Below are 144179 nucleotides of genomic sequence, written 5' to 3' on the forward strand. Positions count from 1 at the left end.
TTATTATTATTATTTATTATTATTTTAAAAATTTTAAAAAGAATATTAATAAATAAATTTTAAAAAAAAAGCCCTTTAGTAACTATATGGTGCAGCCTGCCTCTTTTTTGAAATCCTTAAATGCTTCCCCTTCCACCAAGCCTCCATCCTCCTACCTTTAACAGCTCAGGCCCTCAACTGAATGCTTATTAACTCCTATTTTATGTACATTTTAAATAAGTTTGCTTATGTGGTTTCCATGCATGCAGCATAGACTTTGGAAAGAAGAGAGAAGAGCCTTTAAAAAGGCTTTTTTTGGTCAAAATGAGAAGTGAGAAGAGCAAGCCTCAGGGCAAGGGGTAAGAACACAGTGGGTGCTCAATTAACATTCATCAAAGAAATGAACAAATGAGCAGATAGAATGAACACACACAGAAACCCAAAAGGCACTGGGTTGGGACCCTCTATTTTATGCTTTAGAAAGACCCAGAGGTAAAAGTCTATAGAATGGCAAAATTCATAATAAAACCAGAATAGATTCTCATAGCCATTATCCTGATCAAACAGGACAACACTGAAGTGTGTTTGCTTACCTCTGTATAAGTGAGCTTAGAGAAGTACGATGTACTCTTCTTCTGACTGGAATGGTGAAGAATTTAAAATTGGGAGCTAAACTTATGCTATTCTTACTTGCAGTGCGTAACTTATCAGGGACTGACAGGTACTAAGAAGATTTTAAGTTTGTATAGGGACAAATGAATTTATATTTTAAAGAGATATTTTTGTTTCTTAACTCATGCTTAAAAAAATTCTAAATTACAATATCATATGACCATTTGAGATGATGTAATAGTAGACCAATGACATGCAAATATATTCACCATTGAGGAGTAGGTGGCAGAATTAGAAATTTGCACACAATTCAGATGTATATATAAGATATATTTTCTAAAATGGATCCTTATGGCTTTTCAATTGTTAGTTACTTGGAAAAAATTCAAACTTGCCAACTAAAGGGTATCTGTCTCTTCAAGTTTAAACAGCTTGTTTTAATTTAAAATAGTCTCTTTCAGAATGGTGCCCACTATTTCTGAGTCCCTCATCCTCCACACTGTCCTTTCCCCAGTCGCATCTGTGTGTGTGAGGGACTGACGTTGTATGTTATTTTGGTGATGGGGAGTGAGGCCCCCAGATTATGTGTGGGTCCTTGTTCTTGCTCACGTCACCCTTTGTCCAACTTCTGGTGCTGCTTCTGGTGAATTCCTGACTAATCCACTTTGTTGAGGACCCTATGTCTCTGCTTATGGACTTAGTTCCACTTTGGCTCTTGCTGGCACTACAGATCCCCATATCACGTCCCTGACTGAGGCTGGTCACCTATAGCCCCTGTGATAGGGACACCTCATCCCTCAACGCAGCAGCCCTGCCTCTGCCCTCTGGCAGCTTCCATCAAATACCCGATGGAGAGGGTGTGTGCAGGCTGGGGTTTTCCCAGGAGAGTTCACTCCCATTCGCCTGGAATTACTCAAGCCTTTTCTTTCACTTTCTAAAGTGATCTGGTGAAAAAGATGAATTGTAAGGTCACCCTATCTGAGCTATGTTTGGGAGCTTCTGAGTCTTGTTAATAGCAGCTTAAGAAATTTCGTCCTTTTATTTCTCCACGGTGACTTTCAAGAAAAATATCTTGCTTCGAACTCAAAAATTCCATTTTGTTAGAAGTTAATCAGCCACGCTTATTTTCCTTCATATTCCTGTCAAAACAACCCTAAGTCTTCCCAAGACAAATGTGGATGCCTCTGATTTATTAAAGCAAAGGTTATCTTACAAAGTTAAGCAGAGAAAAATAAAAAGATGAATATTTCAAAGTACAGTCTCACTATAGGTAAAAAAACAAAAACAAAAACCAGATGTGATGAATTCCTTTGTTAAAGGTGTATGTCGAGGGATACCTGGGTGGCTCAGTCAGTTAGGTGTCTGCCTTCGGCTCGGGTCATGATCCCAGGGTCTTGGGATCAAGTCCCACATCAGGCTCCCTGCTCAGTGGGGAGCCTGGTTCTCTCTCTCCCTCTGTTGCTTCCCCTGCTTGTGTGCTCACTCTCTCTCTCTGACAAATAAATAAATAAAATCTTTAAAAAAAAGTGTATGTCGAAATGGATTGGAAATAGATTGAAAGGACTTTAACCATAACACGAAATACTTACTGGATGTAGTAGATTTGTGGATTTTATCTTACTGGATGGTAGGTAGATTTGTGGATTATTTGCCTTTTTTTTCCTCTTTGCCACCTCTACATTTTCCATAATGAACATGTATTATCTTCATAATAAGAATAAAGTAAAATTACTTTTAAAAATTTGGTATCATTTCCTACAGCTTTTCCCCTGAAGCAAACATTCTCTGAATGATCAGAATGTAGACACAGTGCTTCATCTCTTTTAGAGTCTGAGTCACTCTTCGTGGTTTATTATGAGTCTTTTTAAAATATCTTTTTAATTGCTAGTTTTATGTTGGGTAAAAAGGATGATGTTATTCACATTCATTCGGATTAACCACCCTTTCATTCTTGTCTCAGTTCTATAATGGTAGATCCTACGCCACAGTTATTTTTAATCTAGTTCTACATTCTCATTCCTCAACATACGCACATACCCACAAATGACTTTGAATGTAGTAATTTTGGGGGGGGAAGCACCTTATTTTCTATTTTTAAAATGAAATCCAGGACACCGTACATCCTTTTGCCCTGACTGAATTTTTCTTTCAATGCTTTTCTCTTTTATGAAATTTCAGTCAAATTCTCTTCCTGAAAACTGGTAGTTATAGAATTCTTGTGCCTTGACCTTTATGTGAAGTTTTGCTTAACTGGCAGCCAAAATAAAGCATCTTGCAAGTTTTGCTTGCAAGATGAACCCTTGTAAGGTAGGATGTTACAGGACAGGCATTTCTACATGTGCATGCACTTGGAGTAGGAAAGACCACTGCTGTATACAAGTGCCTCTGCCTGAGCCTACTGTCTGCTTACTCTGGTGACCATCTCCCACCTGGGCCATAGGAACCACCAAAGACCACTCCTCAGGATAGGTAAAGGTGTGGGGCATGAGGGAGGATGTGAGAAGAATGTGGGAGCTAGTGACATTTTGAAAAGGTGAGGTTCAGTCTATGGACACTGTGATAACCAGGCTCATGGCTCAAGGTTTTGTTGTTGTTGTTATGTAAGCTCCACACCAAGCATGGAGGTCAACACAGGGCTTGAACTCACGACCCTGAGATCAAGACCTGAACTGAGATCAAAAGACCTGAAGCTGAGGGGCGCCTGGCTGGCTCAGTGGGTTAAGCCGCTGCCTTCGGCTCAGGTCATGATCTCAGGGTCCTGGGATTGAGCCCCGCGTCGGGCTCTCTTCTCAGCGGGGAGCCTGCTTCCTCTCCTCTCTCTCTGCCTGCTTGTGATCTCTCTCTGTCAAATAAATAAATAAAATCTTTAAAAAAAAAAAATCCAAGCTGAGATCAAGAGTCAGACAATAAACCAACTGAGTCACCCAAGTGTGGTGGGCTCAACTTTTTTAACAGCACTAAAGCTAGTATAATTAGATAAACTACTCTGAGTTGGCCAAGGAAGCTACCTCTTGGTACTATTTTCTGTGTACTGGTCAGACTTCTTTTGATTACAAGTGACAGACACTCAGCTTACACTAGCCTAAGGAAGCAAGAGAATGGAGTGGTTGATCACCAGTTAAGAAGGAAGACAGGGATGCAGCTCCACCTTAGGAACAACTGGAATAAAAGAGGCAAATACAAACAGGTCTCGTTTAATTTCTCCTCTCTCCTCCTCTTTTTGTGTTTGCTTCATCTTATCATTGAAAACTACAGAAAACATGGCTGCTGCAATTCTGGAATTTTTATCTTATATTTTTATCCACACATACACACGCACAAAAGTTTGGTGTTAAGGAATTTTCAGTTCTGCATACAAAAATTTCAGGTTAGATGTGCATTCTTGGGTCATCCAAATAGGCAGGGTTAGATGGAAATTATGTCAGTTCTCCAATAACCATAGGATGAGATGGATATACCCAGGAGAAAGGAGTGCTGAGCTCAAAATCCTATAGATATCTACTATATCCCATTCTATCCTAGAGATAGCTACTCTATCTGCTATATCCTATAGATAGCTACTGTCATAGAGAATGAATTCCATGTTCCAAATACCCATTTTTATAGCAAAAATTTAGAGTATACACATTAATATATTAGGGATTTCCTACATTGGCTCTTACTTCGACTTTAAGCTTTCACCACCCCACCTAACCAGCACCTACACAATGCACTTTTAAAAAATTGATTTTAGGTATAATGGACAGAAAACAGAAATCTTGTGTAGATATTAGATAAATATATTTTTACAATGCTTTGAAAAAGTTAGTTCTGAGTAGATTTGAATATCGTATTATTGTTTTTGCTAGACACTAAGCTTTTACTACTGGTTTCCCTTATTTCATTTTGAAATACAATTACATTTTAATTGTTATGAGTCATACAGTTACTTCTTTATTTTAACTTAACTAAGTTTTGATGCATCAACCATTAATTGGCAAAAGAATTATATATATTTCTTTGGTAAGATGTTAGATCCCCAATCAGATTGTTCTAAGTTCAATCAAAAGAAAAAATTGACATTATTTATTTATTGCAAAGAATTTAGCTTTCTTTTCTAGAAAGTGGTAGGAAGAAGGGGTGCCTTGGTGGCTCAGTTGGTTGGGTGTTTGCCTTTGGCTTGATCATGATCCCGGTCATGATCCCGGGGTCCTGGGATGGAGCCCTACATTGTGGGGCTCCTTGCTCACTGGGAAGCCTGCTTCTCCCTCTCCCTCTGCCACTCCCCCTGCTTGTGCCCTTGCTCTCTCGCTATCTCTGCCAAATGAATAAATCTTTAAAAAATAAAAATAAAGTGGTAGAAAGAATATTTTGAAATTAAAATGTATGAATGACTTCTCACAATTTTTTAAACACTTGGAAAAATACTGAGATGCTCAAGCAGGAGCCAGAAACATTAAATCAACTTTTGGAAAAAAAAATCACTTAAAAATATTTTTATTTCTAAATATTTCTTTTTTTAAAATAGCATTTGTTTAAAAAAAATGTTTATTATTAAACCACTGCTATGTTGATGGCACTCTGCTGAGTCTGGGATTTGACAATGAGGTCAAGATTACCGTGAGACAGGAGTAGGGAAGGCTGGCCAGGCAAATACTATGTGCTGTGCATACTAGGATCAGGGTAAGCCGGAAGAGCATCCTGGGAACATCCAAGAGGAGCACTTAAGCCTACTGGACCAGGTCAAGTTTGCTAGAGGAGGAGGTTCTAGCTCCTAGGGTTCACATGGAGAACTAAAGATGACACATTAGTTAGTTGTCAACTGAAAGCATTACCACCCCTTCCACTGGAGTGTTTGGTAATAGGTGTGGGCAGTTTTGATCGCATTATTACCAGTCTCTGTTGATGTCAAGTGTGCGATTACAAGAATTGTGACTTTTAGTTCTAGGGAGGGTAACAGCATCTTAATAGCATTTAATCATCTGTCTATATGATGCCTGAGTTACATATCCATAACTCTTATGGCCAGACGGGTGGGGACAACAGCTAATATATATCTTAAGCCAACACATTCAGGTTAGCTAAATTTACATATGGTCATTCATAGCAAGGGCATAAACAGCAAACCTCCTAATAGATCATCACAGAAAAGGAATTCTTACTTATTACTGCATAATAATCCTGAGCATTCAGAGCTCAGTGGCACCTGCTCTCGCTGTAGGGGTGCATGCCGACAAGTAACCAAAATCTCATCGAAGGCAATTTCCTATAGCTTAACATATCGTGATCTCCTTTCTAGACCTTGCAAGGAATGTGATTTAGTAGAGAATCTAGTCTGGATAGATTGTATATTTGTTTTGTTTTGTTTTGTTTTTTAGAGGCGTTATTTTGTATGTTAAACAATCTATTTTTTAAAAGATTTATTTATTTATAGGAGAGGGAGAGATTGAGGGGAGGGGCAGTGGGAAAGGGAGAGAGAGAATCTCAAGCTGACACCCTCCTGAGCATGGAGACGGACATGAGGCTTGATCTTGCAACCCTAAGGTCATGAGCAGAAATCAAGAGTCTGTGGCTTAACTGACTAAGCCACTCAGGCTCCCCTGTATGTTAAACAATCTTAAAATAAATATAAATAATTTGGAAAAGCTGCCGGTGGTTGTTTTAAACTTATGTCAAAATGAATGTAGTGAATGTAATTTGCTCCACTATAGGTCTTCTTGGCCCTATCTTTGCCCTTGTACCTCTGACACCTAAGGAGATCAAGGCATGTCAAACATCATGCTAGATAGTAAGGTACAAATAAGAAATTTCCTTCCATAATAAAATCGTCTGGGCATGGTGCTGTTTGATGGAAAAGTCTCTTTTTTCCTTGACACCTTTTTCTGTTTCTTCTTTGGGAATTGTCTATTTAGCCTTTCTGTCTCTACTGAGGACAATTTTAGTAAACAGCTTTTCATAGAAGGTTATGTGTGCCATCTAGCTTTCCAAATATATTTGCATAGATTTATGGAAAGTAGTCTTTACTGCTTTTAGATTTTTTCTTCTATTTTGATGGTTATTCCTATTCTTAACAACCTTATTAAGATACAACTCACATACTACACATATCATCCTTTTAAGGTGTATAATTCAGTGGCTTTCAGTTTATTGACCAAGTTGCACATCTATCATTGGGTACCTGTGTGGTTCAGTCAGTTAAGCATCTGCCTTCGGCTCAGGTCATGATCCCAGAGTCCTGGGATCAACCCCCACATTGGGCTCCCTGCTCAGTGGATAGGCTGCTTTCTCCCCTGCTTGTGCTTTCTCGCTATCTCACTCTCAAATGAATAAATAAAATATATTTTTTAAAAGTTGTCCATCTCGGGGGGCTTTGGTGGCTCAGTCGTTAAGTGTCTGCCTTCGGCTGAGGTCATGATCCCAGGACATTGGGATTGAGCCCCGCATCAGGCTCCCTGCTCAGCGGGAATCCTGTTTCTCCCTCTCCCACTCCCCCTGCTTGTATTCCCTCTCTTGCTGTCTCTGTCTCTGTCAAATAAATCAAATCTTAAAAAAAAAAGTTGTCCATCTATCAACACAACTGATTTGATTTTATTATTGTTTTTTTTTTAAAGATTTTATTTATTTGACAGAGAGAGAGAGATCACAAGTAGAAAGAGAGAGAGAGAAAGAGGAGGAGGCAGGCTCCCTGCCTAGCAGAGAGCCCGATGTGGGACTTGATCCCAGAACCCTGAGATCAGGACCTGAGCCGAAGGCAGAGGCTTAACCCACTGAGCCACCAGGCAGCCCCTGATTTTATTATTGTTTTTTAAAGATTTTGTTCATTTATTTGACACAGGTTGAGAGAGTGACAGAGAGAGAGGGAACACAAGCAGGGGGAGTGGGAGAGGGAGAGGGAGAAGTAGGCTCCCCGCTGAGCAGGGAGCCCAATGCTGGGGTGGGGGTTGGTGGCTCAGATCCCAGGACTCTCAGAGGCAGACACTTAATGACTGAGCCACCCAGGCGCCCCAACACAATTGATTTTAGAACATTTTATTTAATGTAAGAAGGCATTCTCTTCCTTTTAGCTGTAACTCCTTTTTTTTAATTGGTCTTTTTTTTGTGTGTTATGTTAGTCACCATACATCACTAGTTTTTCTTCTTTTTTTTTTTTTTAAAGATTTTATTTATTTATTTGACAGAGAGAGATCATAAGTAGGCAGAGAGGCAGGCAGAGAGAGAGAGGAGGAAGCAGGCTCCTTGCCAAGCAAGATTTTATTTATTTATTTGACAGACCGAGATCACAAGTAGGCAGAGAGGCAGGCAGAGAGAGAGGAGGAAGCAGGCCCCCCGCTGAGCAGAGAGCGTGATGCGGGGCTCGATCCCAGGACCCTGGAATCATGACCCGAGCTGAAGGCAGAGGATTTAACCCACTGAGCCACCCAGGTGCCCCTGTAGTTTCTTTCTAATCAGTGCCTACCGTGTCTTGGAAACCAGAGCTATTAGGTTTAAGGGATCCGCCCCTCCACTGGCCCCGCCCTCTCCATTGACCCCGCCCCAGGTTGCTCAGGAGATGAGAGACGCCGAATCCTGAATTCTGGTAGGTGTTGGCGTGGGGAGAAGAATAGGTGCAGAAAGAAATCCTCTGAGGTCTGAATGTGGCCAGCCTCAATGGAGAGTTCTGGCAGCTCCTGCCAGGACTGGTGCAGCAGTAGGCAATACTGGTTTGAGCTCGGACCCACGGACTTGCTGGAGCGCAAGGGCTCCCTCACCCTCCGCTCCCATCACAAGAAGTACTCGAAACCCGTGTTGGTGTATTCTTGGTGAGCCAGCTCTCTGCAGTTCCTGACTGCTGGGGGAAGGGATGGGTGGGGGAGGAGAGGAAAGGATAGTAACAGAGAGGGCAAGGGTGGAGAGGATAGACTAAACAGAGAAGAAGAGAATGAATGAAGAGGGAGAGAAGAGCAGAGAAAGGGAAAAGGAAGAGGTGAGACAGAAAAAGATGAGAAGTGAGAGAACTGGGAGAGGGGACAAGGTAGAAAAAAGAAAGAGAAGAAAGATTTTCATAGGAGAGATAAAGAGGGTGGGAGTGAGTGTTCTGGGCAGCAGGAAGAGATAGGAAAGCCTCCAAGAGCAGCTCCCCAGACACAGTGAGACCTGCTGCAGCAGCTCCCAGTCCACCAGAGGTCATACATCACTCTCACAGTCTATGCAGGTGAGGCCTAGAAATCACATTTCTGAAATAACATTACTTACTCTTAAAAGGAAGGGTCCATTAGGGGACAGCAGGAGGGTGATGGTTAATTTGTCTAAACCCTCCTTGATCCCATTCATTCATGTAATATATGTGAACCCTGCAGCATCTGTCTTGCAAACTTTCTACAGCCTACCCACTTTTCCTACAAGACCCTCCCCTTTTAATTCTTATCCCTAAAACTGACTCTCTGCCTATTTTGAACTCAGTGTGAGAGGCTAGATAGATTTGGAATCCAAAGCTCTATTATGAAGTAGAAAATCCCCCCCTTTTAGCCTCATACAGGGGTTCCCTCATAGACCTCAAGCAAAACACTTAGCTCTTCCATGATTATGTTACTCTATAAAGATGTAGGTCATAATATAAATCACTATTAGAAATTATTGTTAAAGACCTTTTTTAAGTGGACAGTGTTTCTGCTCTCTTTTGTCCTACCATGACTTGTGGGCATCAATAGCAAAACCACAGAAGAACATCCATGAGAAGATGAGGAATTTGGTGGGGGAGAAGTGTGGTCTAACATGGAAAGTCATTATGGTCACTGCGAAAATGTAGAGTGTTCTTATGCTATTAATTTTAGAAAGAACATTTGGGAACAGGAAGAAATAAATTCAACATTCATGTGTCATGCACTTTGCTATGTGTTGGAGACACAGAGACAGGTAAAGTGGATTCAATGAGTTAATTTGTCTAAAGCATTTAATACTATGCCTGTATATAGTAAGCAGTCAAAAATATATGGTAGCTAATAATAATTTTTAAGGATAATATAATGGTTGAACAGTTGGACTGTAGGTTGGAGTATCAACTCTGTAGCATGTGATATGGCGAGTCACATGACTGCTCTAGGCCTCTGTTTCTGCAACTGTAAAATGGAGATGCTAAGACTATTGTAAGATTAAACACGGTATTGTATGTGAAGCACCTTTTAACATGTAGTCTGGCACTTAGCACAGTAAAGGTTATATACATGTATTAGGACATGGTCATGGACCTCAAGGAATTTCATAGATCTGTAAAGGAGAATGCCATTAAATTCAGAATAATCCGACCTGTGCAAAATAGAGATGAGTATAAGAGGTAAAGGTAACAGGGAGAGGTTTGTGTGTATGTATGGTTTCCTGAGCAGGGTTTAGAAGGAAGAATAGGAGCTCCATAGATACACAAAAGAGAACATTGTACTCACAGGCAGGTGCAGTGGAATAGTAAGAAGCAACCTCATAGGGAAATAGAAATAGTTCTCTATAGTCCACAAGTACAGTTGATCGTCATTATTTGCAGATTCAGTATTTGTAAATTTGCCTACCTGGTAAAATATATTTATAATCCCAAATCAATACTCAAGGTACTTTCATGGTCATTTATGAACATGTGTGGAGAGGCAAAGGTTTTTAGTCACTCCCCACCCCCAAACCCCCTCAACACTACTGGTTGAGATCAAAGTGACACTCTGCCTTTTTGTTTCAGCTCTCATGCTATAAACAAGTAGGGGTTTTTTTCATGGTCTATTTAGCATTTTTCTGCTTTTCGTTGGTGATTTCATTATAGAGCTCCCATACTGCTGGAGTGCTATCTAGTGTTGTGTGCAAGGAGGCTGTGATGCGCCTTGTGGAGAAAATATATGTCACATAAGCTTCATTCAGTCACGAGTTACAGTACTGTTGGCTGTGAGTTCAATGTAAATGAATCAGTAGAAGATATTAAATAAGGTATTTTTAAACAGAAACATACATAAAAGCAGGTTATATATTGATTGGTTGATGAAAATGTGAGCAGAGGCTCATAGGAACCTGCTTTTCTTTCCCCCAGGAGCAGTGGTTCAGTATCTGCTAATTATTTGTGACAACTTTATAGAATATAACAACTTAAATAATGAGAACTGATCATAAAATGCGAGAAATACTTGATTTCTTTGAGCTGGCTGTGCAGTTAGCATCCTTGCTTCCCTTCCATATCCAAGCAGTCTCCAAAATTTGTCTTTAAAAAAAAAAAAAACAGAGTTCAAATTATATAAACTTCCAAATGAATAATCTGATCAGCTATTTTGTTTTTTTTTTTTTTTAAAGATCTTATTTATTTATTTGACAGAGATCACAAGTAGGCAGAGAGACAGGCAGAGAGAGAGGGGGAAGCAGGCTCCCTGCCGAGCAGAGAGCCTGATGCGGGGCTTGATCCCAGGACCCTGGGATCATGACCTGAGCTGAGGCAGAGGCTTTAACCCACTGAGCCACCCAGGTGCCCCTAGCTATTTTGTTTTTAATGCATTCTGGTTGTAATTGTTTGCTTTCTAATGACTTATTATATATTAAAACTCTTACTAAATTTTAATCTTTTATGAGTGATTTTTATTTAATCAATGAATATACTATCTATGATATACCTTCCAAGTGACCTCTCAACTGAGTATTTGATCAATTAAATGACTTTACCTCTAGGCTTGCAAAGTAGAATCTGTAACTGGGAAAAATTCTGATTTACCTCTGCTTATATAGTTTAAACATTTGCATGATTTCTGTGTTTCTCTTTAGGTTGCATGTTTAATACAACAGTCTGACTTCACTCCACGTATTAAAAACAGTTGTATGTAATAGACCTGTTAAAGTGATATGCACAGAATGGTCATGTTAAAAGTGTCTCTGGGGCAGTACTAGAATAAGACATCTGGGCACCATCTCTTCCTTACAGCTGGAATGATGGATAGCACCAGTATCACCTGTATCACACTGACGCTTCTGAATGAGAGAGGCCTTTTCTAGAAGTTATTTTTCTCTAGTCATTCCTGTAGCATTTGTAGAGCTATACCATTAGATGATTCCATAAGAAATTCCGAGTTGGGGGGAAATCTTCTCTTGGAGTATCTTTCCATTCATTGGAATAATGGAATACTAAGAATAAGAACAACTAGATTTGTCCTTAATAAATTCCCTGATGTGAGGTTACTTCTTATATTTTTATATATGTATTTTAAGTCATCTCTTCATTGCCTAAATCGACATCAGGTAATAAGTGATGATAATTTAAAGCCCCAAAATTCATTCGGGTCTCCATGGAGACAGTTCATGCTCTGGTCTCCATGGTGACACCTAGAGTTTTACGAGCTCAGGTTAATTTTATATATATTTCAATTACTTTTCTCCCCTGTCTAAGCCCTAATTAAAGAGCCTGGGCATTTTACTCTTCCCTTCCTTACCACCCCCCCCCCATAATAAGAAAACAAAAAGAGAAAGGGAAAAAAGGGAAGAAAAATAGAATGCAGTGTTAACTGTGGGGTAGGAAAGTTCGTAGTTTTACAGATTTCTACATAAAATCATTTGGCTTGGGGAAAGAAAGAGCTTTCTATGATGCTTTTCGGACTTACAATCTGTTGTGCTGTCTGAACAGGGGGTTCATGTATATTTAAGGTGCTCCATGACCAGAGGAGAGCCCGCTTTCAAGCCCACAAGGAATCATTAGTGTACTTACAAAGAAAATAGAGATGCATTTTCTAATATGCTGTATCATTCTTCCTGTATTTAATCAGTGACTTTCTCAGGGACTAACCTGGCAGTATTTGGAGTCCTTCACATGGCTCAGGGCCAAGCTAGGGTGACCCAGACCTTCTCTAGCACACATCCTTCTCATCACATCTCTAATACACACTCACAAAACAGGATGAAAAGGCAAATCAAAAAGCCCTTTAGTGTATATATTCCACAAAGAAATGAAATCTTGCCATTTGCGACGACGTGGATGGAACTAGAGGGTATGATGCTTAGCGAAATAAGTCAGCCGGAGAAAGACAACTATCATATGATCTCCCTGATATGAGGAAGTGGAGATGCAACATGGGGGGTTAAGGGGGTAGGAGAAAATGAAACTAGATGGGATTGGGAGGGAGACAAACCATAAGTGACTCTTAATCTCACAAAACAAACTGAGGGTTGCTGGGGGGTGGGGTTATGGACATTGGGGAGGGTATGTGCTATGGTGAGAGCTGTGAAGTGTGTAAACCTGGTGATTCACAGACCTGTACCCCTGGGGATAAAAATATATGTTTATAAAAAATAAAAAATTTAAAAAAAGTAAATATTATTATTATTATTTATTATTATTTTAAAAATTTTAAAAAGAATATTAATAAATAAATTTAAAAAAAAAAGCCCTTTAGTAACTATATGGTGCAGCCTGCCTCTTTTTTGAAATCCTTAAATGCTTCCCCTTCCACCAAGCCTCCATCCTCCTACCTTTAACAGCTCAGGCCCTCAACTGAATGCTTATTAACTCCTATTTTATGTACATTTTAAATAAGTTTGCTTATGTGGTTTCCATGCATGCAGCATAGACTTTGGAAAGAAGAGAGAAGAGCCTTTAAAAAGGCTTTTTTTGGTCAAAATGAGAAGTGAGAAGAGCAAGCCTCAGGGCAAGGGGTAAGAACACAGTGGGTGCTCAATTAACATTCATCAAAGAAATGAACAAATGAGCAGATAGAATGAACACACACAGAAACCCAAAAGGCACTGGGTTGGGACCCTCTATTTTATGCTTTAGAAAGACCCAGAGGTAAAAGTCTATAGAATGGCAAAATTCATAATAAAACCAGAATAGATTCTCATAGCCATTATCCTGATCAAACAGGACAACACTGAAGTGTGTTTGCTTACCTCTGTATAAGTGAGCTTAGAGAAGTACGATGTACTCTTCTTCTGACTGGAATGGTGAAGAATTTAAAATTGGGAGCTAAACTTATGCTATTCTTACTTGCAGTGCGTAACTTATCAGGGACTGACAGGTACTAAGAAGATTTTAAGTTTGTATAGGGACAAATGAATTTATATTTTAAAGAGATATTTTTGTTTCTTAACTCATGCTTAAAAAAATTCTAAATTACAATATCATATGACCATTTGAGATGATGTAATAGTAGACCAATGACATGCAAATATATTCACCATTGAGGAGTAGGTGGCAGAATTAGAAATTTGCACACAATTCAGATGTATATATAAGATATATTTTCTAAAATGGATCCTTATGGCTTTTCAATTGTTAGTTACTTGGAAAAAATTCAAACTTGCCAACTAAAGGGTATCTGTCTCTTCAAGTTTAAACAGCTTGTTTTAATTTAAAATAGTCTCTTTCAGAATGGTGCCCACTATTTCTGAGTCCCTCATCCTCCACACTGTCCTTTCCCCAGTCGCATCTGTGTGTGTGAGGGACTGACGTTGTATGTTATTTTGGTGATGGGGAGTGAGGCCCCCAGATTATGTGTGGGTCCTTGTTCTTGCTCACGTCACCCTTTGTCCAACTTCTGGTGCTGCTTCTGGTGAATTCCTGACTAATCCACTTTGTTGAGGACCCTATGTCTCTGCTTATGGACTTAGTTCCACTTTGGCTCTTGCTGGCACTACAGATCCCCATATCACGTCCCTGACTGAGGCTGGTCACCTATAGCCCCTGTGATAGGGACACCTCATCCCTCAACGCAGCAGCCCTGCCTCTGCCCTCTGGCAGCTTCCATCAAATACCCGATGGAGAGGGTGTGTGCAGGCTGGGGTTTTCCCAGGAGAGTTCACTCCCATTCGCCTGGAATTACTCAAGCCTTTTCTTTCACTTTCTAAAGTGATCTGGTGAAAAAGATGAATTGTAAGGTCACCCTATCTGAGCTATGTTTGGGAGCTTCTGAGTCTTGTTAATAGCAGCTTAAGAAATTTCGTCCTTTTATTTCTCCACGGTGACTTTCAAGAAAAATATCTTGCTTCGAACTCAAAAATTCCATTTTGTTAGAAGTTAATCAGCCACGCTTATTTTCCTTCATATTCCTGTCAAAACAACCCTAAGTCTTCCCAAGACAAATGTGGATGCCTCTGATTTATTAAAGCAAAGGTTATCTTACAAAGTTAAGCAGAGAAAAATAAAAAGATGAATATTTCAAAGTACAGTCTCACTATAGGTAAAAAAACAAAAACAAAAACCAGATGTGATGAATTCCTTTGTTAAAGGTGTATGTCGAGGGATACCTGGGTGGCTCAGTCAGTTAGGTGTCTGCCTTCGGCTCGGGTCATGATCCCAGGGTCTTGGGATCAAGTCCCACATCAGGCTCCCTGCTCAGTGGGGAGCCTGGTTCTCTCTCTCCCTCTGTTGCTTCCCCTGCTTGTGTGCTCACTCTCTCTCTCTGACAAATAAATAAATAAAATCTTTAAAAAAAAGTGTATGTCGAAATGGATTGGAAATAGATTGAAAGGACTTTAACCATAACACGAAATACTTACTGGATGTAGTAGATTTGTGGATTTTATCTTACTGGATGGTAGGTAGATTTGTGGATTATTTGCCTTTTTTTTCCTCTTTGCCACCTCTACATTTTCCATAATGAACATGTATTATCTTCATAATAAGAATAAAGTAAAATTACTTTTAAAAATTTGGTATCATTTCCTACAGCTTTTCCCCTGAAGCAAACATTCTCTGAATGATCAGAATGTAGACACAGTGCTTCATCTCTTTTAGAGTCTGAGTCACTCTTCGTGGTTTATTATGAGTCTTTTTAAAATATCTTTTTAATTGCTAGTTTTATGTTGGGTAAAAAGGATGATGTTATTCACATTCATTCGGATTAACCACCCTTTCATTCTTGTCTCAGTTCTATAATGGTAGATCCTACGCCACAGTTATTTTTAATCTAGTTCTACATTCTCATTCCTCAACATACGCACATACCCACAAATGACTTTGAATGTAGTAATTTTGGGGGGGAAGCACCTTATTTTCTATTTTTAAAATGAAATCCAGGACACCGTACATCCTTTTGCCCTGACTGAATTTTTCTTTCAATGCTTTTCTCTTTTATGAAATTTCAGTCAAATTCTCTTCCTGAAAACTGGTAGTTATAGAATTCTTGTGCCTTGACCTTTATGTGAAGTTTTGCTTAACTGGCAGCCAAAATAAAGCATCTTGCAAGTTTTGCTTGCAAGATGAACCCTTGTAAGGTAGGATGTTACAGGACAGGCATTTCTACATGTGCATGCACTTGGAGTAGGAAAGACCACTGCTGTATACAAGTGCCTCTGCCTGAGCCTACTGTCTGCTTACTCTGGTGACCATCTCCCACCTGGGCCATAGGAACCACCAAAGACCACTCCTCAGGATAGGTAAAGGTGTGGGGCATGAGGGAGGATGTGAGAAGAATGTGGGAGCTAGTGACATTTTGAAAAGGTGAGGTTCAGTCTATGGACACTGTGATAACCAGGCTCATGGCTCAAGGTTTTGTTGTTGTTGTTATGTAAGCTCCACACCAAGCATGGAGGTCAACACAGGGCTTGAACTCACGACCCTGAGATCAAGACCTGAACTGAGATCAAAAGACCTGAAGCTGAGGGGCGCCTGGCTGGCTCAGTGGGTTAAGCCGCTGCCTTCGGCTCAGGTCATGATCTCAGGGTCCTGGGATTGAGCCCCGCGTCGGGCTCTCTTCTCAGCGGGGAGCCTGCTTCCTCTCCTCTCTCTCTGCCTGCTTGTGATCTCTCTCTGTCAAATAAATAAATAAAATCTTTAAAAAAAAAAAATCCAAGCTGAGATCAAGAGTCAGACAATAAACCAACTGAGTCACCCAAGTGTGGTGGGCTCAACTTTTTTAACAGCACTAAAGCTAGTATAATTAGATAAACTACTCTGAGTTGGCCAAGGAAGCTACCTCTTGGTACTATTTTCTGTGTACTGGTCAGACTTCTTTTGATTACAAGTGACAGACACTCAGCTTACACTAGCCTAAGGAAGCAAGAGAATGGAGTGGTTGATCACCAGTTAAGAAGGAAGACAGGGATGCAGCTCCACCTTAGGAACAACTGGAATAAAAGAGGCAAATACAAACAGGTCTCGTTTAATTTCTCCTCTCTCCTCCTCTTTTTGTGTTTGCTTCATCTTATCATTGAAAACTACAGAAAACATGGCTGCTGCAATTCTGGAATTTTTATCTTATATTTTTATCCACACATACACACGCACAAAAGTTTGGTGTTAAGGAATTTTCAGTTCTGCATACAAAAATTTCAGGTTAGATGTGCATTCTTGGGTCATCCAAATAGGCAGGGTTAGATGGAAATTATGTCAGTTCTCCAATAACCATAGGATGAGATGGATATACCCAGGAGAAAGGAGTGCTGAGCTCAAAATCCTATAGATATCTACTATATCCCATTCTATCCTAGAGATAGCTACTCTATCTGCTATATCCTATAGATAGCTACTGTCATAGAGAATGAATTCCATGTTCCAAATACCCATTTTTATAGCAAAAATTTAGAGTATACACATTAATATATTAGGGATTTCCTACATTGGCTCTTACTTCGACTTTAAGCTTTCACCACCCCACCTAACCAGCACCTACACAATGCACTTTTAAAAAATTGATTTTAGGTATAATGGACAGAAAACAGAAATCTTGTGTAGATATTAGATAAATATATTTTTACAATGCTTTGAAAAAGTTAGTTCTGAGTAGATTTGAATATCGTATTATTGTTTTTGCTAGACACTAAGCTTTTACTACTGGTTTCCCTTATTTCATTTTGAAATACAATTACATTTTAATTGTTATGAGTCATACAGTTACTTCTTTATTTTAACTTAACTAAGTTTTGATGCATCAACCATTAATTGGCAAAAGAATTATATATATTTCTTTGGTAAGATGTTAGATCCCCAATCAGATTGTTCTAAGTTCAATCAAAAGAAAAAATTGACATTATTTATTTATTGCAAAGAATTTAGCTTTCTTTTCTAGAAAGTGGTAGGAAGAAGGGGTGCCTTGGTGGCTCAGTTGGTTGGGTGTTTGCCTTTGGCTTGATCATGATCCCGGTCATGATCCCGGGGTCCTGGGATGGAGCCCTACATTGTGGGGCTCCTTGCTCACTGGGAAGCCTGCTTCTCCCTCTCCCTCTGCCACTCCCCCTGCTTGTGCCCTTGCTCTCTCGCTATCTCTGCCAAATGAATAAATCTTTAAAAAATAAAAATAAAGTGGTAGAAAGAATATTTTGAAATTAAAATGTATGAATGACTTCTCACAATTTTTTAAACACTTGGAAAAATACTGAGATGCTCAAGCAGGAGCCAGAAACATTAAATCAACTTTTGGAAAAAAAAATCACTTAAAAATATTTTTATTTCTAAATATTTCTTTTTTTAAAATAGCATTTGTTTAAAAAAAATGTTTATTATTAAACCACTGCTATGTTGATGGCACTCTGCTGAGTCTGGGATTTGACAATGAGGTCAAGATTACCGTGAGACAGGAGTAGGGAAGGCTGGCCAGGCAAATACTATGTGCTGTGCATACTAGGATCAGGGTAAGCCGGAAGAGCATCCTGGGAACATCCAAGAGGAGCACTTAAGCCTACTGGACCAGGTCAAGTTTGCTAGAGGAGGAGGTTCTAGCTCCTAGGGTTCACATGGAGAACTAAAGATGACACATTAGTTAGTTGTCAACTGAAAGCATTACCACCCCTTCCACTGGAGTGTTTGGTAATAGGTGTGGGCAGTTTTGATCGCATTATTACCAGTCTCTGTTGATGTCAAGTGTGCGATTACAAGAATTGTGACTTTTAGTTCTAGGGAGGGTAACAGCATCTTAATAGCATTTAATCATCTGTCTATATGATGCCTGAGTTACATATCCATAACTCTTATGGCCAGACGGGTGGGGACAACAGCTAATATATATCTTAAGCCAACACATTCAGGTTAGCTAAATTTACATATGGTCATTCATAGCAAGGGCATAAACAGCAAACCTCCTAATAGATCATCACAGAAAAGGAATTCTTACTTATTACTGCATAATAATCCTGAGCATTCAGAGCTCAGTGGCACCTGCTCTCGCTGTAGGGGTGCATGCCGACAAGTAACCAAAATCTCATCGAAGGCAATTTCCTATAGCTTAACATATCGTGATCTCCTTTCTAGACCTTGCAAGGAATGTGATTTAGTAGAGAATCTAGTCTGGATAGATTGTATATTTGTTTTGTTTTGTTTTGTTTTTTAGAGGCGTTATTTTGTATGTTAAACAATCTATTTTTTAAAAGATTTATTTATTTATAGGAGAGGGAGAGATTGAGGGGAGGGGCAGTGGGAAAGGGAGAGAGAGAATCTCAAGCTGACACCCTCCTGAGCATGGAGACGGACATGAGGCTTGATCTTGCAACCCTAAGGTCATGAGCAGAAATCAAGAGTCTGTGGCTTAACTGACTAAGCCACTCAGGCTCCCCTGTATGTTAAACAATCTTAAAATAAATATAAATAATTTGGAAAAGCTGCCGGTGGTTGTTTTAAACTTATGTCAAAATGAATGTAGTGAATGTAATTTGCTCCACTATAGGTCTTCTTGGCCCTATCTTTGCCCTTGTACCTCTGACACCTAAGGAGATCAAGGCATGTCAAACATCATGCTAGATAGTAAGGTACAAATAAGAAATTTCCTTCCATAATAAAATCGTCTGGGCATGGTGCTGTTTGATGGAAAAGTCTCTTTTTTCCTTGACACCTTTTTCTGTTTCTTCTTTGGGAATTGTCTATTTAGCCTTTCTGTCTCTACTGAGGACAATTTTAGTAAACAGCTTTTCATAGAAGGTTATGTGTGCCATCTAGCTTTCCAAATATATTTGCATAGATTTATGGAAAGTAGTCTTTACTGCTTTTAGATTTTTTCTTCTATTTTGATGGTTATTCCTATTCTTAACAACCTTATTAAGATACAACTCACATACTACACATATCATCCTTTTAAGGTGTATAATTCAGTGGCTTTCAGTTTATTGACCAAGTTGCACATCTATCATTGGGTACCTGTGTGGTTCAGTCAGTTAAGCATCTGCCTTCGGCTCAGGTCATGATCCCAGAGTCCTGGGATCAACCCCCACATTGGGCTCCCTGCTCAGTGGATAGGCTGCTTTCTCCCCTGCTTGTGCTTTCTCGCTATCTCACTCTCAAATGAATAAATAAAATATATTTTTTAAAAGTTGTCCATCTCGGGGGGCTTTGGTGGCTCAGTCGTTAAGTGTCTGCCTTCGGCTGAGGTCATGATCCCAGGACATTGGGATTGAGCCCCGCATCAGGCTCCCTGCTCAGCGGGAATCCTGTTTCTCCCTCTCCCACTCCCCCTGCTTGTATTCCCTCTCTTGCTGTCTCTGTCTCTGTCAAATAAATCAAATCTTAAAAAAAAAAGTTGTCCATCTATCAACACAACTGATTTGATTTTATTATTGTTTTTTTTTTAAAGATTTTATTTATTTGACAGAGAGAGAGAGATCACAAGTAGAAAGAGAGAGAGAGAAAGAGGAGGAGGCAGGCTCCCTGCCTAGCAGAGAGCCCGATGTGGGACTTGATCCCAGAACCCTGAGATCAGGACCTGAGCCGAAGGCAGAGGCTTAACCCACTGAGCCACCAGGCAGCCCCTGATTTTATTATTGTTTTTTAAAGATTTTGTTCATTTATTTGACACAGGTTGAGAGAGTGACAGAGAGAGAGGGAACACAAGCAGGGGGAGTGGGAGAGGGAGAGGGAGAAGTAGGCTCCCCGCTGAGCAGGGAGCCCAATGCTGGGGTGGGGGTTGGTGGCTCAGATCCCAGGACTCTCAGAGGCAGACACTTAATGACTGAGCCACCCAGGCGCCCCAACACAATTGATTTTAGAACATTTTATTTAATGTAAGAAGGCATTCTCTTCCTTTTAGCTGTAACTCCTTTTTTTTAATTGGTCTTTTTTTTGTGTGTTATGTTAGTCACCATACATCACTAGTTTTTCTTCTTTTTTTTTTTTTTAAAGATTTTATTTATTTATTTGACAGAGAGAGATCATAAGTAGGCAGAGAGGCAGGCAGAGAGAGAGAGGAGGAAGCAGGCTCCTTGCCAAGCAGAGAGCCCGATGTGGGGCTCGATCCCAGGACCCTGAGATCATGACCTGAGCCGAAAGCAGAGGCTTAACCCACTGAGCCACCCAGGTGCCCCACATCATTAGTTTTTTATGTAGTGTTCCAAGAGTCATTGTTTACATATAACACCCAGTGCTCCATGCAATATCTGCCCTCCTTAATACCTACCACCAGGCTCACCCATTCCCCCCACCCCCATCCCCTCTAAAAGCCTCAGTTTGTTTCTCGGAGTCCACAGTGTCTCATGGTTCATCTCCCCCTCAGATATCCCCCCCCTTCACTTTTCCTTTCCTTCTCCTAATATCCTCCATGTTATTCCTTGTGTTTCACAAGTAAGTAATACCGTATGATAATTGACTTTCTCTGCTTGACTTAATCTCACTCAGCATAATCTCCTCCAGTCCCATCCATGTTGATGCAAATGTTGGGTATCCATCCTGAATCCCTTTAAACTCTAGAAACCACTAACTTACTGTCTGTCTCTATAGATTTGCCTATTCTAGACATTTCATATGAATGGAATAAAATAATATATGGTGCTATGTGACTGGTTTCTTTTACTTAGCATAATGTTTTCAAGTTTCATCCATGTTGTAGCAACTATCAATAGTTCATTTCTTTTTATTGCCTAATAATATTCCATAATGTGGATATTATATCCCTCTACTCTGTTTATGTCTCCCTTGCCCTTTTTCTGGATTTTTCAGATGTGCCTATTTTGCTTACTTACTCATTTATTCAGTTTTCTAACTTGTTTAATTCTGCATTTAACTATACTTTTATCTTGAATTATTATGTCATTCTGGATTCTTTTGGCCTGCTTGTTCTTTTTTCTGTGTTTTTGAATTAGATGTTTTACTTATTTTCATTGTTTCATTTTTGTTGATATAAGTACTTAAAGCTTAGAATTTCTTTCTACTGCTATAGCTATAATCTTATGGATTCCTATAAGTAATATTTCAGTTTATTGGTAGTTTTTAGAAATTCAACAGTTTAAGTTTGTACTGATCTTTGATCTTTGAAGTGTTTAAGTATGTTTAGATTGAAGAAGGATCTTTTAAAAAATGTGTTATAAATATTTAGTGTTATTGAGTTGTCATTTATATCTTTCAAACATAATTAAAATATTTTTTCTTAATTTTATAAAAGTTCTATGTGCACTTTAAGTTGAATTTAGACAGTCACCAAATATTGGCTTCACACTCCATGTGCATACTATGTTCACCTATTTATCCAAGGATAATGTCCCAAATTCTGTCCAGTCACAGGTCAAAATTTCAAGATCTCTATGTGTTATGCTATTGTCTCTCTACTAAGTGTAGCTGTAGACTAGATGTAGCTCTATGTGATTCAGAAAACCATAAAGGAAAGGGACAAATTTTCTGCTCCCAATGCACAATGGTGAGACAAGGATAAGATAACTGTAATAAGCACTCTTGCTCAGAAAGAAGGATGGAAGAGATGGGACTGTCATTTGTCCATAGTCATTCTTAAATCATGTTTGGCACACAGAGCCCTATTCTGGTGTTAGGAATGTTCTTTGTTAGACCCGCATTCTGCTTTCTGGAAGCAGCTTCCCTTTCCCATTGTCCTCTGTGGCCCTTGACTCTGCCCTGTGTGTCGTCTTTTCTATTATTCTTGAGCACATCTGCAATGGATGTTGTTGTGACTATGTCTTCCTGTGAAACTGCTCAGCTTTCTCAGTTCATTTCCTAGTTCCAGAAGTTTGGGAGGCCAAAGAATATTTTTTCAAAAGATTTATTTATTTATTTTGGAGAGAGAGAGTGCTCGGGGGAGAGGGCAGGAGCAGAAGGAGAGGAGAGATTCTCAAGCAGATTCCCTGCTGAATGCGGAGCTTGAAGAGGGGAGAAGGCTCTATACCACAACCCGTGAGATCATGACTTGAACCACACCAAGAATCGGATGCTTAACCTGCTGAGCCACCCAAGGGCCTCTCAAAGAATATTTTAAGTACTGAGCAGTTAAAGGATTTTAAATTCAGACTGCTGGCTTATTTGGAAGAACAATTTTTAAGAATTTCATAAGCTTATTTGTTTGAATTCAGTTAATTCCAGCTGGTAATAGCCTCACTCTCAATTCTTTCTAGATGAAGTTCTGCTATATTTCTTTATTTTTTCTCTTATAATAAATACCTTGACTATCACTTTGAGACTGCTGTAGTTACAGAAATCAGAAACCCTGGGAATTTCTGTTTGACTCTCTCCTTAGGCAGATGTTTGCTTGAATGTGGCTTAATTCATTGGGAGCATCTAACAATGGGATGAACTTTGCTGCAAGGCTCAGCTTTGATAGAACTTTGTCTCAAAAAGATCTTTCTGAGTTTTCTCTCTTACTCTTTGAGATCTAAAAGTTGCTGGCTCTTCCAACATTTCAGACCCCAAATTTCAGGACTCTCTAGTTTCCTTTTACCTTCTTGTAAACCAGCCAATTAACTGAATTTACCTCTCTCTCTTTTACAAATATGTTGGGAAAAAACAATCACAGTTCACACAGGGAACTCACGAACTTTTTCCCAATCTCTTTCTCTGCCTCACTAGATACATGAGTTGACTCTTTGCCTACTGTAGTCATGAAATGTTTTGCCTTTCCACCCTGCAATATCAGCTTCCTGTTGTCTTTGTCTGACTTTTAGCCAATGCCATATACTTTAGATTTTTGTTATAGTAGCACCCATCCCAATTCTGGTACTGATTTCTGTGTTAGAGTAGGCTAAACTTCATCTGTGATAACCACCCCCCGAATCTCAGTGGCTTAACACATAAAGGTTTATTTCCTGCTCGCACAGAGTCAACTGTAATTTTTGGTGGAAGAGTGGGCATTCCTCCACACAGATACTCTGGGATTCAGGCTGATTCAGGCTCTATCCTCTAGAAAGTCATTGACTGCTCTGTCAGGGGAAGAAAGAATTGAGAAATGTACAAGAACTTTCACTGTCATGGAAAGGACATATATTTTTTCTGCTCATATTTATTTTGTTATCCAGAACTAGTCAAATGGCCCCACCAACTGCAAGAGAGCTGGGAGTTTTAACCTCTTGTATTCTCAGGAAATAAGGAAAAATAATATTGGTGAGTATAATATCTATTACATATGGAAGACTTTCTTATAAAACTCACTCCTAGGTGGATTCTAGGGATAGATTTTTGTTCTTCTAGCCCTGAAGTCATTGCCCATGAGCAGTATTGGCAAATACCTTGAAGGCCTTGGTAGACTGGGTGTTTTGAAAATCTATTTAACACTTTGGTTATAGGATTTCATCCAAAAATTGACCTGGAAATTTCCCCACTGGATTTTCAGCTCTTAAATACTTTTAATGTGTTGGGACTTAAAAATGATGTATTTTATCTAGCATTTTCCATTGTTTTCAGTGAATTTATTTGCATAACCATGGAAATATAATTTGGCTGCCACTCCAAGAGTTCCCAACTCTGACCAGTCTTGTTAGTGAGATTTTCCCCCACAGCCTCTTATTTTCAACTTGTTCCAATTGTCTTTGACAAATTCTTTGGTTCTACTTGTCTTTCAATGGATCTTGGCTACGTATGGGAGCCCTTGCACACAGTGTGATCAGGAAATTATAATTTCTGACTTCACCAAAAATTTGGTTTGCTTTTAATTTTTCCATTTCCTTTGTTACTTTTGAATGATTTCTAGGAAGATATGGGGAAAATGCTCATTTGTATCACTATGTTCATAGTGGAGGAATATTTAAACTTTAGATTCTGTTTATGAAGAATGGCTTGTTCATTTGTTTCTAATGTTAGAATGAAATGAATTGCTTTGAAACGAAGAACCTTGTAATATCTAGTCAATATGCATTGCTCATGGGTTCACAGAAGTGTGCATTAAAATGGGCCTTAACAAAGACCACACAAAAAGGAGAATTTCAGATCAATATCACTGATGAGTATGGATTCTAAGATTCTCAACAAGATCCTAGCAAATAGGATCCAACAGCACATTAAAAAGATTATCCACCGTGACCAGGTGGGATTCATCCCTGGGTTACAAGAATGGTTCAATATTCGCAAATCAATCAATGTGATAGAACAAATCAATAAGAGAAGAGAGAAGAAGCACATGGTCCTCTCAATTGACGGAGAAAAGGCATTTGACAAAATCCAGCATCTGTTCCTGATTAAAACTCTTCAAAGTATAGGGACAGAGGGAACATTCCTGAACTTCGTAAAATCTATCTATGAAAAACCCACAGCAAATATCATCCTCAATGGGAAAAAACTCACAGCCTTCCCGTTGAGATCAGGAACACAACAAGGATGACCACTCTCACCACTCTTGTTCAACATAGTACTAGAAGTCCTAGCAACAGCAATCAGACCACAAAGAGAAATAAAAGGTATCCACATTGGCAATGAAGAAGTCAAACTCTTTCTCTTCGCAGATGACATGATACTTTATATGGAAAACTCAAAAGACTCCACCCCCAAACAACTAGAACTCATACAGCAATTCAGTAATGGGGCAGGATACAAAGTCAATGTACAGAAATCAGTTGCTTTCTTATACACTAACAATGAAAATACAGAAAGGGAAATTAGAGAATTGATTCCATTTACTATAGCACCAAGAACCATAAGATACCTGGAAATAAACCTAACCAAAGAGGTAAAGGATCTGTACTTGAGGAACTACAGAGCACTCGTGAAAGAAATTGAAGAAGACACAAAAGATGGAAGACCATTCCATGCTCTTGGATCTGAAGAATAAACATTGTTAAAATGTCTATACTGCCTAGAGCAATCTATACTTTTAATGCCATTCCGATCAAAATTCCACTGGTATTTTTCAAAGAGCTGGAGCAAATAATCCTAAAATTTGTATGGAATCAGAAGAGACCCTTAATTGCTAAGGAAATGTTGAAAAAGAAAAACAAAACTGGGGGCATCACATTACCTGGTTTTAAGCTTTATTACAAAGCCGTGATCACCAAGACAGCATGGTACTGGCATAAAAACAGACACATAGACCAGTGGAACAGAGTAGAGAGGCCAGATATGGACCCTCAACTCTGTGGTCAAATAATCTTCGACAAAGCAGGAAAAAATATACAGTGGAAAAAAGACAGTCTCTTCAATAAATGGTGCTGGGAAAATTGGACAGCTATATGTAGAAGAATGAAACTCGACCATTCTCTTACACTGTATGCAAAGATAAACTCGATATGGATAAAAGACCTCAACGTGAGACAGGAATCCATCAGAATCCTAGAGGAGAACATAGGCAGTAACCTCTTTGATATCAGCCACAGCAACTTCTTTCAAGATATGTCTCCAAAGGCAAAGGAAACAAAAGCGAAAATGAACTCTTGGGACTTCATCAAGATCAAAAGCTTCTGCACAGTAAAGGAAACAGTCAACAAAACAAAGAGGCAACCCACGGAATGGGAGAAGATATTTGCAAATGACAGTACAGACAAAAGGTCGATATCCAGGATCTATAAAGAACTTCTCAAACTCAACACACACAAAACAGATAATCATGTCAAAAAATGGGCAGAAGACATGAACAGACACTTCTCCAATGAAGACATACAAATGGCTATCAGACACATGAAAAAATATTCATCATCACTAGCCATCAGGGAGATTCAAATTAAAACCACATTGAGATACCACCTTACACCAGTTAGAATGGCCAAAATTAGCAAGACAGGAAACAACGTGTGTTGGAGGGGATGTGGAGAAAGGGGAACCCTCTTACACTGTTGGTGGGAATGCATGTTGGTGCAGCCACTTTGGAGAGCAGTGTGGAGATTCCTCAAGAAATTAAAAATAGAGCTTCCCTATGACCCTGCAATTGCACTACTGGGTATTTACCCCAAAGATACAGATGTAGTGAAAAGAAGGGCCATCTGTACCCCAATGTTTATAGCAGCAATGGCCACGGTCGCCAAACTGTGGAAAGAACCAAAATGCCCTTCAATGGACGAATGGATAAGGAAGATGTGTTCCTTATACACTATGGAGTATTATGCCTCCATCAGAAAGGATGAATACCCAACTTTTGTAGCAACATGGATGGGACTGGAAGAGATTATGCTGAGTGAAATAAGTCCAGCAGAGAGAGTCAATTATCATATGGTTTCACTTATTTGTGGAGCATAACAAGTAACATGGAGGACATAGGGAGATGGAGAGGAGAAGGGAGTTGAGGGAAATTGAAAGGGGAGGTGAACCATGAGAGACTATGGACTCTGAAAAACAATCTGAGTGTTTTGCAGGTGTGGGGGGTGGGAGGTTGGGTGAGCCAGGTGGTGGGTATCATGGAGGGCATGTATTGCCTGGAGCACTGGGTGTGGTACATAAACCATGAATTCTGTTACGCTGAAAATAAGTAAATAAATAAATAATGGGCCTTAAGCTCATATAATACAATCTTTTGAGATTATTCTAGTAGAGTTCATTCAAATTATTTCAACCAGTAATATTAAAACTATAGGGAAAGAGCTCATACAAGTAATCAGATGTTTGCTTTTTGTTTTGCAGGGGGGCAAACTGGTCTTCATTCCATTCATAAAAGATATACTGTCAAGGTTTTCTTTGGGCTACTATAATTACTAATGTATAATACACTTTAAAAAATGCTGTCTCTCTTTAGTCTTACTCTTCTACCTCCTAGAGTGGCTTTAGCCAGTTGATATAAGTTGATTCTGGAGGGGAGAATCAAAGAAACCCCGAGAAGCATCCTAGGATTTTAAGATCAGTGAGATCCAGTTGGTGAAACACGGTATAATGGAATGTCTTAATTCTGATTTGGCCAGGACAATCCTGGTTTTCACCACTCCCAGGTACTTAGTACCTCATTTCCGTCTGAAAATGTTCCAGGTAGATTAATCAATTACAGTAGCACCATGCCTTATACATGTCCCTTCAGCTGTTTTCAAAGTCATGTGTTTGGCAGTTACTCAGACTGACAACGTTTAAACTGTTTAGACACAGGCTCCCACTACTATATTCTTTTTTGTTTCCTCCCAATATTCTCCATAGGGCCTCCTGTTTCTGAAAACTTTCTATGAAGAAAATCCTTAATAATGATGGGTCTCACTCATTCAATATATGTCATTCAATATATGGCCCTCAATACATGTCCAGTGAAGAAAATGAAAATGAAAATGAAAATTTCACGTACCGTCCTTCATCAGATGGTTTTCTTTTGAGTGCAGTTTAGGATTCAAATTCCGTGGTTTCAGGTTATAGATGCACAAATCACATAGACTATGAGACAGTGAAAACCAAAGACCCTCTTCATAAATCTGATATGTCACCATTTCTCCCAAGGACATAAGATTTTTCTTATGACTCTGCAAATACATCTAAAAGTGTTCATTTGTCAGTTTGATGAATGTGCCACTAAAATAACATTACCTTGGCATGTAAATCATTTTCCCATGAAATCTTTAAAGAGCATTGTCAAATGTTTCTTTGTAGCCTTTGATTCTATTGGCTTTATGCTTCTGAGGTGTCAGGAAATAGAGCTGACTCTCTGGGGTAATTTTCTTTTAAAGTTCTAGATAGCAGATGTTTATAAAACCTAATAAAAAAGATATCTTTCTCTTCTTGTGTGTGTTAGATTTATATCAGAAAATACAATAACTGACAGAGTAGTTGTGAACTACATTAATAATTCTAAAATTTAAAATTAATATATTCTTCCATCTGGAGTCTTAACAAAACATTTTTAACATCTTTGAAATCCGCAAAGAAAATGTGTCTCTTGTCAAGGAACTAGAAGCTCAAAGGGCTGGGATTTTCATTGTTCTCATGTCAGATATTGCTCAGATTCACACCCCGTTGCAATCAGTGTTATGCATATGTATGCCGAGAACTTTCCCATTCAGCAAGTAGGTTTATAATTCCTCTGGAGACAAGTTTTTATTGCAAAGGACTAGCATCTCTATATGCATAATCACTCCTTCTTTATATGTGCTTTTGCAGAGTGAGCTGGGATGCTTTTTATTTTTATGGACACATTTGAAAGCCTCTGCTTTCAACATTTATATTAAGGTGACAGTAACACAATGTAAGAACATTCAATCAATCAATCAGTGAAGATTTAATGAGCATTTATAATATTTTAGACTATGCTAGGCACTGAGATCACAAAGATGAATAAAAAATAATTCCTGTATCTAAGATACTCTGAGTCTAATGAGAAGACAAATTCATTAATGCATAATTAAAAAGAAAAAATGTGAAAGGTGGAGCAGAGATACAAGTTTTGTTGCAAGCCTCCACTTTGTTGCCCCCACATAGATGTGGGACCACGGAAAGTACGTGTAAACTTTAGTGTCATGTGAGTGTCACTTGGTCCACTAGAATACAACTTGGTCACTTTTCTTGCGGCAGGAATCCTATGGCCTAACCCCACGCCATCCTCTACTGGGAGCTGGACCACTCTGGCTTGGGGCAGCCTGAGGGGAGCTGCAGGTCCTTGCCCGAGAATGCTCTGGACTCACGTTTCTTTAGTTCTGCAACTCACTTTCGGCTGTATGTGTTTACTCAACGGGGGCTTGCCAATCAAATTTGATGTGGAGTCATCCAACTTTTATGATAGGGAACCCCAGCTCCTGAAGGACCCCAGAAACAGACCCTTGTCTCTCTCGACAAGGCATTTCTTGGGACTACATTAGGCCTGAAGAGATAGGAAGAACAGAACTCAAGCGTTCAGGTGATACAGAGTTGGTGGTAGGAAGTTACATGCTGACTGCATATGTTGGGCATTTGTCTAGAATAGGAACTGCTCATGCTACCTTTGACCTACTAGATTGTATTGATCTTAATCCCCTCTGTAGCAGTCTAAGTGCCATTTTTGACTACAGGGTCATAGTTCCAAGCTCCTTTTCATACAGTTGGCAGCTCTGATCCTGTCCTATCAGTCCTTTCCCCGTTCCCAGTTCTATTCATATTCAGACTGTCTCTTCCACAACAGAGTAGAGAATGCAAGCTTCATCTCTTATAATTGAGGATGTCTTACATAAAGATTTCTTATATAAAGAAAGAGTTACAGCACTCAACTCTGGCCCTGATACAGCAAGGTCCTAAGCAGAAGCAAGACTGCTTGTCAAGGAAGATTCTGGCACTGATGGCAGGGAGCCCTGTGGACTCTTCTCCCAGCAAGAAGGTCAGCCAGCGCCTGCATGCTTGTCATGGAAGACATAGTTCTTCCTTCAGTCAGCATCACAGAATACCTGTATTCAAGCAGCTTTGACCTTGAACTGACTGCTGACCAGCTGCTGTCAAATTCATGTCTGGACAAATTAATATGTGCAGAAGTCAGTCAGTAGACTAAACCAGTACTGGTCAACAATGACCTTATTACTAATCCAAGGTGATAAGATGAACCATAAAGACAATGTAGCAAGTTATTTGTATAGCTAAATTTATTCAGTTTAAAGGACTCTGAGATTGTTTTTACTTATCTTTGGTGTTAGAGGTCTTCCTATTAAAGGTGGTAGATGGTTATTTTATTTTTTTAATGCTTCTGTCAAAACAAAAGTTGGGGGGCACCTGGGTGGCTCAGTAGGTTAAGCCTCTGCTGCTCCAAAGACATTGTAAATTTTATTATTATTTTTATTTTTTTCTCATAATGAATTTCTGTTGCAGTAAATCGCAGGTTATGGCTGGTTGTATATACGTATGCTGACCGTCGATAAATGCATGTAACAAGGGGAACAAGGCTATATAAAGTGTGTGTGTATATATATATATATTTTTTTATATTTTACTGTATTATATATTATAATACCTTGATATATGTTTCATGAAGATGCTCTAAGGTTTAATTGGCATTAACAAGTATTGAAACTAAACTAAAGCATATGATTGATAGACAAAATATTATTACACATAATAGTATTTTGCATTTACGTGTCACTTGTTACTTGAGACTCTCAGTCCATTGATTCATTTGTTTCCTCAGTGTATGATTCTCAATTCATCTCAAGGAAACTGAGGCACAAGTCAGCGTTCACTTGACATAATAAAAAACTAATTCAGTCTGTCATTTTCTTTATAATACCCTGATCACTTTACTATATTTTTATACATGTTAAACATATTTATTTTTTATATTATATTTTATATACTTTATAATTTTTTTAGCATGTTTATTCCTCTTTGTGAGGCTGGCAGTCTCTTAGAAGTAGGGGCAGGTCTTCTTGAGCTGTGTATTAGCTCCGTTTTCCACAGAAAGACTTTCATTGTAGATTCATGTTTTCAATGCTGGACTTTTAGGACTGAGATTGCTTTAAGTGAAGGAACATACCTACATCTTTTGTAATAATCTAGTATAATACAACTTAAAAATATATTGTACATTCTGACTTTCTTGGACACTAATTATCTTTGCCTTCATGGGCTCCTTCCTCCATTAAAAAAAGTTAAAAATGATAGTTTATAACTACATTGGTATAAAGATGGATACAATCTAAGATGTATTATATTCTCTTTTCTGCTGATTAAAAAATAGTTAAGGGGCGCCTGGGTGGCTCAGTGGGTTAAAGCCTCTACCTTCGGCTCAGGTCATGATCCCAGGGTCCTGGGATCAAGCCCCACATCGGGCCCTCTGCACTGCAGGGAGCCTGCTTTCTCCTCTCTCTCTCTGCCTGCCACTCTGCCTACTTGTGATCTCTGTCTGTCAAATAAATGAATAAAGTCTTTAAAAAATAAAATAAAAATAAAATAGAATAAAATAAAAAAATAAAAAATAGTTAAGACACTCCTATGTTTTAAAACACTCTGGACACTGGGCACTGTGCCCACTGTGGCCTGTGAAGAAGTGGGCACTAGGATCACATACTGAAATGCTTTTCCTCTTCATTCTTAGGCTCCCAGGGAGATATTCTGGTATTATTGCCTCAGGGAAGAAAGACCCAGCAGGCAACAAAAACACCAAATTCTTGGGTTTGGGATTCAAAAGCTTGGGTCTTAGGATGACACCATAGATTTGGAAGAACAGGTGAAGAGCTGGGCTACCCTGTCCCATGATAGATGAGTTCATGGAATGAAGACGGAGGGTAGCAGAGAAGTTGAAAATGTGTGTGTTTGTCTGGGACCCCAAATTGGAAAGGTTAAAGCTTTAGAAATTCTTGAGCAGATGAGACCTATCACTGCCTAGCCATCCATTCCCAGGGTAGTGGTTTTGGAGCTGTTGAACTGTGCGGGGGGGTGTGTGTCCTCCAAGCCCAGTGTCAGGGGGCGACATGAAACCTTGAGGGGCTAGGCAAACAACTCAGGAATGGCATCTGTTTTCCAGGAACAGGTGGAGAGGGACACATGAAGATTCTTGTTGGCCAAGATAACGGCACGCTGTGGCAGAGTGCCAGTCTAAGCAGGAGTCTATGTGGCAGGACCAGAAGGGCATAGCAGAGATTTGCATGTATCCATAATGGAAGACCACAGGAGAATGAGGAGGTGTCCACCAATGTCAGCAGGGAGAGACGATAACAACAAAGATGGATTCTTGGCATGTGGCACCACACAGGCCCTTGAGAGTGGGAAGAGATCCAGAATTGACCAAGATTAAGGTTTTTCCATCTTAGCAATATGAGCACTAGGCAAAGAAATTAAGTACAATTAAGAAAAAAATAAAGTTGCAGTTATTGTACACCAGAATTTTTTAAAGCTGGATTAGTATTCATTATACATAGGTGTTTATGATACTTTACAGTATTTGAAGGATGTTCTGCTTTTGTATTTTTCATTTTGCAAAAATCTTATTGGTATTATATCTGTCCTCATTTTACACATGTGGAAATGGAAACACAGAAAGATTAAGTGACTTGCCCAAAGTCATACAGCTAGGACATGAGCAATGACTCAAACCCTTGGCCCCATTCACTCTACCACTCCTGGTTCTTGATGTTGTTCAGTATTCCCACTAAGGACTAAAGTGAGAGCTTCCTGGGAGGTTCTCAGAAAATGCTGATATGGTACCAAAATGCTTTTAGTATTTTGCAATTTAATGCTCAGATGTGAAGAAGGAAGAGGGTTCGCGTGTCTGGGCTCTGCTGTACCACGCTGGCTCCCTTGCTGCTGTGTTCTATGCAGTGTTCTGCTCTCATCTCAGATGCAGTGCAGGGTCCCAGTCCTAATACAGCGGAATGAGGTGGGGGTTCAGGTCCTAAAGGGCCTCCTGACTTAGATTAGAGTGCCCCATCCAGATGAGTGGATGCCATTCTGCTTCCATGACCCTGTGCCCACATTATAGAATTTTCTTGTGTCTTTCACCAGAGTGTGAGCAATGAAGGCAGGGACTGCATCAGGCTTAGTCCCCATTGCGTCCCCTGCCTGGCGTATAGTAGGTACTTAAAGTATTGACTGACTGAGTGGACATTTGGATGGCTGGCGGGCTGGCTGGCTGGATGGCTGCATTCTAGGTTTCCTCAGTATCCCTTACACAGTCCTAGCCCTGTATCCCTCAATATCAAGGCCCCTTCTGAGGGATGTTTGGGTTCAGCTTCCTTCATCTTACCGAAGAAAGCTATGTAAAAATAGCTACTTCTGCTGCAGGCCACTCCATTTCCTTTTTCTTTTCCTCTTCCCAAATCCCTCCTATATTATTATTTCTATCCACACTTTTAGTCAAGATGTTTGGAATTTTGGGCGCCTGGGTGGCTCAGTGGGTTAAGCTGCTGCCTTCGGCTCGGGTCATGATCTCGGGGTCCTGGGATCGAGTCCCGCATCGGGCTCTCTGCTCAGCAGGGAGCCTGCTTCCCTCTCTCTCTCTCTGCCTGCCTCTCTACTTGTGATCTCTGTCAAATAAATAAATAAAATCTTTAAAAAAAAAAAAAAAAAGATGTTTGGAATTTTTTTTTTCCCTCTTCTGCCTACATGTTTTTTCCAGCTTATTTTTTATTGTCTTTAGAAGACAGTTTTTATTCCTCTTTTATTCCAAAGTTTTATTCCTCTTTAGAAGCAGGAAGCACATGTTATAAATCCATATGAGCAGATACTTGGCTCTTTCTAATTTTGAAAAAAAACTTTTAATTAAAATTCATGGTAGAAAAATTTGCTAAAGTGGCAAGTTGCCTTTCTAATTTATTACCATGTCTTATTTTAGAATTTACTTTTGGTAACTAATCTACATTATTAAATAAGGTTCACTTCATTGGAGTCACTGAGTAATTGTTGCATTGGATAAATATTGTTCTTATGATATTATTAGTTTTATCACATGTACTGCATTGTTTTTAGGAAGTACCCTCAGCATTACTTGAAAAGAGATGGAAAATACTTTATATGTCCCACATCCAGTGAATTTATAATTAAAACAATGTCACAAATACAGTACATTTTCATTGGATAATTTTTTAAAAATTTGAATGCAATATGTAATTTAAAAAAAAAAAAAACTTCACCACCTAACAGATTCTAATTTATTTTTTAAGGCACCATGACAGAGAAGCCTATCCAAAAGATTATGATATAGAGGGTCCTGAGGACATAAAAAAACTGTGTAATTCAACATATTGGAGACTTGGAACTGATGAACCCCCAGTAAGTAGTTGCTGCTGATTTCTTTAGATCGGGAATCTTCCTCCTAGTGAAACATGGAAAAATAAAGGGAGGAGTTCTTTGCTGGCACCACCCCTCCATGCTGTGTTGGGTACTTGGGCAGGTGACTTAGTCATAAGGTTATTGGAGAAATTAAATGAGATAAAGCAAATCAAGTGGTTAACTCAGTGCCTGGCACATCACAAGTGCTCAGGATACTGTTTGTGCTGTTATAATGCTGTTGCTGCATCATATGTCTCCTTTAAACTTCACAACAACCCTGTGAAGTAGGTGGTATTATCTCTACTCTTCAGAGGGGGAGAAACTCCTACTAGAGGTTAAGTGACTTACTCAAAGTCCCCAGTTAGGGAGTGGAAGAGTGAGACTTTGAATCTAGTTCCTTGATTTCAGGTCCTTTTTATTTGTCCTAAGGTGGTAGAGTTGTGAGTTATTAAAACATGCTGGTATTATTCTCCTGACATTTGTGTGATCCAGTTCCCAAAGGAATATTCATTGCATGAGTACTTCCTGTTTGAATTGCCATGAATGGGTTACTCCTTGGCTATTTAGGTGCCTACCCAATTGGCGTAAGGCAGGAGCTCACCTCTCCATAGCCCCCAAATTGTGTCCTACAATGTCAAGAATTTTGGGCTAGTTGAAGACTCAGTACAACCTTATAGGATGGTCTGAAGAGCTGGTAATTTGACTAGGGCAGATGCAAATGTGTTGAGAAGACTGGGTTTGTATCACACTCTGCCCCCAAAAGCAGGGCTATTTTGAAATAGGGCAAGCCTAGGAAGATCCGTAATTCTCTGCTGGACATGAGTCTCGAAGATTCTCAGGTCTCCAGGGTGATGGGATTCAATTAGCTTATCTGGGCTTATGCTTGTTTCTTCCTTCCTTTTATAGTTACAGTGGATAGAGAATAATAAGGATAGCTGGGAAAATGGACATTTATTATAATGATGCAGCTGCCTGGAAATGGAATCAAGGATACTTACAGGAACCAAGACAGCTCTAAAGCAAGACATCCTCCTCCCTCCTCTCTCTCCCTCTGTCTCTCTCTCTCTCTCTCTCTCACTCACACACACACACCAGTGTCTCGCTGGCATCCTGATTTTGTGCTGCTCAGTGTCTTTTTTCCCTATAGCTTAGACCTCAAGGGCATTCTGATGGTTCCCTCAGTTTCCACATTGGCCTCTTGCCTTTGCATCAGGTTGCCTTTTGGGTCATTAGCCAGCACATGGAGGGGTTCCCAAGTCTGATACTCAACTCTGTCTGTAGCCACTCAGCCCTGCTCCACCAAACACAGCTTAGCCTTGCTTTCTTAATCCATGGGGCTATGTGGTCAGGACAAGAGCAAGTTGGGCAAAGCACACATTGCCTGGCATGTACATAGCGTCTTTGACTCTTAGAAAAACATCTATTTTTGACTTCCAAATGAAAATGTTCTTGGTCTCTGGGTTGTGGGAGAAAGTTAGATGAAGTGAACTATGAGATGTAGGAACCTCAAACTTTCATTCTGTACATTATACACGTTACAGCAATCAAACCTCAGGTCTAATAGAGGGTGTGGAAACAAGGTAATATTTACCTTCTCTATGACTTTTGTTCATGGTCATTGAAACCTTGTCCTTATTGTTCCAGGTTTACAGTTATTAGATAGGAATGAAAATAGGTCAAGGGGTCAACTGTTTCTGACAAAATTGCTATTCTTATATCCTAATAGTAAGTTACATTTTTCTAGACTTTTTGTGTATAAAACACTTGTTCACCCATCTTATTTCTTGCTCTTCTTTTTTTAAATAATTTTTTTCATTTTTAAAATAAACATATAATGTATTATTAGCCCCAAGGGTAAAGGTCTGTGAATCGCCAGGTTTATACACTTCACAGCACTCACCATAGCACATACCCTCCCCAATGTCTATAACCCCACCATCCTCTCCCTAGCCCCCTCCCCCCGGCAACCCTCAGTTTGTTTTGTGCGATTAAGAGTCTCTTATGGTTTGTTTCCCTCCCGATCCCATCTTGTTTCATTTATTCTTTTCCTACCCCTCAGACCCCCCACGTTGCATCTCCACTTCCTCATATCAGGGAGATCATATGATAGTTGTCTTTCTCCAATTGACTTATTTTGCTATACATAATACCCTCTAGTTTCATCCATGTCATTGCAAATGACAAGATTTCATTTCTTTTGATGGCTGCATAGTATTCCATTGTATATATATACACCCCATCTTCTTTATCCATTCATTTGTTGATGGACATCTAGGTTCTTTCCATAGTTTGGCTATGGTGGACATTGCTGCTATAAACATTCGGGTGCACGTGCCCCTTCTGATCACTACATTTGTATTTTTAGGGTAAATACCTGGTAGTGCAATTGCTAGGTCATAGGGTAGCTCTATTTTCAACTTTTTGAGGAACCTCCATGCTGTTTTCCAGAGTGGTTGCACCAGCTTGCATTCCCACCAACAGTGTAGGAGGGTTCCCCTTTCTCTGCATCCTCGCCAGCCTCTGTCATTTCCTGACTTGTTAATTTTAGCCATTCTAACTGGTATGAGGTATCTCACTGTGGTTTTGATTTGTATTTCCCTGATGCCGAGTGATGTAGAGCACTTTTTCATGTGTCTGTTGGCCATCTGGATGTCTTCTTTGCAAAAATGTCTGTTCAAGTCCTCTGCCCATTTCTTGATTGGATTATTTGTTCTTTGGGTGTTGAGTTTGATAAGTTCTTTATAGATTTTGGATACTAGCCCTTTATCTGATATGTCATTTGCAAATATCTTCTCCCGTTCTGTCAGTTGTCTTTCGGTTTTGTTAACTGTTTCCTTTGCTCTGCAAAAGCTTTTGATCTTGATGAAGTCCCACTAGTTCATTTTGCCCTTGCTTCTGTTGTCTTTGGAGATGTTCCTAGGAAGAAGTTGCTGTGGCTGAGGTGAAGAGGTTTCTGCCTGTGTTCTCCTCAAGGATTTTGATGGATTCCTTCCTCACATTGAAGTCCTTCATCCATTTTGAGTCTATTTTCATGTGTGATGTAAGGAAATGGTGTTTCTTGCTCTTCCTAACAATGTTACAAAGTTGAAAGAAAGATACTATTTAAAAAATTTTCTTCATTAACATATATTATTTGTTTCAGGGGTACAGGTCTGTGGTTCATCAGTCTTACACAATGCACAGCGCTCACTATAGCACATACCCTCCCCAATGTCCATCATCCAGCCTCCTCCCAACCCCTAGCTACCCTCACTTTGTTTCCTGAGATTAAGAGTCTCTTATGGTTTGTCTTCCTTTCTGGTTTCATCTTGTTTCATTTTTCCCTCCCTTCCCCTATGATCCTCTGTCTTGTTTTTCAAATTCCTCATATCAGTGAGATATGATTATATCATATGATATTTGTCATATGATACTTATCTTTTTCTGATTGACTTATTTCACTTAGCATAATACCCTCTAGTTCCATCCATGTCATTGCAAATGGGAAGATTTCATTTTTTATGGCTGCATAATATTCCATTGTGTGTATATACACATCTTCTTTATCCATTCATCTGTTGATGGACATCTAGGTTCTTTCCATAGTTTGGCTATGGTCAGCATTGCTGCTATAAACATTGGGGTACATGTGCCCCTTTGGATCACTACATTTGTATCTTTAAGGTAAATACCCAGTAGTGTGTTTGCTGGGTCATAGGGTAGCTCTATTTTCAACTTTTTTTTTAAAGGTTTTATTTATTTATTTGACAGACAGATCACAGGTAGGCAAAGAGAGCGGAAGGGAAGCAGGCTCCCTGCTGAGCAGAGAGCCTGACTCGGGGCTCGATCCCAGGACATTGGGATCATGACCTGAGCCGAAGGCAGAGGCTTTAACCCACTGAGCCACCCATATGGTGCCCCATATGTTCAACTTTTTGAGGAACCTCCACGCACGTTTCCTGACTTGTTAATTTTAACCATTCTGACTGGTGTGAGGTGGTATCTTACTGTGGTTTTGATTTGTATTTCCCTGATGCCAAGTAATGTTGAACACTTTTTCATGTGTCTATTGGCCATTTGGATGTATTCTTTGCAGAGATGTCTGTTCATGTCTTCTGCCCATAAGAAAGATATTATTCTAGTTCTAAACCCAGACCCACTGATCTTAAATGATTTCACCTAAGGTCCCAGGTGTAAAAAGGAGGGAGATATAGATACAGAGCCTTCCTATTTTCATGTGTCAGGTATGATGCTAGATGTAGCAAAAGGGTGGATGAGTTCTTCTTGCCACAGAATTTTGATAGAGACCTAAACACTAGAATACTCTCACTAGTTGGTGAAAAACACACATCTTAAAGCAAGATGCTAGACCATCTAGGCAGGACCTGCTAAGATATTCTAAACTAGGTTCGGCCAGTATGAGTGATTATGTCCTTGAAGACTAGAGTTCAAGAAGGATTTATTTCGTTGTGGGACATATGTCCCTTCTTCCTCAGTTGAGAGGTGTTTTAAGGAAATCAGAGAGATTAATATGTGTATCCTGAAACTTAGAGGGCATAGGGTCCAGGTGTCTGACTCTTGTGAAACAGCAAGGCCCACCTGCTGCAGGATTCCACGCCTAAAGCAGCACCCAGCTGGGAAGGTGAGAAACTTAAATCTAATAGTTAGCAATTTTGATGATTTCACTGGACTGGAAAATTTCATAACTAAAATGAGATCCTTCTCAAGATTGAGGGGCCTAGAAAAGTTAAGGGACTCGTTTAAAATTCCCATTAAGTGAAAGGGAAGAACCAGCCATCCATGTGGGATGGAAGAGGCAGCTTGATTGAAAATGAAGTTGCTTCATGACTACATCCTACTGATGGGATAGGATTGATTCAGTAAGAGGGTTACATGAACAGCGCCTCATTTCATCCTCCGGACAACTCTTCAGGCTAGCACTCTAAGTGGCCACGTTGTGTAAATGAGGACACCAAGGCCAGGTGAAGCTCAATCACTTGTTCAAAGTCAAACAGCAAGTAAGTGTATTAAAAATTAAAATCTATTTTTCCCTCTGGTTCCAGAGTCTAAGATCTTAAATACTTCTCAAACTGTCTCTTGGAGTGCCAAGTTGTTCCACTCCCAGCCCAGGGCCTTTTTACCCCCCAAACACTGTATCCTCCTTGCAGAAAATGAACCTGATTATTTTTTTTGCTGTGGCTTGGCCATGTGTTGGGGCATTGGTTTCTCATTTCTTATCTATAACCTCTGTCCTGTTTCCTGAGTTGGGTCCACGCACACGCCAGGTAGCTCCTGTTTCCTCCCTGTTTCCTTTCCTACATGTCTTCTTAGCATTTTTGGATTTTTGCAATATTGCTGCTGAGTGGTTGCTTTTTTTGTCCACCAGCATTTCTGTTCCACTGTATGAAGTTCTCCTTGCCCTTCAGTGCTGGTGCTGGGGCTAATGTGAGCACTGTTTATTTGTAACAGTATTTTAAATAGGAATTTCTTGGTCTTCATTTTAGCTGAGACTCTCCACATATAAATCCATAGTCCCATGTGCCAAAGTGAAATATTAGACCACTTAGGTGAGACCCTCAAAGATGGTTCCCTTAGGCCGGTACTCACATGAGGGATATAAGAGTATTGAAAGCAGGGGCACCTGGGTGGCTCAGTGGGTTGGGCCGCTGCCTTTGGCTCGGGTCATGATCTCAGGGTCCTGGGATCGAGCCCCGCATCGGGCTCTCTGCTCAGCAGGGAACCTGCTTCCTCCTCTCTCTCTGCCTGCCTCTCTGCCTGCTTGTGATCTCTCTCTCTGTCAAATAAATAAATAAATAAAATCTTAAAAAAAAAAAAAAAAAGGAGGATTGAAAGCCAAGAAACCAAAAGAAGGGTTTGAGGGTAGAAAAACAGGGTTTTGGAAAAGCGGTACTGTGAGTCTCATCTGCCTGGTGAAGTTAGAGGTATGAGGTGCTGGTGATGTTTCCAAAGCAGCAGAGCAGAGAGAGGGGAACTAGCTACATGTACATCATTGGTGAGACAAGGATAATTGGGTACTCAGGCCCACAGGTGTCTTTGGGGGATCAGATATAGAAGAGAAAGATGACAGAGAGCTGTTTCAGAACCTGCCCAAGAGCCGCTCATGTAGGAATGGGAGGGACAGTGACTGGATTCCCAGGGGCTGAGGCAGGACAGTGACACCCTGTGTCATGGAACATAACCACTGGGTGTTTCCAGAAGGGATCTCAACATCTACAGAACACTCTTAAGAAAGTCACCTTTGAACATCCATCAGTGCCAGAGAGGGTCAGACAACAGACATACCCAGAGGAAACCAAAACAAGATTATACTTCCACCTTTCTTGCATTTACCTCTCTCCTTCCTTGTATCCCCACACCCACATCATAAACCCTAAAGAAGCCAGAGGGAGTTGAGGAGTAGGGAAGAAGTTTAAGAGGGACAATTGAGAAGAAGCCAACTGTGCTATCTTTCCCACTGACATATGCCAGGCCAAAGCTGACCCAAATTACAGGAATGAGTCTTTCATTTCAAATGGAGTTTTGGCTAGTACATGGTACTGAGGATTTTACTTACTTCAATGAGACTCCTCTTGGGACAGAAGTAGCCAGAAGATGTTTGTATTATCTGAGAGTGGCCACAGAGGTCTTGGCAATTGTCCTATATTTTATCAAGGAGCATAAGGAAGAATTCTCCTCTCCAAATGGCTATGGATGGGCAGTGATGGAGGAACAACAGGTTTGTTTTCTGATTGTACCTACATACAAGTCCCACTCGTTCAGTGAACTAGTTGCCCATTGGTATAAGAAAGAGCAGCCCATTCACATCGTTCTTCTCTATCCTCTTCCCTTACTTTATTTTTCTTCGTGGCATTTAAAGCACTGGATATATTTAAGACTTCTTTAGTTGTTAATTGCACATGTCCCTTGACTAGATACTAGCACCTTGACTAGATATGAGAGAAGGGACTTCAGTTTGTTTTGTTCTCTGCTGTTTTTCCTGTTCCTAGAATGGTGCCTGGCCCAGAGTGGGTCCTTAGTAGGTACTTGTGGAAGGAAGGGATAAAGGAAAGAAAGAAGGAAAGAGACAAAAAATAAAGGCAAGAAGGAAGGAAGGGAAGAAAAAAGTGGGGAAGAGGAAGGAAACAAGGACTATACTTCACAAATATGTTGAGGCCCTGTTATTTTGCTAAGTGCTGCGGTAAGAAAACAACTCAAAACAACGTCACTGTACATTAGGATCTCACAGGCTTGTGGGGGAGAGTGCAGATGTACAACCACAGTGACACAGTGTATGATGGATGCTATGACAGGAAGAAGATTAAGACGTGGAATGGGGCACCTGAACTGAAATGTGTTGTGGGGGAGGGTCAGGGATGGCTTCCTAGTGGAGATGCCCACAGCACAGCTCCTGAGCTGAATCTAAAGGAACCATTCATTGGTGAAATCTGGAAATATACCAGTCAGGTTTCAAGGGTGGCATAATCGAATTCCTACTCCAGTGCTCATTCTGGCTTCAGGAGAGCATGTGGGGCCATGGGGATGCAGCTTTCTGGACAAGCACTCATTCAGGCCACTTTCTCTGATTGTTTTATGAGTCTAAGCAATTATGGGAAATAGCATTTTAAACTATAGCTTTTTGTCTTGGTATTTTATTTAAACTTTATTCAGGTGCTGCTTAACTCTACCAGAGTGAGCCCCATGCAAGCTAAAATGCTCAGAGCTCTTCTATCATGGTTCCTTCATTTGTAAAGTCCCTCACCCAAGGATCCTCACAGCACTACCTCTGTTACAATCAGTATGTAAGACTGTTTTTGGGGCGCCTGGGTGGCTCAGTGGGTTAAGCCTCTGCCTTCGGCTCAGGTCATGATCCCAGGGTCCTGGGATCGAGCCCCACATCGGGCTCTCTGCTCAGCAGGGAGCCTGCTTCCTCCTCTCTCTCTGCCTGCCTCTCTGCCTGCTTGTGATCTCTATCTGTCAAATAAATAAATAAAATCTTTAAAAAAAAAAAAAGACTGTTTTTGAGGAAGGAAACTTCCTCAAAACTGAGAAGAATTAAGTATAGGGTACCTTTGATGCTGTGTCATAGAAGGTGAGAACTTGTCAGACATAAAGGAACAAGGAAAACCAATGGGTGATTTTTCTAAACAGATTTTTCTTATATGGCTAATGGATCAGTGCCAAGGCATTTCCAGAACTAACAGGACAATGTGAATGAGCATATTAGGCTAATATTAGTATGAATAGTATTACGGTCATTTTGGACTTTAAAATGGTAAATAAATGAATAGTACAAGAGTGTGCTAACTTTCTTTTTATGAATCTATAAAAAATAGCCAAGAAAGTCTCAAATATGAGCTATTTTAGTGGATGAAAATATGATATTTAAAAATTAATGACTCTAAAAAGGATATAAAGGGATATAATTATACCAGATCTGAGAAATTCAATTATTATTTACTTAATTGGTTCAGGTATTTTTTTCTTTGATTGACATAGTAGAATAGTGTTTTGATCATAAGACTATACTTACAGATGCTTCTTGCATTCAGATCTATGTACTTTAAAGAGTCATATGGATCAAATTTTTGTGAATGGAATAATTTTAAATGCCTTTGGAGGAGAACCACTTATACCAGGAAAAAGGGAGATGTTTGGGGCGAGTCGGTGATGGAGGCCAGGGTCTCCTTTTGCTTCAGGTTTCTGTAATCTCTGAGCTTGAAGTTGATGCCACCAGTTCCAGCATCCTTGCATGGATCTACTTTGGGTTGTCTTTTCCAACATCAGCACAAGTGCACCTGCCTCTACTGTTTCAGGAATTCTGTATAAATTTAGGCCAACTGAGTGTATTTTCCATGTCTGCTGATGCATCCATGGACTTATTGATTCGAACATGTATCTGCTCTGTCATTTCTAGGGATCTGGGATAGGAATGAATGTAGGCATCTGCCATTTTGATCCCATCACTCTCCTTCACAACTCTTTTTCTATAGCAATAATAATGCCTCATTTAACTCTTTGAGGAACTAGATTTTAATTTTTCAGTATATCAGTTTTCTGAAGCATGTGCTCTGTTATGTTGAACAAACGGCACTTGAAAGATGCAGTCACGCGCGCACCTGTATTCTTTGTCTCACTGTCTATTCACCCTACTTTGTGGAGTGATGTTTTCTTCTGTACCCTTGGATAAAATGGTATGCAGATTTTATAAATTTTATGGTCACTCTCTGATCATAACAAGTCTGTCGGTCCCATTTCAGTAATTAAAGTATCTCATCAAAATGATGAATTTCATTTAAGGTAAAAGATTTTCTCTTCCTCCAGCTACTCTGCTCCAGGCCGGGGAATTCTGCAGAGGGAAGTGTGTCTGTGTGGGGAGCGCGGGCTGACCTTGTAGTTCTTCACTTGCTCTGTTCTTTCCTTCCCTCAGACATCAAGACAACTAAAAGGCCCTCTTGTGATTATTCTACTAATATTCATTATGTAACTGAGACTGTTTTTGTTACAAGAAACAGTTTTGTTATCTGAGGTGATTGTAAGAAAAGATAGAAGATATAGTAGAAAAAAAGAATGAAATCATTTTTCTGTTCATACCCCATGTCATCCCAGTTGCTCAATATAATGATGGGCAGGGAGCCTCATTGATTCTCTGAAATCCTTTAAATAATCTCTGTATGGAACTACTATTGTGTTCTCCTAGACATGAAAACAGAGTCAGAATTTCCAAGAGCAAAACTGCGAAATAAGAATCATCCTTTTTTAAAGAAAAAGACTTTTTACAAAGTCTTGATATTGGTTGTTGATGATGGTGACCTTTTGGCAATGATACCAAAAAAGCTACAGTTGGTAGGGGAAGTGCTACTTAACAGCTTCAGTTAGGACTGAAGATCTAAGAGGACAGGTGCCAAGTTCTTCATTCCATAGTGAGGTGCCATATCTGTCACATGGAACATGCAAAGCATTTGGGCAATAACTGTCTCTCATCCACCTTGAAGATTAAAAAAAGAAGAGGTTGATATTGAAGAGACCTGGCTGAGAGTATTTGGAATTTGGAGTCCTTTAGAGAGAATTTACATGCTGAGTTCCACCCCTCCTTCCCCATGGGATAAGCTACTTCCTGCTGTAGTGTGGGACCTCGAGGATATTGGGCAGCAAGGGATTTGAGTAACTGTTACCCTGAAGTTGAGGAACATGGTTGACTGAGGTTGGACTTACTCCTGAGGCAGCCTGTGCCATCACAGAGGGAGCCTGATGTGGAAAGTGTCTGCACTTCCTTCAGTATAGGTCAGAGGAGTCTGCTTCCAGGGACTCTGTAAGAACATAAGAAAGAAATGTCAACTAGCAATCAACTAAAATGCATCTTTCCAAGAGCTATTCTTCTAGGAGTAGGTCATCCTTAGCAAAAGAGTCTGGCTACCCTCAAATGTGAAACTTGAGGGGAAGTCACAAATGATTTTCTCTTTCCCTGTACCAGTTATCCAGTCAACAGTCGCTGGGATTTCTTAAATGCCACACATATAAGAAGAGTTCATCTTGGAAGATTAGAAGTTGGGACTTTAAGAAAAATTGATACTTAAGAAAATGGGGAATAATGATGTTATAAAGTAAACTTCCTAAACACACATTAGATATTTTTTTATTTACCATTTGACTCAAGCTAGATCTTATTGTGCAAATTTAATGGAAATTTTAGTGATTATCCTGCAATTTTGTGCTGTGTTAATTTAGCAGTCTCACATACCAAATTACCAATCTCCAGTTTGTGGTATACACACACACACATATGTATATGTATATATACACACATATATGTATATTCGTATATGTGTTTGTGTGTGTGTATATATAGATATATGGCCAAAATATATATATGGCCAATAATATATATAATATATATATTTATACATATATATGGCAATATATATATATTTATACATATATGTGTATGTATATACATATATACATATATACACACATATATGTATATTTGTATGTGTGTGTGTATATATATATGGTTAAAATATATATATATGGCCAATTATATATATATAATATATATTTATACATATATATGGCAATATGTATATATTTATACATATATATATGGCAATATATGGCCAATAAAATATATATATGTCCAAAAAGATTTTTAAACACATGTTTAGTGCTTTTATAAATTATCCACCCTTGTGTCAGGTTATGAACATTTCTAGACCACAGTGATTTTTCACATTAAAATGGTGTTGGATTAGATTTGCCCACATGCAACAGACACCACAAATCAACAGTAGCTGTTCACATAAGGTTTTATTCTTTCATGTAAAAAGTCTGGATGATAGCAGGTCAGGAATGGTATGGAAGTTTGCCAGAAACCTGCTCCTTTCAGCTTTCTACTCTGCCATCCCTGCGCAGAGCCCAAGATGGCTGCCAGAAACCTGCTATGTCCACATTTCATGCAGGAGGAAAAGAAAAGCAGTGGGAACTTTCCTGGAGTTGTATAAATTATTTCCATTTATGCCTCATTGTTCAGAACCAGTCACTGGTTATATTTAAGTATAAAGGAGACTAGAAGTGCACTTGCTGTGTACTTCCACATAGCACTGTGTTATATGGAAGTATTGAATCACTATATTGTACACCTGAAACTAATATTATATTGTATGTTAACTAACTGGAATTTAAATAAAAACTTTAAACTATCTTTTTAAAAGATAAAGGAGACTAAAAAATGTGGTCTGAAACACCAGGTCTCTAGCTAAAATTTTGGGGGTTCTAACACTGATGAAGATGGGAGGTCTAAAATTGACGGGTACAGGAAATAGAGGTTAGGAGTGGGTCCTGGAAACAGATTCTCTCTTGGTCTTGGCTCCACCACTTACTAGGTTGTAACTTTGGCCAAGAGTCTGACACTTTCCATGTCTTTATTTCTTCAGGTGTGAAGTGGGAGTAGTAGAGTTTTCAAGAATATTTAACGTGAAGACATTTAGAACAGTGTCTAGCTATGTGCTGTTATCATTACCATGATCCCCATGATTTACTGCAGCTCACTAAGCTGTAGTCAGTCAAGCCTCTGGAGTGTGTTTACTACACTCGTCTGGCCCTTCATAGATATAGACTGATGAATGAATGAGTCAGGCTGCATGTTTTGAATTGTGGAATTTCTGCTTTCTTGCTGGTTTACCTGGGCCTCACGTATTCTGTTTCAGCCTCAGTTTTTCCTTAAAATGAAGATCAACTATGCCAAGTGTTTTTCCTTTCTCCCTTCAGGTCTACTTTTCCCCCTTCTCAGCCCTGCTCTGTGCCATGGAGGCTGACCTTTATGCACAGCTTCAGTGATCTTCCTTGCCCTCTGGCTTTCTGTTGGGATTAGCCTGTAGAAAACTGACAGGTGCCTTTGGGTCAAGCTTACACATGAAAACAAAACAGTTAAAAAAAAAAAAGTGCCTAGTAATTTTTTTCCTAAAAGAAATGTCTTAGTTTTTGTTAAAGTGTATAATATGAAGCTCAATACAGTGTCTCTTACCATTGACTTATGAACTTGGGAATTTATAGGAAGAGTAGTTGAGCAAAGGGTATAGGAGTCAAAGCTGGGAAATTGGGTTGGGTAGCTGGTGATTCAGGACGTTGAAGTCTTAGAGAACAGTGGTCAGAGAAGATCTCTAGAGCCATGGAATAGACCAGGGAACCAGGGCCAGAGACTATATTTAAAATTGGTTTGAGTAGGATAGTTTCCTAGTTGTAGCAGAGCTTTATTATACCAACTCAAAGCAGTCACTGATCAGCATTTGTCTATAGCTATGATATTCCTGCAATTGAAGTCTCCAAATATCTAAACAAAGGTCTCTTGTTCGTTCTCTTTCTTTCTTTCTTTCTTTCTTTCTTTCTTTCTTTCTTTCTTTCTTTCTTTCTTTTTCTCTCTTTCTCTTTCTCTTTCTCTTTCTCTCTCTCTCTCTCTTTCTTTCTTAACAAAACCTGGTGGCATTAATGTGATATGGTGCTTCTTTAGATGTCTTCAGGTTTGGAGAAAGTAATGGGTTCTCTTGATGGTGGTGAGTTCTGCTTCTCTGCTGTGAACGTCCACATTCATTATGTTCTAGAGTCTGGAGTGGAAAAAAAATATTGAATCCTCAGCATCCATTTTTATTTGTAAGATTCCCTAAATGTTATTCATGATGCTTCTTCAATTGGTTTGAGTACATCTTACAATTTGCAAGTCTTTCTCATAGTAATAACTGCTTGATGATTTATTGAGTAATCCTCTGATGGAGAATGAATGGATGATGGGGGTGGTGGCTCTGGTATCTGATCCAAAGTGATTTACAAAGTGATTGCTACAGACATTTTCTTACTTAGGGAAATTAAAATATACTAACCTTGAGAAGGAAGTAGAAAGCATGTAGCATTAGTATTTAGTTGAATGCATTTCATAGAAACAACCAACTTGATTTTTTATTTTCCAATAACACATGGTAAGGAATGGCCATTTTCACATATTTATGATGAAATAGCTGAACTGCTATGAGATAGTACTTATTTTTCAATGTCAGTAGCATCAATAATTAAAATCAGAATGCGCTTCAACAAAAAATATTTTAATAACTGACCATTTTGGGCAGTGTATGTATTTTTCTTATATGTGGCTTCCATTTTTCCAGATTTGGCTATCAGAAACACATGAAAAAATGGCACAAGTTTATTTAAACAGAGAATTGGATAAAATAAAGAGGAAGCCTTTATTGAATGACGAGACAATGAGCTCTGGGATTATTGAAAGGTATTCTTCTACTTTCCTTTGCTTTCAGAACATAGACCTGCAGGCAAGGATTTGAATGAGTGGTGAGGTGGCGTAGCAGGCCCAGCTACACATTACAGGGACCCATCAATAGCAACGAACATATCGCAAGTTCCCATGCTTTTCTGCTCATGCCATTCTCTCTGTCTGGAATTCCCTTTCCCTCAGTTGTTTGCCGATCAGCAGTACCCATTCTGGGTCCAGTTAAAATGTTACTTCCTCTTTATGCATTTTTCCGGGTCAGTGGTCTGATTAGATTTGAACACCAACTTCGCAATTTACTTGTGAAATAGTGTCTATAATATTCAGCTTGTCAACCTATAAAATGGGTATTATAAAACTATCTACTTCCTAGGTTTCTCTGAAATTTAGCTGAAAAGAAGTATGAAATGTACATAGAAATATTACCTGACAAGCAGTTACTAATTAAGCTAATTCCTGTAAGCAATCACTGATCAGGATCTTGCCCTCTGAGCATTTTGTTTATGTTCTGAGTAACAGTTGGAATGTAAGTAGACTTACATTCTAGGTATTTATATGTATGTATGTTTCCCCTGAAGTAGTTCTTTGAGAGTAGGAACTCTTTCTTATTCATATCTGTAGTCCTGCAGCTTGGCACAGTGTCTTTCCATGGAAAAGTCTTTCCATTCATCTTGTCTTCTGTTGTAATTGTTGGAAAGTGCAGTCAAAACAATGACAAAATGCTGAATTTTTCATTTACTTATTGGGACATTTTATTTTGCAAAGTGCAGAAAAGTTGCAAACACGAATAACCTTTAAGAAACTATTCAGCCGGGGCGCCTTCGGCTCAGGTCATGATCTCAGGGTCCTGGGATCGAGCCCCGCATCGGGCTCTCTGCACAGCAGGGAGCCTGCTTCCCCCTCTCTCTCTGCCTGCCTCTCTGCCTACTTGTGATCTCTGTCAAATAAATAAATAAAATCTTAAAAAAAAAAAAAAAGAAACTATTCAGCCTCAGCTGTAACCACCCCTGCATTCGTAATAATTTTCTTCAAGGTTATACAAATTATAATTGGAGGGAGGATTCAGAGACTGACCAATCCCGTTAATAACTGGTGCTCCCGATACAGCATTTTCTCAAGTAAATCAGTTTCTGACTACTCCTACCATCATGGTTATTCTCGCTCACATAATCAACAGTTGGAGCAGGTGCTGCACTTGTTATCATTTGAGCAAGGTGAACTGTACCCACCCCCAGCTGGCAACCTAGTTCATGCAGGAGCTTCTGTTGACTGATTTTTTTCCCATAATAGCAGGTATTTCCTCAATTATAAGTACTATCAATTTTATTACTCTAACTATTAATATAAAACCACAAGCCATTTCTCAATACCAAGCACCATTATTTGTTTGATCAGTCCTACCTGAAGTCATTCTTTTACTATTGTCGCTCCCCTGTCTTAGCAGCACGAATAGCTAAATTACTAGTCAGATGCAATCTCCGCAGTACGTTCTTCACACGGAACTGCTGAATCACTGTATTGTGCACCTGAACCTGATTTAACACTGTGTGTGAACTACACTGGTCTTAAAATAAAAAATGAGAAAATTTTTAAAAAGGATAAAAAAAATTCAGCCCCATGGCTTTGAAAGTTTATAAATGTCAGTCTGACATGTTTTCTAAAAATTGTTGTCTTGTTTTCAGGGACACTGGACTACCTGCCACAGGCTTCGGAGCTCTCTTTACTAGACACCCACCAGATCAACATAAAATGTTAGTAGACCCCAAACTGTTACAGATTGCACAAAACATTTCTGAATTAATCAAGGGGTTTGTTTGTGGAGGTGGGAGGGTGAGGGTATACCAAGGTCAACTAAATACTCTTTACATGGCGTTTTACAGACTCCTTTCCGTTAACAAAAGGTTTCTTCCCTCCCTCATCAGTATGCAAGCACTGATAATATTGTCAATCCTCATTATTCAAGATTTCATATTTGCAAATTCTCCTAGTTGCTAACATTTATTTGTAACCCCCGAAGCAGTACTTAGGGTGATTCTTCCATGGATATGCATAGAGTGGTGAAAAATTTGAGCCACCCGATGTACACATTTCCAGCCGAGGTGGAACAGAGCACAGCTCTGCCTCCTCATTTCAGCTCTCATACTGTACACAAGTGTCCTTTTCATGGTCTATTTAGTGCCATGATTTTTGCATTTTTTGGTGTACTTTTTGTTGGTGATTTTGGTGTTTGAGATGACTTGAGAGTATAATGTTAAAGCACTGTCTAATGTCCCAGCACAAGAAGACTGTGATGGGACTTATGAAGAAAATACATGTTAGATAAGCTTACTTCTGGCGTGAGTTGTAATGCTGTTGGCTATGTTCATTGTTAATGAATAACAATATATATTATAGTGTCTTTAAACAGAAATATGCATAAAACCAGGTTATGCACTGATTGATGGAAGTGTGAGCAGAGGCTCTCAAGAACCTAATCCCGTGTCTCCTCTAAGAGCAATGGTTCAGTATTTGCTAATTCAGTGTTTGCGGCGATTTTATAGAACATTACTATGAATAATGAGAGTTGACTGTAGAGCAGGAGACTGTTATTTTCTACTGAAAAAAGAAATATATTTATTTTGGGGCAGCATGATTTGTTACTATAGAAAAGAAATTTGTCTTCCACTCATCTTTCTAAAGAAGACAAACTTCCATAATTTCTGTAATGATATATAGATAAATGATATGGAATAAAGGTACTTAGAAGCATGATAAAATTCTAAGTATTGAGTTGTGTACTAGATATATATGGATATATGTCATCATTACCAGAAATTTGGATGTTTTCCTTTGAGAAATGCCCAGCATTAGAACTAAGCTATTTTGCAATCTGCCTGAGGTTAGGGTGGGAAGTTTCTTAAATGAAAATGCCCCACCCCATTTCAGTCACTTGTAATTCTGGCTAGGTGTTCTAACAGTGCAGGTCCTAACATTGATTTCTCCTGTGAGGTTGGCCTGGCCTATCTCTCCCACAGCCTGCTGTAGCATACCCAAGTGGGCTGGAAGGTCCAAAGGGAGTATCCCCAGAATGATCCCTGCGGAGGGTGGACTTCTGGCTTCCATGAAATTGATGAGCTAAAAACATTCCGCTGGTTTCCTTTCCTGCACTGAAATCTGAAAAGTCCAGTGAAGACATGGAAAGGCAGAATGAATCCAAAGGCAGACCTGAAAACTGTATCAAAACTTTGAGAAACTCTAAAGAAAATGATGGGCTAGTGGAGGAGACAGCTGGAAGATGGAAGGGGAGGAGGAGAGAGAAGACAAAAGTTGATGTCTCTAAGTGGAATCTTGGGCCAGTCCAGGGTGGGAACTGTGATCTTGGTTGGCCAGGCTCAGACAGGAGCTGAATGAGTCTTGTCTATTGCGTTTGCAAACATGGAGTATATGCTCGAAGTTGAATTTTTCTGCATTGACTTTGCCTGCTGTTTTCAGTCCAGGACAGAAAACAAGACAGCAGGGCCCTACCCAATAGATGATTCAATAACAACAGTCTATCTCCCTGAAACTCTGATCTCAGCACTGAAATCTATAATACTGCCACAGATGGCCAGTGGGGCCTGGAGCTGTCTCCCCCAACTCCAGTTCAAGAAAGCAATCTCGGATACAGAGGAACTAGGCAGTGCATCTAAAGGAGAAAGAAATGCCAAGGAAAACAAGTGCAGTTAAGCCCAGGGACCTGCAGTAGGAGCGCTTAACTCTACCTCCCTCCCTTCCATCGAAGACACTATCTGACCCTCTCCTTTCAATGGGCCACCTTTGTAGTCGTCAAAGCAGAGGCAACCGATGGTCTCAGGAATAATACTGATGAAGTCCCAGTTAAAAGATACCATGATTTATCTAAAGAGTAAAAGTATCATGAAGAATGACAGGACATAGACAACCTACCTATATCAGAGGAAGCAGACCCAATGGAACAGGAATTTAAAGCTTTATTTTTTGGGAATATAAAGGAAACAAAAATAGGGACAACAATAAAAATCAAGTTGATGTTCACTTTTCAACAGCAATACTGGATTGCAAGAATATAACATTGAAGCGTTGAAGGAAAAGAATTTTAAGCCTAGAACTATGGGAATGGGTGGGTCAAGTAAAGATACCTTCAGGCACACAAGGACTGGTTTCAGACTTACTGTCTTGCTATGCATAATTATAGAACTGGGCAAAATGTAGTAGGCAGCTGTTGTCAGGCATTGGGTAGCAACTGTGTGGCTCTGTGCTCCTTGAGATGAGAGGGGAGCATCCCACTCTCCCCAGACTTACTCTCTGAGGATGCTTCTTTCGGGTGTGGCACCGGGAGGTGAGCCCAAATGTAGAGCAGTGTTCTTTTCGAGCTGGGAAGCAGGAATAGGAATTTAGAGCTTCTGATGGGACTAAAATTTGTAGGACAGCATATTGGAGGGAAGAAAGTTGTGTGTAGAGGTGGGAACAGGAATCTGCATGGAGTTCCTCTTGGGTTCTTGGTCGAGCATGAGGCCCTGTATGCACTATGGAAAGAATAGCTACCCCTGGTTTTAAAAGATCATGTAGAACTATCTGCAGTGTATTCTGAAATTTTACATGATGCTGCCTCCTGCGTGGTACTATTGTGTAGCAGGTTCCAGGGCTGTGTCACCTGCCTTCACATCCTGGCATTGCTGCTTACCAGCTGTGTGATCTTGGGCAAATTGCCTAACCATTTTGTACCTCAGTTTCATCATTTGTAAAATGATACTTATAAAGGCATCCGTGTTCTGGGGTTGCTGTGGTGATTAAACAAGTTAATATACATAAGATAATTAAAACAGCAATTGATGTGTACATGATAAGTGCTGTGCACGATGGCTGGGCCAGATACACGGCAGTGTAGAAACTCCTATCTATCAGTTCAGGGAAGTGTACTTAATTGACTTCATTGATGATTTGTACCTTCCATTTTCTGTGTTCTTTCCTTTTGGAAATCCTTTATTTGGATGTTGAATTGCTTGGTCTGGTCCTGTAATTTTCTTTTATCTTTTATCTTTGCCTTTAGTATCTAGTCTGTTTCTTCAACCCTACTTTTGAGTTCTTTTGTTTTGTTTGTTTGTTTTTTAATTCTTCTGTTTTTATAGGATCCATTTTTAAATTTCATGACTGTAGTAACTTATCTATCTAGGGATGTTAGTGATTGTTTTTCTTAAATTTTTTTCTCTATGTATACTCTCTATTTCTGTCAAAATGCTTTTTTGTTTCTGTTTGTTTTTTGAGTGTATGATATCTATCTTCCTTGCTAGAGGCTTTCTTGAGATATCTGATATCTTGAGATATCTGATAATCAATCCTTGCTTTCGGGCTCATGATTAAGAGCCTGAGAGTGAAGCTTACTGACTTGGAGCTTTACTGGAGGTATCTAGGTGGGTCTCTTTGGGCTTTGTTGTTGTTGCTGTTGTTGTTATTGTTGTTTTCCCCCAGACGCTCTGGTGTCAGCAGTCTTTCCTCTTGGGCTGGTCAGATTCCCCAGAGGAAGCACCCTTACTTGACCACCTGACAGGTGAAGGACTGGTGCCTATGTTCTTGGAGTAAACAGGGTATTTTGCTGGGACATCAGTATTAATCTTTCATTATATATGGTCACTGAACCATGTTGTTGATCAATGACTTTCTCTTTTACCCTTTCTAGTGAATACATTTCTAGCTTCCTACTGGAAGAAAGGAGGGGCAGTTACCCAGAAGCAGGGAATGGCAGAGGGGCCTGGAGCTCTGACTGCTTCTCCAGTCCTCCCTTGTTACTTTAGAATTTACTCAGCTTTCTGCTAAGTCAGAGACCACTTGTTCATCTCTCAAGCTTCCAAAATTTGTTTCTCTTGTCCCTTTTTCTGTTCTCCTTATTCTTGTAGGTTTATTTTTTTAAAGCCTCTTTAATATGCTTTCAGTGGAGCTTTTTGAAGAAGCGAAATGCAATGTGTACCTTTAATCTTAACTGCGAAGTTGTCAAGTCTCATCTGAAATGTCACCTCCTCCAGAGGACCTTCCCTTGCTACTGTCACTCCCAGCCCTCATGACTTGGTAGGTCCCTTGTGGGTGTCCATGACTCTTGTTTGCCTCTTTCATCCTAACACTATTCATCTTGGTTGCGTTCCTTGCTTGCATTCCTGTTTGTCTTTCTTGCTAAACTCAATGCTTTAAAGGGAAAACTGTCACAGCTCTATCCCCAGTGCCTATAGCCACTGCATAGTCGGTAATCATTTCTTGAATGAATGGATTATTTCTGATGTGGAACAGAAAATTCTTTTTTTTTTAAGTATTTTATTTATTTATTTATTTATTTATTTGCAAGAGAGAGAATAAGCAGAGGGAGAGAGGCAGAGAGAGAGAGAAGCAGGCTCCAGGATAATCAGGGAGCCTGATGCGGGACTGGATCCCAGGATTCTGGGATCAAAACCTGAGCCGAAGCAGACGCTTAACCAACTGAGCCACCAGGTGCCCTGGAACAGAAAATTCTAATGGAAGAGAGGTATTACTGTTTCCTAGCTTATTTGATTTAGGGTTTTAAGACCTGTAGAGCCAAAAGTTGTTCTGAGTTCTATTCTAGTGAATTCATTAGAAGACATAATCTTTTAGAAAATCAGTCCTTATTAAGTTTGAATTGCTGAATTACTTGTTTGTCTTATTTGATTGAGTATTAGCAAGGAGGTAAATACTTGAGCACCTTTTCCTTCACTAATTCCATATGTAATTTCTTCTTTCAGTTAATGTGCACTAGTTACAGTGTGTTCCATACCATAGAATGCTGTGATGTTTTAGAATCTTCTCTCTTTAATATTAAATATTCTTTTGCTTCTTGCCAACTGTACAGCTGTGGAAGTTAAATGTCAACTTTAAAAGGCAATGAATAAGAATGAGTTTGCTCAATGGACCAAAATAATGTGCTTCAACTTATAAAAAGAAAGGCTGTAATCATAATGTAAATTTAAACTTCTAGTTACGTCTTAACAAAAAAAATCAGAATATAGGAATAGCTTTGTTATTAAGGAGACATTAGTCAGATGCATTTATCTTAAATTTTAGATAACATCCATTATATTATGATGGGATTTGACAATCTGTTTCTTTTCTCACAACTCAACTGATAGCCAGCCCACTGTATTTTGGGCCAGTGTGAAGAAGACACATACCTTTCCTCCTTAAACTGGCAGCAAATGTCTCTGGAACATACTGAAAATCAGAACTAGAATGTTTGGACAACACTTAATCACTCCCAACCTTAATTAGAGAAAAGGGCTTTGTGGATAATTCCTTCCACTCATGTCACAGACTGAGATAATTTTTTTTTTTCTTTTAGAGAGCGAAAGAGAAAGAGTGCAAGTTGTGGGGGAGGGCAAGGAAGAGAGAGAATCCAAAATAGGCTCCATGTCCAGTGTGACCCTGAGATCATGATCTGAGCCAAAATCAGGAGGCAGACGCTTAACAGACTGAGGGACCCAGGCTCCCTGACTGAGATAAATTCTTAAAAATTGTGATATAAGGAGCAGTGAGGTTAAGACTAAAGTTGATATCAATGACTCAACTTTAAAAATGAGATTTATATACATTGAGGCTAGATTGAGCTTCTCAAGAACTAGAATTATTGTTTCTCTTGAGAGTTGGTTATATTTCTTTCAGTGAGTTTCCAAAGAATTAACAATGACTAGCGGTGGAAGGGGTGAGAGGGAGGCCCAAAGACCTCAGCCATCAACAGTGTTCTTCTGGTCTCAGATGGGGACGGTTGCATGTGTAGGGCATCTCTGACATATATCCCTTTTACTACGTGGATAGAGTCATTAGAGGCACAGAAACATAATGAGAGACACATTTAAGACACATAGGAAATATGGGTAAGAACGTGAATCTAATTAGTAAATTAAGAGGCTTTCTTTGCCTTCCTATCTTGTTCTCAAGAATTCTGAAGCAACTTTCACTTAATTTGGAAGCTCTTTATGGAAAGCAAATTCACTGATTATCAGAAGGCCCTTGGATACATGATTATCTCATACAAAATCATTTTATGATTGCCCATAGGAGCAGACAGTTATAGCTGATTCATTCTAAGAAGTCAGGTTTCCATGTATAATATTTATACTGCCTCTGTGACCATTAACCAACCAACTAACCAGAAACCAAAACAACAGAACAAACAAACGATACAAACAACAACAAAGGCTATATCAGGCAGATCCAATTTTGTAAATGAGATTTAGTATAAACATAATTTTAAGACCTGATTTCTCAGAAGCCCTTATTTAAATATTGCATATGTAACCATGCATGGTTCTGGGATAATGGCTCACAGGAAAAGCCAGTTTTTCTTTACAGGGAAGAACCAACTCTGGCATAGAATATAAGCTGGGTGAGAAGCATGCCCATGGGGTCCTGTGTCAGTTTGAGGGCAGCCAAGAAGTCCTGACTACCAACCGGAGGGTGAAGTATGAAAATTAGGCCTCTTACTAGGACAGCCGTAACTACGGTCTTGTCACTTTGACCAAATATCATTGTCTCCCAGTGGTAGTGATTAGTGTATATTGTCAAAATTTTATAATAAATGTTTCTTGTTTCCAGAAGTCATCCAAACGCTTATGTGATTCACATGACTGGAGGAGAAAGAAATTAATAGTGTTTTCAACCACAGGGTAACTATTTGGGCTTAGTGTGGTTTTTCAGAAAAGGCATGGTATGAGAAAATAGGAGACATGGGTTCTACTTCCGGACCTGCCCTGAACTGCTATGTGACCTTGTGCTGGCTTATAAGCCTCTCTGGGTTCCATTTGTTTCCATCTGCAAAATGAGGGGATTAAGCAAATGATCTGTAAAGTCCTTGTCTGCTCTAAAATGTTATGGTTCTAAGGAGAAAGGCATCTGTAGTCACATAAATGGACAAGTTAAATGAGGCCAAAAAGTGTTCAGGCAGTTAAGTTTTCATTGTTGGCATAGAGCACTTACCCATATGTGTGTGGAGTGATTACTTCACAGTAGCCATAGCGAGCTCAGGCCGCAGCTTAAACTCTTTCAATTTATTTCTCTCACTGGGGCACTTAACATCTGTAAAACCTTTGGCACTCTAAAGAGGAAAGGGACTGAATATGAATAGTATGAGTGTCCCCCCCCCACACACTTTTTTTTTGTTTTTTCCTTTTCTCAAAGTGCAGTGCAAGGCATTCACTTCCTTTTCTACTCAGGCACTTCTGTGGTGGCCTATCTCTTGGTAAGTTACCACCCAGATGTTGAACATTTTCCCAGAGGGACAAAAAGTTAAAAAAAAAATGCCCTATGATGATGGTGATGAGGATAACAACAAGGAAAATGTGAAGTGGAGAATGATTTGGTGGATTGATGGCTGACTCAGACCATCCCTGTAAGTGTTTGTAGAATCTAACTTCATTAGAATAGCCATTCAAGTTACAAACTGACATTCAGGATTATTTGCATAGTCATGTGTGCTCAGTGAGGCCCTCAAGGTAAAATTATGAAGATCGCCTTATTCAATTTACTTGTTTGGTCTCTAGCCTCCAGAAGTAGTCATCAAGAATTCCTTCCATCTCTGCACATGCGTGCCACAGCTCCCATCAAGAGGCAGAGGTAATTTGCCTGTCTTAGGAATCTGGGCTGGCTCTGTGACTTGCTTTGGTCAATAGAATATGGCAGAAGTGATGCTCTGGGACATCTGAGTGCAGACCTTATGAGACTAGTAGTTCCTGCCTTCTGATTCTTGGACTCTAGCCAATAGGCTGTGAGAAGCTCAAGACACATGGAAGAGAGCCATGGCATCATGTCTGACAGCTCCAACGGAGCTTGCAGATGACAGATAAAACCGCCTGTCAGCCATGAGGAAGAGCTACCTTGGATATTCCAGTCTAGTCAAGTGCCTGGATAACTGTAGCTCTAATAGACATCACATGGAGTAAAAAACCACCCAGCTGAGCCTATCATCCCACAGAATAGTCAGAGATAATAAAGTAGTTGTTCTTTTAAGCCAGTAACTTTTACACCACAGCAATAGGTAACTGAAGCAACCTTTATGTCTCGAACTACTGTAATTATATGGCTGCTTATGGCAGAATTTTTGTCATTGCTAATCCACTGGGGATGGAAGCAGTTCAAACTTTCGGGACTGGCGAGTTAATAAAACAAGTGAGTGGCCGAGATTTTCAAAATGTCAATATTATGGAATTTCTATTTGATCCGGACATTACCTTTTATTCCATGTACATTAATGGTAAGCCTGTATTACTAATATTACTCTTTATCATGTTGGAAGGTAATGTGGTTGTCATAATGTCATAATTAAAGTCTTCAGTGAGTCTCAGTAGATAGTAATATACTATGCATCTTTGAGCTAGAAAAGTGGTTTCACAGGAACAAGAACCTTCCAGCATTACAGAAATCTTTGCTGCCATCTGTATTTAACTTGATTCTGTATTTGGCACTTACACAGTTAAATTGTTACCTTAACATATAAGACTTATATTGTTCATCCAAATGGCTTGCAAAATTTATTAGGGCTGAGGAAATTATATTTGTCTCCCATATCTGAATTCATTCTTTCGACATGATAATTGCCTGCTATGAATTAGGATCAATAAAGTGTTTAGAATGTAGAGATAAAAGACACCCCATTCCTGAAGTAGCTCATCGTCTAATACATGAGACAGAAAAATGACCAGTTAATACTCAAGTATCTGTAAGGAATACACTTAGCTAAAAGTAACAGAAAACTTAACTAATAGCAACTTGAATAATCAAGGAATTTGGTCAGCTGGCATGAGATATAAGGGGGTTAAGACTGATGCAACACCTACATGATGTCATTAAGGATGTAGGGTCTTTTTGTCTCCTTTCTTTGTAAATTTTGCTAGTAACTTCATCTTCATAGTGTCAAGATGGTTTCTATGCCTCCCCAAATTTATATGTTCTAGAAAGGAAGAAGTGAGAAAATGAAGTAGTAGAGAAAGACAAGAGAGAAGGGAGGTTGAATGGAACTCATGATGGGCATGCCTGGTTCACAGAATAGGAGTTTTCAGGATAGCAGCTAACATTGGAGAGAGATGTTTGGGACAAAGCAGGTAGGGCCTGAAAGCTATGTTAAGGAGTTTGGATGTTATCATGAAGGCAAGAGTGAATGGTTTTCATGTATGGGATAGAAACAATCAGATTTGTGTTTAGAAAGCAGAAGGCAGTTATCAGAGGACTGGAATTGCCGTCAGAAGGATGGCTGTTGAACTAATCAAGGTCAGACTTAATAAGGTCCTGACCTTTAGTGGTGGTGGTGTGGAGGAAAAGAAGGCTTCATAGTTTAGATATATTAAGAGAGAAGAATAGACATCTACTCCAGGTTGATTCCCAGGCTTCCGGTTTAGGCATCTGGGATTGCTGGGGCCATTCACTGAGGCAGTGAAGGAAAGAGCAAGAGCAAATCCCAGGGAGCAGGTGGGAAGCTGAGACTGGAGCCTGAGCAAGGTCACTGACCCCATCCGATGGCTCATGTAAGTGTCCTAACTAGTTCCTCTGTCTCCAGTCTTGTCCCTTTCAATCCATTCACCATCCTGCAGCTTGAATATTTCAATTAAAATGCAAAGAGAACAGTGTTCTTCCACTCTTTAATTAGTATCATTGCAGTATTGTTTTTTCTTCTTGTGTTAATGAGCACCTAGTATGTGTCTGGCCCAGGTTTTGCCGCCTTATTTAATTCTCCTTCTTTGAGATAGACACTGCAGCTATCTCCATTAAAAAGGGCTCAGAGAGGTAAAGTAACTTCCTAAAATTTCCTTCTGTAGTAAGCATCAGGACTGAGTTTTAAACTCATGTCTGGTCTGTCTGACTGCAGAGCTTGTGTCCTTAATCACTATAGTACATTGTCTTTCGTGCTTAGATGTGTAGAGCGCTCCATTTCCTTCAAAGTACTTTCACATGCATTTTCTATGATCTACTATTTGTTCTCTCCTAGTAGTGGTCGAGGTCCTATGAGTATAGCCTATCCTTGTATAGGCAAGGATATCAAAGCACAGAGATAATCATGGAATCCTATTTCTCATTAATTAATCTCTCCATCTAGTCTGTAAGTAAGTATGGAAGAGATACTGAAGGGGTAATTAAGATGTAAAGTGTTTAAATGACTTGCTCAAGGCCCCATGACTACAGGTGGTAAAAGCAGGGACTAGAATATCTGGGTTTCCCGGTGTGTTCTTCATGGGAGGGGAGAACTGCTTCCAAACTGCTGGGGAATTTAGCAAGGGCTTGGCTTGGATCGGGGGTAAAAGCGGATTCAAATTGTCCTCTATTTCACCTGTTCTCTCCACTTTTTACCCACTGGCTTCCTTGAGGCTGATTTCTAGGGTGGAGCTAGAGGGTATAATGCCAAGTGAAATAAATCAGTCGGGGTAGGACAAATCTGATATGATTTCATTTCTATGTGGAATTTAAGAAACAAAACAAATGAACAACGAAGAACACAAGAGACAAACAAAAAACCAGACTCTTAAATACAGAGAAAAAACTAGTGGGGACCACAAGGGAGATATGAGGGGATGAGTGAACTTGATAAACGGGGTGAAGTGTACATTTATCGTGATGAGCCTGGACTCATGTATGGAATAGTTCAGTCATCATATTGTACATGTGAAACTAATCTAACACTGTATGTTAGTATCTTTTTAAATGAGGGAGTAAACAAAGGTGGAGAAAGATGAGAGACCCCCAGTAGAAAATCCTTCACAGGGGAGCCATGGTAGTTATCCCCAAGACTTAGGCTCCCCAACACTCCAGCTGTGTTGCAGCTTGGGAGAACAGTGCTCTGAGACTAGAGCAGAACAGAAGTCTCCAAGAGAAATGCTCTCAAGAAGTAAAAATAACTGAACATATTGAGATGAGAATTACACAGCTGGGGAAGTTTGAGGGTAAATTAGTGGTGCATTAAAAAAAAAAAAAAGTCCTGGCATGTAGTAGATGTGGAAGAATGATCAGATTTTCTGTGTAGCTTCGTTCCATGGGTAGAAGAAAGAGGAATCTCCGCTCAATACGAGATTTAAAAAGAATGACAATTTCTGTTAAGAATGAGACAGAGTTTCCCAGGGAGATTGTAAGCTCCCCTTCTCTTACCACACAGAGTCAAGTAGACTCCATAGCCATAGGGGCTCTACCCATCCTAAATGGTGGTGGGTGCTGCCTCTCCTGCTGCCAGCAAGGGGATTTATTCCAAGTTAATCCTCGCTTTTTTGAGTTTTTGAGTCACTTTCTCAGATTCAGACTCTTAGGTGGGACCAAAGCTGGGTAAGAAAATATCTGCCCCTCCTTCAGACAAAACAGAAAAGAAGCAGTTGACCCTTAAAGTTCTTCCAAGTTTAAGAAACCGTGATTCCATGGGTTTTGGTATATCATCTTGTCCCAGATTCACACATGGTACCACAGGGCTTAGTGCAGTTGTAGGCATTTTAACTAATACTGTGGCTTTGATAATAACTTCAATATCAGATTTCTTTTCCTTTTTCATCTTGCAGAACACCTTTAGTTACAACTGGTAAAGTTTGGAGAGGGCATGTGTGGCCAACTATAGGTGGTGCTGGGCAGAAGCCAGCTGTCCACCTTCCAAGAGTTCTTACAGCGTGGCATCAGACTGGTAAATTTACCAGCATCTGGTCTTCAGTTTTACATTTCCAGAAAGACCATTTTATCTGTGCTTCAGAATTTAGCTGACTCATGGAGATTGACTTATGTTCATTAAACTCACAAGAAAAGCCACTATTTTAATTAGTTAATTTATAATGAGAAACAAAATGTTCAAGTACACCAGTCATGGCAGCCTAACAGAAAGAATGAAAGAAAGAAGGAAAGAAAGAAAGGAAGAGGAAGACAAACTGGATTCAAAGTGTTGTACAGAGTGTTTGGAATCAGAGCAAGGTGAGTTAGTTATAAGACTACAATGATCGATGGCCTCAGACTCTGATTACCTGATTATAATAGGACTCTTTCACTTATAAGTAAAAAAATACACAATTAAAATTACCTTGAGCCAAAAGGAGAGTTTATTAAAAGAGTTTAAATTACCATATGGAACTCTGGGAAAGTCCTTGGAAGAACTGAGCTTCGGAGACTACTGGAATGGGGACCAGCATTCTCCCCCTGTTGGCTTCCTTTTCTCCCGCTGAGGCGAGGGACTTTATATCACAGGAGAGTGACTGACCCTTTCTCCATCATCTATAGTAAGAAATCCCATGTAGAGCCCTGGTGGAATCTGAACTGGGGGCTGATATTTGGACCTTTTAGCTCTGGGTAGTGACAGAGTGCTCAGCAGCGACCCATGGCACAGGCTTCCTTGGGGTGATTCCAGACAATGAACTGAAGTTATTGTTGGCTGTCATAAGTCAGACTGGAGCACTGACTTTGGTGTCCTGCAGCTCTGCTCCCAGAACCTCCAGGGAGGTCTCTTTATGAGCCAGGAAACCTCTTTCTTGTGCCTAGAACCCATGCCTCCCTTAGTTTTCTTTTCTTGCTTTCTTGAGTTTCTCTGAAGGCCATTTGCCTTCTAATGGACTTATTCTTTCATTATATTCTTTATTTGGCTATAGCCTTTAGCTGATATCTAAAAGGAAGATCTATGTTGATTTTCCATGGTTTTATTTTCAAAAGACCATCTTGTCTCAAATTGGATAAAATATATATCACTTAAAGATTTTTCCCTATTCTTCAGATTGAAAAGTGGGGATGGGGGAATGTTATCAAATGGTTTATAACTGACTAACAGTCATCATTCAGTATTGTAAAAGTTTCCATATTGATGAGTCACATTGCATTTTCAGAAAGATCACTGAATATTTTAACCTTCCACCTTTATTTACTTTGATTTCTTATAGTAAATCTGTATTTATTTATTTATATCTAAATTTTTTTATTGCTTTATATGTGTTTGATTAATTTCTCAGTGCCTGCCTTGTATCAGACTTTGTGCTTGGAGTTGATAATAAAGAATGGGAGAAGGGCCTGAGCTTGAGTGGAATGGGTTTCTGCTTGCTTTAGGTGCATCAAGAGTTGCTCAATTCCACCTTGCAAATTGGCCTGCCCAAAGTAACACTCTATTTGACTGATAATTATACTATTTGAGTCATAACTTTGGATGAGAATAGGGTAGAGAAACAAGTTCACTGTCATCTATTAACACTTAAACATTTTAAGATTATGGAATATTTTCATATAAAATACTCTTCGGACATCCATCTACTTATTACTGAGTTATACTATAAGTTAATAGTTTTGCCATATTTAAAAATTCTTTTTAGAGAAACAATTTATCATGAATTATAGAGTCATCCAACATATCCACCATATTGATGGACATTGGCTTCCAGTTTTTCACTGTTACAAATAAAGCTAGATTGAATATCCTTATATCTCTTACCTTGAGTATATATGCAAGGATTTCTTAATACTCAAAAATATAATTGCCACTTATTAAGATATATGCACCTTCAGTTTTGCAAGATATTGCCACTCATAGTGTGTGAATATACTCTTTCATATTCTTGTATACATTGTAGAGATTTTTAATTTTTACCAAATGGATTTAATACAGTGGCACTTTGTGGTTGTTTTACCATTTCACTATTGAATTTAAGACAGTTTTTTTTTTTTAAGATTTTTTTTTTTTTAATTTGCCAGAAAGAGAGAGAGAGAGAGTACACACAAGCATGCAGAGAGGCAGGCAGAGGCAGCGATAGAAGCAGGCTCCCCACCGAGCAAGGATCCCGATGTGGGACTCGATCCCAGGACCCCGATGTGGGACTCGATCCCAGGACCCCAGGATCATGACCTGAGCCAAAGGCAGCGGCTTAACCAACTGAGCCATCCAGGCATCCCAAAGACAGTTTTAAGACTGAATTTGTTTTCAAGTGTTTATTAGCCCTTTTATTTTCTTCCACTGTGAGCTATTTATAGCCTTAGGCCATTTTTCTATAGAATATTGTCTTTTATTGATTTCTAAGCATTTTTTATCTATTCTGGATACTAATATTATTTGACTTCATTTTAAAATAAATATCTTCTTGCCTGTGATTTCTCTTGGAACACTGTTTATGTTGTCTTTTGATTAATAGAAATTTTAAATGACAATTTAATCAAGAGTTATATATAAAATGCCAGATTATGAACCTTTTAGAAATTTACATACACACATGTATGTATATGGAACATATATTGAGTCTATAAATACATGAGTTATTTTATGTCCTTAAGCAAATTTTATAATTTTTGTCATAAATGTCTTTTAAGTGTTCTTTTAGATGTATTCATATAGGAACACTAGAGATTTTATTATAGTTATAAATAGGACATTTCCACTTTAATTATGCTTTCTAATTTCTTGTTGCTGGTATATGGGTATGCTATTTTTGTATATTGATCTTGTATCTAACAACCTTCATGATACTTGACTGTTATGATTTGTAGATTCTCTTGGATTGTTTTAATGTAGACTATCATCTGTGGAAGATGAAAATTCTGTTTTTTCCATCCCAATTATTACACTTTTTCTTTTTCTTGTTTTACTGCATTTTTTCAAATCTCCGATTCATAGAATAGAATCCAGTTCATTGAATAGAAAGACTGTAGGAGGACTTCTCTGACTGTTTGGGAATTTTTCTGGAGAAAGTTTCATCAGTTTAGTTTTGATTCTCATTTACTGTTTTCATCTTACAGTAATGTTGCACTCTCTGTTCATCTTGAGTATGTTGAATTTTCCTGGACTAGCAACAATCAGTTAATTCTAAGGAGGGGCAATAAGACATTTGGACCGTTTTCTCAATCTCTTAGTTCAAGAGTGCCCTCTATTGTTGGATCACTGCAGTGAACGTTGTCTCATTAAAGGCATCTTTTTTTAAAGTGCTGTGGTTTAAAGCGTGGACCCTTAATTTCTGAACATGAGTTCTTATTTTTCTTTACCTTCCCAGAGGCAGCACCTTCTTAAGACTGTCACTGTGGTCTTGAATACTTTCCGGGCCTCTTTCTTGGAAAGCCAATGTTCAGATCTGCTAGTCTCAGACTTGTTCTCAGTATTTCCCCAAGGGGAACGATCCTTCCTTTTTGGGACTGATGCCTTCTGTGTTCCATCCCCATGATGGACTTGCCACCCTCTCCTCTCTTCCATGTAATCCCTACCTGATTTTGCTTCAGAATAGGCTCTGGTTCTGGTGCTCCTGATTTTGGATTGTTCTCCCACCTACATGTAAACCGAAATTTGTAGTCTTATACTCTAGGGTGGGCAATTTTGTGATTTCACTTGCTTTTGCTGCTGCTCTATATGGTTTTGGAGGGTATATGTAAATATTTGGGTTTAAGGAACCAAAGGACCTAGGATTGTGATCTAGGATCACAATCTTGTCCTGACTGTAGACTTGTCATTTTATTTTTGTGATTCTGTCATTTGTTGACTTACATATTCAATGTGTTGTTAGCTCTATTGACTTAGGATATTCTTGGTGCTTTGATCAGTAGGTAATGGTCTTTATAACTAAAAACTTTTGACAGAAAGTGAATTACATGTTATTAATATAAGAACACTAACTTCGTGTTAATATTTTCTGGATGTATCTTTTTTTGTGTATCTTTTTATATGATTTTACCTTCAAACTTTCGTTGAAAATAATTTTATTCTAGGTTTAGGTATTCTAGGTATAGAAACATAGAGTTGTACTATGTAATACACATTCAGTTTAAGTCTGAGAAATGCTTTCACTGATGAGTTTAACCTTTACTTTCATTTTGATTGCAAAGATATTTATTTTTATTTTTATGATTTTAATTTGTCTTATGAACAGAAATGATTTTCTTTTCTTCCTTTAATTCTCCTTTCCTGCCTTTAAAAAAAAAAAGATTTTATTTATTTATTTGAGAGAGAGAGAGAGAGGGAGAGAGAGCACTAGTGGGATCAGGGGCAGAGGGAGAAATGGACTCCCTACTGAGCAGGGAGCCAGACATGGGGCTCCATCCCAGGACCTTGTGATCTTGACCTGAGTGGAAGACAGACGCTTAACTGACTGAGCCACTCAGGCACCTCCTTTCCTACTTTTTTATTAGATTGGTCTTTTTAAAAATGTATTTGCTAGTTTGAAACTTACACTTCTAATTTTTGTTCTTTTAGCTGCCAGTACTCAAACTTAAGTGTGCATGAGCATCACCTAGAAGGCTTGTTAAAACACAGACTGCTGGGCCCTACCCCTGGGTTTCTAATTCAGCAGATTGAGGCTGGATCCCAGTTGTATGTATTCCTAACAAGTTTCCAGATAATGCTAATGCTATTACTCTGGAAGCCACACCTCAAAAGCCTAACAGGAACTGGTGGTTACCACCAAATAAAATATTAGCACCTGTATCCAATAACCATTCTGAGTTCGACTTTCTTGTTATTTTGGAATTCTTTTGCTTGTTGAATTCTCTTTCCCACCAGCAGAGCCATGCATTAAAATGGTTAAATTTCCTTGTGCCCAACATTTTTAGGTGTGCAATTCTCAGAGGAGTTTCTTCGATATTGTAGTCTCATAATATTTCCAGAAACAGAAGTAAGGCTTTTTAAAATTTAATTTAAATTTTAAAATTTAATTATTTCTCTTAAAAAGATTTTTCTCCCACCCTGAGTTCCAAACAGAGAAACTTTCTCACCAGTTTCTCTGTACAGGTGGCTGGAGTTTCTTTGGTTTCTTTTATGTGAGGGTGCAGACTTTACAGGCTCCTGGCTATAAGTCGGAGGTTAGCTCTTTGCCTTCTGTGAACCCAAGGCCATGTCTCCAGCCCTTCATGTGCAGTTCAAACTCTAGCTTCTAGCCTTGGCACATCATCTTATGACTTCCTATTCTAGTGAGTATCCTCTTCATTTCTAGTACCTTTGAGTTTCCCTTTGGAGCTAAGCGGTGCTTACAGACTTGGGGGAGGGAGGATGTATTTATTCAGCATTTTTGTGTGTTTAATGGGGTGGAAGTTGGGGAGATACATAATCTCAGTCCACCTGGCGATCTTCTCTTCTCTTTTTTTGTTGTCATCTGTCAGGGAACATGGGGCCTAGGGCCAAAAATGTTCAAGGGACAGAAAGTAGATGGTAAAGGGAATCCCAAAAGTTTGGAATGCACCTGAGCTCAGGGACTTGGGACTGGTAGAGTATCATTAATAGAGGAGAGGAGTAAGTGGTGTTGAATGGGAAGTGATTGAAGGAAGGGCATCCTGTGATGGTAGGTAACGCTATAAACAAGGTCTGGGACGGTTGAAGGTTTTAAAATTTTTTGTTGGGGCCAATCTTCCTTAAAATGTTTTTATTTTGTGTGAAGTCTGTAACACTAAACACTTTGAATATCTTTCTTTTTGGAGTCGTTCTTTTCTCAGATATTGACTTGTCCCTCTTAGGTATGCCTTGACAACATACGCTGAGGAATATGCTGCACCATACGAGTATGAGCCACTCGTGAGTATGACATGGCTGGAAAGCCTCATTCTAGTACTTACTTATTTATGTGCTTACAGTGATTCTTCGCATTTAGTGTGAATAATCAGGCTTGGGAAGAAAGGACAAATTGCTGAGATTTATGATGTGTATTTATTTAGAGATATTTGCTACTTGTAGGAGTCAATGGAATGTTTTATGGTTATGATTTATTTTTGGAAGTTTATAGATTTCAGGAAGAAAATATTGCAGTGTCCAAAATGTATTAGTTTTCTTCTTCATCTTGTTTTATTGTCCTTTCCCCTGAATTCAATTTATCTGGAATAAAAACCTACCTTTCAATTCATTTGTATCGCATTGACACATAAAAGTAAGTGGTGTAATTTAGCTCTGGGAGATGCGTGTGTTGGTAGCATATGTCCAGTTTATAACTTCGTTTTACTTACACTTAAAAAATTAAACATCAGAAACAAAATAAGTCTCCTTCCTCTTAGTCTTGTTATGGAAGTCTTGGCTGGTACAATAGGTAAGAGATTTAACTATTGAAAAAGAGGAGGAAATAAAGTCATCTTTATTCTCAGAGAATATTATTATCTTCTTAGGAGAACTAAGATACTAAACTCAGAAGTAATTAGTAGTAGAAATAAGACCATTTAGTAAGGTGATTGAATACAAAATAAGTATATCAAAAATAGTATCTTTGCTTCATATCAGTACTGCCTAGGAAACTATAAAAAAAACCCCACAAATTACTGTAGCAACACAAATTTTAAATACTTCTGTGAAGAAAATTCTCAACCAAATAAAGATCAATAAAGAAGATGTGGTAGTTTGTCTCCAAGGATGGTGGACCTTCCACAAGCCTCTTCCCTACGACGAAGTGAGTAATGCCCCACCCTTGAATCTGAGCTGCCAGGAAACTGATTTGGGAAGACATGCAGCAGTGACACTATGCCAGATCTAGGCTGGACTGAAGAAGACTGCTTCTGAGTCTTGGAGCCCTGAGCCCCCATGTAAGAAATCAAGGCTACTCTCCTGGAAGGAGAGGCCATGAAGAGGAGCTCTGATGAGCTTGATTCATGAGTGAGGATGCCATCTTGGACGTCCAGCCTAGTTGAGCCTGAGGTGCAGCTCTACCTGCTCTCTGACTGCAACCCATGAAAGATTCCAAGAAGAAGATAATAATAAATTCTTGTTTGAAGCCATTAAGTTTATTTTAACAAATGTACACCCAAATATAACTGAGACAGAAGTCTTGACTATAAGGGAATAACAAGCATTTTAGGAAACTGGAAAACTAAATTAATTATGAATTAACTTCATACATTTAATTATATTAAAAATGGATTTTGCTTTCTATTAGAACTCTAAGACTATAAGAGTTATTTAAAAGGATAAACAGGTGAGAATAATTAAAAAGTTTTAAAAACCATGGTAAAACCAATTTAGGGAAGTATAGGATTCATGACACTACATTTTATGTTGTTTTCTTACTTAATTTTTTCTCATCAAAAAAGAGCATTCAAACTATAAAGAAAGCAAGTATGATAGCTCATGGATTAATGCCTAATAGGCAAAGAACATAATAGGTATGTATATATATAAATATAGGCAGGAAAACTGATAAGACACTACAGAAAGAGCAAAGGACAATATATAGACAATTTACAAAGCAGGAAATGCAAAACTAGCTAATAAATTTAGGGAAAATCCCAATTTACAAATAATAAAAAATGTGAATTAAAACAATAAAATTTTTTTCTGCTAATAAAATTGACAGTGTTTTTAAAAATAATGTTTAATGTGTGAAGATAGGATGAAATGGGTACTTTCATCTGTTGCCAGGAAGACTGTAAATTGCTTTAATCTTTCTGGAAAGGTATTTGGCAATATGTATCAAGACACTATTTGATCTAATAATTTTCCTTCTAAGAAACTTCCTCAGAGAAAAATAACTCAACTAGGAATAAAATTTATATTCAAGGATACTCATCACAGATTTATTTGTAATGGCAAAACTTGGAAAGTAGCTAATGTTTCAGTATTAGGAGTAGTACTATTAAGTATGTTACAATCAGAGATTTATTTGTAATAGCAAAACTTGGAAAGTAGCTAATGTTTTAGTATTAGGAATAGTACTACTAAGTATGTTATAATCATATGATGAGTTATTTTGTAGCCTTTATAATGTCCATAGATGGTTCTTAGTGGCCTGATAAACTTGATTTAAGGTGAAAAAAAAATTAAGATGCAAAATCGTATGCATATAAAATTTATTATATTGGTATAATATGTAAATATTGTATATGTATAAACTATGCAAAAATATACAGGCAAAAAACCAAACTGTCAAAATGCTAGTCAAGTTGGCCATTGGGTGGTGAGATTCTAGGTGAATTCTTCATCTTTACACATTTTAGAATTTTCTAGTGCAACAAGCATGATTGCTTATAATCAGGAAAAACACAAGGAAACATATTATTTAAAAATGCAATTTAGGTCCATTTCCTTACATATATGGGATCTGGCTGCATCTCTAAACAAAAGGTAGTTGCAAAACACATAATTAAAAACCCACAAAATTTTAAAGGATGAATTTCTCCACTGGCATAAAGATAAAGAAAGTGAGATGTATTTATTTATTTATTTATGCAGGGTGCATAAACTGTTGGCTATTGTGTTATATATTTGTGCATTTAATTTTTTTAGCATTATTTCTAATATTTCTCGTTTTGCTTGTTTCTGCACTAATAGCACAACCCACCATGGCAATTATTTGGCTTATGTAGAGTTTTGTTCATTCACTTCCAAGTTTCTTGCCAAAGTACTTAATGTTGAGACATGTTTTTTAGCACTGCTCCTAGAGCCCCCATTCAGTAAATGCCTACCTTGTTGCATTGTTAGAGGATACAAAAAAATTTAAACTATAATGACAGCAAATGGTTAAATAATAGTAGAATGTGACTGAACTCTGGCATAGAAGTTACTGTGTACATAAACAAGTATATGATTCATAAAATACCAAAAAAAGAGAGAATACTTTTTTCTTGCTAAGAACTTCACCATGTGGAGTTAGCATAAACACAGCACACCATTCTCAGGCTACAGACTGCAATTATGCAGTTCCTGAAGACATCTTAAAATGTTTGGACTTACATTTCAAGTGTTTTGCATGAATTGAAACTATTAATTTTTATATTATTTATATTTATATTATTAACTTTTATATTATATTAAATGATAATATAAATTGATACTTGCATAAAGTAGGATAGCATTACAGGAATTTTAAAGTGAGTGCAAGTTATCCCATAGCTCTAGACATGAGTAAGTAAATAACAGAGTATTAGGAAGCTATGAAATCATTTTTAAGGATAGAAATGGAAGAGAATTGCAAGCTACTTCCTCAGAACTCCACTTCTTAAGTTGGATATTTATGGCTCACCCCAATTTCAACAAAAGATACCTTCTCTTAAAAGCTTCTCCATCCTTTTCCAAAGAACCAAAATAGAGGAAAAGTTAGAGGGTACATTAGATGATTGGTCCAAGGCTGGCTGTTTGAAGGGTACATAAGCTTTTAAGGTAAAGGACAAGTGAGCAGAGTTTAATGATGGAGAGTTGACTGAGTACACTCAGGATGAGTAAGGACAAGACTTAGTTCAGGCAGAGACCAGCAAATTTGGAAAGTTGAAGGGTCAAAGGAATGAGAATGGCAAACAAACAAACCGGAAAACCAAGCGTGGCCATAGTGAAGGGGTGAGAGCTGGAAGAATTGGCAGTAATGAGCAAAGGGATGTACTGGAATTTATTTTAATTTCAGATGTAGAACAATTCTGGGAAATGATAGAGCCCAGGATGTGGGCATGGGACTGAATTTCGATAATGGAATCAAAGCCATTGATTTGAGAGGGTGAAAAAATGGTAAGCCAGAGTGTTGGCTAGATTCTAAATCTGGCTGTTGGAAATCAGCCTACAGGATAGCAGAAAAGAAGGGTAATGCCAAAGACTGAGTCAAATGACCAAGCCCTCAGTGGGAGCATTTTGGAGGTTAATAGCTCCTTCCAGTCATGCAGCTGCAATTTGGGTAGATCTAGTTGGTCATTATCAATGTGAAGTACCATTTTGTTTTCATAAATAGAGCTGCCTATTGAATTATCTTTCCAGATATATGGGTAGCTTGAACCCCCAAAATGTTCCCTATCACTCATTCCTTTGGCCCTTCAACTTCCCAAGTTTGCTGGTCTCTGTCTGAACAAATGTTCCATATTCACTCAGAGACAGAAAGCTGAGGAAGTCTTTACTAGAGAACTATGTTTTAAAGTTGGGATGAGGGGCGCCAGGCTGGCTTAGTCAGTTAATTGTCTCCCTTCCGCTCAGGTCATGATCCCAGGTTCCTGGAATTAAGCCCCATGTCAAGATTCGTGCTGAGCAGGGAGTTTACTTCTCCCTCTCCTCTGCACCCCACCCCCCGCTTGTGCTTTCTGGCCCTCTCTATCTCTCTATCAAATAAATAAATAAAGTCTAAAATAAATAAATAAAGTTGGCATGCATTCCAGACTAACGTTGAGGAATCCCTGCCATGTGGCACAGTAGGTATGAAAAGAGGCTGCATCCCTTTAACATCATTCTCCACAACAGCAGGATGGACCTGTTCTATTACAGGGGCTCAATGCACTGGTACAGATATAGCATTGTTAAAAAAAAAACTGATATTTCTGTGGTGATCGAAAATTTGCTGTCAACTTGAGTTCCCCAGAACTGAGTAGCCCCAACCCCTTCTCTCTGGACTCCCAAGACCCAGGACTACATATGACTTTCACGGACTCTGAGGACTTTTGCCATCATGGGCTCCTTCCAATAAAAAAATAAAACAATATATATTGTATAGCTGCATTGGTATAAAGACAAACATAATCCACGTTGGATCATATTCACTTTTGGTGGCAGGGGGTTGATTTGAAAGCTTATTAAAGAAATACATTTCTTAGGTCGTTTGTCATCTTGCCCATTTTTGACTATATTATTGTATTTCATGGCCATGTTATAGGACCCTGTTATTGTTAACCTTCTTGAAATTATTACCAACGTACCAAAGGGTGTTATTACACAAAACTAAAGCATAGAATACTCTTTTTTTTCCTTGGGAGTACTTGTGGACTCTTGTACCCTATTTTAAGCAAAACTTTCGTATAATAGCTACCATCAATTACAATAGCTACAACAATTACATTTAATATTCATTTTTATGAATATTAAATGGCCAGCAACATTTCCTGGCTTAGCTTTGAGTTTCTAAAATTTAATGGAATTAGTCTTTCAAAATGGCATCTGCATTTTTTATTATGGTAAAATATATGTAATATAAAATTTACTATTCAACCCATGTTTAGTGTAGCATTTAATGGCATTAATTACCTTCACTTTGTTACTAGATTCATCTTGAATTCTGATTTTAAAAGAAATGAAAACATTTTTGTGAGCCTCCAAAAGTACCTCCAAGACTTGCCCAGTCTGATTTTACTGATCAATAAATATTTTGAGTATTATCCTAGACCAAATGCATCTTGGCTAGGAGTCAGAGGTTGACAGCAATCTTTAAGAGCCCTTTGTTATTCAGTTAGGCTCATTTACATGCAAGAAAACCCCTAAAGGCTGGAATTGCCTTTAGTTTTCTGCTTCCTGGGAAGGGATGTCTACCAGGGCCCTTAAAAAAGAAAAGAAAGAAAAGAATGACTTGCTGAAAACACCCAAAAGCTAATACAGAAAGTGAATCTAGAATAGGTTGGGGATTCTGTAGGAAGCATCACTTCTCTGAACTAAATTAGCTGTGGTTCCCTCTTCTATTTAGAATCCTCTCTTTGTATCTTTGCTCTGTTCTATGCTGCTGTGATCTTGCAGAATTTCATTCCAGTATAGAGTCCTTTCTTTCTCTGCTTCTCTTTTAAAAACATCATAGCATGCAAAGTTGTATCATCTAAATATGCCACATGGAATAATCACATATGTTTTTAGTCCAGAATGGAGTGTATTTTTTTAATATATTTTATTTATTTATTTGACAGACAGAGATCACAAGTAGGCAGAGAGGCAGGTAGAGAGAGAGAGGAGGAAGCAGGCTCCCTGCTGAGCAGAGAGCCTGATGTGGGGCTCGATCCCAGGACCCTGGGATCATGACCTGAGCAGAAGGCAGAGGCTTAACCCTCTGAGCCACCCAGGCGCCCCTGGAGTGTATTTTTTAAAATAGGTAATGTCCCAGGTTCTCTGATGTGTTTTCATGACTTTTATTTTACTATTTGTCCTGAATCTTAATATATTTACTGTTTAATTTTCTCTTTTTTGTCCTCTTAATGTTCTAGCTCAGTATCTACTGATAAAAGAATAATTTCCATTTGCTGAATACCCTTGGTTTTCTTACTTCTTTTACTATTGGCTAAAATGAGAAAGTTTTAGATTATTCTACAAATGAGGTAGAGATGGGAGGTGAATTTGGAGAAGAGGGAAGGGGTCATGTGGTTCTACCTACTATTTTTTTGATTGATGGGTTCGCTTATCAATCTCAGGGTTAGCTAACCACAGGAACAGCCCTTTATTACTTGGTTTCAGAAGGAAATGGTGGCCTTCCTCAGTCTAAAATAATGCCTGAAAGATCTCATTGTGTGTTACACATGTGTGCTGACCTTATACATATACACATAGATTTGATTTTGTACCTTATAAGCAAAACATTTCCAGTTCTGAGTCTTACGGCATTCTGCCAGCATTAAGGGATCACATTTCCTAGGTCCCAACTTCAATTTTAGGACCTGCTGGCATTTGTTCATATAGCACCACAGAGCTTCACAGCTTTCCCAGGTTAGGATACAAGAGGATTTGCCTTATTTGGGAGACTATATAATTGCTAATAGGTGAGTGGAAGGAAAGAAGGGAGGAAGGCAGGAAGGAAAGAAAAGAGGGAGGGAGGGAGGATCTCCCTCTGTGTCAGTATATATATATATATATATATATATATACACACACACACACACACACACAGTTGAACCTTGAATAATGTGGGAGTTAGGGGCACTGAACACCCCCCCACAGTAAAAATACCCACATAAAATTTTTGACTCACCAAAAACTTAACTACTAATAGCCTACAGTTGACCAGAAGCCTTAATGATGACATAAACAGTTGATTAACACACATTTTATATGTGTATTATATACTGTATTACTAGAATAAAACAAGCTAGAGAGAAGATGTTATTAAGAAAATCATAGGAAGAGAAAATACATTTGTAGTACTGTACTGTATTTATTTTTAAAAAAATCTCTATATAAACGTACTTAAACAGTTCAAACCCATGTTGCTCAAGGGTCTACTATTGTCCCAAACATATAGATAGGTACAGTGGAGATAGATAGGGTGGATAGATAAGTAGACATCCTTTGTATCTACCTATCTACCTGTCTATCCATCCATCCGTCCATCTATCCATTTATCCACCTCTTATTAGTTCTGTTTCTCTGGTGGACTCTCTATCATATAGTCAAAATGATCTTTATGAGCTCTCTGGCTCTCACACTGCACTACTTACATAATTGAGGTAATTTGATTCTCTCTCATTGATCCTGTCCCTTCCTAATAGTATTTATTTGAGACCAAGTAATCTTTTTGATGAAGGACCTTGGCAAACAAAGTGTTTGAAAATTGGGAAATGAGTATTTTAACTCCTGCTTATTTCATGTATTACTAACAGTTGAGAAATTGTTATCTTAATTCTCAGGAAACTCGGATTTTTAAGTATTTTGTTGTTGTTGTATCCTTTTAGTAGAAAGAACCATTTTCTCTAAAACTTTACTTTTATTTTATATTGTCTTCTGGAGCTAAGTAACTATGATGTCCTTTTGTTTCTGCATCAAATCATAAAAGCTTAGTTATAATTTCTTTCTTTTAAGTATGTTTAACTTCTACAATGAACATATTTGACTTTTGTAAAGAAGAAAAAACTTTAAAAAATGAGAACCCTGGGCCTCAAATTTATAACTAACCATACCATTATAAGGATAAAATAATGGCAGGTGTCCTCACATAATGTAGACAGAGGAATAAAAAAAATGATATTTTTAAATGTTTTTGGGACAGCTGGGTGGCTCAATGGGTTAAAGCCTCTGCCTTTGGCTCAGGTCATAATCTCAGGGTCCTGGGATCGAGCCCTGCATCAAGCTCTCTGCTTAGCGGGGGGCCTGCTTCCTCCTCTCTCTCTGCTTGTCTCTCTGCCTCTTGTGATCTCTATCAAATAAATAAAATCTTTAAATTTAAATAAGTAAATAAGTAAATAGTTTTCTGTGATTAAAATGATAAGACCAATCAAAATTTGCGCATAAAAAAGAAAAAATGTGTCAATAGCTAAGGTTTACTATATTGCCTTTTTTTTTTTTTGATGTTGGCTGTTACTAAAGTTTGTATGATATTGTTTAAAGTCAGCTTATTTTGTGAGGCGATTGTTCATATAAATCTCCATAAATTTCTTTGTGATGACCTGACTCATTAATGATATAGATATTTATATTTATATCCACAGCCTAACCTTCCTTGTACTTTTCATGACTATTTTCCTTTAGTTGAATACCCCTGCTGGTTACAAATGTTTTTCCTTTGTAAGATTTTATGGGATAAGAAGACATAGCAAATGTTTCTTAGATACATAAAAAAAATATATCCAGCTAGTAACATGTTTGTTGTTGCTACATTTGCCAGTTACTCTTAGGTCTATAATGTAATCACTGGGACAAGAAAATACCCAATAGAAATGAAATCGTTCTTAAAGTACTGAGGAAGGGGGGCACCTGGGTGGCTCAGTCTGTTGGGTGACTGCCTTCAGCTCAGGTCATGATGCTGGAGTCCCAGGATCGAGTCCCACATCCGGCTCCCTGCTGGGCAGGGAGTCTGCTTCTCCCTCTGACTTCTCCCTGCTCATGCTCTCTCTCTCTCTCTCTCTCTCTCTCTCTCTCTCAAATAAATAACTAAAATTAAAAAAAAAAAAAAAGTAGTGAGGAAGTGAATGTCTGAGATGCCTATCCTCCATGATCCCAAGGGTTGACAAAGTAGTTTTGGTTGTATGGAAATTGTCCTTTTTCTCCCACATCACTCTGCACATGTGTATGAAAGACAACCTCATTAGGGGACAACAGGTCTTCAGTCAAGTGTATATAACAGCGAAAGAATTTTATACATTATGTATACTGAAAATACTGAAACGAAATCTCACATTTTAGAGAAAATGGACAATTTCTACTCTTGGAATTAGAATTCCCAATCTATGTGTATATTTATTTACTTTTATTCCATCCAATGTGACATTCACATAAATAAGCTCGCTGCCTCAAATACCTTTTTAAGACTAAATGAAGTACCCCAAATGAGCATACTTACAGGCATGCTAGGGAAGAATGGTCTTTGCTGTATGAATGCCAGGTGGCTAATAGCTATCTGTAATGGTGGACACAAGGTTAGTTCACAGTGACTGATTTGGCTGGGAAATATAACACATTATGCATTTTTATGGATGATCTGGATGAAGGAATTGAGACTATCCTTCCAAATTATCCTATAATATTAAATTAGGCAGAGTTACTGATGTTCCAGAAAGCAGGCTGAAAACTGAAAATGACCTTGAAAAACAAAACTATAAAAAATAAAAGATTCTGAAGAAATAAGATGAAATCAAATAAGACTTAAATATTACCAAAGCTGAGTGAGGACTGAGTACACAGTTGACTAAGAAACAGTCATGTCATTTTATCCCAAAGAAAGTTGGGGAGATAACGATGCTCAGAGTAAGACTATAGCACTTGGGGGCAATGGGGGTGGGGGTGGAGAGCAGATGGGGAACCAAGAACAGGATACCTGCCTCTTCAAGATAGGCTGATATGTTTTATTGATACAGGTGGTATCCATATGCTCTTTGTCCTTCATAATGACAGAAGGTCAAGTGGGGGGGTCCCACTCACCAAGAGGACCCTCCTGTAACATCCTGACGATACCTGTTCATGATTTGTTTAAAAGAAGAAGGAAGAGAGAGAGAAGGAAGAAAGCTTTCTTAATCTTAAGGCAGATTTCCCCTGTAGTGATTCTCTGACTGCATCTTTGGTGCTTCCTGTTTGTACAGAGACTGTTTGCCCTCACCATATCTTTCTCTCACACACTTTTCCCATCTTTTGTCAGGATGTTTCATTCGACTTCCTCTGTTTCTCTGAAACAGCACTGTTTGTGTTTTGTCGGGTCTTGTCCTCTATGACGTTTCTTTGGAAGTGGGCACTTGTTGGCGACCATTGCACTCCACCTCCCTCGAGCTTCAGAATCTACGACATTGCCCACGTCATACCTCTCTTCTATCCTTCATGGCCTTTAATGGACCCATCCATGAGTGTCCACAAGACTTGGGATCCAGAACTCTGTGCTTTTCATTTTATGCAATCTCAGAGAATTCATCCACTCCCCTGGCTCCTCAACTATCACCTTTTGCGGGGTAATGTAGTTCATATAATTTCAGACCTACAGGAAAGTTGCAGGAATAGCACAGGGAGCTCCCATATCATCTTTAAGCAGAGTCACCAGTGGTTTGCCATTTGAGAGTAGGCTGGAGACATTGGGCCCCTTTGCCTATAAATAGTTCAGTGTGTATTTCCTAAGAACAAAGACACATAGCTATGGTAATATGTTCAACCTCAGGAATAATTGATGCAGTATAATTATGTAATTCACAGTTCATATTCAGGTACCATCTATGGCCCCAGTACTGTTCCTTAGAATTATTTTTCCCCAGCCAGTGACTACTACTGTACGTAGGGCACTGACCTCACCCCAGGCCATCTATCCTATAGCACCACCTTTCAAAGATTTTGTACTGATGTCATCTCACATTAAAAATGTCTAAAATGTGACTCATCATCTCTCTCCAATTTCCCCCACTTCCATGTCTTTCTCATTCCATTTAGTGGTTTTAGAACTCTCGTGGTCATCCAGACTTGAAGCTCTGGATCATCTTTGCTTCTTTGTCTTCAGTTCGCCAGCTAGGTCCTCTGAGTTCTTCCTGTGAAATGTCTCTTCCAGTCTGGCTCTGTGTAAGCCCTTGTGCACCAATACCCACCCATTCCACACCTCAAACAGATTTCTCCTGTGATCCTCATCTACCTGAGGGGCTCAGAAAAACTCGTAGTGATTATCCTATCTTAAATAAATGCTGTCAACACTCAGGGTCTGTGTAGCACCAGAACAGTGAACCAGCCAACAACAACGTGTGGTGCTTCACATATCTGCTTCTATGGACAATTTCTAAACACTTCTTCCCAGTCCCACTGAATACATGTTCAACAGACAGGTAAATAGTATGTTAGGGTGTGGGAGTACAACAACTGTCTGCAGCTCACCTATGCAGAGGCAAAGTCTCTAACTGTTAACTGGCCACCAGTTAGGAAGACACTAACCCTTCAATTCACTAATAGCTTAGTCTGATTCCATAATTCAAACAGTTCCAATAGGAGGTGTTCAATCTCCCTTTAAAAAACTCTCACTTTCTCAGAGGCTTTCCATCCTTTGTTTGCAGAAAAGAACTAACGTAGTAGAACTGAGCCTGTTACCTGTTAAAAAGCCTGCTTGCAAGGTTGGCCTTTGGCTAGCACCTAGAAACTTGACTTTGGGATTAGAATTCCCAGTGAGGGGGCGCCTGGGTGGCTCAGTGGGTTAAAGCCTCTGCCTTCGGCTCAGGTCATGATCTCAGGGTCCTGGGATCGAGCCCCGCATCAGGCTCTCTGCTCAGCGGGGAGCCTGCTTCCTCCTCTCTCTCCGCCTGCCTCTCTGCCTACTGTGATCTCTCTCTGTGTCAAATAAATAAATAAAATCTTTTAAAAAAAAAAAAAAAAAAAAAGAATTCCCAGTGAGAATGAGAGAGGCTCACTGCACCTAAACCGTTTGTGCAAACAATATGTTTCATGTTGAACTTGTGGGAATCTGGAATCCTGGTATTGTAAGGCAACAAAGGTCTCTGTGACCAACCCCCAAGACAAACCATGGCCACTGAGTCCCTAGTGAGCTTCCCCAGGAAACAACATTTCACAATTCTTTGCAGGGGAAATTAAGTGCATCCTGTGTGACTTACCAGGAGAGGACTCTTGGAAGTTTGCACCTGGTTTCCTCTGGACTTCGGCCCATGTGCCTTTCCCCTTTGCTGATTTTGCTTTGTATCCATTTGCTGCAGTAAATCATAGCCACAAATACAACTATATTTTGAATCCTGTGAGTCCTCCTAGCAGAATCATTGAATCTAGCAGTAATCTTGAGAAGCACCAGCACACCCCAGTTTTCCCCATGTGGCAGATTGTTATTTTCCTCAAATGGGTGCAGCACGGGTGGTCATCCTACATGATCTTGCAATGCGATTTTGACACTCTTCCCACTGAGAGGCTGAGTCTTTATCACCTCGACTAGAGTTGGGTGTACTGTGACTACAGTAGAAGTGATGCTCTGTGACCTTGGAGGCCAGGTGATAGAAAGCAGTGTAGCTTCCTCCTGGTTCTTTCTGTGCCATTGTCGTTCTCAGAACCCAGTCACCATGATGTGAGAAAGTCCAAGCAGGCCCATGGAGAGGACCTGTGTAGTTGATCCTGTCAACAGCCCAGCTGAGGTCCCAGCAGACAGCCAATATAACCACCAACTGGGCTGAAGGATGTTTCTAACCCCAGCCTTCAAGTCACTCCTGGCTTTCAAGTCTTCTCCACTGAAGCCTTGGACAACGTGGAGCAGAGGGATGCTGCCTTATATCTCTTCCAAATTCCCGACTCAAAGGGTCTAGAAATGGGTATTGTTTGGTACTGCTTTCTGTGGGTTGACCTGTTACACAGCAATAGTAACTATGACTCTAAGACGGGGTCCAAGTATATGGAGAAGGGGAAGTGACTTAGCATCCTGATGCCAGAGGGCAAGAGTAGGATTTTGGTGTCCGCTGTTGTTTGCCTCTTCTGGTCTCTGGGATGATGTCCCTAGTTCACCTGGCTGCTCTTTTCCTTGCTGGCATTAGTGGCTAATGGTCTGTGGATGTTGAACTGTTCGTCTTTTTCCGTTTCCCCCCTCTTTCTCTCTGGGCTAGGTTGGAGCCCAGCTGGCTTGCTTGGGATAACTCAGTCTCATTTCCATTCCCATTGGTATTGTAGACCCCACAGAAGACTTTTGTGACTCCCATCAGCCCCAGCTCCTGTGGTTAACTTTGCAGCTTCTGTTAGTAATCACCTTGCAGACTTGCCACAGGATGCCAGAAGGGACTCAGAGTCTCCCTCGGCCTGAACATGCTTTTCCACCAGCCTGGGTGTGGTTGCACTCCAGGCAAATGAAGGGGCAGCTTGAGATGCTCAGTATCGACTTCTCAAGAGGGATGGAGACATTCTTATGCCTTTCTGCCATTACTCTCATTTATCTCACGCATTTCTCTCTATCCAGGTTAGAGGGACTCTGCCTGATTTAAAATCTTGGAAAGGGAAAATTGGGAAATATGTTGGCTCTTTCTGTCATCCTGCTTTTCCCTTTTCCCTTATTTTCTGATTCCTACAATTCCCCAGACTCTTGCCTGTTTTCCTACTATCCATTCCAACTTTTGGTTAAGCCTTAATGCAAAGGATATTTTTCCCACATATTGAGAGAACTCTGTGGTCTGAGATCTTCCAGGTTTGCACATTGATATTCTGAAGTCCTCAAGTCTGTGAGTTGGATCACTAAGGCTATTATCATGCTGAAAAATCCTATTTTGCATGTTAGAAGCTGATATTACTTTGCTTTTAGGTTGCCATTTTTTCTGAAACAAACTGTGATCTCACCTTGTGCAAATGGATGGTTACACACAGAAGGGGAAAACTATTTATCATTTGGAGATGATTACCGCCTGTATACTTGGTTTGAGTGACACACCAATTACTTGTTTGTTCAAGACTCCCAACATCTCAATTTGGCCTTGGGTCTCAGCTGCAGTCAATACTGTGGTCCTTCAAGGCGAAATCTTGGTGCAGCTGCTTTTTTCTATCTTGTGCCTTTTGTATTAAACTTTGAAAAACGTACTTGCTCTGCCTCCTTAAAATAATTATACCTTCTAATAGTTCCTAGTAGTTTGTTATCCTGGTTTGTTTGTTCATCTTTTCCATATTTGCATCCTTCTAATTCCTGATCATATGTTTAGTCACAAATTCATTGCTTGCCTTTACTCCTACTATATAAATGTGTCCTACTTCCTAGTTCTGACCCATTTCTTTTTTACTCTGATTCTCAGTACCTCAGTATTCCAACATTGCAGATTATTCAGGTACATATTAGTTAGGATACTTTTAGCAGGTTGTATAAAACCCAGCTCAAGTCAGGCCAGACAATAAAAGCAGTTTATTGGTTTCCTTTTTTTTTTTTTTTTTTTGAAAAGTCAGGTTTCAGGAAAGGAGTGATACAGCAATGTCATCATGCTTCTTACTGACTCTCAAATCTGCCTTTTATGGGTGTTGATTTCATGCTAAACTGATTGGAGGGAGGGCTACCAGTAGCAGTCTGGGCTAGATGCTTCTTATGTCCATATGTCATTCCTAGGCCAGCTTCTGTCAAACGGAAGGGAGCTTCAAATATGGTAAAAGAGGTTTCTTTCCTCCAAATCACTGAGCAAAAGTCTTGGGCTTTACTTTATTTGGGCAAACTCAAAACATATGCCCAACACCGGATCAGTCACTATCATTGAAAAAGGAGTGAGGTGATTGTGATTGTCGTAGGTTAGATTCTGCCCCTACGTTTTGGAGTGGGATCAGTTACCCAAATTGCATGGCCGTCACGCAATGTGAAACGGGAAAAGTAGATTCAGGGTGAGCTGGAGTCACGTTTCAAAGTTTGCATGAGCTGATTATGTTCATGTCTTCCCAACTCAGTGTTCACTGATATTGCTTTGGTAACTCAGTCATCCATAGCAGGAGTACTTACACCATATAAATTGTCAAATATCACGAGTAAAGTTTTGTGGGATTTTTTTTGGTAGGGAGCTGGCTCACCAATGCACCCCTGACAATGGGAGGTACTTAATTCCATATGTATTATTAGGAAACAATCTCTTAACTAATTTTCCTAACTTCAGGATTGCTTACCCCTACTGTCCACTTTTAAAAAATGATAGCTTTACTAAGATAATTCACGTGCCATAAAGTTCACCCTTTTAAAGTGTACAATTCAGTGACTTTTGTATATCCAAAGAGTCATAAATCATCGGCACAATCATTTTGACAACATCTTCATCATCCCTAAAAGGAAACCCCATGTGTATTAATCAAGTTTCTTTACAGAGAGAAGCCATCTATATATTTGGAGAGAGAGAGACAGATTTATTATAAGGAATTGACTAATGCAGTAAGGAGGCTGAGAAGTCCCACAGTCTGTGTCTGCAAGTTCGAAACCCAGGAGGGCTGGTGGTGTAATCAGTCCCAGTCTGAAGGCCTGAGAACCACAAGTGCCAAGAGCAGGATAAGATTTATGTCTGAGCTCAAGCAATCAGGCAGGAAGGGACTGAATTCTTATTTCTTCTGCCTTTTTCTTCCATTAAAGCCCTCAACGGATTGGAGGTTGCCCACTTACCTACACTGGGACAGCCAACTGAGTCCACAGATTCAAATGCTGATTTCATCTAGAAACACCCTCACAGGCACAACTCAGAAATAATGTTTAGCCAAATGTTGGGATGCCCTGTGATCTAGTGAAGCTGACACATAAAATTGGCCACTGCACCCATTAACAGTCTCTCCTTATTCTCCCCTTCCCCCTAGTCCCTTGCAAAGTTACTTTCTGTCTCTGTGGACTTGCCTATTTTGGACATTCCGTAGAAGGAATCATGCAATGTGTATTCTTTTGGTTTAGTTTCTTTCATTTAGCCTATTTTCGTGGTTCACCTGTGCTACAGCATCTGTCAGTATTTTATTATTTTATTCTTTGTATTGCCAAATAATATTTCACTGTGTGGGTAGACCACATTTCGTTTATCCACACCAGTTGATGACTTGTGAATTCTTATTCTAATTGTAATTATAGTTCTGGAATCTGGTCCTTTCTACCTTTAGTCTTCAGTACCTTCTTGCTGCCAGAATCCTTTTCTTAAAAAACATCACGTTTAAGCTTGTCACTCACCTGATCAAAATAAATCATCCTGTCTGCTTAGGAGATGCTAGAGGAACACATCAACCCTGCATTTGAAGCTCCCTTGCGTTTGACAGAAGCTGGCCTAGGAATGAGCAGATCCTGCTCCCTGTGAGCAGGTGGGTTTGGCCAGTAATGCCCAAATCTCATTGAAAGGGCCTCTCTACTGGACCAAAACCAACATACAAACCCCAAAGATATTAGACCCTATGAAAAACAAAAGCCCAAACTATAGAAAGAAACGTGGATGTAATGCAGTTTTATGATTTTGTCATTTGTATTTCTTTTCATCTCTTACTTATTGAGGATTTCATGAGGGTACTGGAGGGATAATGGATCTTAAAATTAGATAGATAGTTTGAACTCCTGGCTGAGTTGCTTAATATTGACATTCTTTAAATCCTTTTTCTCTTGAGATTTTAAGCAAATTGTCTTTTCTTATATGTAAAGTGGGAGCAATAATTCGTATGTCAGAGTTCTGCCATGGATTAAAAGATATAAACACTCAACTACCGTACCCAACCCATAATAGACAGTAAATCCATTGACCCTATAATCATTGTTATGATTGAATACATGGTTAAAATTTTCAATTATTTTCAATAAGGCCAATCTAAGATTAGAATCTATTTTGGTGTTCTTTCATTGTTTTATAGTTCTAGTGATTTAATTTTAATATTGTGTTAGTGCTTTAAAATTAGTACCAATTTGAAGCAGAAATTAGATAATCAGTTCAAGGGCTTTATGTTCCTTGTCTACCATTACCCTTGATGTAATTTGAGAGAATCAATATTTCCTTTGGGAAATGGTCAATGAGAGTGACTTGTTTTATCAAAACAGAAGCTTCTATGAAGTGCTTTAAGGATAAATACCTTAAACATGATTGCTGGGTTATCAGCATTTCTTGGAAGAATGTATCTTTAAGTTTGGCATTTACAACTTGATAGCAACTACTAAAGATACAACCCAAGATATTACTCTTTGGAAGATTATAATTTATATTAACTTTAAAAAGTTATTGAATGGTAGTTAAATTATAATTGTTTTGGTCTTATATAGGTGGTCATAAAATTTAAGTTGTTCTTTGGGCCAGTATTTATGGTTTACAAAGTTTTATGTGTATAACAATTTATCTTTTTAGTTTTATAAATAGAACAACCATGAACTAGAGGCTTCTTTCAGAATTAAAGTATTTATAAATGTAGTAGCCATTTTTTCATTGAGACATTTGTAATTTGAGAAATTAAGTTAATTGTGTGAAAATTAAACATGGATCATAATAAGACTAACATGTTGAAGATAAGGTTTTAGAAATCACTCGTTTTTACATATTTTGATCATTCAATATTATTTCTCTTTCTCCCCCCACCCAATAGGATTATCCTTGTCAAGATGATTATTCAATAGTCCACAGAAAATGCCGTTCTCAGTTCACTGATCTTGATGGTTCCAAAAGATTTGGCATCAACACTTGGCATGACGAGAGTGGGATTTATGCTAATTCATGTGTAAAACGAAAACTCTACCCATTAACGGGTGGTCCTATTATCCCTTTTTTAAAATAATCTATGGAATCAGATTCTCTAACTAATGAAAGGATAATGGAAATACAGTTGATTTTTCTATCCTAATAAATGCAATGGAAATGTTAATGTGTTAGGCTCCTTTAAAAACAAAATCTTTTATATTCTAGGCCAGCATATTATATATCCTTTTCATTAGCTGCTCTGGTATTTTCCAAAGTTTAGTTTGTATACCACCGAGGGTGTACAACACAATTCTTGATGGTACTTGGTGGAATTTTCTTTTATTTATAGACTATGTGTTTATTTCAAATTTTATTGGGAAAAAGTGCATAAAGCTAGGACAATCTAGCTTATAATCGCTGAGGATATGGCTAATATTTAAAAAAACAGCTCCCTTAAGTTCCATTTTTAAGTGAATAAAAATATAGGTGGTGCTCAGATTTGACATGAAACCCAGATGACTGACGTTTGGGCAATCCTGGCCCTATGGCGATGTTGGGAGGTGGGGTGGGGGAGATGTGGTGGAGTGGGGGATGTGCCTATTTGTAGACGTTGATTTATCTGTAGTAGCTAACTGCAGCGTGGAGTGTTTATTCAGCATAGTGTTTTTCCTTACTTATGATATTACTTTCTGAGTCTGTAGGTAGGAGAGATGGAGGCAGAATCCTAGTGAAACAGGGTTTGATGGGAAAATCCGTCATCTGATGTTAGGTTTAGAAGAAATCTGAACAGTAGTTTGGACTCACCATCCACGGTACAGATGAGCAAACAGAAACCCACAGAGGTTTAAGTAGGTTTTCCTCTTATGTAAATAGTAGACTCCAGGTGATCTTTGAAGTGTATTTGACCTTTCATGACCTTTTATTTCCTTTTTTTTTTTTTTTTTAAAGATTTATCGATTTATTTGAGGGCAGCAGGGTGGGGCAGTGGGAGAGAGAGAAAATCCCAAGCAGACTCCATGTTCTTGCAGGGCTCGATTCCATGACCCTGGGATCATGACCTCAGTCAAAACCAAGAGTCAGATGGTCAACTAGCTGAGCCACCCAGGCACCCCAGACCTCTCATTTCTTTTGAGGATGGGTTTAATTATTTGGTCAGCCTATGCTTAGATTTACTCTCATTATTTTTCTTTAAAAACTAAGTTCATGAAATAGCATTTCATGATAAATGCTAATTTAGCATTGCCTCCAACTCCAGCAAAATATGGTAAAGACCATAAGACTTATGAGTGGAGAAATGATAATTAATAAAGATAATGTGGATATACCAGGTAAGCATTCACCAGCAGAGTTTGACTATAATTTCTTGATGCTTTAAATTTTATGTCTGCATACACACACACACACACACACACAAACACACAAACTATATATCCATATGTATGTATATTATATATAATGTTAGTTCTTTTTCTTATTTTTAATTGAGGTATAGTTGACATATAGTGTTATATTAATTTCAGGTGGGTGGGGTGCCTAGGTGGCTCAGTGGGTTAAGCCTCTGCCTTCGGCTCAGGTCATGATCCAGAGTCCTGGGATCAAGCCCCACATCAGGCTCTCTGCTCAGGAGGGAGCCTGCTTCTCCCTCTCCCTCCGCCTGTCCCTCTGCCTACTTGTACTGTCTCTCCCTCTCTGTCAAATAAATAAATAAAATCTTTAAAAAAATAATCTTGGGTGCACAAATAGTTATCTGACAATTATATACATTATGATATGCTCACCATGATAAGTGTAGTTACCATCTGTCACAATAAAGAGTTACTACAATCATTTGCTGTCTTCCCTATGTTGTACTTGTTATTCCCATAACTTATTTATTTTATAGCTAGAAGTTTGTACCTCTTAATCTCCTTTACCTGCTTCACCTACTTTCCGTGATTTCCCTCCCCTCTGGCAACCACCAGTTTGTTCTCTGTATGTATGAGTCTTCTTCTGTTTGTTGGTTCATTTGTTTCATTTTTTTAAGTTTCCACATATAAGTAAAATCATACAGTATTTGCCTTTGTCTGACTTATTTCACTTAGTATAATGCCCACTAAGGGATGTTGTTACGAATGATAAGATTTCATTCTTTTTTTATGGCTGAGTAATATTCATCGTGTGTGTGTGTGTGTGTGTGTGTGTGTGTGTGTGTGTGCATGCTACATCCTCTTTATCTATTCATCTATCATTGGACGCTTAGTTTGCTTCCATATCTTGGCTATTATCAATAATACTGCAATGAACATAAGAGTGCATATATCTTGTTGAATTGGTATTTTCATTTTCTTTAGGTAGATACCTAGAATTAGGATTACTGGATTATATAGTATTTCTAGTATTTTAATTTTTTCCTAGTATTTTAATTTTCTGAGGATACTCCATATTCTTTTCCATAGTAGCTGCACGAATTTCCATTACCACCAACAGTACACAAGGGTTCCCCTTTCTCTACATCCTCATCCAACACTTTGCTATTTCTTGACTTTTTGTTACAAGCCATTCTGACCAGCATAAGGTAACATCTCATTGTGATTTTGCTTTACATTTCCTTGATGATTAATGATGTTGAGTGTCTTTCCATGTTTCTGTTGGCCATCTGTATGTCTTCTCTGGAAAAATGTCTATTCAGCTCCTCTGCCCATCTTTCAATCAAATTTGTTTTGTTTCTTATGTTGAGTTGTATAAAGTCTTCATATATTTTGGATACTAACCCTTTATTGGATCTATCATTTGCAAATATCTTCTTTTATTCACTAGGTTGTCTTTTTGTTCTGTTGATGATTTCACTGTGCAAAAGCTTTTTTAGTTTGATGTAGTCCCAAATGTTTGTTTTTGCTTTTGTTCCCCTGAACTGAGGAGCTAGATCCAGAAAAATATTACCAAGGCTAATATCCAAGAGTTTATATATGCCTATATTTTGTTTTAGCAGTTTTATGATTTCAGGTCTTACATGTAGGTCCTTAATCCATTTTGAGTTTATCTTTGTGGATGGTGTGAGAAAGTGGCCCAGTTTCATTCTTTTGTATTATAATGTTAATTCTTTATATATTGCCTATTCTAGTGGATACCTACCTAGGATTGCCTTTCCTTCCACAAACTGTAAATTCAAATTTTATCACCTTTAACACTTATTAGGGTGTACAGTATACCCTATACAGCTGTTCGAAGCATGCAAATCTAGATACCAAGCTACTCATCATTTGAATTTTTTTGTTTTTGTAAGGAAAAAGTCTTAACGGCCATATCATTACCTTCGAACAATGCCTGGTACCTAGAAAATAAAACTAAATTAATCTGCTTTAGCAGAAATTCTATATTGCAGTGACTAACACTACATTTTGCATAAGTGAGCTGAATGTGCCATGAGGGATCAACCTAGGAATCCACTTTGGTCTGGTTCAGAAGGAGAATGAAATAAGACATTGTGTTTTAACTAGTCCAGTAAAATTGCGCATGGAAATAAAGATCACAGCAGAGATTCAGCCCACTCTGGTACTCAGTTGCCATCTATTAGTGAATGAATGAGTGTGTTGGATTGAATGAACTCTATAATATTACTCTGAAACCCAGACTTTTAAGTATAAGTATTTTGTGTTGTTTTGGATTTCTTTAGACAACTTTTGCAGTGGTTCATCTTGTCATTATCAAAGACTGTCTCAAACAAGAAAAATTAGAACTTTGATTTGATCATTGGAGAGAGTCTTCTTTCAGAAATGACCATGCAGCCTTCTTGTGGGGTCCACGTATGATCTCTATTGGATTTCACCTGAGACATCGAAATAACCCTATCTCTTGTGTGTTTATAAAGTTAACATTTTGAGTATTTATAACTATCTATATCTACAAATTCGTTCCATGTTTTTCTTTTGGCCCTTGAGAACTGTTTTGTCAGAACTGTTGGTGTGAGCCTACTGTGGCAGAATGCAGACTGGGAGAATGCTGCTGGGAGAATGGAACATTCGTCGGGCAGATCCATTCTTAACTCAGGAACCACAGTGGTGGTTCTTGAGTTAAATTTGCTCTACAGATAGGTTTTCTTTGGTCTTCACAATGTTTTTTTAATTAATTAATCATAGAGAACAAACTGGGGCTGCTAGAGGGGTCGTGGGTGGGCTGGGCTAAATGGGTGATGGGCATTAAGGAGGGTGCTTGTTGGGATGAGCACTGAGGTTTGTATGTATGTATATAAGATTCGTTTAGGATGAATCACTAAATTCTACCCCTGAAACCAATACTACACTGTATGTTAACTAACTTGAATTTAAATAAAATTATTTAAAATAAAAAGAATAAAAGAAATTGAACCAAATTTTATAAATTAGGACATTTTGCTTAAATATCTGGATTTCCATATCCTTGACAGATTGGCTGATATGGCAGCAGTAGGCTTCATTTTTGATACAGCAACAATCAGCAGGGTTAAAACCTTCTTTAGATGGGGGCTAAGATCATCATTTTGCTGCAGTTCTTACCTTGTATATGTCACTCATTTTTGGAGGCCTTGTGACCCTTTCCCTAAGGAGAGGTGGGACAAACATGAATTAATCAATTGTGTGGTAGAGGAGAATGGGTGGTGGAAAAGTGGCTGCTTCTTGGTGACTAAGATTAGGATAGTGAAGGTGGACGCTGAACCCTGGTAGCAGGGACATAGTGAATCGGGTTGAGTTCACGTAGGAGTCAAGATCCTAGGTATGTGATGAAGAAGAGAGAGATAGGGAGTGGGCCAGGGGCTTTACTCGATGTACAGAGAAACCTCAGACCCACTGGATTATACTAGAAATTCATCTGGCGATGGAGGAAGTAAGCATACCTGATCCAACCCCAGGATAATGGAGCTGGAAGATGAAGATAACCAGGGCCTGTCCAGCTTACTGGTTTATTTACAAAGGGAAGCACTGGAAACCAGTGTTCCGGAAGCATAGAGAGAGTCCAGTTCCACTAAGACCCTAGGCAAGAATGGTAAACTCCTTCTTATGGGAAAAAGAGGATAGGTGGTAGGCTGGGAGAGGTCACACAAGGCCTAGCACTGCCTCCATCAAGAATAGAGCAGTAGGAACATTCCCCTAAAGCTGTGCTGACCGTCAGCTAAGTTTATTTCAGTGAGAGTGGCAGGGCAGTTTGCCAGTAGCTGGAAGCCCACTCCCAGATGGCAGGGACGGGGCAAACCCGGGGCAGCTATTGTATATCGAAGTGAAAAACTCAAAATCTAATGCAGTAAATTAGTGTTCCTGATTAAGATCATAAACAAAATTTTTAACAGCTTTATTGAGATAAGATTCTGACACTATTAACTTCACCCTCTTAGAGTGCATGATTCAGTGCTTTTTAGTGTTTTCAGAGTTGTGCTATCATCACCACAATCAATTTTAGGATATTTTCATCACACCTAAAAGAAATTCCATATCCATTAGCTGTCATTCCCCATTCCCTTCCAATCTCTCAGTCCCGAGTAACCACTAATCTACTTTCTTTCTCTATAGACTAGTCTGTTCTGGATGTTTTAGGTAACTGGAATCATACACTGTGTGGTCTTTTGTGCCTGGTTTCTTTCACTTACCATGATGTTTTCAAGCTTCATTCACATTGAATACGGTGATAGTCCGTCATTCTCTTTTTGGCTGAATAATATCCCACTATAGTATAGATATACCTCAATTTTTCCATTCATCAGTTGATAGACATTGGGTTATTCCCACCTTTTAGCTATTATGAATAATGGTGCTATGAATATGCATGCATGAGTTTTGGGGTGAATGTATCTTTTCATTTCTCATGGATATATACCTAGGAGTAGAACTGCTGGGTCATTTGGTAACTCTGTGTTTAACTTTTGAGGAACTGCCAAATTGTTTTCTAAAGTAGCTTCACCATTTTACATTTTCATTAGCAATGCATGAGAGTTCCAATTTCTCCATATCCTTGACAACATCTGTTATCTTCCGTTGTTTTGATTATAGCCATCCTAGTGGATGTGAAGTGATGTCTCACTGTGGTTTTCATTTGTATTTCCCTAATGACCAGTGCTGTTGAACATCTTTCCATGTGCTTATTGGCTATTTGTATATATTCTTTAGAGAATTTTTCCACTTTTAATTGGGTTATTTATCTTACAAGATCATAACCTCTTATAACTTGATTTCTAAAAAAAATTGGGACACTTAATCTACAAAAAAAAAAGAGAGATTTTTGTTCTGGACTTGAGAAGAAGCCTGGAGAATTTCATTTAGAATCAACTGTTGGAATTTCTGTTACAAAGTGACAATATTTGAAAGTGAAGAAAATCCTGGAAAATTTTGGAGGCAGGCACTGTCATGAAAATTTAGAATACACGTGTGTGTGTTTCATTATCTTTTCAATAATCTTGAGATAGTAAGTCAAAGTAATAATGAGTTTACTCATGAAATACTGGGGAAAATGTATTCTTTTTTTTTTTTTTAAAGATTTTATTTATTTGTTAGAGAGAGAGAGAGCATGAGCACAGGCAGACAGAGCGGTAGGCAGAGGCAGAGGGAGAAGCAGGCTCCCCGCTGAGCAAGGAGCCCGATGTGGGACTCGATCCCAGGACGCCGGGATCACGACTTGAGCCGAAGGCAGCCGCTTAACCAACTGAGCCACCCAGGCATCCCTGGGAAAATGTATTCTTTAATTTTCCTCGCATGTTCTACTTTTCAACTATCAAGATAGTAACTTAGGCTTGTTATCTAGAAATCAAGCTCATCTCATTTTCCAACACTCTTCCCTCATACTAGAACTACCCCTTTAAGCATCAGATCTTAACCTATTGTGTTCATGAGCACCTTTAACAATCTAATGAAATCTAGACCTTTTACTCTGGAAAAGTTACAAATATTTCTATGAAGAGAACAACACTGGAAACACTCTGACATCACTGAGTAATGACATTTTCCTTCTCTTGGATGACAATGAAATAAACTGTGAATATTTAGCAAGTTAATATTAAGGTCTTCGGGGCACCAGGGTGGCTCAGTTGTTAAGTCTCTGCCTTCAGCTCAGGTCATGATTCCAGGGTCCTGGGATCAAGCCCTGCATCAGGCTCCCTGCTCAGCTGGAAGCCTGCCTCTCCCTCTGCCCACTCCCCCTGCTTGTGTTCCCTCTCTCTGTCTGTCTCTCTCTCTCTCTCTCTGTCAAATAAATAAATCTTTAAAAAAATATTAAGGTCTTTGTGCTCATTTCTAGAAGACAAAGTATACACGTACATACACACAATGTATTTATATAGGGCAATCAAAAAACATGTAATTTTATCAATTAGCTTTTTTTAAAAGATTTTATTTATTTGTCAGACAAGAGAGAGCACAAGCAGGGGGATCAGTAGGCAGAGAGAGAGGTAGGTTCCCTGCTGAGCAAGGAGCCCAGTGTGGGACTCGATCCCAGAACCCTGTGATCATTACGTGAGCCGAAGGCAGATGCTTCATTGACTGAGCCACCCAGGCCTCCCTACCACTTAGCTTTTGCTAACTACCTGAAAACATACTGACTTAAAACAATAAGTGTTCTTTTTCATTGTCCTGTGGTCTGCTGGGTGGTTTCTCTAGTCTGTGCTGCATCTATTGGGGCTGGATGGTCTGGGTTGGGCTCACTTACCTGGTTGGCACTTGGTGAAAAGTCAGCTGGAGGTCAGGGTGCCCTTGCTGCAAATTGTTCATCATGTGGCAGAATAGGCTGGGTTTGTTCACAAGGTTGTAGCAAGGTTCCTAAGAGCAGCAAGTGGAGGAGCCTTTGTGCACAAGGGCTTTGCAAACATCTGCTGTGTCGTATTTACTAAAGGCCAGTCAGAGTAGTCCTAGGGCCAGCCAAGTTGTAGGTGGGCTCAACCAAAGAGTGTGGATGGAAGGATGGGATAGTTTGTGTCCATGTTTACAGTCTACCACAGGACTGTTGCACGCTTGTGAGAAATCCTTCTTTTGTACAGAAATTATGCCGCTTCCTGTGTAATATTTGTTAGAGAAAACAGACCTTTTCCATTTGTCTTAAATTGGTAACATAATTTGGTCCTTTATTTTTTATTTTATTTTTTGTCACTTCAGGCCCTTGCTCTGTCATTGGCCATCCTCATAGAGCCTAGTTATGGGTTGGGATAATTCCTCTGGACCCACTCCTGAGATACAGTGAAACCTCCCCTCAGGGGTCCTGGATAGCTGAGAATTTTGAAATCCCTTCTTTGTTAGAGAGCTGGAAATAGTACAAGTAAAGAATAAAAGAATGAGAAAAATAATCTGTTGACTTCTGTCACATGCTGTCCTAGAACTATATCATTACAATTAAAGGATCGAAGCACCTGGCACATTGTAGGGATAATACCATCCACTTCAAAGACTGCTTACCTTTTCAGTTTTACAGATATCCTGAAGTCAAGTCACCCAGGGTTAGAAATTAGAGAAGGCAACAGTTACATGGGTGAGGAGCCTGACCTCAGTTTTCTAGAGATTAAGGTCAAGGGCCAGTGTATAGAATTTCTAGGCCTGGGGTCAGCTAACAGAGCTGAGAACCAACATGTGCCAGTGCTTTTAGTATTTTTTGAAATTCCATCATCACAACAACTTAATGGATATTGTATATGTGTTTGTGCTGGCACATACGTGTGTGTGTGTGTGTGTGTGTGTGTGTGTGTGTGTGTGATTATTATTACTTCTCTTTGGCATTTGAGCCTCCAATTGGTGATGTGACTGTTGGAATTAGAATCAAAAGCTCTAAAAATAAGCCCAGAAATTTCTATATATCCTCACTGTTCTTTTTTTTTTTTTTTTTTTAAGATTTCATTTATTTATTTAAGAGACTGAGAGCCAGAGAGGATGTGAGCAGAGGGCAGTGGCAGAGGGAGAGGGAGAAGCCGATTCCCACTGAGCAGGAAACCAGATGCAAGACTCAGTCCCAGGACCTTGGGAGTGACCTGAGCCAAAGGCAGACATTTGACCAACAGAACCACCCAGGTGTCCCTACATATCCTCACTGCTACAACAAGTATGATTCAACTCTTAGTGATTAGGGAGATACCGTTCGTTTAGCCTGTGACTTTTCAGTGTCCCACATTGTGCGCACTTTGCCAAGTGGTCACACAATCCATATCCCACCGAGTGTCCCAACAGAAAGTAAGCTCTGTACTTCTCCTGCAGCCTGACCACTTTCTGCCTGATACATATATGCGAAAGCCTTGTTTTCCCATGTTGTTATTGGCTATTGTTTTTATGAACCAGAGTTGAAGTACGAAAGATGTAAGCACGTTGTGGATCCAAAGCGGCTCAAAACATAAAATTGGACCTTTTTCGCTGCTTTGAGAAATACCCTCCATCCCCAGTAAAATAGCCCCTAATTCTCTCCCCAATTCTGGAATTAATTGCTTCCAGTATGTCACTTACGACATTCACCTGATTGTCTTATGGCCATTCCACAGGAGTTCTTGGAGAGCAGGGATCATTTCTCCTCATCTGGGGCCCCCTAAAACACAATGTCTAAAACACAATGGGTATTCAAGAAATGCCGAAGGAATTAGCGTGAAGATCTCTGTCATAGTCATATGTTGTTATGAGTGAGTGCATGGGTAATTGATAATTGCAGTCCATAGACTCAGAATGACTTTCACTGAAAAGGTGTGATAATTAGCATGTTTGTATTACAAGGAGCTTCAGTGGTAGTCTTCGGGAAATGGAAAGAGTTGACAAAGTTGGCCTATGAACATTTTGTGTACAGTATGGCAAGACAGTTTGCCAGAGCTGCCGTGATCTGCCTGAAATCATCCTTACAGTGAAATAATGCTTGCTTGCAAGCCGGAGCACCGAGCAGAGCAAATAGTGCTCCTGTCCCAGGTCAGAGTTGAACGCTACAGCATGATTATTGGCGGCCGGTGAGCTCAAAGGCTGAAAAGATGGTGCAAAAGAAGAGCTTAGAGGAAAAGTCTTTTGAGGAAATGCTGCATTCACAATAAAGCAGCGCGCACAGCCTTTCTCGGGTCCACGGCCATTGTACACATTTGGTTACTTAACGCCTAGCTGCCTGTGGAAGCTCTAAACTTGGAGAATGATGGTGCCACATTGGATGTTTGAGACTAAATATTTAAATTGGTTTAATTTGGGGTGTCAGGGTGGCTCAGTTAAGTAGGTACTCTGTAGGGCTGCAATTAATGATAGGTACCAAATCCCATCTTCCAGGCAAAACAGTTATTTCAAAATTCATACTCTCTTTATGAAAGCTTCATTTATATTAACAATACCCAGATCTTAGAAAATATAGAAGCTGGCCAAATAGTGAAATTTGTAACAGCAAAAATATGCAGTCTGCAGTCTCAGTGTATAGCAAATGCAAGGAAAAGACGTATTTATAGAAAAAATGGTAATAATTCAACTCCGAAGATTCTAGGAAAAGGCGGGTCATTCTGTTCTCCTGAGTTTGTTAGTACTAATGAGCAATCTTAAAACTAACATATGAAATCTCAAAAGCATTGCCAGTCTACAAATTTCATTTCCTAGATCTTTATTCCTCCTGAGTGCTTTCTGGAGAACGTCCAGGGCACTGTCTAAAGAAAAATAGATTACTTATATTGGAAGAGAAGCATTAAAGCAGCCCAAAAGTTGGGAGGAGGAGGGTCTGGTCTCTCCATACGTGCTCGTAAGTGCTCCTGTCTGGACTGGGCTGTGTCAGTTATCCACCTCAGCCTTTATTCCCACTGTTCTTTCAAACCACCACTGCCTTCTGAAGCAGGACCCTGGGAGTCTGCTCATTTGTCTGCACCTTCTGCCTATCCATTCCTTCCTACCTGGCTTCTACATTCATCTGTGCTTGACATAATGCCTTGAATATGCCCACAGTGTGATGAAGTCCCCAGAAATTGGTTAGGAACTTAAAACAGTAGTTGTAGTGGTTAATGTTACGTGTCAGCTCAGCTGGGCCATGTTACCAGATATTTATCAAATATCATTCTGCATGTGTTCTGTGGGGATGTTTTTGAATGAGATTTATATTTAAATTGGTGGACTCTGAGTAAAGCAGATTGCCCGTCATAATGTGGGTGAGCCTCGCCCAGTCAGTTGAAGGCCTGCATAGAGCAAAAATGCTGGTCTCTCCCTGGGAAGAAGGGATATTTCAGTAGACTTCCTTCACACTTCAGCTGCAGCATTAGTGCTTCCCTGGGTCTCCACCCTGCAGATTTTGGACTGAAATTCATCATTCATGTATCTGTCTACATACACACACACACACACACACACAATTGGTTCTGTTTTTCTGAAGACCCCTACTGATATAATAGCACATAAAATGCCTTTGGAGGGGATTGGTGGGTGGGCATAGCAGTTACAAAAGCATTTTTTAAAGATTTTTTTTTTTTTTTTTTTGTTTTTTTTTTTTTTTTTTTTTGTCAGGGACAGAGGGAGAGAGAGCGAGCGAGCACGGGCAGACAGAGAGGCAGGCAGAGGCAGAGGGAGAAGCAGGCTCCCTGCCGAGCAAGGAGCCCGATGGGGGACTCGATCCCAGGACCCTGGGATCATGACCCGAGCCAAAGGCAGCCGCTTAACCAACTGAGCCACCCAGGCGCCCCACAAAAGCATTTTTTAAAGAGTGTAATGACCTAGGTTAGATTGGCTGCAGATTATGAAATATTTAGGTCAGGCTGGGTTTCACAGCACTCTTTTCTCTCCTACCTGGGAAAGCTTTTTCAGAATGCAATTAGATTGATGTTATTATAGGCATACATTAGTTCACATACTTTTGCCTGCCAGAAACAAAATTCTTAAACTGCTTTAAATACTAGGCACATTGATGACCTCACATAACAGGAATAGGGCAGGCCCCTGGTTGACCGTCGTCCAGGCTCTGCACTCACCTTGCCTCTGCCTTTCTCAGACTGGCTGCACTGTGGTTGAAGCTGTTCTAGCTGTCATGTCCGGACGTGAAAATGTCCAGAGGAAAAGGAATGATTGTCTCTTCTTGAGTACATTTCTCAGGAGTTGGGAAAACTTCCCCCAAATTCTCCATCATGCAGTCTCAGTGGCCAGAAGTGGGTCATGTGTACATTCCTCAAACCCAGTAAGGGGAATGCCACGTTTGGATTAGACAAACCAGTATCTCCTCCTGAGCTGCATGCAGATGGGGTTAGCTTCCTCTGGATCCTCTTGCTTGGTTACGTGAGGCAAACAGGGTCCTGTCAGGAAAACAGAAGGAAGGAAACAGATGTTGGGCAGGTAGCCAACAAAGTCCCAAGGGGTCACCTGGATCTTGACGCTCTCATTTCTTTTCATACACATAGATGCTGTCTTGGTAATCTGCCAAAGAAAAAATTCATTTCTTAAAAAAAAAAAAAATCAAACCACATTAAGCAAATTGTTTTTAACTTTTTTCAGTTCGTGGGGCATGAAGGTGAATTCTGTTCTACAGCGTGTGACAGTATACTTGACAGTCTTCATTCAGTGTCCCTGCTATCCCATCTCTTCCTCTTCCTCCTTTCCTGTCTCCTTCCTTTCACCCAAACCCTCACAAGACTTCTCTCCCCTTTTCTATTTCGGGAATTAAACTCATACTCCCATGTGGGGATGGGCTGCCTACTACTATTGATTTGAGGAGCTGGAAGCCCAGTCTCCACTCTCAGATTTATCAAAGTATTCTTTGACTCACCAATTGCTGAGAAAATAAACTGTCTTAAAATCATTACATACAGCAAAGTCTTTTATTTTTTTTTCAGACAAGTTTTTAAACTATTTTCTTTGAAAATGTAAACCTTTTGCAAACTTGGTATTTTAACTAATATAAGTAAAAGGCTACTTGTGATCCATCTCATGAGGGATTATCATAGATCAAAGTTTTAATCAATAATAATCAATAACCTCAGCCCTGACCTCTCTCCTGACTCTCATCTATACTGCTCATTTCTGCCTGACAATAAAGGAGCCTCACTCTGTTCAGAATGAAATAGTCCTCCATTACACACTTGTCTCTCCTGTTTCCTGGTGCTGTTAACAGCACCATCATCCTGCCGACACTCATTTTAAATTTCTTTCTCCCTTGCTCTTCAGATTAATCAGCTCTCCCTAAAACTGGTCTGGGAGTATTGGTGTTGCTTGAAGCAAGCGTTACAAACGACAACAACCACACACTGAGAAACAGACTCATAAATACCGAGAACAACTGGTGATTGCCTGAGGGCAGGGAGTGGGGGGGGGGGTGAAGTGGGGGAAGGGGATTAAGAAGTACAAAACCCCATTATTAAATAAGTAAGTCATGAGGGATGTGTGAGTGGCTCCATTGGTTAAGCATCCAGTTCTTGGTTTCAGCTCATGTCATGATCTCAGAGTCATGAGATTAAGTCCCGCATGGGGGCTCTGCACTCAGAGCAAAGTCTGTTTGAGATTCTCCCTCTCCCTCTGCCATTCCCCCCACTTGCATTTTCTCTCTTTCTAAATAAATGAATAAATAAAATCTTTAATGAATAAGTCACGAAGAGTACAGTATAGGGTATATAAGTACAGCGTAGGGTATATAGTGAATAACACTGTAATACCATATGGTGACAGAGGGTGCTACACTTAGCCTGATGAGCACTGAGTGATGTATAGAATTGTCAAATCACTGTGTTGTACACCTGAAACATATAACATTGTAGTCAATTATAAGAAAAAATAAATTAAAAAGGAGTGTACTCTGTACTCAGATGTCTTTGGGGAATACCATATCCCTATCTTAGATCATTATAATGCACATTCAAATATTAAAGACCCTGCAAAATTCTGTAGAACAGAAGGCAGTTAAACCCTGTTTAATCTGGCAGTTCCCAGGCTTATTTCATCACAGAATCATTTTTGCAGGCAGTATTAGTATTTCACAGAAAACAGAAAGGAGTACATTGATCTAAGCAATTTTTAAATAAAGATGAATGAAATTAATACTTATTTAGTATTTAGTAAGTACCATATACTTCTAGGTGAAGTAGATCTTCTATTAAATCCCAATGCTAATAATAAGGGGAAAAAAGCCCAAGTACTTCTTTCAGTGAACAGACTTAGAAATCCAACTTCATGATGAAATAAAGTATAGATGTACCTTAAGTGTTATGATAATTGACATGTACATGTTCTACATTTTCTCCCTCATTTTTTTAAAAAGATATTTATTTGAGGAGAGCAGGAGCATGGGGAGGGAGAGAAGCAGACTCCCCACTGAGCAGGGAGCCTGACCTGGGTCTCTGTCCCAGGACCTGAGCAGAAGATAGATGCTTAACCAACAAAGCCACCCAGGCACCCCTCCCTCATTTTTCTCAACAAAGTGTGCTAGCTAATAATTCCTTTGTTGGTTTATAATCCTCCCAGGAGCTTCCCTGGTGTAATCTGAAACCAGCCCATAAAGGCAGAGGGCAGAGTGGGAAGGGTGAGACCAAAGAAAGAGGCAGGCCACTCCCGTTTGGTAGGTGACAGTTTTATTAACAGCAAAGGGAACTTACATACAGGCTTGTCTTGGGTGGCAGCAAGACTAACAGATCCCCACGCCCACCCCCAAATCTTACAGATGTATAAAGAGACCCTAACTGGGCTCAGTAACATATACCAGGCAGTGTTCTCAACACCACATCACCATCTCACGGGTCTGTCCTTGGAGTGGCCTCTGGGACCAGGGAAGGCAAGCCGAACCCACACTCCGAGTGCCTGAGTCCAGTTAGCGGGTCAATGAGCAGTCACATCTTTTAATGACATTCTCCCACGTCCTGCTTTATAGTCTCAAAACTACTTATGCCACTTTTCACCCATTTTCATTAAATACTAATAGAACGCGTGGTTTGTGGTTTCAACAGTCATTTTAACTAAGGTGGAATTGAGGTTCTAATTCTTTTATTCTATATTATACCACCAGACTAAGGACTTAATGAGTCTTTTTACCTTAACACTTAATGCATTGAATTCATACAGGTGCCTAATAAGTGTTCATTTATGAGAATGTAAGAGTCTATAGATGCTTAGCCTACCCTCAAGAAAAATTTGCATTTAATGAAACCTACGTTTATATGAATGAGAAAAATCCCAAGTAGGAAAACAGATTGAAAGTGATAATCTGGAGCAAATTTGCAATGTTTGGGAGAGGAGAAATTCAAGTTGTAAGTGTGGAGAGATGAAGAATGGTTGAATGGTAGAGTATTTTTCAATATTACATGTTTTAATGCATTTAATTCACATTTTTATTAAAAATTTATAAAAAACTCCCAGTAGATTGAATTCAGGTAGTATACTGATAAGATAGTTGATATGCTACTGGCAAAGAATTGATTGGCCTTTTTTTTTTTTTTTTGAAATGAGACCTAAGAGTTGGCCATAGAAAAGCCCTTAGTCATGACTTAAAAAAACAAACTGCAGCAGGTACATAGCAGCTTTTTAAAAATTGAAGTACATCAAGCAAAGAAGTATTTCTAAAATGCTCGAGCAAATATAGGAATCAGAAAATGCTTTTCTTCTGTTTAAGCCACCTGAAGAAAAGAACATAGGAAAATCATAACGTAAAGAGCATTTCTTTTCAGGATGCCTTTTTCTCTTAAGTAGTTTAAAGTCCGGTGGAGTGTGCTAAAAGCTCTTTCATAATACAGGAAAATAGAAAAAGAAGCTCTTGGCATTTCTGATTTTATTGAATAACTGCAAAACAGTGGCTTTGAAAGAGAAGAAAAAAACTCAAGGAAATGGGTAGTTGAGTGGCTTGATAAGATGATTAAAAAAAAGCAAATGAAATGGTTATGGAGGCAAATGTAATACCTCTCACTTCAGAGAAATCAGGCAGAGAAAATTATCTCAAGAGATTGCCAAACAGATGGCATGCTAAAGAAACTTGGATCTCTCTGAAGATAGGTTTGTCTCCATTGAAGTCCTGGTGTAGGGGAGCGAGGTTTTTTGAGGAGAGGATCAGTGGATTGTCTTAGCTCTCAAATGCAGCTAATGTGAAGAGGAGGTGGTGATTATTCATGGAAAAATATTATCAATGATGAAAATTATAAACATTTCTAGATTTTTAGGACTAAGCAGTAGAAAACGTGCATTTGCAAAAAAAAAAAAAGAAAAAGAAAATGTACATTTGCTACTTAACTTGAGGGGATGTTTAACTTAAAAGTATGGTACTAGGACTCCCTGGAGTAATTGTTGATTCTTAGATGTAGCAGGAAATACACGAGATAAGTCTGGAGCATTTTGAAGGTCCAGAAAGTAAGAAAGTGTTGAACACACACACACAAATACACACAGTGATACAGATATGTCAAAGGGACACAGGAGTCAACAGAAAGAGCTCCAAATGGTCATAGCTGGAACCTAATTTAAGCAACAAAATAAATAAAATTATATAACCCAATGTATTAAATAAATAGATAAGAATAGAGAAATCTCCCTCACAGAAGAATACCAAACAACTTTATGTAGATATTCTACCCTTTGAGGTCACGAGCATAATTTCCAATTTGTTAAGTGTGGGCTGCACATAGTGACTTTGTTCCAAATATATGGAAATGGGGAATAGGAGTAATTGTGGTGAAGAATCATGATAAACACTACCTCAGCCAGACCATTGTCAACATCAGTAGTGATAAGTGATGTTGATAGAATGTGTGCTAAATTGATGTGAAGAAAATGGCACTTGACCTCTGTGGTCTTCCTCTAAAACCCCATAACTCTAGTCTAACTATCAGAAAGCAACAGATAAATCCCAGTCTGACCAGTATTCATCAAAACTTTCAAGGTCATCACAAATAAGAAAAGCCTGAGAAACTGGGAATGAAGGAGAGATGATTACTAAATGTCATGTGACATTGTGCATGGGATCCTGGAACAGAAGAAAAGGACATTAGGTTAAAAACTAAAGCGGTCTGAATAAAGTATGGACTTTAGTTAACAAGAACGCATCCACATTGCTTAATTGTGACAAATGTACCATACCTAGTGCTAGTAATAGCGGAAACTGAGTGAGGTGTATATGAGAACTCTTTGTACTATCTTGACAACTTTTCCGTAAATCTAAAACTATTTTAAAATGAACTTTTTATTTAAACTTTAAGAAAGTATTTGTGATGAATGATCGCACCTGAAAGATGTTGGCTGAGAAATTATTACAGGGATGTGGTATTTGATATTTGATAGTGATTCCCTTGTGATGTTAAACTTGTTTTTCCCCAAGTTTATTTGCTAGGATGAAATATCTCATTTTTTTTTAAATGGTTAAAACATGTCTATACTAAATCAGCAAAACTAGTTCTAGGGATACCTGGGTGGCTCAGTCAGTTGAGTGACTCTTAATTTCAGCTCAGGTCCTGATCTCATGGCTTGTGGGATTGAGCCCTGTGTTGGGCTCCATGCTCAGCTAGGTACCTGCTTGAGATTCTCTCCCTCCTTCTGCCTCTCCCCCTATTGATACTTCCTTTCTCCCCGTCTCTTCATAAAATAAGTAAATGAACATTTAAAAACTAGTTCCAAAAATATGGTAGGAACAGAGAGAGAGAGAGGGAGAAAGCAAGAAAGCAAGAAAGAAAGAGAAAGAAAAGGTATTTGGGTCCACCAATACAAAAAAGTACTATGTAATTTTATCTATAAAAAGTTCAAAATACACAGGGCTTCTGGGTGGCTCAGTTGGTTAAGCACCCGACTCTTGGTTTCTGCTCAGGTCATGTCTCATGGTGTTGAGATCCAGCCCCCACTGGGCTCCACAGTCAGTGCGGAGTCTGCTTAAGATTCTCTCCCTCTCTCACTGCCCCTCCCCCCACTCACACTCTCTCTTGCAAATAATAAATAAAAACTTTAAAACAAAGGAAAGTTCAAAATATATAATTAGGGGAAAATTCATCTAGAATGTCAGAAGTTGAAATACTGATTATCTTGGGGGTATGACTGAAAGGATCATGAGGGCTACTTCGGGGAGCAGATGTTCCTTTGTTTAAAGTAGGTAGTAGTTACGATACCATATTTATATTGTGAAAATTCACTGGCTTATAAGTCTTGTATATTTATTTTCAATATGTATATTTCAATAAAAATATTAAAGAAAACAGTTGAACTTGAGAAGTTTGCCAACTTGTCTTTGACATCTATTTAAATGGAACTGTAAATGGTTCCTGAATAGTAAACACTTTTCAGAGTGTAAGACCTAATAGTGCTGTGTTGTTGTTAGAAATGTATGTTGTCTACTTATCACTTACTCCACATATATTTGTTAAACACCTAGGACTGTCTTACCTCTACAACAATAGATTATATGAGAAGTAGACCTATAACAGTAATGTGTTATGATAATTGCTATAATGGATAGGTATACAAATGTAATGGGATTCTAGAGATGTTCTTTCATGTATCGGAGGAAGTCGGAGATGGCTTCACAATAGGAGGGGACACGTGAGTTGGTAAATGATGAAAAAGTACACATTTACCTAAAAGGAAGTGGGTGTCATTTCATGGAACAAGGTGAGATAAGGAGAGAATTCTAGATGGACATGAGACTAGGGAAAAGTCACAGAGGCAGGATGAATTTTGGAAAATTTCCGTAGTTTGGGAGAATGACAGGAAGTGTCAGCAGCAAAGCATTACTGCCTGAATGTTTGGATCCTCCTAAAATTAGTAAAAATTTAAACCTTAACCCCCAATGTATGGTATTAGCAGGTGTAGCCTTTGGGAGGTGATTAGGTTTAAGTGAGATCATGATGATAGAGTCCTTTTGATGCAATTAGTACCCTATGAAGAAGAGACCGAAGAGCTTGCTTTCTCACTCCATCCTCACCCTCTGAAAACCATAATGAAATGGCTGCCTCTAAGCCGGGAAGAGTGCTCTCACCAGATGCTGACTCTACCTGCACCTTGATCCTGGATTTCTAGCCTCCAGAACTGTGAGAAATAAATGTTTGTTGTTTAAGCTACCCAGTCTGGTATTTTGTTAGAGTATCCAGAACTAAGACACTGAAGCAATAGAAGAAGATGGGAGTCATATCATTAAAGGCCATGTATGTCATGCAGAAGAAAAGATTTTATCCAAGAGGTGATGAACTTTAAGTGGTGAGTAATATAACAAGAAATAAAATTAGAAAGATAATTCAAAGGCAGTATTAAGGAATGCTTGGAGGTCAATAGCTGGAAAGACCAGTAAAGAAGTTACCACAAGAGCGATGACTTCAGTGTGGACAGAGAGCAATGGACAGAGAAGTTGAAAATTTAGAGTTGGCACGTCTTAGTGAATAATTAGATGGGGCAGGGGACAGGTGGGAGTCCAAGATGACATCAGTAGTGCCACTAATGAGAGTAGAGAACATTAAAAGCAAAGTGAGAATGTAGAGAAAAATGAGTTCTGTCTGAGATATGCTGAACTTGGGACATCCAGGTACAGATATCTGGTGGGTGGTTGGATATAATGGGAATGGGGCCCAGAAGAAATTTGAAGTTATATGTATATAACTACATATAGTTAGTAACTGAAACTAAAGGCGGTCCAAGTTCACTTACAAAGAGTAAGTAAGCACATCGTCCCAGATAAGGGTGTGTAGTTAGGAGTTGAACTGTTGGAGAGACTCTGAAGTGCTCCACCAGGCATGGGTCCAGACTCTTTAAGAAGGACAGTGTCAGGTATGGGTGTATGGAGTGGCCGGGATACTGGAGATCTTATGACGTGAAATTGTGGGATTTGGAGTAGTGAAGGGATGAGAACATGGGGAAGATGTGAGCTTGTGGTAGGATAGCACATTACTGGAGTTTAAAATTTTCAGGCTGGGTAGTTCTGAGGTGTGAGTAGAATGTAAGTTCCATGAGAGCAGGAGAATTTCACCTCTGTATCCCCAGTAGATAGGGCAGACTATGGCTTGTGATGGGTGCTAAAATAAATGTTTGTCGAACAAATGAACAGGACATTACTGAAGTAGAATTGGATAAGATCAAGGAAGTCTGTTGAAATTCATAGAAAACGTGACTAGATGTCTTTGATTTGTGTTTAAGAGTTCGTGTCTCATACCTTCCCTTGTAGCAAGCAAATTAATAGGTATAAGAGATTTCTATTTTCCTGGAATATGGTCATATTCAGAAAAGATCTTTATTACTTCTTGTTTTAGAGAAAATGAATTGCTGTAATGTATAAATGTCTGTATCACATTCAAGTCAACACTTTCTATTTTGAGGATTTCATCAGACCACCATTTAAAAATGTTTGATATGGAATAATTAATATCACCTATGTGATGAGTTAAATTAAATGTTAGTTAAATGTTTGATATGGAATAATTAATATCACCTATGTGGTCTAGTTAAATATTTAACTTGAATACCTGAAGCTTTTAGATCTCTTTTAATTTATAGGAAGTACAAAGGCTAGAAGAGCAAGCTAAATGTCATAATGCGGAAATAACCAGACAAATCTATAAGATAGGATACTGTAGGATTATTGGCCCAGTTTATTCAACAAGTCAGTGAGATTTAAAATTAAAAAAAGAGAGAGAGAGAGAGGAATCTGTCAGATTGAAGAGGGAGCCTGGATTGGATTATTGTTTAGACTGAGCAGTTGTAAAGGCATTTTATGATAATTGAGGAGTTAGACTATGGACTGGACACGAGAAAAAGTGTTATCAATGTGGAAATGTGTGACTCATTAAGTGAAGAAAGTGAAATATAAAGAAAGCATCTTGTGCAATATGATTTAGTTAGGTAAAAATTTCATCAATGCTTATAAATGTAAGAAAAGATCTGGAAGGATCTATAATAAGCTCTTAACAAGAGTAATGTCTGGTTTGTGGAAATATGATATTATTTTCTTGTTCTGTTCATATTTCTGGACTGAATTGATATATTTCTTTACAATATTAAAAAGTTAGGGTTTTTTTTCTTGGAGTAGGACTTTACTAATAATTAATTTCCAAAAAGTTAGTTTTTGTTTTAAAAGTTAAAATGAAAAGAAAGCAAAGATGAAGTTTAGAAAGAATACTTTTATCCTAGACACTGTGAGAGAATGGAATAACCTCCTGTGTTCGTTTACTAAGGCTGCTGTAACTAAGTACCAAAACCTGAGTGGTTTAAACAACAAATACTTAACTGTTTCACAGTTCTAGAAGTCTGAGATCAAGGTGCCAGCAGGATTGGTTCCTTCTGAGGGCTGTGAGGAAGAATCTGCTCTCTTCCTTTCTCCTAGCATCTCTGGTTTATGGTTGTCACCCCAGTCTCTGCCTTCATGTTCATATGGCATTCTGCTTGTGTGCATGGCTGTGTCCAAACTTCCCTCATTATAAGGATACTAGTCATATTGGATTAGGGGCCCAGCCTACTTTAGTAGGACCTCGTTTAACTAATTATATCTGAAGTGACCCTTTTCCAAATAAAGCCATAGTCTGGGGTATCAGGGGCTAGAACTTCAACATATGAATTTTGGAGGGACACAATTCCACCCACAAAACTTCTCAGGAGTGGAGTCCTCATTTCAAAGTGTGTCAACTTTCCTACACAAGGGAATGAAGACTTCAATGTATAAGCTCCTTTCTCTCTCAGATCAAACCAAAATGCTATTCTTAATGGAGATTTTTCAGCCAAGAATATATAATACAGAAAGGATAGTCTCTTCAATAAATGGTGTTGAGAAAACCAGACAGCCACAAGCAAAAGAATGAAAACTAGACCACTATTTTTATGCCTTATACAAAATCAACTCAAAATGGATTAAAGACCTGCACATAAAACCTGAAAGTTTTTCTTAGAAGAAAACATAGGGACTAAGCTCTTTGTTGTTAGTCTTGGCCATGATTGTTTGGATCTGACACCAAGAGCAGAGGAAACAAGCAAAAATAAACAAATGGGATGTAATCCCATATAGCAAGAGACATCATCAACAAAATGAAAAGGCAGCTTGCTAAGAGGGAGAAAATATTTACAAATCATGTATCTGGTAAGGGGTTAACATCTAAAATATATGAAAAACGGATATAACTCAATAGCAAAACAAACAAATAAATAAAAATAATCTGATTCAAAAACGGACAGAGCACCTGAATAGACATTTTCCTGAAGAAGACATCCAGATGGTCTTATAAACACAGGAAAAGGCGCCCAGCATCACTAATCTTCAGGGAAATGCAAATTGAAACCACAATGAGATGTCACCTCCCACCAGTTAGAATGGCTGTTATCAAAAAGGCAAGAAATAGGGACTCCTGGGTGGTACAGTTGGTTGAGTATCCAGCTCTTAATTTGGGTCATGATATTGGGGTTGTAGGATTGAGCCTTGTGTCAGGCTCCACACTCAGCTCGGAGTCTGCCTGGGACTCTTGCTCCCTCTCGCTCTGCCTCCACCCCCTACCACCTGCTTGCGTGCTCTTTCTCTCAAATCAATCAGTCAATCTTTTTTTTTTTTTTTAAAGGCAAGAAATAACAAGTAGACAAGAGAACCCTCGTGACCTATAGGTGGGAGTGTAAACTGGTGCAGCCATTATGAAAACCACTGTGGAGGCCCCTCCAAAAATAAACAAAGAGCTACTGCATTATCCAGCAATCCCACTTCTGGGTATTTACCCAAAGGAAATGAAATCACTATCTCAGAGATATCTGCGCTCCCATTTTAATTCCAGAATTATTCATAATAGCCAGGATGTGGAAGCAGCCTAAGTGTCTGTCAGTGAATAAATGCATCCAGAGAATAGGTGCATATTCTATGTGTGTATAGACACACACATGTGTGCACCTATTATATACATATGCATACACATGTTTATATGTGTGTATTTTTACACACATACACACACGTATGTATGTGTGTATGTGTGTATGTATGTATATGGGAGGGGATATTTTTCAGCCATACAAAGGAAATCCTGCCATTTGTGACCACATGGATAGACCTTGAGGACATTATGCTAAGTTGAATAAGTCAGACAGAGAAAGACAAATGATCTCACATAAAAAAAAGCTGAACTCCTAGAAACAGTAAAATGATGATTGCTAGGAGCTGAGGGGTGCAGGATATAGTGAGATTTTGTTAAAGGATACAGATTTCAAGTTATAAGATCAGTAATTTCCAGGGATCTGGTGTATAACATGGTGAATATAGGTAACAGCACTGTTGTCTATTTGAAAGTTGTGAGGAAAGTAAATCTTTTTTTTTTCTTTTAAAGATTTTATTTATTTATTTGACAAAGAGAGATCACAAGTAGGTAGAGAAGCAGGCAGAGAAAGAGAGGGAGAAGCAGGCTCCCCACCCAGCTGAGAGCCGGATGCGGGGCTTGATCCCAGGACCCCGGGACCATGACCTGAGCCAAAGGCAGAGGGTTTTAACCCACTGAGCCACCCAGGTGCCCTGAGGAAAGTAAATCTTAACATTTCTCATTATAAGAAAAAAAAATGTGACTGTGAGATGATGGACGTTAACTAAACTTATTGAGGTAACTGTTTTGCAGTATATACATATACCAAATCCTTATGTTGTATACTTAAAATTAATACAGTGTTATGTGTCAATTATATCTTGATAAAGAAAGAAAAGACCTTTCTCTTTACCTGTAAATAAAAAAATCTTCACCTAAAGAAAATGACCAAGCTGTAGTGACTTCTTCATAGATCTCTAAGGTTTATTTGAACTTGAGCTCAGATATCCACAGACTAAATAAATGTTTGTAAAAATCCTACCACTTCTGATGAAATTGATAGAGGAGTTTTGTTTTGTTTTTTCTTTTTAAAGAAGAAACATTTATTACTAGGAAAAATCTTGTCTTTTGGAAAATTAGTGTTGGTCTCTGTGATACAGTTTTTAATGTTATATGTAAGGTCCATAAAGGAGGAGTTAGGATCAAAATTCTTATTTTCTCTTTCTAGATCAGGCAAACAGTGCCATGGAATAAATTGAGGTCTGGTTAACGCTTAAAATCTGGCTCCCTCTACTGGAGGCTGTGATACCTTTCCTCCCTTCCTTTTAAACTGCATCCAAGCATATACAGGACAGAGCTCACAGCTCGGGGTTTTCTCTCTTTTTTAAAGATTTTATTTATTTATTTGACAGACAGAGATCACAGGTAGGCAGAGAGGCAGGCAGAAAGAGAGGAAGGGAAGCAGGCTCTCTGTGGGGCTCGATCCCAGAACCCTGGGATCACGACCTGAGCTGAAGGCAGAGGCTTTAACCCACTGAGCCACAGCTCGGGGTTTTCTGATCTTCATGCATATATGAAAATTATCTCATTGACCAACTTGTGGTTTGTAATGGAAAACACTTGTAAATTTTACTACTTATGAATCAGCCACCAACTACCCCCCTCTCTCCACTTCAAACAGAGCTAATGTTTAATTTAGGCCCTAAAGCAAAGGCCTCTGATACTCAACCTTCCCTTATTGGGTCATAGGCTACTGGTCCACATTTAGGCTTTCAGAACTGGAATGAACCCCACAGATCTCCAATCCAGCTATCCATTTTCCTGACAGGAAATTATAGGTGCAGAGAGGTGAGGTGATTTCCCAAAGTCATAGAGCTAGGACAACTTCAATGTTCATAGGTAACAATTTACATATGATGCACTTCTCTAACTTTTACAATGATTAGTGCATCAAATCAAGTTAGTGAATATTTCTCAGTTGCCTACTGTGTGTCAGACACCAAGAGATGTGTACCAAGATATATGAGATATGAATTTTGCTCCTGAAAGAACTTATAGTTAATTAAATTGTGTAAGTGATGATACCAGGTTAGACACTGCTACCAGGTTTGCAAATCCAAATGGCCAAATAAACTTTTTTCACTTTTAAGAAGCACCAGTTCCTACAGATGATTGATAATTTCTTTGCATAGCCAGTTAATTCCTTGATTAACTGCTGACTCCTAGACAACTACCTTTGGGGTTTGACTGGCTTTCTGAACTGGAAATTAGTAACTTTCATGGGGTAGGGCTATTTATGTTGAAATGGGTTAAAAATTTGGGGGTTCGTTGTTAACATAGAAAATGACATTGGATTATCCTAGTGAATGATCTAAAGTTGCTTTTGAAAGGAAATGTCAGAACTTCCATGAGTTTATTGATTCCTTGGAAAGCACGTTTGCATGTCTGGTTCTATTTGGATGTGTCACCTTGGAAAAACGACTTAACCTCTTTGTGCCTTACATTCTTCATGAGGTTGTTGTGATGATTAATGAGTTAATACCCTTGATGCCATCAGAACAGATACTGGTACATAGTAAGCACATATATGTGTCTGCTTACGTTATTACTACTTGAATTATGTGCATGGAAAACTAACATGGTGTTTATAAATTCTAAGGACCCAAAAGGTGATTTACAAAATATGACCCAACTAAATAAATACCATTTCATGATGGCTCTGGACACACAGATGTAGAGGAAGTTATTCTCTGGGGAGCGTGAATCTCTTCAGTAACCACAGGCACCAGGATGAGAGATCTCAGTTCCAGCCTAATGAACAAACGTCAATACCCTGCTATTCCCATATTTTCTGCTTAGAAGATCTAAAAGCATTGTGGAAATCATTTTTTAAGTCCACCGAGGGAGGAAAATACCCCTACGGCAAAAGTCAAACAATATGTATTTGAGCACACCATATCTCTTTTCCTGCTGAAACGTCTTCAGAAAACATGGGCTCTTCTATTTCAAACTCCTTGGTAGTTCTTGAATGCTAGGTGTTATCATCAAGGAAAGGTGTAACTGCGGCAGAAGTACCCTGTGTTCTATCTAGCCACAATGTAGCAGCAGCTGCTTCTTGCTCAGCACTTCTCTGAAGACTTTAGACAATATGAAATGCTTTCCAGAGCTGAGGATCATTCCGAGGTTTAGCGGTACCTCATTTTCATCAAGGTAGATGTAAATGTGATTATTGCAAATGACTAGAGCTTTTCCCAAGCATTCAGCCTTTAAAACTCAGATAACCTAATCAATTGTTTCCTGTTTTATGGCTTTGACATCTTTTATTCTCTATAGCCTAGAAATCAAACTGAGCTTGAATTAAGGTCCTGTTTTCCAGGCTGTTCCTGAAAGATAAAAAGACTAATTGGTTTGCAGCTACTTCAAAGCCTGTACAACAGATTGAGCTTTAGATGTTTAATTATTTGTGTTACCGTATAACATTTGTCCAATCACTGACAAACCTGCATCTTCCATGAGCTGTTTTCTCTTGGTGCCTGTGTTCTCACCCGAGCAAGGCATGGTTCCCCATAAGCATTTTGTCACTATTAATTAGGGATCTCAAACCATGTCACTAGTTGCTACAAACCTATTAATAGGTAGACAGCATATATTCCATAGCCATTCTGCTGTAAGTTAGCAAGGAATAAATGCATTAAAATGAAGGGTTGCTGTACTTCCTGTGTTAGTGTAAGGAGTTCTGGTGATTTGTTTCACAGAGAAATTGGTGAAAGTAGTTTTCAAAAATTTAAAGCCCCTTGAAGTGGTTCTAAGGGTAAATAGCAAATGAAAAAACATCTATTCCAGAAAATTTACAAAGATTAGGTAAGAAGGATGAGAGTTTGTGGTATCTGAACAAAGACCTCTCTCTCCTTCTCTTCTTCCAACTCCCAGTAGAAGGGCTTTCTTCCCAGGAGGAGTAAAACTTCCACATTTCTCATCTTATCCCCCAGCTATCTGTTGCTGAGGCTAAGTTCTGGGGGAATGCAATCAATAAAAAAGCGTGCCCTTTCCCTCAGCCCTACTCAGGGAATGGAGACTGTACCTTGGGCCTGACATGCTGATTGTGCTGGAGTACCCCAGCTCATGAGGTCATGGCTCCATGCCAGGAGAGGCAAGCTGAGGCTGTTTCCTCCCCCATCTACCTAAGACCTCAGCTCTGAGAACACAGGTGTCATTCAGAGAGAAATTTACCTTTGTCTTGGTCTCCTGCTCCAAAACCCTGTTCAGAGACTGCCTGGGGGGGAGAAGCAGGTCATTAACAGATAGCTCTCAATCTCTTCCCAAGGGAACTGACTTCATTTGCAACAGACCTTGGAAGAATGCATGCCAAAGGACACTCTTGAGATTAGTGGGGCTAGGGTGGAAATGAATTTGGGAGGCAAATTGGTGGATTTAATGAAGATAGAGCCTGCACTGTAGGTTGACCACTTTGCCAGAGAGAACCAGAATAATGCAGTTGGGAGGAGCCCTCCTAGGGTGAGAACAAATATCCAACACTGACATCAGAAACCACTCTTTCAAAGAAGCCACAATCTGATTGAGTCATTTGTAGACTTATTAATGACCCAGGGAATTGTCGAAAGCAGTAGAGTAACCAGCTGGCAATTAGTAGAGTTTATCACTGAGTGTAGTTGGGGGAAAGAAAGAAAGAGAGCCCTACCTATAGACCTGTCATCCCAGAGTTACTGAGGGCACACCCAAAAGTATGCCTTGCTGAGGAGTAACATTAGAGGTTTAACACTGTGGGAGGAGAAAGAAATAGACTTTAATAAAATAATCCAGCAAGGCAATAAGGAAAAAATAACCAATAACAACAGCCCCAAAGAGGGGAGTCTAAGTACCCAGAACTGCTACAATAGACTATCTAAAATATCCAGTTTCCAATAAGAAATTTATGAGACGTGCAAACAAACAGGAAAGTATGACCCCTGCACGAAGATAAAAGCAGACAACATGTACTTCCTATGAGAGTGACCAGATATTAGGGTTAACAGAAAAATGCTTTAAAACTGCCATTAAAAATATGTTCACAGAGCTTCACAAAGGCATGATTAGAGAAGTAAAGGAAGCTATGACAGTGTTGAATTAGATAAAGAATATTAATAAAAAGATAGAAATTGTATATAAAAAAAGAATCAATGGAAATTCTGAAGTTGAGAAAGTCATTAATTGAAATAAAAAACTCAGAGGTGCTCAACGGTAGATATGAGTTGGTAAAGAAAGAATTAGCAAACTTAAAGACAGATAAATAGAGATCAGGCAAGCCAAAGAACAGAGAAAACCAGTTCATTTTATCAGACACGTATTACCCTGATATCAAAACCAAAGCCATCACCAGAAAACTACAGATCAATTTCTCATGAACATAGATGCAAAAAATTCTCAACATTACAGTCCCAGTAATGCAAGGTTAGTTCAGCACCTGAAAATCAACATAATATATCATATTAACAGAATTATAAAAAATCCAAATCACACAACCATCTTGATTGATGCAGAAAAAACATTTGACAAAAGCCAACACCTTTTCCTGATAAGAACATTCAATAAATGAGAACTAGAAGGGAAATTCCTCACCCTGAAAAAGGCATCTACAAAAACCTCATAGCTATCATCATACTTATGGTGAAAGAGTGAATACTTTTTCCTTAAGATCAAGAGCAAGAGGGGCGCCTGGGTGGTTCAGTGGGTTAAAGCCTCTGCCTTGGGCTCAGGTCATGATCCCAGGGTCCTGGGATTGAGCCCCGCATCGGGCTCTCTGCTCAGCAGAGAGCCTGCTTCCCCCTCTCTCTGTCCTCTGCCTGCTTCTCTGCCTATCTGTGATCTCTGTCTGTCAAATAAATAAATAAAATCTTTAAAAAAAAAAAAGATCAAGAGCAAGATGTCTTTTTTTCACCACTTCTATTCAACTTGGACAGTCCAGCCAGAGAAATTTAAAAAAAAGAAGAAATAAAAGGCATTCATATTGGAAAGGAAGAAGTAAAACAGTCTCTATGTGCAGATAACATGATCTTGTATACAGATAATCCCAAGAAATCCATTAAAAACTGCTAGAGCTAATAAACAAGTTTGCAGGTTACAAATCAATTGTATCTTTATACATCTTACAATGAATAATCCAAAAACAAAACTACCAAGACAATCGTATTCACAGTAGCATCAAAAATAATAAAATTTTAGGAACAAATGTAATGGAAGGGCAAGATTATACTCTGAAAACTACAAAATATTGTTGAAAGATTTTAAGAAGATCTAACTAAAGATCAAAATAAATAGAAAACCATCCCATGTTTATGGATTGGAAAAATTAAGATGGCAGTACCCCCTAGATTGATTTACAGATTCAACACAATTCTTAGCAGAATCTGAACTGATTTCTTTGTAGAAATTGGCAAGCTGATCTTAAAATTCATATGGAATTAAAGGGACCAAAATTGGCCAAAACAATCCTGAAAATGAAGAACAAAGTAAAAGGATACACACTTCTGACTTCAAAAGTTTCAACTAAGCAGTGTTCCAGCCAGTGTTCTAGGGACAGTTTTTCTCAGGGAGCAAAACACAAAATCTATGTCCTTGTGGAATTTATGTTCTGTTAAGACAGGACAGATAATAATCAATAATCTTAATAAATAAGTAAAGCATAGAGTGTATTTGAAGATGGCCAGTCCTATGGAGAAAGTAGACCATGAGAACAGTGGTTTAATGTGTTTTCACATGAGGGGCGCCTGGATGGCTCTGTGGGTTGAGCGGCTGCCTTTGGCTCAGGTCATGATTCCAGAGTCCTGGGATCGAGTCCTGCGTCGGGCTACTTGCTCCATGGGAAGCCTGCTTATCTCTCTCTCTCTCTCTCTGCCTGCCGTGCTGCTTACTTGTGCTCTCTCTCTGTCAAATAAATAAGTAAAAAAAATAATAATAATAAAAATAATAATGTGTTTTCACATGAAAATCCTAGCACCCAGAATGCCTGGCTCAGAGTGAAACAAAGAATATTTGTTGAATGAATGAATGACTATATGAATGAATGAATGAATAAATGAATGAATGAATTGGTTAATAGATATAGTTCAACTAGTATGCTTGACTTCTAAAGGTTTGCAATTTGCACTTTTGCACTGGTTGTTTTGTTTTCTTCCTTCCTTTCCTTCCTTTCCTTGTTTTTGAAATCACCATGATTGTAGAAAAAAGATCACTTTGTCCTCCTTTCCTGTTCTAGTTTGATCTAAATGATGACATGGTATAGTGGTATAGCACAAAAATCTTTGGAACCAGACTGCATGGGTTCGAGTCCCAGCTCTACTGCTTAATTATTTCTGAAACCCTTGATTATACTTAAATTTATTAATAATGATTTATAAATTGCACTTATTTTATCAACTAAAACTTGAGGGTTTGTGTTTTGAAGACCTCCCCACTACATATAATTTTCATGTTGTTTCTTAGCTTCATCCTTATCATTCCCTTAAGTTGTCGTATTTAGTCAACATTTACTTTGTTGTTTGCAAGACAACTGTTCTGAGTCCTAAGGGAATGAATCTAGCAAAATGCCCATCATAGGTGGATGTTAATGATCCTTTCCTAATATTAATAGGAAATTTGATATATCTCGATTCTACACAAGAGGGAACTTCTGGATAGCTGGGACTGTCTCGTTTGCATCTAACATCTTCAGAGCCTTACACAGTGACTGGCACATATAGATATGTAACAAATGTTTGATGAATGAATAAAAAGTCACTATCTTGTAACAACAATCAGCTATATATGCAAAAGGCACACATTTGCCACTGGTTGAACATTCTGTTTAGAATATCTTCGGGCTTTTTGAGGGTGGTCTGCCTAGGTCTGGACTCCCTTTCAAACCAATAGAGTTTGCATGGATGGAGGACCAGGTGACCTGTAGCTTGGCAGAAGCCCAGAACAGGCTTCTCTACTTTGGACATCAGCCAGGGTCCAAGTTCAGAGAGTAACTCCTTCCCTCCTTGGATATGCTTTATAACTCTCCTTTGTGAGCTGATTTTGCATTCCTGTATTTTGGTTGCAAGTTCTTCTTTCTTTTCTTGTGAGGGGGGTTCCTGTTTCAAAAGTAAAACAGCAATAGGGTTTGTTAAGATGTCTCGGTCAAATAATAACTTATTAGCTATGATATAATGATATTGGGAAATGGCAAGCTCTCTGGCTGTTTATTTCCTTCATTATGGATGGAAAGAGTAAGTACAGAGATGTCTCCGTTGCTATGGATACCAAGTCTCTGAGATAATAGAATTCTTTTAACATAATCCAGTTCAGTTAGATCGGCTTTTCTCTAGAATACTATGTCTACCAAACACATTCTTTTTTTCGATACAAAAAATTATATTCCTTTCTCCTAACATCAGGAAGTGTGATATTTTAATTTTTTTCCCATTTTACCCTGAAGTTTTTCTTTCTTCCTGTATCTCTTTTTTCTTACACTAGAAAAGATGATATGGAGAGAGAAACCCTATCTCTGGCTTTCCTCCTATTTAAGCAAGAAAACTGATTTATGTGGTTCCACATAGTCACATATAAACATCACAAGCTGATGGACCCAAGTCTGATGTCTAAACTTTTTTAACTCAATGTTCAGAAACCAGGTTGATTATAAAAAGGCATATAACGATTTCCTCAAAATTCCATTGGTTTTTGAGTCAGAATTCTTTAAAATAAAATCTCTTTAAGATAGACAGTTTTGAAAACAGTGAAGTACTTGATTGTCACAGAACCAAGTCTTCAAAATAAACTTGACAACTGGCAACTCATAGTTCAGGAGTGTGAGAAAAGTCTATTCCCATGTGTAAAAGTGGCCAGACACCTTGCTAAAAACATACATTTATGAAAGTTTAAAATGCCAGTTAAATTATTCATCTGTTTTTCAGAAGGAATTGTTTCCATGGATTTATAAAAACAAAGCAAAACAGTAATAGTTTGAACTCTTACTTCGGTCCCTCATTCCTCATTTCAACTTGTATTTTCTTTTAGAGAGGGGTTGTGTTCATTATATAAATTTAAAACTCCATGCAATAAACATTTTTCCCGACTGCTTTGCCAGAGGCTGCCATGTTGGACATGAAAAGGCCAGCGTCTGAGTCATGGGGAATGGATTCCAGCCCCAGCTCTGCCTGTAGTTGTGTGGCCTGAGATGAGTCACTTACCCTCTCAGGTCTTCATTTCCTCATCTGAAAATTAGAGGTCAGACGACATAATTTCTCAAAGCCCTCTTTACATCCTAAAATATCTACATTGCTTTGAAATGTATCCACATCTCTAACTGATATCCAGCATCAAGGTTAGAAACTGTTCTAAATGGGCTTACCGAATCCAAAACTAAGTAGAAAAGAGAAAGCTTTAAGAGTAAGAGCCTACTAGCAACTTTATTTCCATCCTGCACTGCTTTTAAAATAGTTTTAAATTTGCAGTGGAAAATAGGAATTAGACCATGTTCAGGTGGATCATTTCAAGACCTTTATTGCTGGTGATACTTTCTCCAGATGGAAAGTAAGCGTGTACGAGTAATACTGGCTACTACTGGCATTTATTACTCCCTTAGTAAATGTCAGACACTTTTCTAAGTGCTTTCTGTGGCTCATCTCATCTGTCCTCACAGCAGCCCTGTAAGGCAGGTATTGTGATGTCCATTCTGCAGATAATTAGGACAAAGATGAAATCTTTGGTCCTATGTAGCCCAACCAGCAAGTGGCAGAGCCAGGATTCAAGTCCATGCTGACTTTGTATGTCATATAAACTCTATAATGCACAGACATTCAGGATGTGTGTGTGTGTGTGAGTGTGTGTGTGTGTGTGTCTCAAACATTCTTTATATATCTCAAGACATATCATTATCTCCTTTGCAGTGGTCCTTCTATGCATGCCTGATCTCAGTGAAAGGCACTACACCCACCAATTACACCAGACAGAAACTTGGGGATTACATCTGACCTTTTACCTCACTTCCCCTCCTCACCCAAGCAACCCATCACCAAGCCCTGTTTAGTTTATCTACTAAATAGCTCTCAAAACGGCTGTAGGAGTTGGGGTCCCAGGGCAACCCTGACACACTGAAGTGTTGAACCTAAGAGAATTTCATGAAGGGATGATTTATATAAGTATGAGAAAACTCAAGATAACCTACCGGAGGTGGTGGCGCACCAGGGGACTAGTAGCAGTGGAAGGCTGTTGGCATCTATCACTAGTTGAACTGTGTCTCCCTTAGAAAGAAAGACATTGGAGTCCTAATCCCTAATCCTTAGCCTCACAGTTAAGACTCTAAGTGACTTCTCTTTGTTCTAAAGGTAAAACACAAACACAAATTTAAAGCTGGGCTGTAAGGACATGTGGTATCTGATCTCTTACCTGGAATTCCTCTCTTTCTCTTTCTCTTTCTCTCTCTCTCTCTCTCTCTCCCCCTCTCTCTCACATTGTGTGTGTGTGGGGTGTGTGTGTGTGTGTGTATCTAGCCTTACTGGCTTTCTTTCCTTACCTCTAAAGCATTGCCCTCCCATCCACCAGGGAACCTTGGTATGCAGATGCTTTTCCTTCTGCTGGTATATGGCTCCATCTTTGTTCCTATCATCTTAGCCTGCTTCCCCCGCGCCCCCCCGCCCCAAGCAAATGGTGAAGTGGGACACAGGGGCAGAAGAAAATCATTAAAATTCCTTACCTACTGACAAGCCCTTGAAACAGGCAGAGTGGCTCTCCTCTACAGACTTAACTGCCCTCACCTTGAGGTTTTGCTAAGGACAATCCTAGCCTGACCGACCCCCTACCCAACAGGTCTGACCAGGATCCTGTAAGTGTACTTTAACAATTCCTTCAGGAAACCTTATCTCTAAACCTCCAAGATAGTGTCGAGGATCATTCCCAAGCATATGGCCCACTGATACACATCTAAAGGGTCTCACGAGAAGATTTTTACTACTGATGATAAATAACCTTTCTCCCAACAATAGCTAGCCCCTCAAGGTCCTGGAGACCTTGCTTCCAAAAATCCTTGGAGACTTACATCATCCATAATCCCCTTTGTCCTCACCCACTGCCTAGTCCACCCCTACTCTGCCTTTAAAAACTCTGACTGTAATCTGGTTTGGGGTCCGAGTCCCTACTCCGCTGTGCCAGGTATACTTGGGCCCAAGCTTAAGCTTGTCAAATAAACCCGCGTGTGATTGCATCGGTGCTTGGCTTCTTGGTGGTCTCTCGGACATGAAAACTCGGGCATAACATTGGAGCACTCCAGTCAGCAGTTCTAATTCTTTTTTTTTTTTTTTTTAAAGATTTTATTTATTTATTTGACAGACAGATCACAAGTAGACAGAGAGGCAGGCAGAGAGAGAAGGGGGAAAGCAGGCTCCCTGTGAGCAGAGAGGCCGACGCGGGACTCGATCCCAGGACCCTGGGATCATGACCTGAGCCGAAAGCAGAGGCTTAACCCACTGAGCCACCCAGGCGCCCCAGCAGTTCTAATTCTTAAGTAATCTCAGGCTCCCAAGTGTGAATGGATGAACTTTCAGATGGTTTCAATATCCAACATCAAGTCAGAGGGTCTTCCTGACTAACCAGCTGAGCCCAAGATATTGTGAAGCTGGACAAGCCATTCTCATTATGCCCTAGAACTTCAGAGTCCTGACCAATAGAATCCCTTGGGGGGGCGGGGGAGGGTGGGGAAGCAGGCTCCCTGCTTATATATATAAATATATATATAAATGCTATATAAATAAATATATATTTATTTTATTTTTTTAAGCCACAAAGCACAAAGTTTGGGGATAATTTTTTATTACTAACTGATGCATATATGCACAGAAAATATTTTAAATATATATATTCAAAAATCTTAAGGATGGGTTTAGTTGGGGATGTGATTTGGGAGATGTATACGTGTCCAAGGGCCTATATTCTTTTCCAATAACGTAAAGTCATAGAAGTTTGGCACACCTGAATGAACCAAGTGCCCTTTAGAGAAACTGACTTGGCAAAGGGAACAGTGTTGTTGGGGTGGGAGAAGTCCATGCAGCCTCAGGGCAAACCTTCCAGCAAAAATCTCACCCCTCCCTTGGCTTCCCTCTATCAGCTTGTGTCTACCAGATGTCACCCCAGAGAGACAAAGGGGAGGAAATGAGCCAGGAGAGTCTTCCATTTGGGGGCTCTCCACAAGAGGACCCTCTTTATTACAGTCAATGTCTACAATAGCTGGTGCAACCGCAAAACAAAAATCTGTACATGTGGCTGTTGAAAAGCTATGTATAGATTTAATGAGCGAGATATCATCCTTGCGGGGGGTGGGGGGAGTCACAGTGTAGGAATGAGACCTCCTGCTCTCCACTAGCCTTTGTTTTCAGAGTTATACTACCGGTACTGAGAAACCAAAAAGAACCTGAGGTGATAAGGAGCCTTGAAAGAGTGGGTGACAAGGAAGCCTAACACATCATGAGTAAGAGGAGGAAAGAGATTAAATCTGAGGGTGATGCAGAGGACAGAATGGATAGGCCACTTTAGGCTAGATAAAAGTTTGGGTTTTATTCTGAATGCACAGATGACCACTGGAGGGTTGTAAGCAGCAGAGTGATACTGACTTACACTTGGAGCAGATCTCTCTGGGCAACACTGGTAGCATGTGAACAGAGGGACACCCTTCAGGATGTTGTTGCCGTTGTCGCGGTGAAGATTCATGGTGCCCTAGACCCAGGCTGTGGTAGGGAACATGGAGAGGAGTAGTTGGATAAGAGATGTTCTTTGGGTGTAGGGATGTCAAGACTTCTGACAGGTCACATGTGGGGGTAGAAAAAGGGGAGAAGTCAAATGCGACTTCCAGTTTCTGACTGGTGGGTGGTGGTACCATTTATTCAGATGGAGAAGACGAAGGGGGAAGCATACTTGGTGGAAAAACTGGTGAGTTCTCTCTTGGTGATCTTAGGTTTAAGAGAGCTGAGGGCATCCAAGTAGAAATGTTGTAATGGCTTTTTTTTTTTTTTTTAAGATTTTATTTATTTATTTGACTGAGATCACCATAGGCAGAGAGGGAGGGGTGTGTGGAGGCGGCCGGGGGGGGGGGGGGGGGGGGGGGGGGGGGGGGGGGGGTTGGTCCGGGAAGCAGGCTACCTGCTGAGCAGAGAGCCGATGTGACCTGAGCCAAAGGCAGGAGCTTAACCCACTGAGCCACCCAGGCGCCCCTGTTCTAACGGCTTTAACAGGGCCCCCTGAATCCAGTCCTGGCTCCAATACCCTCCCCTCTGCTAATTCCCTTCTCTTCTGCAGCCACTGGTCTATTCATCTTTCTGAAGTCTGGCTAGAATCATGCAAGTTCCATGCTTTAAAATATTCAGCATGGCCTTATTGCCCTCAGAATCAGGTACAGATATCTCAGTCTGATTTTCGACTCTCGAATTATCCTCTGAGAATTTCCTTCCAGCCTTATCTCTTGTTGCAACTGCCCTGTATCTCCTGTCCGCTCTAGCCAAACTGGACATCTTTCTATTCCTCCAGTGGACTTTGCTGCTAACTCCTTGCTTGTATTTTCCCCTTTGCCTGGTTCCTCGAACTCAATAGTCGTAATCAAGTAGGACTCAAATGAAATTATAAACTGCAAGAACATGACATTAGACATTTATGGATACTGGTATAAACTGACACCAAATTATTGCTTTAGTAATTCCTAGTAAGTGTGTCTATCGTCTTTCTGGCATTTAAAAGCCAATAATATAAAGTAATAGTTTCAAATGCTTATTAAACAGTGATGCCTTGTACTCTGAGCAAAACACTAAAGGCCAAAATACTTATAAAGGAAAGGGTCCTGTGGCTCCAAATGAATAGAATGAATGGTACACATCTTTGAAATTTTATTAGTCTCTACCGAGGAGCCTGCAGAGCAAAACTCACCATTCCCATGTTCAAAAGATTTCATGAAAGGCTAAAAGCCTACGGGATGATTTATGGAAAAATCCAGTGGAAACCTCTTTTCATCAAGCAAAAGAAAAAGCATCAATATGATTAAAGGAAAGCAGGGTGAGAGTTGGATTTTAATAATAATAATAATAATCCCCTTGAATAGCAACTTAAATGCCAGCCCAACATTCTCCCTGTTGTTGGTTTGTCACTACTCCTCCCTCTGTGGCCTTTCGAGAAAGTTTGCAAAGCCCTGGCCCCTCTAACAGAGTGAGTTTTGTGCTCTGTGGGTTCATGTCATTATATGACATGAAATCAGAGAAAACACCTGATAGTGAGCAAGAAGAATTAGCACTTGGACATTTTGTAATGGACGTGGTGGTCAGGCACCTGCCCAGAATATAGAAAAAGCCACTTCGTGCTCATTAGGATTTGCATATTTGTATTCTGTTGCGAAGAAAACACAAAAAAACAAAAAACATGTCACAAGTATAATAACTCTAGGTTATAGTTTGTAAAATTTGCCACCAATTATAAAATGTCTTCAAATCCGGTCCTATGAAGGTCACTTACCTAGAGTTAAAATCAATATTAGACCCCAGATGGAGCCACTCCTTCAGAGGGTGCTGTGTCAGCAAACCAAAATGTGGGTAATTTTTGTGTCCCTATAAATGCTCTGTTTGAGCAGAAATGTAGTGTTTTCAATCAGCCAATCCCCAAACACCAAACCAATTTGGGTCTTCTTCCCCCAAATAAGGTTGACCATGCGGCTGTAGCCAATCAGATGTTTTCTGTTTCTCTCTTCCTTGTTCTTTATTGTTTATTTTTGGAATCTTGTTGCCTTCTGCCCCATTTTGCAGTTCTCTGAAAGGACTGTCCACTTCATAAAGTGTTAAATGAAGTTTGTTTGTATCACCTAAATTGTCTTCTTTAGTTATTTTTTTCAAAAGATTTTATTTATTTATCTGACAGAGATCATAAGTAGGCGGAGAGGCGGCGGGGGGTGGGGGGGGAGCAGGCTCCCCGCTGAGCAGAGAGCCCGATGCGGGGCTTGATCCCAGGACCCTGAGATCATGACCTGAGCCGAAGGCAGAGGCTTAACCCATTGAGCCACCCAGGCGCCCTCTTTAGTTATTTTTTAACATGAGGCTCTACAAATGTATCTTTCAATGAAGTGCTTTTATATCAGTTGCATCATATGTGACGAAAATGATGATCATTTTTGAGTCTGGCTAAAGGGACATAGAATTACTTGTAGCTCCTGATCCTCAAACTGAATTCCATTAAGATTCATTGCTCACCACAGACAGAGACACGTAGTAAGCACTGGATCCTCTTTTAGCCTGCAGTTTAGAATTCCAACCCCAGGCATTTAAAAATTCCCCTTTGAATAGCTCGCTTATCCACCAGTGCTATTTTTGAGGCCTTAAAATTTCATTCCGCCACTGAACATGTTAATTTAGTTCAGAGCAGATGTGTGTGGCATCTGTGCACATACGTTCCCTGCAGAATTCTTGGGAGTGGAGGATCAGACCTCCAACTTTGGAACAGATTCCTTATGATGAACATACTTGAAAACACTATTTCTAGATCTGAGAAACTACACTTCCTCCTTATCTCTAAAACTATCTGTGTTTTATGTGGCAGGCAATTCAATGAGTTGCCTTTTTTCTTTCTCCCAGATTTTTCCTCTAGCACATTCTACTTTTCCAGCTGGGGTCAGGCTTGGGACTCACTTACTTTTGAGCCTGGAAGTTGGCCTGACAGGCTCAGTCCCAGAGCTATGGCCTCCTTACAAAGACAGCTTTGTAAGGGGGTTTCTTGACTATGAAGAAACCCACCAGAGCATGAAGTTTCTTTCATCAACTCTTGGGAGCTCTGACAAATGTACTGAGCATTTTCACCAGGTGCTTTGACTTCCCAGTGAGGTTTCTATGGCTCCATAGTCAACATTTTCCAATACTGACTTTGGAGCACTTAGGAGAGAGCTCTGAGAAATAATGTCTGTTTTTCATGAAAACAAACAAACCCAACCTATTATTTCAGAAATTATTAGGAATATCAGTTGTATTTATGAGTGGCACAGAAATGTCTCCCGACACTGGAAACCCCCCACAGCTAGAAGTTCATACTTTCTAATGGAGATGGTCCCGGGGGAATGATACTCACCACACCAGAGTCCACAATCAGAGTGTGACTGCCATCTGTCAGATGATTATGGAAAAGTAGGTTTAGGAGACCATAATATGCCACCTTAAATATACCTCATTGGCATAAGGATTGCAGACACTGGAGAGGCTCTGAAAACAGAATAGTTACCCTTTTGTAAGGGATATTTACATTTATAAAGGAAAATCCATTTGTAAGGGTGTCTCCTTCTCTGTACCAGGAGGAGAAAGAGGACTCTAAATCTCTAAATCCTAAGAGACTCTTATTAATGTAGAAGGCACTTAAAATCTGTATAGCAAATCTTAAATCTGCATAACAAAACTTACCCTTGTTTACTGTACTTTACCTGGTCATTTGCCCTTAACTGCCTTCCCCAACATCACTCTCCTTTGTTTCAGCCGAAGATGGTATTTAAGTGCAAGGTTTGTTTTTGTTTTTGTTTTTTTTTAATTCTATTTATTTATTTGACAGAGTGAGAGAGATCACAAGCAGGCAGAGAGAGAGGAGGAAGCAGGCTCCCTGCCGAGCAGAGAGCCGGATGCTGAGGGCGGGGGGCTCAATCTCAGGACCCTGAGATCATGACCTGAGCCCAAGGCAGAGGCTTTAACCCACTGAACCACCCAGGCACCCCTTTAAGCTCAAGTTTTAGCCACCTCTTTGAGTTTACTCATCCCTGAGTTTCTCCTATGTGTATGAGATATATATGTGATAATAAATTTCTTTATGTTAATCTTCTTTCGTAAGATAGGCCATAGTTAGAAACTGGAATGGTTGAAGGAAGAGACTTTTATCCTCCCTGACACAGGGATATAATAACCCTGAGCCCATTGTCACTTGCACACTGGCTGTGTGTGATTGATGTGTGTGTGTGTGTGTGTGTGTGTGTGCGCGCGCGTGTGTGCAGATTTCACAACAATGGATATTTTCCTACTGCTGCCATGTGGGGAATCAATCAGGTAAGAAAAAAAAAAAAAGCTCCAAAAATGATTCTGTCAAAATCCCAGTCCATAGTTCTCCGCATCTCACCTTAATCTCTCCCACTGTGTTCACCACAGCACTTTGTGATTTGTTGCAGAGCAGGGAATCTTGGAACCAAGTATAAATCACTGGGTTACAGTTCAACAGCTATTTTTTCTAAAGGTAGTTTAGTGTGGAGCTCCTGGGTGGCTCAGTCAGTTAACCATCTGACTCTAGATTTCATCTTGGGTCATGATCTCAGGGTCACGAGATCCAGCTGTTGGGCTCTGCACTGAGCGTGGGGACTGCTGGGATTCTCTTCATCCCTCTCCCTCTGCCTCTCTCCCCAACTCGTGCACACATGCACACACACACTCTCATTCTCTCTCAAATAAATAAATAAATAAATACATAAATAAATGAATAAAGGTAATTCTGTGCTCATTTAAATGTAATTTGGATTTTTATAATAACATTTACAACTTATTACAAAAAGCTAAGATTATACATTAGGAATAGCTAAGGGCACCTGGGCGGCTTGGTCCTTAAGCATCTGCCTTGGGCTCAGGTTATGATCCCAGGGTCCTGGAATTGAGCCCTGCATCGGGCTTTCTGCTCAGTTGGGGAGGCTACCTCTCCCTCTCCCACTCCCCTTGCTTGTGTTTCCTTTCTCATGGTGTCTCTCTCTATCAAATAAATAAATAAAATCTTTAAAAAACCCCCCAAAACAAAAAGGAATAGTTAAGAATGAGTGAATACACCCATAGGGAAGGCATGGACTGAGTGCTCTGATTAAATTACCTTACCCTCATGAGATCTCTCTATGGCAGATGCTATTTATGCTGATATTACAGGGGAAAGCAGAGATTCAGAGAATGTAACTTGCCTAGCTAGTAAGTGATAAAACTAGATCCTGAACCTAAGGGTATTGAAGACCAAAATATGTTAATTTAACAACCATGCTATTTTCATCCCTCGCAGCTATTGTCCGGTTTGTTTTTACTTTCCAGTCAAAGTCTGAGCTAATTGTTCCCATTTCCCTGGCCTTTGAAAAAGCACTTGAACCCCAAGGTCACCTTGTTCTTTGAGTTTTGAGCAACTGTTGGGAAACTATAATTAGAAAAAAAACCCTCCCGGGGCGCCTGGGTGGCTCAGTGGTTTAAAGCCTCTGGCTTCGGCTCAGGTCATGATCTCAGGGTCCTGGGATCGAGCCCCGCATCGGGCTCTCTGCTTGGCAGTGAGCCTGCTTCCTCCTCTCTCCCTCTCTGCCTGCCTCTCTGCCTACTTGTGATCTTTGTCAAATAAATAAATTATATCTTAAAAAAAAAAAAATTAAGAAACAAAACCCTCCCGACCCAGAAAACCTCTACACAAAGGTGGAAGAGAAAGGCGACTATTTTAATATCAAACAAGCATTAAGCCAGAATGTGATGTGTGTCACTGGTAACCACTGAAGGATTGCCAAGGCAGGGAAATCTTGTTGTTTTATATATTATGTAATGAATACGTCAGACAGGTTTTGCAATTTGCAGTTAGGTGACAAGTTAAATCCATCTGCTCCCAGGTCCCATGGTATTTTCTTTTCCTTCGAAATAGGGGAAGGGGCCTTATTTTTTCTTAATGATTACATTCCAGAGAGTTGGCTGTCCAGTCCTTGAAGAAATTCTCCTGAATTGCTAGACTGGCAAGAGCCTTATTTAACCATTAAAAAGATTTACATATGTTTGAAAGGATAAAGAAAGAAAATCTGAAAGAAAACAGTGGGGAGGAGGGGTCAGTCTCTTCCCTAATTTTCAGCAGGAAGAATTAAGCCTCTTATTTTTAATTTATATTTGCCTCTTACACCTTCTTAGTTCTAATTTTTCAAGATTATATTGAGCTTGGCCCACCCTTCTCTATACACCCAGCTTGTGGGCTCAGCACCTCCTGACTGCCCTGGCTCCACCAATTTCCTAAAAAGTTGTTTCTACATCACTCCCCCTAGGATTTCACTTCTCTATCTCTCATCTCTTCCCAAAAAAGGTACTGCTAGGAGACACCAGTCTCTGAGTCTACGTCCTTTCCTTAGGAGCAACACTAGAGGAATCATTAGCTTCTCTTCAATTGAATTTACATTTCTTTTACTCTGGAGGCTAGGCTGGGATACCTCCCAAATGCACATCCTTTGGAGGAGCAACCTGCCCCCACTCACATGATACTTTCTGGAAGAGGCCAGTCTCCAGGAAGAATTAGGAAGAAGATAAAAGTGGCCTGTCAGACTTAGATCTATCTTCCAGTTAAATGACCAGAAAAAAAACACTTAATTGATTGCTGGAACTTGATATAAATCATGTCTCGCTAGACTCCCAGGCTTATGTAGGGGAGGAAAAAGTTTTCCTCAACCCTATTAAGGTTCCCGGCTGGGTTTGAAAATTAAACTGACAAAGACAGATTAACAGGAGAAAAGCAGACAAATGCATTTAACTTAAGTTTTACATGACACTGGAGGCCTCATGAGGAAATGATGACCTAAAGAAATGGTTAAAACTGAGTATTTCTAAGCTGGGTTTAAAGGCCAGGGCACAGTCCTGGAGAGATGTGATAGGTTAGGGAGTGTGAGGTAGCTCTAGTAAACTAGGGGAAGGTTAGATAGACCTGTTCATTCAGATTCCTCTCCGTGCCCCTCTGTCTCTGTCTCAGAGATAAGGGTGCTCCTTTCCTCTGGGTGTGGGGAGGGCACCTCTCATACAAGGTCTTATGACCTGCTTCGGAAAGAATGGAGGGGGAAGGTCAGAGAGACCTACACATTCCCACTGTTTTCTCAGCCTCTTTCAGCTTACAACATCCAAGATGCCAAGGTGCCATGTTTTGGGGTAGCCTGTTCTGAACCCCATTGCTTACCATGAATTGCATGACATTGGAGTGCATCTCCTGAAGGTGCCCCCACCTTCAGTTCTCCTTCGGACAATTTTGCCCTCCGAGTGTCTCTTTACATACAGAGCTGCTTTCAAAAATGCTGATTTCATCTATGGATGGATGATACGGGGATGAGGACATGCCACCCCAAAATATGCCACTTTGGCATAAGAATTATCTCCAGTTGAAGGCATCTGAGTTCTTGAAATCCCTTACCTGCCTAAAAGCAATGCCTCCTCAAAGAACTCAGTTGTCATAGGTCCCCTCCTTGGGAGCAAATCTAACCATCTCTTCTAGGAGAGGAGAAATTGACTCTGTACCTGGATGGACATTGACACAAACTATCTCCCATCTGTTCCTCAAAGACCCATTTTTTCTTTCCAAAAAGTCATCATGTTTCCATAAATGCCCTCCCCCCACAACTTCTAAGGAGTCACTTGTTCTCCCAGAAGTGTCTCTCTGTCGCCCTTCCCCTCCCGCTCTATTAAGATAGTACATTAACTCTCCAAATCTCGCCACTCCTTTGGGTATTCTCCTGTGATGTCTCTGTGCACATAAAAATAAAATAGGTTGATATGCCTTCTCTCCTGTTAAACTGTCATTTGTCAACTTAATTTACGAGTCCCCCAGCCATTAAAACTAAGTGAAGGAAAGTTTTCCTCCTCCATAATTTTAGTCTAGGATTTGCTTTAAAATAATGTGGAAGGGAAGAGTGGGTGGGAAAGAATTACTCATGGGTTGATGTTTGTTGGGACTGACGATGTCTGCTTTTGTATATTAACATTCTCTACTGGAAAGTTTTTTTTTTTTTTTCTTAAATAGTTGATTCTTTTGATGGTAAGAATTTGCTGATTTGGTTTTCTGTCTCTGGGTGTGATTTTGAATATTAGGATAATAACAAGGAAGAACTTATGGCTGAAAATTTGCCCACTAGATTTTTGCAAGTGATATGTGGTTTCTTTATGGGTAGAGGAAGTGATCACCCACTTTTAAAACAATAACTGTTGTAAAGTGAAGGGCTACCATATACAGACACTCTGTGTGGTACTTCATAAACACTTTTGAATCTTTACAAAAACCCTGCCAAGTTGGTGTTACTATTTCCGTCTCAAAAGTGTGGAAACTGAGACTCTGATAATTAAGTTGGCCAAGGTCACCCAGCTGGTAAATGACAGAGCTGGGATACAAAGCCCCCTAAACCCTGTACTCCTTTATTCATATATTCCACAAATGGTTATCGAATGCCTATCGTGTACCATGCATTATTCAGAGCTGTGAACTTGGAAAATGTCATCTCTGCCCAAATCAGCAGAATGTACAATCTCCTTCCTCTAGCCTGAACCACTTCCAAGGAAAGCAGGACCTGACACTAATCTTCTCCCAACTACATGACAAGCCAAGGTACAGCAAAGTTATTGTCAGGAAAAGTTGTCCAAGTCTTGGACATATGCAAGAGATTACTGAATGTCCTTTCAGTGGAGTGCTGGGCACGGTCTCATGGACCCTTTGGAGATTAGCTAATTACAAAGAATGACATGTTTGGTAGCCTTTGTATTGATGGATATTTTATCCCTTTGTACGGATAGAAATTATGTTGTGGAAAACTGATAGCAAGGCAAATGATTCTGGCCCATAGTGAGAAAGTAGAAACAAGTGATTTCTGCCCCGCAGAGAAAACCATTGCAAACATTACACTTCATTACTTGATATATTGTCCAGATCTGCTCCTACTAGCCCATTTGTGTCAGCATTCCTGATTGCCAATGCCAGATTGGTTTGGAGAAGTCAGGGGCCAGACCATGGTAAGTCCTGCAGATTGTGAGGAGGAGTTGGGACTTTACTCAAGGTGTGATGTGAAACCCCTGCAAAGTCTTTAGCAGAGGAACGACATAATGTGAATTATTCTCTGTAAGGACTACTCAGGCTTTGAGGTGTTCTGAAGTCAGACACGGGGCTTTGGAAAAGCTATTCCATCTCACTTTGGGACAGGTCCTTCATCTGTAAAGTGAGTAAAATGTTAACCGCTGTGGAAGATCCTTGTGAAGATTGCATAAGGCTGGAGACACGCACAGGAGACTCCTCCCTCCTGACAGAAATCACTGGTCGCTTAGATGGATGTGTCTACACGAAGCCCGGCTGGGCTGACTTAGCCTCTGGAAGCGTCCACATGCCATGTTCTGAATGATCATCTTGAGGGGCAGGCGTTCACAGAGGTAGCGTTAGGCTAGGTAAGACAGAGGTGGAGGTGAGAGGAAGAATTTAAACACGGGTTTTGTGAGCCCTGGCAAGTCTTCAAATCTAGATTGAACAAGGAACAGCTGAACAGGGTTTTTGTTTTGTTTTGTTTTGTCTCGGGAGACAAATGTGAAATTGTCCTTATTCTTATTTTTGTGAATGCCAGAAAAGAGAAAGAGAGAAAACGTTCTACTCTGCAGATAAGTTTGGGTTGAAGAAACTCTCTCGTGCATAGATTTCTTAATCTTCCCTTTCAAAGATCCCTGAGTAATGACTTTCTATTCCTCTTGGCTTGGGGCAGTTCTTTAGGCTTAAATATAGGAAAGAGCAACTAGAAAAACTCTGAGGAAAGAGAAGAAAAGAAGGACCCTTCAGTTCCTACAATGCCTGAAGCTTCTCCTTGCCCTTTACTGGGGTGGCAGTTGTATCTTACACCTGCTAGGGCACCTGTTAGAGCCCCTGGTGCAGCCCCTGGTGAGGCTGATATTCTCCCCACACCCCACATCAGCTCCCCCACTGCCGCCCTACACATGTTGAAACTGGGACCCAGAGAGCCTAAGGGATTGTGCACAGCTGATAAGTAGGGCAGCTCATGTGGGAAGTGAGTTCCACTGGACTCCAGATCCCACACTTGTAAGCCTCACGGAAGGAACGTATCAGCGTTTTCACATGGTTTGACGTATACCATTTCGATTTTGAATATTTTCGCATAAATGTTAAATCTGCTGTTATATTCCCTTGGCTCATAAATCTTTTCCTGTGTGTGTAGTAAAGAACACATAATTTTAGACTTGGGATCTATACTCTTCAGTTTCTCTAGAGAATAAATATTCCTGACACATTTTTCTACAATTACATTCCTTTAATTTTTTCTTATTAGAAATACAACAGAGTCTTGAAATTTTGCAGGAGAATGGGTAGGATGGTTAAACACCTTGGATTTATTTTTGTTGCGTTAGAGAGCTGGCCAAAGTTAGACAGGAGAGCTGCTGCCCATGCCCAGGAGTGTTCTATGTTCTCTCTGGGACAGGGCCAGAAACCAACAGTTAGTAAGGAACACTGTGGCTTTATGCCCTGTCTTAGCTCAGGTCAGATCTGGTATTATATTGGGTCTGAGAGCCATTTCTCTGCCACGTGATCATTCTGTGATCTCAAGAGAGTCTGTCTTCTCCCCGCTGAATTGACGGAGTGGGACATACAACATTAAGAGTGCATGAGGAGTGTGTTTGTGTGTGTGTGTGAGAGAGAGAGAGACAGAGACAGAGACAGAGACAGAGGGAGAGGGAGAGAGAGAGGGAGAGATTCTGTGTGTTTGGGGGCAGGGAGAACATGCATATTTTAATTTTCAAAGACTCCACGCACTACTTCATTGTCGCGTGGATTCTGGCCCTTTCTGGCATTCAGCCCCTCGTCAGTTTCCGCTTTCATCTACTCCGCCTGTAGCTGTTTCTGTGACTAAGCAATCGTTTCCTTGGTTTAATTCTAAGAGACAGCTATTTTGTAGACCAGCAAGGGGATCTCTGACCCTCCTCCTTACATTTTAAAAGAGGCATTTAAAAGCAGCCTTCTTTTCTGGTTTCTTCGTGCATATTTGCTGACAGAAATGAGGCACTGACCGTGGCAGGTGAGAGAGTGGGCTGCCGAGGCCATGTCCCCCCCAAAGCCATGTTGTCACGTCACATACTCGCTCCACAGCACTGGGGCTTATGTACCAGGATTCACTGGTTGTATGTGAACAAACCCCACTCAAACCAACATAAGTAAAAAGAGATTTTATTAAAAGGGCAGAAGAGTACTCCAGGTCAGGGATGCGGCTAAGCCAGGAGCAGATGGGAACCACGGTTGGAAACAGTCAAGAGCGTCATCTGATGGAAGAAAGTTAGTTTTCCAACAGATTTTGAGTTTAAATTGTTGCAATTGTGACTTTCCAGAAACATTTCTCTCTCTCTGTTGTCCTCTGCCATCCACTCCCCCTTTTGCTCTTTCTCCAGTTCTAAAATTCTTAGAAAAATGGGGCACCTGGGTGGCTCAGTCGGTTAAGTGTCCCACTGTCGATCCCAGGTCAGGTCTTAATCTCGGTTGCAAGTTTGAGAGATCCATGGGATCCTTGGGATCCATGCTGGGTGTGGAGCCCACTTAACAAAATAAAATTCTTAGAGAAGAGACTTTGACCTACCAGTCTGGGTGAACTGTCCACTCTCAGACCAACCAACTGTTGCCACGGTGTCAGGAGGCTGTGTAGAGCTCCATGGCCTTGACCATGTAGTTGGTGTCCACTGTACATGCATTGGCTCGGGAAGGTATATTCTACCGTAAACCACTCCTCAGGATTTTCCAGGAAATATGGAAGCAATTCGCTATACAGTGGTTGGTCTGATCAGACAGGCTGACCCTCACAACTAGGGTCACACCTCTCACAAGTGTGATGTATTGTTTGCTTCCAATAACCTTCCATGTCATCTCACGAGAAAATTATTCACAGTAGCTTTAAGGAGGCAGAATGAAGCAGCCATCACTTTCAATGCTGAACTTAAGAAAGAGAAACAGTTCTGGGAAGAGGAGTATGTGCTTTTTCAAAGCCCAGTTCAAAGCCCCCAAAGCCTTCAGTGTTAAGGTATAAACATCGTTTCAATATGAAGGAGGCCAAAGAGGTGCTCGATGGGCAACTTGGAGGACGGCGACTCTCTTCCAAAGACCAAGGTCTGGTCCTAACTCTTGCCTCTCTCATGATCTTTTGTTCAAGAATCCCCTTTCCTTTTCCCCTGTTGCCCTATTCTGTGTGGAGTACAGGTGACCGGCTCTGTTTTTAGTATTTCTTCTCAAATGCAAACCACAGGCCCGCCCTGAGACCGCAAAGCTCCTCAGTGACAAGCAGTCATTTGCAGTCAAGCAAGACTTCACTAAATGTCAAGAGAGCTGAGATGATACTGCTTCCAAAATCAGCCCCTCAGGAGCCTGGGAAGAGTGCGTGCTTTCCATTCATTTCTGTTTTGTTTCTCTGTATTTGGTTTCGCAGGACTGAGGAGGGTGCCGACCAAATGCAAGAAAAGCTCAAGAGTTCCCTCCACACACCAGGGTTACGAGGCCGTGGGTGAGGAAACTCGCCACCAGAGAAGCCAGAGAACAGCCCGGTGAATAGCCCCGCCTCCCCCACGTGGGTACTGTCGTCACGAGCTTTTATAAATCTCTCTGCAAAACTCTGCAAATTCACTCGTGTGTCACTTTTGTCTATTGCTGCTGTGACAAATTGCCATCAAACTTAGTGGCTTAAAAGCACCAACTGATTATCTCACAGTCCGGGAGGTCAGAAGTCCAACACAGGTGTCACTGGGCTAACATGGTGTTGACAAGGCTGTGTTCCTCTCTGGAGTCTCCAGCGGAAAGTATGTGTTTTTGTTTTATTTTTATTTTTTTATTTTTTTTACCTTTACCACCTTCTAGAGGCCGCCTTTTTGGCTTGTGACTCTTTCTTCCATCTTCAAAGCCAACAATAAATGGGCTCCACATCTGTGACCCCTGTGTGGTCATGTTTGCCTCTGAGCTCAGATGGGAAAGCTTCTCAGATTTTAAGAACCCAACCGTTCTAGTTCACCTCGATAATGCAGAATGAATACCTAATCTCAAGGGCCTCACTTTAATCCCATCTGCAAAATCCCTTTCGCCGTATAAAATACATGTCCCCAGGTCCCAGGGACTAAGACATAGACATCTTCCGAGTGGTTGTGCAAGCTATTTTGATGAGAAGCACAAAATTCTGGACGTCTGGGTGGTGCAGTTGGGTCAGCATCTGGCTCTTGGTTTTGGCTCAGGTCGTGATCAGCGGGGAGTCTGCTTGGGATTTTTCTCTCCCTCTCCTTCTGCCCCTCTCCGCCCCTCCATCCACAGCTTGTGCAGGCACTCTCTGTCTCTCTCTCTCCAAATGAATAAACAAAATCTTTAAAAAAATGACTGAAACCTCTTCTGCCTTCTAGGGAGGTGAGCTTCTTCTCCATAGTAGATTTAGAAAAACAGTCGTATTTTCATTTAGTAAGAAGACACTATGGTGGTCTGACTTGGCCTTTTCAGCCATGATAATGAAGGCTGTTCTAGGCTAGAGTAGGATGGGAAAAGTTCAGAAGAAGAAGAAAAGTGCTCCAGATAATAAAGTTACAGGGACTTTGGGAACCTGCACATACACACAAGCACCCGATAATTAGCACAGACACCTGCAACCCATTTACACACCCAAATTAATGAGCCTCTAATTTAGACTCTACAGGGTGACTGAACTTCCACAATTTCCTCCTTTTTTGTGATTTTTTTTTTTTAAATGGGGACCTGGATTTTACCCTTCTCATGCTGGGCTGCATGTGGAACCTGCCAAGGGCCGGGAGAGCTTCCTTTGCCTTAGCTGGGGTGTGTAGGGAGTCCTCCTTATTTCCAGTCCCAGGGCCCGGGTGAGCCCCAACCCATGCGGCCTTGCAGGCTTCAGTGTGGCCACATACCAAACGCGAGCACATAGACTAGTGGGGGTTCTTTCCGTGTACCAGCTACTTCTTTGCAACTCATTTTCCTTGTTTTGTAAAATGGGAAGTGTTTTTCTCTGCTTTGTTCCTGGGCTGTCTGTCTTTATTAATGCAGCTGTCCCTGCCTGGAGTATCTTCCTTTCTTCCCACCATCTACCTGAATCATGCATGTTTTCAGGGCCCAGCCCAGGCCTGGGTTCCTCCCCATGCAGCCTTCTGTGATTACCCACAGATAAATGAAACGCTCCCTTCTTTGAACCATGATTCCTCTTAAAACTACCACGTCTCATTTAGTCATTAAATATTTTCAGGATTTCTCCCTTTCTTCCTTTCTATGAGATATATTTAAGATGTCCCTGAGTGCCTGAGCCATGTCTCACACATCTTTCACAGTGCCCTTGTAGTGTGTGGTAGGTACTCAAAAATTTTGGATGTTGCAGAAAACTCTTCCCCCGCCCCCTACCAGGACCTTTCCCTTTGTCTAGCAATATTATTTCCCCTTTCATTTGGTAACTAGCCCATCCATCTGTTCGTCCGTCCATCCATCCATCCATCCATCCAACCATGCATCCAATTTATTAGGTGCCTAGAACCAAGCACAGCTCTAGGTTCCTGGAATCCACTGAAGAACAAAACACGTAAAAACTCCCTGCCCTAGTGGAGAGGGGGGAACGACAATAAGCCTAAGTAAGTAAATTACATGTTAGAAAGTAATGTGTGCATGGAAGAAAGAAGACTGTGAAGCAGGAGAAGGAAGACGGTGAGTGTCAGGGGAGTAGGTTGTGAATTTCACCAAGAGCTCAGGGTGGGCCTTGCTGATATTCGAACAAAGACAAAGATGTGAATGAGGCAAGGAAGGGAATTCTGTAAACATCTCAGGGGAGGATGCTCCAGACAGAGCGAAGAACGTGTACGAAGGCTAGAATGAGCGTGGGTTTGACATTTAATTTGGAGCACAGTGAGCAGGTGGGAGAGGAATAGGAGTGAGGTCAGTGATTAAATAGGGGACCCAACACGGGGGGCTTCGAAGGCTGTCATGAGGACTGTCACTAAGTCCTGTCCAGTCTCATGGTTTCAGAGGAATGTCTTGGTCCTAAGGTGGTTCTTTCTCACTCCTGTCCCCACTAGCCAGCAATCACGGGGGACAGATGTAGGACCAGATCTAGCTCAAGTGGAGTTCTTCCATAGAATTTTAAAATTGAGACTGTGGGGTTAGGCTGAGTGAGGGGGGAGTCAGGATCTATTCCAGGTACTGTAGATGCGCTCTCTCACTCTATTCCAATCTACTTGTCGTCATTACACGTTTTTTGTGTGATAAAAAACACATAATATACAATTTACCTCTGCATTCAGTGTGGAGCCTGACACTAGGCTCGATCCCACCACCATGAGATCACGACCCAAGTGGAAATCAAGACGCTCAACCGACTGAGCCACCCACGTGCCCCATAACATTTACCTTCTTAACCAGTTTTTTTTTTTTTAAGATTTTATTTATTTGACAGAGATCACAAGTAGGCACAGAGGCAGGCAGAGAGAGAGGAAGGGAAGCAGGCTCCGTGCTGAGCAGAGAGCCCGATGTGGGGCTCGATCCCAGGACCCTGGGATCATGACCTGAGCTGAAGGCAGAGGCTTAACCCACTGAGCCACCAGCTGCCCCTTTGTTTATGTACCACACCCAATGTTCCATGTAGTATGTGCCCTCAATATAACCACTTTTTGAAGTGTTAACTCTATGCACATTGTTCTGCAACAGATCTCTGGAAAGTTTTCAACTTGCAAGACTAAAACTATACTCATTAAAAAACAACTCCCCATTTTTTCCCTTTCCCTAGTCTCTGACTTATACCATGCTACCCTCTGACTCTCTGATTTTGGCTCTTCTGAGTATTTGTATAAGTGGAATAATCCTGTATTTGTCATTTTGTGTCTGGCTTATTTCACTTAGCCTTATGTCCTCACAGTTTATGCATGATATAGCACATGACAGGACTTACTTCTTTTAAAGGCTGAGTAATATCTCACTATGTCTACACCACATTCTTTTTTTTATCCGTTCACCCATCATTGGACATTTGGGTTGCTTCCACATTTTGGCTACTGTAAATAATGCTGCAATGATCATGGGTTACAGGTATCCCTTTGAGATCCTGTTTGCAGTTCTTTTGGATAAAGAGGTAAAATCCCAGCAGTGGAATTACTGAATCATATGGTAGTTTTATTTTTAGTTTTTTGAGGAATCTCCACATTGTTTTCCATAATGGCCACACCATGTTACATTCTCCCCAGCAGTCCACGAGGGTTCCGATTTCTCCATGTTCTCACCTGACTCTTCCATAGCTGGGTTTTTCAAGTGACTATATGACACCAAGCAGATGCCCGTGAGAGATTTGGCAAGTGGAAGTTCATATTGTGAAGCCATTCGTGGGTGAGCTTGATATACAGATGTTTGCTTTTCTTGACAGTTGTGGCTAAGATCCCAGTGGCTGCTTCTTAGCTTTGTGGGTGGTGTCAAGAAGAAGAACACGGGGGGCTCTGGGGTGGCTCAGTTGGTTAAGCATCTGATTCTTTATTTTTGGCTCAGGTCATGATCTCAGGGTCATGGGATCGAGCCCTGCATGTGGCTCGAAGCTCAGTGCAGAGTCTGCTTGCCCCTCTCCCTCTGTTCCTCCCCCAGCTCGCGCTCTCAAATAAATAAATAAACTTTTAAAAAAAGCAGAACATGGGACATCAGTTTCACTTGCACAGAAAGCAGGGAGGCAGTGGGCAGCCTTCTGATTGTGGCAGGGATCTCTGCAGTGCTGTTCTGGAAGTTGTTCCTGGAAGCTCAGCCTGGTGCCTACGTCTCCAGCTTTTCCAGTGACTCCGAAAGCACCTAATTCCAGAAGCGATGAAGGGGGTCAGGATACCATGGGAAAGCATGAGCATCCGATGTCTCCTTTGCTCTTCTTCTTTTCTTGCTTTCTTGCTTACTTTCTTGCTTTCTTTCTCCTCCTCCCCTTCCTCCTCCATCGTCTGAGAGAGAGAGAGAGAGAGAGAGAGAGAGAGTGCACATGCAGGTGCTTGCACATGCAGGGGTAAGAGGGAGGGGAAGAGAGAGAGAATCTTGATCTCACAACTCTGAGATCATGACCTGAGCTGAAATCGAGAATCAAACACTTAAGTGACTGAGCCACCCAGGTGCCCCTGGGTGTCTCCTTTCTGCTTCAACTTGCAGGAGGGGTTTCTGTCATCTGCAACTGAACGTGACTGATACAGACACCGTATCAGTGTTAGGAGCTCAGCCTGAAACTGGGGAGCTGTCAGTGGTTGTGTTTCAGGGTATAGAGGAATACTTACTTGCTGGCAGGTAGAATGAAGTCAACACAGACTGAAGCATAAACAGGGACAGAGAGTCAAAGACAGACTGAATTTAGGTTCCCACTCTACACAAAGGCCCCGTAATCCATATTATCCATTCATAATTTGGTTATCCAATCTGCCTTTGGTTACATGATACCCCCCAAATCATTATTATGAATTCCCCCTTTTGGTTAAACTCCTTGAAGATGGATTTCTGTCACTAGCAAATGAAAAGTGGTGTTGAATTGAGGTAGAGGACAACTTGGAGGTGTTATTACAGGGTTATAACTTTTAAATAATTAGTCTATTAAACCTGTTTCCCGTTCTCTGTCCTCTCTGATTTATGGTTACTTATTTTGATCATTTTGAGTTTAGAGTAATGAGGTCAATGTAAGGCTAAGGGTTGTGTCTGCTCCATTTCATAGCCGCAGCTGTAGTCCTAACAGACCTTTCACTGCTGGAAAATCACCTCAAATTAAGGGGCCTCCTGTTGGCAGATTAGAAATCTATAAAAAGGAGAGCTAGCATATAACTGGAGTGCAAGTGGGTCACCCAGCAGCTGCCCCACCGAGGACAGTGATGCTGGAATTCCTACTGGAATGTGGCGCCTGCCTATGGAAACCACACTCCGGGGTTGGTAGCTTCAGACTTGGAAAGACCAGCCTGTCTTTCACTCCAACTCACTTACGCAACAAACGACCCCAAAGCCAAACCCATCCCGTCCCACAGAGTGGCCTCTCTAAATTTCAAGAAAAATATTCATGTAACAACTTAACTAGTAATCATAAACTAATACCCCCCACCCCAAGCCTTGCCCATTTCCATCACTGGGTATCCGCTGGTCAGATTGACTACAACAGTTCTTTTAGGGTGTGTGTGGCCTTTTTCCTTTGGACCCATCCTTTACCCTACCCATTGCTGAAAACGTACACCTGGTGGTCATGTTTCTCCATGGGATCCCTGCACCCTCCATTATTGCTGTTCCTCAGATCTCTTGCCAGTGGGGGAGCCACTCATTGACTAGTTGGCGATCACCAGATTTGTTCTCTAGAAAGTAAAGGAAGATACTACCTAGTGGGTAGTGAGGGCTGGTGTTTAAAGATCTCATGGACTAAAAGCACAACCTGTGAAAGAAAATAATAATAATAGTAATAATAATAATAAATTGGACTTCCTCAAATTTAAAAAACTTTTGTATGTCAAAGGACATATTTTTCTGGGCTTCAGTTTCCCAGGTTGCAAAGAAGAGGGAGGCAGAGTCAATGATCTCTATGGCCATTTAAGGTTTTTTCCAAGTTGTTTTTCCTATCGTACTGGAAAAATGGAAGTGGTTTAGAAAAGGAGGAAGGTCTTGGGAAGAGAACTATAAAGCTTATTAGCAAAACTGGCATCTTGAAAAGAGGTGTTTTGCAGGTTTATTCTTCTGGATGTTTGTAGGGTTGAGAGTTGTTTATATACTTGGCTTGGGGGTAGAGGGAGGAAGAACAGAATTTCACATACATCATCAATACTAAGTGATCAGCTGTTGCCATTGCTGCCCACATATGACAGGTTGGTGCCTGAAACTGTAACTCAGACCACAGAAGCAAAAGGCGGAAAACAGCATTCTGAGAGAACAGTTCTTATGCTTCCTGTAGCGTGAGGCAAGGCAGAGAAGACAAATATGCCCTTAAGTGGGTAGAACTCAGAGCTGACTCACCGACCACACGCTGTCCTCTCCCAACCGCCCACCCCTGTATTGCCGCCAACTCACCTTCTCTCTCCACAAGGCCTCCCATCCCTCAGCCAGTCTTGCTCTTTTAGTCCTTCAGTCCTCTGTTGCCTCCACATGACACCCTAGAAACTGTGAACTCCAAGTCAGTTGTCACTCCAGCCACAACAGTCCTCAGATTTGTTGCGCCATAGATGTCCTACCCTGTCCTCCACACCAGTGAGAGCCCTTCAGTCCTCCTCTTGGGACTTGTCTCCTGGGAATTCCTCTATAACTTATTTTTTTAAATATATTTCTTAGAAATTTATTTATTTATTTGAGGGTGGGGCAGGGGCAGAGGGAGAGAGTGTGTCTTAAGTAGACTCTCCACTGAGTGCAGAGCCCAACATAGGGCTCAGTCCCATGACCCCGAAATCACAACCTGAGCCATGATCGAGAGTCCGATGTTTGTGCCACCAGGGTGTCCCCCTGTATCTCTTTAAGATCTCCTAAAAAGCAAGCAAACAAACAAAAACCTCCTTTTCATCTCAGCCAAAATTCTACCAAGCCCCCTAGCAAGACAAGTTCCAGACACCTGTCCCTTTCCTAATCCTGGGTATCGGGATATTTTGTCTCTTCCCACTGACACTTTCCACTTTACAAAAAAAAACAAAGCAATTTTCTTTGTCCAGGCTTATTATACAGAAATACTGCTAATTAACAAAAATAAGCAAAGTAAACTTAATATTTTAACCCAGTCTCCTGGTTCTTGGTGAAACTTGGTAGAATAGAACTTCAGATTATGGAATAGAAGGACACATTTTGGATAGAAATCCAGCTCATATGGGCTTTGATATTAAAAGGAACTGAAAATCCTAAAGAGGGGCTGGCCACAGGGAAGGCTTGGTTTTGTGGCTCAAGTGTCATCAAGAAACTGATTTCTTTCATTTTGTTTGTTTGTTTCCCCTTCCATGGTATCAACCTCGTTTAAAATTAGCTCTTCTTGTGGTCCCAGGAGGCTACAAGCAGCTCCCTTATCTACATGCCCTCACCTCTATCACTGGGGTAGTGGAGTGACATGTAATGATTACCATAGCCTCAGTCACCCGCTCTACCCCTGTAGTTGGAGTGGAGTTTCTTTCCTGAAACCAATGACTCCCTTAAACTAAACCAGCATGTTTGTCCTTTACTCATTTACTTGCAGGACATGCAGATTGGTTTGGACTCCACTAACTGCCCATTCCTAAACTTATGTCTAGTTGCTACCCCTGGTTCTCCCACTCAAGTCAAAGCACTAAATGTTAACAAAGAACCATGCTGAAGACTCCAGAATGATGTGTGGAAGCCTGTGGGAAGAGATGAAAGATGCAGAGAAGGGGTGAGGGGGTAAGGACCACTCAGCCCTGTAATAGTCGTGTAGTGATGTCATGACTTTTAACTCCCTGAACATCTGCGGCGAGGCTCCTATTGCTAAAAATGGAACAGCTGATTAGAGGACAAAATGACTAGCGCTTCCACTGAATTCTGACCAGAAAGGAAAAGCCAGTTGGTGAAACAGAAGGTACGAGAAACATGGGAGGAAGTGACTGAGTCACCTTGGAATTCGTAACAGCAGAAAAAGAGAACAAATGGGCATGTTGAGACACATCCATTGGATTTTTTCTTTTTTTAATCAGAGAAAGGTAAAGTGAGTCCACAGTCAGTTTCTACAAGAGACTACCACTTAAGAAGAATAAGTAGCTTTAAAAAAAGAAATGCTTACTCTGTAATCTTGGGTTATCCTAATGAGAAGGATGCTGAGGAGACATTAAAGAAATAGAACATTCTCAAGGAACAGTCCATGCCTAGATTTAGAAAGAACAAAACCAGTATCTCAAAGGCAGGGCACATGATCAAGGATTCATATAAGACCATGGACGTGGCACAAATCTGTGCAAATGAAAAATCATGAAGGCTCACTGTGACTATGTTGATACTTGAGAAAATGTTAAAACTAAAATTTGGAGTTTTTATGTTTTCTTTTTAAAGATGTATTTATTTATTTGAGAGAGAGAGAGCATGTGAGTGGGGAGAGGGGCAAAAGGAGAGAATCCTCAAGTAGACTCCTCACTGAGTGCAGAGCCTGATCTGGGGCTCAGTCCCACAACCCTGAGATCATGAGCTCAGCTGAAACCGAAAGTCAGACGCTCAAATGCCTGAGCCACCCAGGCGCCCCTTACTTTATATATACATAGCAAAGAAGAGAGAGAACATTGATCATTGTTTGAGGAAGATGGTGTCAAGTTAAATGACAGACAAAGCAGAACCCCTTAACTCCTATTCTTGCAGACCTCTTCCTTCTTACGGAAAGGTTTTCTTAACATGGAAAGCCTAGGATGTCAGGGAAAACTGCGGTTCAAGAGAATAAAGAGGATAGCAAGAATATTAGTCCCTTAAAATGCATGTCAGTAATTAAGCCCAATGAATTCTATCTGAAGATATTAAAGCAACTTGCTTATTTGATGATCTGGGGGTTTGTAGCGGGCAGAATAATGGCCTCCTCCAAAGATGTCCACATTCAGTCCCTAACACCTGTGAATACACTACCTTCCAAGGCAAAGAGGACTTTGCTGGTGTGATTAAAGATCTTGAGATGGGAAGATTATCTGGTTATCTGGGTGGGCCAAATGTAATCACAAGGATCCTTATGAGGGAGGCAGGAAATCCAGAAAAGGAACAGATGATGTGACCATGGAAACAGAGGTCAGTGATGTGATTGCTGGCTCCTGGCCATGAGCCATAGAATGTGGGTGGCCTCTGAAAGCTGGAAGGAGTAGGGAATGGCTTCTGCCTCTGGCACTCCAGAAGCAATGCAACCCTCTCAGTATCTTGATTTTAAGCTAGTGACACTGATTTCAGACTTCTGAACTCCAGACTCTAACACATCTGTGTTGCTTTAAGCCAGTAAGTCTATGGTAATTTGTTACAGCAGCAATAGGAAACTAATATAAGACCACTACCTCAGATTTGGAAAAACACTGCAAAAGGAAAATTTACCAGAGGATGAGGTGGACATATTCCAGTTTTATAAGTGGCATTCTAGTAAACACAAACTTGATATCAATTGTTGGTGAGATTTTGAATTGGGTTCCTAAACAGGTAGTTTGCAAGTACTTAGAAGAGTAGGTATTCATCAAGAGTGAGTATACATATGGGGCACCTGGGTGGCTCAGTGGGTTGAGCCTCTGCCTTCAGCTCAGGTCATGATCTCAGGGTCCTGGGATCGAGTCCCGCATCGGGCTCTCTGCTCCACAGGGAGCCTGCTTCCTTCTCTCTCTCTCTCTCTGCTTGCCTTTCTGCCCACTTGTGATCTCTCTCTGTCAAATAAATAAAATCTTTCAAAAAAAAAAAAAAAAGAGTGAGTATACATAGACTAAGACTCAGTGATCCCCAAGTATAAGGTGACTGAGGTTTTAAAGTTATTAGACTATTATTAGGGATATGTCTATATGGAATAAAGTAAAGACTCAGCAAAGCTTTTTTGCTTTGGATAAAGTATCCTATGAGAATTAGGCAAGATAAGTAAGTGTAGACTGTACCAGAAAATTCAGAATTTTCTGAATCAGAAAATTCAGATGGACTCAGAGTTGACCCAACAAATGTACCCAAAGTATGTTGATTTTAATGGATCAAAGCCAATTCGGAAAAAAAAAAAAAAAATTCCTGCTTTCTTTGGCCAAATGCTATTAAGACTTTTTAAATCAACAACATGACTATGTAAATGTATACTTTTTAGATTGGTGGATGTGACAATGTTAATACAGGGGTGGAAAGAATTTGTTAAAAAAAAATCTTCCCAAGTTGGAAAAAAATAAACATTTATAAGGTAAAATTGAAAAGGAATGTATGTAAAATCTGGCATCACGTTAAAAAAATGTGCAGAATTACAGTGTAGGAGAGATCTAGAGTGGCAGAAATTCTCATTTCAGAATGAAACAATACTTGGTAATTTTAGTTGCTAATGTATGATCTTTGGATCAAGAGGAACATGGTCTAACTACAGTTTAATCTTGGGTTGCATTTTTGGAAGTAAGGCTTTCAGATCTGCACCGGTCTGACTATTGCTAGAGTAGGTACCTGGTTAGTTCCACCAGCAACGTGCAACCTGAAGGGCTCTGGAGGCCATATCTGATTGTGGGTCCTGAAGATAGAAATGTGCAATGTGTCTCCAGAGGCCAATGAGTAGACCAGCTCAGTTCAAGTGGAGGGTCCTTGTTGCAGAAGGTATGAGAAAAATCACATTGGCAAGATCTCAGGAAACAAACTGAGGGCTTCCAGAGTGCGGGAAGGGGAAAGGGATAGGGTGGTTGGGGGATGGTTATTGGGGAGGGTATGTGTTATGGTGAGTGCTGTGAATTGTCTAAGACTGATGATTCACACACCTGTACCCATGAAACAAATAATACATTATATGTTAATAAATAAGGAAAAAAGATAGGCTAAGACATTATAGAGGCTGAACTCTTGCATTTCCAGCTTAATGACAGTGAGTCTTTTAGGCAATAAGGATGTTCTAAACATTTTCTTAAGTGGGAGAGGGCAGGTGAGAGTTGTGTTTTCAAGGTTAGAGCTGATATTCTTTAAAATATTTATTGGGGTGCCTGGGTGGCTCAGTTGGTTAAGTGCCCAATTCTTTATTTTGTTTCAGGTCATGGTCTCAAGGTCCTGGTATTGAGCCCTGTGTCAGGCTCCCCACTCAGCATGGAGTCTGCTTGAGCTTTCTCCCTCTCCCTCTGCCT

General features: G+C 39.9%; 1 protein-coding gene across 1 annotated transcript; it reads left to right on the forward strand.

Moving 5' to 3' along the window:
• Positions 1-8202: 8202 nt before the first annotated feature.
• Positions 8203-85448, forward strand: LOC111153657 (chromosome unknown C9orf135 homolog). The gene is made up of 6 exons (XM_022512808.1): positions 8203-8369; positions 34129-34237; positions 47869-47987; positions 49670-49738; positions 67392-67449; positions 84988-85448. Exons 1-6 carry the CDS (start codon positions 8203-8205, stop codon positions 85174-85176), a joined length of 711 nt encoding a protein of 236 aa, XP_022368516.1. The 3' UTR covers positions 85177-85448.
• The last annotated feature ends 58731 nt before the right edge of the window (positions 85449-144179 follow it).

Source organism: Enhydra lutris, unplaced genomic scaffold (assembly GCF_002288905.1).
Source record: "Enhydra lutris kenyoni isolate GAN:26980312 unplaced genomic scaffold, ASM228890v2 scaffoldscaffold33, whole genome shotgun sequence".
Lineage (NCBI taxonomy): Eukaryota > Metazoa > Chordata > Mammalia > Carnivora > Mustelidae > Enhydra > Enhydra lutris.

Coding starts and splice junctions, on each gene's coding strand:
- LOC111153657 (XM_022512808.1), top strand. CDS start 8,203: ATGTGGCCAGCCTCAATGGAGAGTTCTGGCAGCTCCTGCCAGGACTGG. Junction 47,988..49,669: donor AGCTCTGGGATTATTGAAAG/GTATTCTTCTAC, acceptor TCTTGTTTTCAG/GGACACTGGACTACCTGCCA. Junction 49,739..67,391: donor CCACCAGATCAACATAAAAT/GTTAGTAGACCC, acceptor TGTCCCTCTTAG/GTATGCCTTGACAACATACG.